Below are 142427 nucleotides of genomic sequence, written 5' to 3' on the forward strand. Positions count from 1 at the left end.
CTAAATGGCTCTTCAAAACTTGAGATTCAAAAAAAAAAAAAAAACCAAAAACTTGAGATTCTTGAATTTGTGCTTCTTCCCCTGTAGTACAACACAGAGAGAATAAAATAAAAGAATCTGAAAATTTACAACAAAGAGAACAGCCTGCATTAGATTACCTCTCCTGTCAATAATAATGATAAATTCTCTGAAAATAAAAAATATATAAAAAACAACTTCACATAAAGTCAGTGGGCATGATCAAAAGCAAGGAGAAGCTAGAGGACATTTGACCCTTGAAAAAAGAGAGTTATTCTATCAGGAAATTAAGGAGAAAACCCAGGAAAGAGGAAACTGCAAAAGGACACTCCCCCACCCCCAAACTACATACTTATGAAAGAGAAGTTCAGTCAAAAGTATTGCTTTGTTAATACCTTCTGGATACATAACAGAATATTGAGAAATAGTGCAGTATTCAACAAAATAGGTGCTTAATAACTGATTGCTGAATTAATGAAAACTAATTCATTAATCCATATTTTACATTAGTTTCTTTTGTCTTCACTTGGTGAGTCTGAGATTCCATTGTGAGGCTCCATGTGTTTTCTGCACATTCATGGCTTCCTCACTCCCACTGGACCACATTTGACCAGGAGGAACAGGGGAAGAGAAGGAGCTGCTGGATGGTGATGTGCTGGGAAAGAGGCTGAGTGAGTGATGACAGAAGAGAACGTCCACCAGGTATGACCTGACAAGAACCCAGGGTGAGCTATTATAAAACAGGTGAGAACACACGTTCAGACAGCCCTCAGGAAAAGTCCTCTAGGTCTGGACAGGAATAGGCCATGGTTAACCACAGCTCGCTGGTGAACTTCCTCCTTCTGGGCTTCTCTGAACACCCAGGGTTCCCAAAAAATCATGAGCCCTGACTTTTCATGGTTCAGTGAGCCCTTCAGAAGTGAACTGGTGATTATATCTTGAGGTTCTTGAATAATGTCCCTTAAATGCTGCCAACTTATGTGTCATATTACATACACTCATAGGCTGTAGATCTTCTGATTTTTAATTATCTGTACAAATGTTTCCATTTGTATCCAATTCAGTAGCTTCTATATGTTTCTCTCTCTCTGCTCTACTAAGTGGTATCCAACTCTTTGTGACCCTGTGGACTGTAAGCTCCTCTCTTCATGGGATTTTCCAGGCAAGAATACTAGAGTGGGTTGCCATTTCCTCCTCCAGGGGATCTTCCCGACCCAGGGATTGAACCTGTATCTCCTTCATTGCAGGCAGATTCTTTACCTGCTGAATCATCGGGGAAGCCCCTCTATATGTTTCTAACATAACCTACATTTTTCCCTTAATCATTTGGTTCCCCAGTGTAACTCTTCCTATCTTTCTTTTCTTTTTGTGTGTAATAAAGTTTTATTAAAGTATAAAGGAGATAGAGAAAGCTTCTGACATAGGCATCAGATAAAGTTTTATTAAAGTATAAAGGAGATAGAGAAAGCTTCTGACATAGGCATCAGATAAAGTTTTATTAAAGTATAAAGGAGATAGAGAAAGCTTCTGACATAGGCATCAGAAGGGGGCAAAAGAGTACCCCTTTGCTAGTGTTAGCAATGGAGTTATATACTCTCCAATGAATCCAAAGAAAGTCTGGAGGTTGCAAAGACCTCACCAGACCCACTCCCATAATTTACATTTTAAGATAAAAGAGTTGGCCAGAACTCTTCCTATCTTAATGCACAACATACATTAGCTCATTTCCACACAGTGAATTGGTAAATATTTCATATTAATATTGATTCCTCTGCTGTGTTTCAAACCTCTTGGAAGAATTCTCTGATACCCACACTACCCACACACACACACTCGTACACTTTATTCTTTCATTCTCTATGCCTTTGGCCTCGTACTTGCCCCAGACTCAGTTGTGTAGTGGCTATTTATGTTGGAATTGTGTCTCTGACCATCTCGATCTGCTTCAGACACTTTGAGATTGTGATTGAGTGATCTCGTGGTGGAGTATCTAATAGATAAGTGTCCACACAGACTGAGTGCGTTCGGAATGTTAGTCCTAAAGCCTCTGTTAAACCATTTATTCAACAAATCAGGTTTCATGAAAACATATTGTTTACACAGCTTCATTTAATTCTCTATTGTATTTCCCCTACAGTCTGTCTAGAAAGGACTTTCTTGTATAGGAACATTAGGGCCTCTGGGCAGAGGAAGTTGATAAACAGGCAAGAAGAGTAGAGGTTTTCTGGTTCCACTAAGAGAAAGAAGATGGAGGTGGTATATGGTCAGGCCACTCAAGATGGATGCTCTTTTGCTCTCTCTGTTCACTCCTGCTGACCAGTTCCTGCCTTACCTCTCCCTACTCACAGGACTGACTTTCCCCCCCTTAGTCATAGAGCTTAATCAGTAACTATCTCCGTGCTGGCCCCAGGCTCCGGCAGTGATTGTTCTTATCTTTGGGTCAGGTCAGAACAGTTTCACTATGCTAGTTTATCAGAGAAAAACATCTGATCCTTGACTGACGTAATGGAGGGGTTAACCTGCCTCCTGAGAAATCTGTATGCAGGTCAAGAAGCAACAGTTAGAACTGGACATGGAATAACAGAATGGTTCCGAATCAGGAAAGGAGTATGTCAAGGTTGTATATTGTCACCCTGCTTTAATATGCAGAGTACATCATGCAAAATGCCAGGCTGGATGAAGTACACGCTGGAATCAAGTTTGTCAGGAGAAAAATCAATAACCTCAGATATGCAGGTGACACCACCCTTATGGCAGAAAGCAAAGAACTAAAGAGCCTCTCGGTGAAAGTGAAAGAGGAGAGTGAAAAAGTTGGCTTAAAGCTCAACATTCAGAAAACTAAGATCATGGCATCTGGTCCTATCACTTCATGGCAAATAGATGGGGAAACAGTGGAAACAGTGACAGCCTTTATTTTTGGGGGCTCCAAACTCACTGCAGATGGTAACTACAGCCAATCTGAGAAAGACTAAAAGCGGGAGGAGAAGGGGATGACAGAGGATGAGATGGTTGGATGGCATCACCACCTCAATGGACATGAGTTTGAGTAAACTCCAGGAGTTGGTGATGGACAGGGAGGTTTGCATGCTATAGTCCATGGGGTTGCAAAGAGCTGGACATGACTGAGCGACTGAACTGAACTGAACTGAACTGATGAGAGGTGTGCTCCTTTGCTCGTTTCCCTGGTAATAGATGGGCAAACCAGAAGTCAATTTCCCCTATAACTGGTAACCTCCCCTCTTCCCTACCCCCACAGCTAATGTCTGCTCTATGCCTTATGCTGTGTGGGGATCACTCCAAGATCTTTCTCTAGCCAATAAACTGATATTCAGTAAATCATTGATGTCTCTGTCACTGTTCTGGGCTCTTTCTTCAGACTTAAGGCTGGGTGTTTACAGGGCTTGAGAACCTTCATGGTGTAGCCCAATAGGTAATCATGAAAAAAATGTATTACAAATGTTTGAAAAGTGGAATTAGGCTTAGCATTCACTGTAGGGCAAGATTAGAATTAATAAACAAAATGGGAGATCTACATTGAAATTATGATAAGGCTAGTAAGGAGGCCAAGGAGACAAGATTAGTTCATGGATGGCTGAAATGAGGATTAGGATTAAAATAGAGTTAATGCTGCTGTTGTTTGCTGATGCCAGAGTAAATGTTGAATCAAATCTGTTTTGTGTTGGGACTGGAATGGAGGTGGAAGTGTTAGTCACTAAGTTGTGCCCGACTCTTTGTGACCCCATGGACTGGAGCCTGCCAGGCTCCTCCATCCATGAAATTCTCCAGGCAAGAATATTGGGAAAAAAAAAAAAAAGAATACTGGAGTGCCATTCCCTTCTCCAGGGGATCTTCCCGATCCAGGGATTGAACCTGGGCTCCACATTGCAGGTGGATTCTTTACCATCTGAGCCACCAAACCCAGGCTTTTCCTTTTAAGTATTTTATCAGCACATACCTGAGAGAATTTGGTATTGCTGTCATTGCCATGGGAAAGCTGGGACATGGTATCTGTGAGATGAGGACTCCAGAACCCTTTACACGGTCTTCAGAGACATTCACTCACTCATTCTTTTATAGAACTAATTAGGGACCAACTTTCTGCAACTTCCTGGTCCTTGCTTCTAGGACTCTGAAATCCAGTGCAGGAACTGAGGAACACACACCATGTACCAAAACTTCCTCCAGGCAGGCTATTGTTTCTTGGGATACTTTGGAGCATGTTATAAACTCTTATTCCAGGGGAGCAAACACTTTTTAGACTGGGATGATTTCCTCAAAGTTAAAAAAAAAATACTTATGGTTGCACTGGGTCTCAGTTGCAGCATACAAGATCTTTTAGTTGTAGCATGGGAACACTTAGGGCATGTGGGTCTAGTTCTCTGATCAGGGATGGAACCCAGGTGTTCTACACTGGGAGCATGGTCAGAGAAGTCCCCAATTTCCTCTACTGAGAGCTTGAGAATTCTCACCTGGGCTGGGGAGACACTATTTGTATCCAACTGCAGGATGAAGATCATGAAAACTCAACCGAGTCCTCTTGGGTCCACATCTCTGACATTGTTAAGCTGCTACTAAATTTTGGGTCTTAGTTTCTGCATCTGATAAAGGATATTACATGTTTCATAGTACCGTAATAGAGATTAAAAGAGCTAATGTGTGTAAACTACTTTAAATGGCACCTGGGATATCATACTATTTAAATAATAATAACAATATGATAATTATCATCTTTCTGAGCAAGAATAAAGGACTGATGACCCTGGACAGGTCTTAGGTCAGGAGTCTGAGATGCCAGATGTAATACCACATATTGCCATTAGTAGTGTTAGTCACTCAGTCGTGTCTGACTTTTTGAGACCCATGAGCTAGCCCGCCAGGCTCTTCTTTTCATGGGATTCTCCAGGCAAGAATACTGGAATGGTTTGCCATTCCCTTCTCCAGAGGATCTTCCCAACCCAAGGATAGAACCCGGGTCTCCTGCATTATAGGCAGATTCTTTACTGTCTGAGCTACAGGGAAGATCCATTAGATGGCACCAATCCTTCCTTGTCAAAACTGTTCCACCAGCATAAATATTTTGATGTCTCCCTCTCTTGTCTTAGAGGTTGGTCTGTTATCTGTGGGTGCCAGAGAAGAGGAAACAGTAGAACTGAAGAAACTAAGGTTTCTCCTAAGCCTCTGTTCTGACTTCCAGCCCAAGTATATGGAAATGTTTGATGCTGGTATGAGAACAACTGCCTGGAATTGTGAAGCTGCCTGATGGAACTTGTGGGACCTGGGATTTAGTCCTAACACTGTGTGTCCTTGGGTGTGTCTCAGAACTCCCTGGGCTTCATCTCCCTATCTCCTTGCTGTCATGTGGGGGTAAAATAGAATGAGATAGCAAAATAGACACATCAGTTCAGTTCAGTTCAGTCGCTCAGTTTTGTCCGATCTTTGCGACCCCATGAACCGCAGCACACCAGGCCTCCCTGTCCATCACCAACTCCCGGAGTTTACCCAAACTCAAGTTCACCGAGTCGGTGATGTCATCCAGCCATCTCATCCTCTGTTGTCCCCTTCTCCTCCTGCCCCCAATCCCTCCCAGCATCGGGGTCTTTTCCAGTGAGTCAACTCTGCATGAGGTGGCCAAAGTATTGGAGTTTCAGCTTCAACATCAGTCCTTCCAATGAACACCCAGGACTGATCTCCTTTAGGATGGACTGGTTGGATTTCCTTGCAGTCCAAGGGACTCTCAAGAGGCTTCTCCAACACCACAGTTCAAAAGCATCAATTTTTTGGTGCTCAGCTTTCATCACAGTCCAACTCTCACATCCATACATGGCCACTGGGAAAACCATAGCCTTGACCAGATGGACCTTTGTTGGCAAAGTAATGTCTCTGCTTTTTAATATGCTGTCTAGGTTGGTCATAACTTTCCTTCCAAGGAGTAAGCGTCTTTTAATTTCATGGCTGCAATCACCATCTGCAGTGATTTTGGAGTCCCCCAAAATAAAGTCAGCCACTGTTTCCACTGTTTCCCCATCTATTTCCCATGAAGTGATGGAACCAGATGCCATGATCTTGGTTTTCTGAATGTTGAGCTTTAAGCCAACTTTTTCACTCTCCTCTTTCACTTTCATCAAGAGGTTTTTTAGTTCTTCTTCACTTTCTGCCATAAGGGTGGTGCCATCTGCATATCTGAGGTTATTGATATTTCTCCCAGCAATCTTGATTCCAGCTTGTGCTTCTTCCAGCCCAGTGTTTCTCATGATGTACTCTGCATATAAGTTAAATAAGCAGGGTGACAATATACAGCCTTGACAGACTCCTTTTTCTATTTGGAACCAGTTTGCTGTTCCATGTCCAGTTCTAACTGTTGCTTCCTGACCTGCATATAGGTTTCTCAAGAGGCAGGTCAGGTGGTCTGGTATTCCCATCTCTTTCAGAATTTTCCTCAGTTTATTGTGATCCACATAGTCAAAGGCTTTGGCATAGTCAATAAAGCAGAAATAGATGTTTTTCTGGAACCCTCTTGCTTTTTCGATGATCCATTGGATGTTGGCAATTTGATCTCTGGCTCCTCTGCCTTTTCTAAAACCAGCTTGGGGAAGTGGAAAAAACTTAAGAGAACTAAAGAAACTACAGTAGAAATTAGAAGTGGAGGTGAAGAAATAGTGACAATGTGACAAGGAGGTGAGTTAGAAATGGAAATGATAAAGTTGGGGAGATCAACATTCACAAAATAGGGAAAATATTAAATTTGATTCATATGCTTCATACAGGGCTACATAAGTCCACTTAACACATTTTCAGTTTTTGTTTCGCTTTGTGTGTCTCTCTCTGTGTTGCACATACACACTCACACTTGTGTGCACGCACACACAGGGGCTGTCATCCATCTCTGAGGCATCTCTCTGTGTCACACATCCACACTCACACTTGCACACACACAGAGGGGCCTGCCATCCATTTCTGTGGTATGATGGGTATGAGGAGGGCAGAGTTGTGTGGACACAGACTTCCTGACAAAACCACTGAGAAGCTGTTCTTGCTTTTCCAGCACATCAGGCAGCTGTCCCTCGGCTTTCCCTGGAGTCCCTGTCTTTCCCCAGCAACCTCCTGAGTGCCCTCTTTACTTCCTTGTTCCTCAGGGTGTATATGAGGGGATTAAGTAAAGGAGTGCCCACTGCATAGAAGAGACCAAATAACTTGCCCCTCTTCTGGGCGTAGGGATTTTTGGGCTGGAGGTAGACAGCAATGACTAAACTGTAGAAGAGAGTGACCACAATGAGATGGGAGGAGCAGGACCCCAGAGCCTTCCTCCATGCTACGGCCGTGTTAATCCTCAGCACTGCCCGGGTAATGGCACTGTAAGAAACCAGGATGAGGCTGAGAGGCACAACCAAGATGAAGACACTCGCAATAGCCATCTGGATCTCATTGTAGGTGGTGTCTCCACAGGAGAGGCGAATTAGAGCCGGGACCTCACACACAAAGTCATCCACTTGCTGGTGGCGGCAGAAAGGCAGACGGAGCGTTGGTGGTGTCTGGACCACTGACTCCAGCAGCCCAACCACCCAGGCCACGGCCGCCAGCTGCCGGCACAGGCGGGGGTGGATAATGGTGGCATAGTGGAGGGGCTGGCAGACAGCCACATAGCGATCAAAGGCCATCACGGTCAGGAGGACACACTCCGTGGTCCCCAGGAACAGGAAGATGAAGAGCTGGACAGAGCAGCCAAGGAAGCTGATGGTCTTCCTTGGGCCCCAGAGGTGGACCAGCATTTGCGGGACACAGCTTGTGGTGAAGCAGAGGTCCAGGAAGGAGAGGTTGGAGAGGAAAAAGTACATCGGGGAGTGGAGCCTGGGATCCAGCACGGACAGCAGGATGATGAGTGTGTTGCCCACCAGAGTCAGGAGGTAAGAGATCAAGACAACCACGAAGGGAGGGGGGTTCAGGATTGGGAATACATGTAAATCCATGGCTGATTCATATCAATGTATGACAAAACCCACTGGAAAAAAAAAAATAAAAATAAAATTAAAAAAAAAAAAAGACAACCACGAAGAGGATTCTTTCAAGCCCTGGGTGTTCAGAGAAGCCCAGAAGGAGAAAGTCCACTGGGGAGCTGTGGTTGACCATGGCCTGTTCCTGTCCAGACCTAGAGGGATGAGGGCTGTCTGAGCTGTGTGTTCCCACCTGTCTCATGATAAGTCACCCTGGGTGCTTGTCAGGTCATACCGGATGGACACTTCTTTTCTGTCATCACTCACTCAGCCTCTTTCCCAGCACATCACCACCCAACAGCTCCTTCTCTTCCCCTGCTCCTCCTGGTCAAATGTGGTCCAGTGAGAGTGAGGAAGCTATGAATGTGCAGAAGATAGATGGAGCTTCACACTGGTCTCAGATTCACTGGTTCAGTTTAAAGGGGGCTGGTGTAAAGCATGGATTAATTAATTCACCCAACGTGCATTTATGGAGTGCTGCTATTTTCAGAGCACTATTCTAAGTGTTGTCTTTTTCCTTATGTATTTTTTGGAAGAAATAGCAAGGTATATACTTTGAATACATTTTCTGATTGTAAACGAAGTCTTTAGATTTGATCATTTCTCTATTGTTCTGATGAATTTTTAGAGCTACTTATTCATACCCCATGGATTTTATGCTTGTTTATTTTCAAGTTAGCTTATCAGAAACAGAATGTTTATCTAAGAGACAGGTTTTCCCTTTGTGTCTAATGACAGTTAAGTTTGCTTGCCTGAGTCACTGAAGCAGCAGTCCCGGTTGGTAAGTTGATCCACGTGCTCAGTCTCTGCCACAGAAAGCCTACAGGCAGGAGGCGAGGTGGTCCCCTGTACATTAAAATCATGGAGGAGATCTCAGGAATATTGTCAAAGACTCCAAGATAAAGGTCAGGAATACCAACACACTGACTGAATTAGAGGAAAAGTCAGAAAGATGACAGACCAACTTGGGTAGGTGTATCTGGGAAAGCTTCCTAGAGGAGGTAACTGGATTAAAAAAAAAATAGGGAAGTACTGGGGTATATAAGGTCAGCTCAGGAATCGGGTGGAGGCTGCAGCCACTCTGGCAGTTGAGAGACAAGGACTCAGGGTTCTCTGGTCTTACGAGACCTTCAGAAGGCCGCTGGGGGATGGTGGCAGGTGGCAAAAGTGCCCCCTGAATCTCTAGGGTGGCCTGAACATCTCCCATCACAAGATCTCCATCCGTGTTTAAGCTCTATTGTATCCCCTTCTTGCCAGAAAGTTCTGCTTTTGTATCTTTTTTGGTTTGTTCTTTCTTTTTCTTCCATAGTTCTTTTCTCCTTTATAGGATATATTTAAAAGTACTTTCAGATTGTTACATGCTCAAATGAAAGTGTAAGCAAAGCATATCTCTATAGTCTAAAGAGTAATAAAGTCAACCCTGTTATATGTGCCAACCTGGACTGAACCAACGTCTCAAGTATCTTAGAAGCTCCTAGGGGCCCCTCCCTGACTGCTCAATTGCCCGTTCCTGAAAGTGTAACCACCATTTTGAATTTGTTTTTAACATTTTGAATTTTAAATTGTGACTTTGTTTTCTTTTTTGAAGATATATTTTACACACCATAAATTCACCCTTTTAAAGTGTATAACCTAATGGTTTTTCGTATATTCATAAATTGTGCAACCAGCATTATCAGTTCCAGAATGTTTCATCTCCCAAAAAAGAAATCCCAGGCCCCTTGAGCAGTCATCACCTCCTTTATTTTATTTACTATAAAAGCCCTTGTACCCTTAATCAATAACCAACTATTTTTTAAGATTAATTCACCAGCTATCATCCTAATCTTTTTTTTTGCATTTCTAACTTTCTCATTCTTTCGCCATTTCGCTCCCTTTCTTCCTCTGCTCTATTCTTGAGTCTCTTTAAGTGAGATCTTTCTTAGTGAGTCTCTTCTTTTTCTCTCCTTTCATCTGTCTTTTCAACTTTTATTTTCATTTAGCATCTTCCTCCTAGTCCCTTTCCCTCTGACACATTCATTCTTCAGCTTATGCATTGATACAGTTTTTGCACCCCAAAAGTACCAGCCTTGTGCTAGGAGCCAGGGCAGGGGTTGGCGGGTCCACTAAAAGGAGTTTTAAATAATCCAATGATCAGTACCTGCTTTAGCTATTAGGCACAACATTTGTTAAATACTTCCTACGAGTCAAGCTTGGTGCCGGTCAACTCTTTGAACACCTGGTTCTCATAGTAACGCTGCAATATGATGTTATTAACCCAAATTTACCAAGAAAGGGACAGTTTCAGAGAGGTTAAGTAACTTGGCTAAGGTCAACCAGCCAGTTAGTTTCGGGGCCGGGATTCTAGTCCCTGTTTTAGTTTGAAGCTGTTGAAGACATGTGAAACATGAAAACTCATGCCTCAAAGGAGGAGAACAAGCTTTTTATTTACCCTCAATCACATAAAAATCTCTTCTGCTGCCAGTGATGACAAAACTCTTAACTGGTGCCTTGCCTTCTTTTGGACATCGAGGGGAAAACCTAAAGTAAAGAGGAATGGACATCCTTGAATGGGCAGTAGGTCTCTGATCACAATACAGATTGCTAATACTTATTGCTAGGCACTTTTCTAAGCGTATGTACCTGTGATGTGTTGCAGTTGACTCATATTAGCTCTTGATTGTTTAATTTTCAGGAATTTTGTCAAACACATGCTAAACTATTGGTAGCTTGAATCAGCCATGGCAGAAATATTTACATAATGGAAACTGGCAACACTTCAATTTAAACACTTTAAGACAGGGCTCCCCCACAGCCAAGCTGGTTGTTAAACCTTTGCCGGCACATCGCTGATTGTCCTTACCACAGTTCTCTGTGTTATCTTCCTTTTGGCGGTAGTGGTGGTGGTTTAGTCGCTAAGGAAGATGAGATAATTGAAACTAAGAATATTTAAATAGCTTGTGCTCCCTCTGGGCAGCACATATACTAAAATTAGAATGATACAGAGAAGATTAGCAATGGCCCCTGCTCAAGAATGTTTAAATAACTTTACCCAGACAATGTAGTTAGTAAGCTGATATTTGAAACTAAGTAGTGAGTTGTAGAACCCACTCCAGTATTTTTGCCTGGAGAATCCCATGAACAGAGGAGCCTGGCCGGCTACAGTCCATGGGGTCACAAAGAGTCAGACATGACTGAAGTGACTTAGCACACACTCACGCAGTGGGTTGCAGAGACTGTGCCCCAACCACAGCCCTGAATATCTCTGGAGGGAAGGGGAGGCCAGTGGGGTGGAGGTCAGAGTTACCTATGCTGTGGAGCTCCTTGCGAACAATCTTCTCCCTCTGTCTAGAGGAGCTGTTAGCCTGTTTTAATGGCAAGGGAGGTTAAGGATTGACACTGTGTGGTGGTGGAGGGAGGGGTCCCAGGACTCCCATCCCACGGAGAGGTAGCACTCATTACTCTGCTAAGACCCTGGGGCCTCACAGTTCAGGTTAATTAGCTAGTCACTAGTCATTGTAGAGAGGGTGGGGGGAGCAGGGGAGGGGGATATTTAGAGGAGATGCGCCAGCAATAGTCATCCCTGTGGGAGGTAAAAAGATCACCCACCGATTCTGTCAGTAGGGAGAACAAAGTGATCTCTCCTTTCTACCACCTTCAGAGAGTCCCCCCAGGCTTCCAGATAGTCCTTTCAAGCCTCTGATTCATCAATTCAGGATCCCATTTTTATTTTTTTGGCTCTGCCTGAGGTCTTAGTTGCCATGGGCAGGCTTTTTGCTAGCTGTGATTTTAGGGTTTCATAGCATGTGGGCTCTTAGTTCCCCAGTCAGGGATTGAACCCACATCCCCTGCTTTGGAAGATGGATTCTCAACCTCGGGACCATCAGGGAAGTCCCAGGACGCCATGTTTATTTTATTTTTTAAAATTGATTAATTAATTTTTGGGTTTGGTTTGCATTTCTAAAGCATTATTTTTTCTATTCTGTTAATAGTGTGTTTTCAAAGCACTTTCTCACATTCTCTCATGAGACTTTACTCCTAGAAGGAAAGGAAGCATCTTCCCCATGGAGGACTCGATGGGTGGATTGATTTGGTCAAGGCCACTCCATCATCCTGGGGCAAGATGGGAGGTTCATGGGCCTATGCGCTACTTACTCCATCTCCTTAACCTGTCAGAATTCCCACAGTCTAATTCTACTCCTTGTCTGATTTATTTTTATATTGCTAGAGAATAAACAGGGTCTTCTCAGGTGGCTCAGTAGTAAAGAACCAATGTAGGAGATGTGGGTTCGATCCCTGGGCAGGGAAGATCCTCTGCAGAAGGAAATGACAACTCACTCCAGTATTCTTGCCTGGGAAATCCCATGGACAGAGGAGCCTGGTGGACTACAGTCCATGGGGTCACAAAAGGGTTGGGCATGACTTAGCAACTAAGCAACAAAAACTGCAGAAAATAAATAAACTGAGAATATTCTGTCTTGAAGAGAATTTTACTTTTTTAGAACACAGAGCAAGAGGATCCATTCTGATGCTGCATTCGTAGCCAAGGATGTGTGAAAACTCCTGAGGAAAAAAATGTTTTTGATCAAGAATGAAGGCAGCCAGGGAGTCCAGGTCTGTTCTGTCTCTGGGAGGGAGGTAATTTCACACAGGAAGGGAAGAGGAAAGAGGGATGACCAGGATCCCAGGTTTGTTTTCACATCTCTTGAAGGGGCAGCATTTCTCTGAACTCTGGCCCTCAATGGGTAGGAAATCCCCTGGGTTAGTCTTTCCCAGAAGGAACCCATGTTTCCTCCTGTAACAGCTGCAGGCTGTAAATCCCCAGCTCCAGTGGGCAGGTTCTCTGTTGTCAACTAGGGTCTGGCCAGTCAGGACCAACATGACACTCAGTGACTTTGGAGGTGAGGATTTCTATTTGTGAAATCTGTAAGGGGAGGGGGACTTACTGTAAGTGACAGCAAGAGGTAACTGACACACCTCTAAAACTGTCTTAAACTATAGGTGTGAAAATCGGTTATGCCAACAGTTTAGAAAATGATGGTCTCTGAAGAGATGCCTTATTACTCATAGATTTCAAGAGCAGGTGGCCGTGCAGGGCCACATTAGAAAGCAGCAAAGTTGGTCACAGGAAGAGAGAGGAGCAGAGAACTGTGGGCAAGAGGCTTTCACATGGTTTCGGCAGAAAGGAGTGGACAAGACAGAAGGAGGTTGAGAACTAGCTAGTTTGTATAATTTCAGTGGACTCTGCCAAAGGGGCTGTTTCTAGTTGTCTGGAACCTGGCCCTGGCGAGATTAGGGTGGGTGGATGGTGGCCTGGAGTGTGAGAGCGTGATGAAGGAGGTGATTGGGGTCTGGGCTCTGAGTTGGTTGATTTGCATTTGAAAAGCCACTCTCAGGGTGACCTTTTACTGCGCAGCTGTTGTGCCAGGGCTTTCTCCAGTTGTGGCAGGGGCTGCTCTCTAGATCCGGTGCATAGGTTTCACATGAGGTGGCTTCTCTTATTGCGGAGCACAGGCTCTAGGTGCCTGGGCTTCAGTAGTTGCAGCATTCAGGGTCAGTAATTGTGGCTTGCTGGCTCTAGGGCACGCGGGTTTCAGAAGCTGCAGCATTGGGGTTCACTAGTTTTGGCTCAAGGATTCTAGAGCTGGCAGGCTTCATTAGTTGCGGTTCTCAGGCTCTAGAGCAGGGGCTTGGTAGTTGTGGCACCATTGCTCCGAGGCATGCAGAATCTTCCAGGACCAGGGGTTGAACCTGTGTCCCCTGCACTGGCAGGCGAATCCTTATGCATTGTGCCATCAGGGAAGTCCAGGAATGAGCTAGTCTTGGGGCAAGTCCCTCCAGAGTCAACAAAACCCCAGATGTCAAAGCATCAGGATATAACAAATGAAAGACATGATTAATACATTCTGCCTGGGAGTGGAGACCTCAGGGGTTTAGTCTTTGCTTTGCTCAACTGTTGAGACCCTGGCAACCCAGCAGGAGCCTGCAGGCCATGTGGCATCAGCTGATGGGTGCGAGTGTCGTCTGAAGCACAGGCTGGTGGGGCCCTGAACACTCACAGTCCTGGGACAACAGTTCTTGTCTACCTGTCCTCCAGGCTGCAGGCTTCCTTCAGGCCCCGTTCCCTGCATTCAGGGGCTGTTTTCTCCCCTTTGTAAAGTACGGGAAAAGTGCACGGGGAGGGGTAGCAGGGAAGGCCCGCCATCCAAAGACACTTTCTCCTGCCTACATGTAGACCCCAGACCTCTCCTTGATTTCACTCATACCAAAGCTCCTTGAAGTTCTCTCTACTCTTTTTTTTTTTTTAAACTCTGTTTCCCTTTTTCCAACACACATGTCTCCTGTAACATACACACACACAGACACACACACACAGACACACTGTGACCGGCCATAGCAACTTGGATAGGTATAGGGAAGGCTGTAGACTGGAGGGGTCAAACTTGTTTGAAAAAAAATAAAGAATATCCTCTCAATGAAAGCACATCAAGCAGCTCACCTTTAGTTCTCCCTGGAGTCCCTGTCTTTCCCCAGCAACCTCCTGAGCGCCCTCTTTACCTCCTTGTTCCTCAGGGTGTATATGAGGGGATTAAGTAAAGGAGTGCCCACTGCATAGAAGAGACCAAAGAACTTGCCCCTCTTCTGGGCGTAGGGATTTTTGGGCTGGAGGTAGACAGCAATGACTGAACTGTAGAAGAGAGTGACCACAATGAGATGGGAGGAGCAGGTCCCCAGAGCCTTCCTCCATGCTACGGCCGTGTTAATCCTCAGCACTGCCCGGGTAATGGCACTGTAAGAAACCAGGATGAGGCTGAGAGGCACAACCAAGATGAAGACACTCGCAATAGCCATCTGGATCTCATTGTAGGTGGTGTCTCCACAGGAGAGGTGAATTAGAGCCGGGACCTCACACACAAAGTCATCCACTTGCTGGTGGCGGCAGAAAGGCAGACGGAGCGTTGGTGGTGTCTGGACCACTGACTCCAGCAGCCCAACCACCCAGGCCACGGCCGCCAGCTGCCGGCACAGGCGGGGGTGGATGATGGTGGCATAGTGGAGGGGCTGGCAGACAGCCACGTAGCGATCAAAGGCCATCACGGTCAGGAGGACACACTCCGTGGTCCCCAGGAACAGGAAGATGAACAGCTGGACAGAGCAGCCAAGGAAGCTGATGGTCTTCCTTGGGCCCCAGAGGTGGACCAGCATTTGCGGGACACAGCTTGTGGTGAAGCAGAGGTCCAGGAAGGAGAGGTTGGAGAGGAAAAAGTACATCGGGGAGTGGAGCCTGGGATCCAGCACGGACAGCAGGATGATGAGTGTGTTGCCCACCAGAGTCAGGAGGTAAGAGATCAAGACAACCACGAAGAGGATTCTTTCAAGCCCTGGGTGTTCAGAGAAGCCCAGAAGGAGAAAGTCCACTGGGGAGCTGTGGTTGACCATGGCCTGTTCCTGTCCAGACCTAGAGGGATGAGGGCTGTCTGAGCTGTGTGTTCCCACCTGTCTTATGATAAGTCACCCTGGGTGCTTGTCAGGTCATACCGGATGGACATTTCTTTTCTGTCATCACTCACTCAGCCTCTTTCCCAGCACATCACCGTCCAGCAGCTCCTTCTCTTCCCCTGCTCCTCCTGGTCAAATGTGGTCCAGTGAGAGTGAGGAAGCTATGAATGTGCAGAAGATAGATGGAGCTTCACACTGGTCTCAGATTCACTGGTTCAGTTTAAAGGGAGCTGGGGTAAAGCATGGATTAATTAATTCACCCAACGTGCATTTATGGAGTGCTGCTATTTTCAGAGCACTATTCTAAGTGTTGTCTTTTTCCTTATGTATTTTTTGGAAGAAATAGCAAGGTATATACTTTGAATACATTTTCTGATTGTAAACGAAGTCTTTAGATTTGATCATTTCTCTATTGTTCTGATGAATTTTTAGAGCTACTTATTCATACCCCATGGATTTTATGCTTGTTTATTTTCAAGTTAGCTTATCAGAAACAGAATGTTTATCTAAGAGACAGGTTTTCCCTTTGTGTCTAATGACAGTTAAGTTTGCTTGCCTGAGTCACTGAAGCAGCAGTCCTGGTTGGTGAGTTGATCCACGTGCTCAGTCTCTGCCACAGAAAGCCTACAGGCAGGAGGCGAGGTGGTCCCCTGTACATTAAAATCATGGAGGAGATCTCAGGAATATTGTCAAAGACTCCAAGATAAAGGTCAGGAATACCAACACACTGACTGAATTAGAGGAAAAGTCAGAAAGATGACAGACCAACTTGGGTAGGTGTATCTGGGAAAGCTTCCTAGAGGAGGTAACTGGATTAAAAAAAAAATAGGGAAGTACTGGGGTATATAAGGTCAGCTCAGGAATCGGGTGGAGGCTGCAGCCACTCTGGCAGTTGAGAGACAAGGACTCAGGGTTCTCTGGTCTTACGAGACCTTCAGAAGGCCGCTGGGGGATGGTGGCAGGTGGCAAAAGTGCCCCCTGAATCTCTAGGGTGGCCTGAACATCTCCCATCACAAGATCTCCATCCGTGTTTAAGCTCTATTGTATCCCCTTCTTGCCAGAAAGTTCTGCTTTTGTATCTTTTTTGGTTTGTTCTTTCTTTTTCTTCCATAGTTCTTTTCTCCTTTATAGGATATATTTAAAAGTACTTTCAGATTGTTACATGCTCAAATGAAAGTGTAAGCAAAGCATATCTCTATAGTCTAAAGAGTAATAAAGTCAACCCTGTTATATGTGCCAACCTGGACTGAACCAACGTCTCAAGTATCTTAGAAGCTCCTAGGGGCCCCTCCCTGACTGCTCAATTGCCCGTTCCTGAAAGTGTAACCACCATTTTGAATTTGTTTTTAACATTTTGAATTTTAAATTGTGACTTTGTTTTCTTTTTTGAAGATATATTTTACACACCATAAATTCACCCTTTTAAAGTGTATAACCTAATGGTTTTTCGTATATTCATAAATTGTGCAACCAGCATTATCAGTTCCAGAATGTTTCATCTCCCAAAAAAGAAATCCCAGGCCCCTTGAGCAGTCATCACCTCCTTTATTTTATTTACTATAAAAGCCCTTGTACCCTTAATCAATAACCAACTATTTTTTAAGATTAATTCACCAGCTATCATCCTAATCTTTTTTTTGCATTTCTAACTTTCTCATTCTTTCGCCATTTCGCTCCCTTTCTTCCTCTGCTCTATTCTTGAGTCTCTTTAAGTGAGATCTTTCTTAGTGAGTCTCTTCTTTTTCTCTCCTTTCATCTGTCTTTTCAACTTTTATTTTCATTTAGCATCTTCCTCCTAGTCCCTTTCCCTCTGACACATTCATTCTTCAGCTTATGCATTGATACAGTTTTTGCACCCCAAAAGTACCAGCCTTGTGCTAGGAGCCAGGGCAGGGGTTGGCGGGTCCACTAAAAGGAGTTTTAAATAATCCAATGATCAGTACCTGCTTTAGCTATTAGTCACAACATTTGTTAAATACTTCCTACGAGTCAAGCTTGGTGCCGGTCAACTCTTTGAACACCTGGTTCTCATAGTAACGCTGCAATATGATGTTATTAACCCAAATTTACCAAGAAAGGGACAGTTTCAGAGAGGTTAAGTAACTTGGCTAAGGTCAACCAGCCAGTTAGTTTCGGGGCCGGGATTCTAGTCCCTGTTTTAGTTTGAAGCTGTTGAAGACATGTGAAACATGAAAACTCATGCCTCAAAGGAGGAGAACAAGCTTTTTATTTACCCTCAATCACATAAAAATCTTTTCTGCTGCCAGTGATGACAAAACTCTTAACTGGTGCCTAGCCTTCTTTTGGACATTGAGGGGAAAACCTAAAGTAAAGAGGAATGGACATCCTTGAATGGGCAGTAGGTCTCTGATCACAATACAGATTGCTAATACTTATTGCTAGGCACTTTTCTAAGCGTATGTACCTGTGATGTGTTGCAGTTGACTCATATTAGCTCTTGATTGTTTAATTTTCAGGAATTTTGTCAAACACATGCTAAACTATTGGTAGCTTGAATCAGCCATGGCAGAAATATTTACATAATGGAAACTGGCAACACTTCAATTTAAACACTTTAAGACAGGGCTCCCCCACAGCCAAGCTGGTTGTTAAACCTTTGCCGGCACATCGCTGATTGTCCTTACCACAGTTCTCTGTGTTATCTTCCTTTTGGCGGTAGTGGTGGTGGTTTAGTCGCTAAGGAAGATGAGATAATTGAAACTAAGAATATTTAAATAGCTTGTGCTCCCTCTGGGCAGCACATATACTAAAATTAGAATGATACAGAGAAGATTAGCAATGGCCCCTGCTCAAGAATGTTTAAATAACTTTACCCAGACAATGTAGTTAGTAAGCTGATATTTGAAACTAAGTAGTGAGTTGTAGAACCCACTCCAGTATTTTTGCCTGGAGAATCCCATGAACAGAGGAGCCTGGCCGGCTACAGTCCATGGGGTCACAAAGAGTCAGACATGACTGAAGTGACTTAGCACACACTCACGCAGTGGGTTGCAGAGACTGTGCCCCAACCACAGCCCTGAATATCTCTGGAGGGAAGGGGAGGCCAATGGGGGTGGAGGTCAGAGTTACCTATGCTGTGGAGCTCCTTGCGAACAATCTTCTCCCTCTGTCTAGAGGAGCTGTTAGCCTGTTTTAATGGCAAGGGAGGTTAAGGATTGACACTGTGTGGTGGTGGAGGGAGGGGTCCCAGGACTCCCATCCCACGGAGAGGTAGCACTCATTACTCTGCTAAGACCCTGGGGCCTCACAGTTCAGGTTAATTAGCTAGTCACTAGTCATTGTAGAGAGGGTGGGGGGAGCAGGGGAGGGGGATATTTAGAGGAGATGCGCCAGCAATAGTCATCCCTGTGGGAGGTAAAAAGATCACCCACCGATTCTGTCAGTAGGGAGAACAAAGTGATCTCTCCTTTCTACCACCTTCAGAGAGTCCCCCCAGGCTTCCAGATAGTCCTTTCAAGCCTCTGATTCATCAATTCAGGATCCCATTTTTATTTTTTTGGCTCTGCCTGAGGTCTTAGTTGCCATGGGCAGGCTTTTTGCTAGCTGTGATTTTAGGGTTTCATAGCATGTGGGCTCTTAGTTCCCCAGTCAGGGATTGAACCCACATCCCCTGCTTTGGAAGATGGATTCTCAACCTCGGGACCATCAGGGAAGTCCCAGGACGCCATGTTTATTTTATTTTTTAAAATTGATTAATTAATTTTTGGGTTTGGTTTGCATTTCTAAAGCATTATTTTTTCTATTCTGTTAATAGTGTGTTTTCAAAGCACTTTCTCACATTCTCTCATGAGACTTTACTCCTAGAAGGAAAGGAAGCATCTTCCCCATGGAGGACTCGATGGGTGGATTGATTTGGTCAAGGCCACTCCATCATCCTGGGGCAAGATGGGAGGTTCATGGGCCTATGCGCTACTTACTCCATCTCCTTAACCTGTCAGAATTCCCACAGTCTAATTCTACTCCTTGTCTGATTTATTTTTATATTGCTAGAGAATAAACAGGGTCTTCTCAGGTGGCTCAGTAGTAAAGAACCAATGTAGGAGATGTGGGTTCGATCCCTGGGCAGGGAAGATCCTCTGCAGAAGGAAATGACAACTCACTCCAGTATTCTTGCCTGGGAAATCCCATGGACAGAGGAGCCTGGTGGACTACAGTCCATGGGGTCACAAAAGGGTTGGGCATGACTTAGCAACTAAGCAACAAAAACTGCAGAAAATAAATAAACTGAGAATATTCTGTCTTGAAGAGAATTTTACTTTTTTAGAACACAGAGCAAGAGGATCCATTCTGATGCTGCATTCGTAGCCAAGGATGTGTGAAAACTCCTGAGGAAAAAAATGTTTTTGATCAAGAATGAAGGCAGCCAGGGAGTCCAGGTCTGTTCTGTCTCTGGGAGGGAGGTAATTTCACACAGGAAGGGAAGAGGAAAGAGGGATGACCAGGATCCCAGGTTTGTTTTCACATCTCTTGAAGGGGCAGCATTTCTCTGAACTCTGGCCCTCAATGGGTAGGAAATCCCCTGGGTTAGTCTTTCCCAGAAGGAACCCATGTTTCCTCCTGTAACAGCTGCAGGCTGTAAATCCCCAGCTCCAGTGGGCAGGTTCTCTGTTGTCAACTAGGGTCTGGCCAGTCAGGACCAACATGACACTCAGTGACTTTGGAGGTGAGGATTTCTATTTGTGAAATCTGTAAGGGGAGGGGGACTTACTGTAAGTGACAGCAAGAGGTAACTGACACACCTCTAAAACTGTCTTAAACTATAGGTGTGAAAATCGGTTATGCCAACAGTTTAGAAAATGATGGTCTCTGAAGAGATGCCTTATTACTCATAGATTTCAAGAGCAGGTGGCCGTGCAGGGCCACATTAGAAAGCAGCAAAGTTGGTCACAGGAAGAGAGAGGAGCAGAGAACTGTGGGCAAGAGGCTTTCACATGGTTTCGGCAGAAAGGAGTGGACAAGACAGAAGGAGGTTGAGAACTAGCTAGTTTGTATAATTTCAGTGGACTCTGCCAAAGGGGCTGTTTCTAGTTGTCTGGAACCTGGCCCTGGCGAGATTAGGGTGGGTGGATGGTGGCCTGGAGTGTGAGAGCGTGATGAAGGAGGTGATTGGGGTCTGGGCTCTGAGTTGGTTGATTTGCATTTGAAAAGCCACTCTCAGGGTGACCTTTTACTGCGCAGCTGTTGTGCCAGGGCTTTCTCCAGTTGTGGCAGGGGCTGCTCTCTAGATCCGGTGCATAGGTTTCACATGAGGTGGCTTCTCTTATTGCGGAGCACAGGCTCTAGGTGCCTGGGCTTCAGTAGTTGCAGCATTCAGGGTCAGTAATTGTGGCTTGCTGGCTCTAGGGCACGCGGGTTTCAGAAGCTGCAGCATTGGGGTTCACTAGTTTTGGCTCAAGGATTCTAGAGCTGGCAGGCTTCATTAGTTGCGGTTCTCAGGCTCTAGAGCAGGGGCTTGGTAGTTGTGGCACCATTGCTCCGAGGCATGCAGAATCTTCCAGGACCAGGGGTTGAACCTGTGTCCCCTGCACTGGCAGGCGAATCCTTATGCATTGTGCCATCAGGGAAGTCCAGGAATGAGCTAGTCTTGGGGCAAGTCCCTCCAGAGTCAACAAAACCCCAGATGTCAAAGCATCAGGATATAACAAATGAAAGACATGATTAATACATTCTGCCTGGGAGTGGAGACCTCAGGGGTTTAGTCTTTGCTTTGCTCAACTGTTGAGACCCTGGCAACCCAGCAGGAGCCTGCAGGCCATGTGGCATCAGCTGATGGGTGCGAGTGTCGTCTGAAGCACAGGCTGGTGGGGCCCTGAACACTCACAGTCCTGGGACAACAGTTCTTGTCTACCTGTCCTCCAGGCTGCAGGCTTCCTTCAGGCCCCGTTCCCTGCATTCAGGGGCTGTTTTCTCCCCTTTGTAAAGTACGGGAAAAGTGCACGGGGAGGGGTAGCAGGGAAGGCCCGCCATCCAAAGACACTTACTCCTGCCTACATGTAGACCCCAGACCTCTCCTTGATTTCACTCATACCAAAGCTCCTTGAAGTTCTCTCTACTCTTTTTTTTTTTTAAACTCTGTTTCCCTTTTTCCAACACACATGTCTCCTGTAACATACACACACACAGACACACACACACACAGACACACTGTGACCGGCCATAGCAACTTGGATAGGTATAGGGAAGGCTGTAGACTGGAGGGGTCAAACTTGTTTGAAAAAAAATAAAGAATATCCTCTCAATGAAAGCACATCAAGCAGCTCACCTTTAGTTCTCCCTAGAGTCCCTGTCTTTCCCCAGCAACCTCCTGAGCGCCCTCTTTACCTCCTTGTTCCTCAGGGTGTATATGAGGGGATTAAGTAAAGGAGTGCCCACTGCATAGAAGAGACCAAAGAACTTGCCCCTCTTCTGGGCGTAGGGATTTTTGGGCTGGAGGTAGACAGCAATGACTGAACTGTAGAAGAGAGTGACCACAATGAGATGGGAGGAGCAGGTCCCCAGAGCCTTCCTCCATGCTACGGCAGAGTTAATCCTCAGCACTGCCCGGGCAACGGCACCGTAAGAGATAAGGATGAGGGTAAGTGGCACGACCAGGAAGATGACACTGGACACAGCTAACTGGATCTCATTGTAGGTGGTGTCTCCACAGGACAGTTGAATTAGAGAAGGGACTTCACACACAAAGTCATCTATCTGCCGATGTGGGCAGAAGGGCAGGCGGAGGGTCGGTGGTGTCTGGACTGCCGATTGGACCAGACCCATTATCCAGGCCACCGCTGCCAGCTGCCGGCACAGGCGGGGGTGGATAATGGTGGCATAGTGGAGGGGCTGGCAGACAGCCATGTAGCGGTCAAAGGCCATCACGGTCAGGAGGACACACTCCGTGGTCCCCAGGAACAGGAAGATGAAGAGCTGGACAGAGCAGCCAAGGAAGCTGATGGTCTTCCTTGGGCCCCAGAGGTGGACCAGCATTTGCGGGACACAGCTTGTGGTGAAGCAGAGGTCCAGGAAGGAGAGGTTGGAGAGGAAAAAGTACATCGGGGAGTGGAGCCTGGGATCCAGCACGGACAGCAGGATGATGAGTGTGTTGCCCACCAGAGTCAGGAGGTAAGAGATCAAGACAACCACGAAGAGGATTCTTTCAAGCCCTGGGTGTTCAGAGAAGCCCAGAAGGAGAAAGTCCACTGGGGAGCTGTGGTTGACAATGGCCTGTTCCTGTCCAGACCTAGAGGGATGAGGGCTGTCTGAGCTGTGTGTTCCCACCTGTCTTATGATAAGTCACCCTGGGTGCTTGTCAGGTCATACCGGATGGACATTTCTTTTCTGTCATCACTCACTCAGCCTCTTTCCCAGCACATCACCGTCCAGCAGCTCCTTCTCTTCCCCTGCTCCTCCTGGTCAAATGTGGTCCAGTGAGAGTGAGGAAGCTATGAATGTACAGAAGACAGATGAAAACTCACACTGGTATCTCAGACTTACTGAGTGAAGGCAAAAGAAACTGATGTGAAATATGGAATAATTAATTTGTTTTCCTTAATTCAACAATCATTTACTGAATGCCTATTTTGTTCTGAGGACTGTGGTAGTTTTTGATATTCCCTTATGTCAGAAATCATTACCAAAGGAATCATTTTTACTGGTTTCCTTCCTGAGAGTATCTATGCGGTACTTCCTACTTTGGATAATAAATTGGATCACTCATGTTTTATTCACTTTACTCTCATTTGTAGGAGAGCCACCAAAGGCAAAATGTATGAATTAAGGACATTTCTTCTCTGTATCAAGTGACCCCACCACAGAGCTATTAACTAGGTTATCCTGTCCCATGAAAAAATTGTGATTGGGACTTTCCTGGTGGTCCAGTGGCTAAGACACCGAGCTCCCAATACAGGGGGCTAGGGTTTGATCCCTGATCAGGGAACCACATCCCACATACATATCAGAACTGGCACAGACAAATATTTAAAAAAATTGTGATTTATTAAACTAAGTACAAGAGTGTTTTCTACAAGTAAAAAACCTGAGGACTTCCCTGGTGGTCAGTGGCTAAGATTTTGAGCTCCTAATGCAGGAGGCCCAGATTCGATCCCTGGTCAGGGAATTACATTCCACATGTCACAGCTAAAGATCCCACGTGCCACACTAAGACCTCATGCATCCAAATAAGCAAATAAATATTTTTTTTTATAAAGCCCTAAGCTCAACTTAAATTACATGCATGTCACAAAATAATACCAAACAGGCTGCCAGTTGTCTTGCTTTGGAAGTAGAAACATCTATACTAATTGGACCTTAAAATAAGTAAGATGATGTAATTAAAAAAAAAATACTTTCCCTTTCATATAAGATTACATCAAAAGGAAAACATGCTGAGTTGATACTGAGATATTTAAGTAGAATATAGAATTTGTTGAATGCTTTCTTAATTCTACTCAGTATTTGAGATTTTAAAACTTTCCAACTTTCCAACTCTGAAAGTTGCAGAAAATTTCCAAGTCTAAAAATTCTTGTTTATTAATTGTAATTAATAAATTAATAATAAATAAATCAACTAATTTATTAATTAAACAATTAATTTATTAATAATATTAATAAATAAATTTATTAATTTATTAAAATTAAATATAAAAATTGTATTAAAACAATTTATTAATAAATTGTTAGTATTTGCCACTTTTAAATCATTCTATCTTTTCTTTATATACAGCTATATTTATTCAGAGCTATTGGCGAGTAAGTTGCATACATAATGCTTCTTCACACCTTCATATGTTAGCATGTAGTTTCTAATCAAAAGGAAATTCTTTTATGTAAACACAGTGAAGTGAAGTGAAGTCGCTTAGTCATGTCCGACTCTTTGCTACCCCGTGGACTGTAGCCTTCCAGGCTCTTCCGTCCATGGGATTCTCCAGGCAAGAATACTGGACTGGGTTGCCATTTCCTTCTCCAGGGGATCTTCCCGACCCAGGGATCGAACCCAGGTCTCCTGCATTGCAGGCAGAATCTTTAACCTCTGAACCACCAGGGAAGCCCCAGTATAGCTACTCAATATTGAAAATCCACCATTGACAAAACATTGACTGTAGCTCATATTCATAATTTTGCTAATAATGTTTTTTATAGCAAATTTCCCCATAAAAGATCCAATGCCTATCACTTACGTGTGACCTTGGTCCTATAGTAGCCTTTCCTCAGCTATTGAAATGAACAAGTCTTCAAGTATAAGGTTATGGGTTCAAGTCTCACCAGGAGAAGCAGAGGTTGGCGTACAGCTGGCCTCATGCAGAAGTTCAAAAGGGAGGAAAGGCATAGAAAATGTCGACACTGCCAAGAAATTGAAGGCAAATAAAGCAAAGATGATGGGTGTGTGAGAGAAGGAAGTCTGCACAGTAAGGAGGATTCTGGGCAAGTAAGTCAAGAAAACATCCTGGAGAAGGTGACCTGAATCTTTGCTGTGATAGACAGTTTGGGTCACAGGTGAGCTCACAAACAATCCTAAAGGAAATCAGTCCTGAATATTCATTGGAAGGACCGATGCTGAAGCTGAAACTCCAATACTTTAGCCACCTGATGAGAAGAACTAACTCATTGGAAAAGACCCTGATGCTGGGGAAGATTGAAGGCAGGAGGAGAAGGGGACGACAGTGGATGAGACGGTTGGATGGTATCACTGACTGGATAGACCTGAGTTTGAGTAAGCTCCAGGAGTTGGTGATGGACAGAGAAGCCTGGCATGCTGCAGTCCATGGGGTCACAAAGAGTTGGACATGACTGAATGACTTGACTGAACTGAGCCCACAGATGGTTGTGAGATGTGGAACCACTCCGGCAGTCAAGGGGCAGAACTGGGGGTCTTCTGAGAAGAGACAGTTGTAGGAAGCCATTCAGGGGATGTGGTGGCAAGCATGTGGGTAGCTTTGATGGCAGAAAATGTCCCAGAAGCTTCTGGAATGGGATAGGCTTCCGTGTTGGCTCAGTGGTAAAGAATCTGTCTACCAGTGCAGGGGATGCAGGAGATGTGTGTTTGATCCCCGGGTCGGGAAGATCCCCTGGAGGAGGAAATGGCAGCCCACTCCAGTATTCTTGCCTGGAAGATTCCAGAGGAGCCTGGCAGGGTACAGTCCATAGGGTCACCAAAGAGTCAACACGACTTCGCTACTAAACAACAACAACAACAACAAAACATCTCTTCATCACAAAGTCGCCATTTTGTGTTAGAAGCTACATTTCATTCCCATTTTGTTAGGACTCCTTTTTGTCTTCTTCGCCAGTTCTTCTTCCATCATTACTTTTCCTTTGAGGATAAGATTTGTTCCCTTTAATAACTTTTTTTTTTTTTTGCAGCTTGTGGGATATTAGTTCCCTGACCAGGCATTGAATCCATGCAGTGAAAATGTGGAGTCCTAACCACTGGACCACCAGGGAATTCCCAACAATTTATTATTTGAGTAATAAAGAGTGTATAAAATATGTCTATAAGCTTTATAGGATAATAAAGTAAACACATGGCATATCTGCCCCCCGACTCTAATTTAAGAGCAGAACAAATGTTACCCATAGCTCTGGGTACCTCTCTGATCACATCTGATCACAAAGAGACATCTTCTCTTTGCCCTTTAGGAAGTAATCGGTATTCTGCTTATTTTAAATTTCTTTTGAACTTTATAGTTGTCCTATTGCTTGTATCTCAGCAATTACCTACCAAGTTTTATTTATCCATCAGCTGTAGAATTTCCCATATTCTTATTTTCTTGGCAATGTGTTGCCTTACTCTGTATGTTATTTCTGGATATCTTCAGGTTCTATCTTTCTTTGACTCTCTGTTCCTTCTTTTTGTCTGTCTTTTGTAATAGGTCTTTTCCTCACCCACTTTCTCTAAGTTCTTCTTTTCTCTTACCCCAAGAAAGGCAAATACTGCCTCCCAGTTACCATTGATTCCAATATTTATATGCATGTTTAATCTCTTATCGGTCACCAAAGAGTCAGTCATTTCTAAGAGCTACAAGGTCATGAGATGCAAAGTCTGCATCCAGTAATGATAATCTCATATGATTTTCATAGTTATCATCTCTTGAGTGTTTCCTAAGCACCAGGCACTATGTTAAAAAAAATTCTCAATATCTGTATCTCATAAAAACCATGAAAAAACTTGTTGATACTATCCCCCATTTATAGAAGAAACAGCCTCAGAAAGGATAAGTAAGTCACCTAGGATTATCCAGCTAGTAAGTGCCAGGGCCAGATTTCTAGACCCTGTTTCATTTGTAATATTGATGATAATATATAGTAATGGATGGGCTATAGGAGAAGAATAAATATGTGACTTACCCACAATCAAGTCACAGTCTCCTCATTGCCTTGCTGCCAGGGCATCCCCATGATATGGAGCTTTTGGACTGGTTCAAGCCTTCACTTGATCCTCACACTGAAAACTAAAAGCAAATTATGAGAAATACTTTATCCTTGAAATTGATTAAAGCTCAGATTTCAGGTAAGGGTAAATGATTGCTATGGCTTCCCTCCCCAGTCACTTTGCAAAGCACATCATAGTATATTGCTCCTTATGACAACTTCAAGAGATGGGCACAATTATTATGTTCTCTTTTGAACAAAGAAATGAAAATGAACAGAGGATGAATCACTTGTTCTGAAAGTGTAGCTAGCAAGCACCATTGCTGAGATTTGAACCCAGGATGGTGGCTGAGGAGGTCATGTAATAACCACATCCCATCATCACTTTGCAGAATATCTGAGGCCAGAGGCAACCTTTTACTGTGGAGGTTTAATAACGAGTTCTCCTCCTCAGTCCAGGAAGTTAACTTCTCTTTTAGTGGTACCGAAGGTAGAAAGGGAAGAGTGGTGAGGTGATGGAGGGAGTGATCCCAGGACTCTTATCCCATGGAGAGAAACAGCTCCTCCATTCTGCCAAGACTGGGGGCCTCACAATTCACAATTAATTAGCGACTGCCACTAATCATGGTTAAGAAAAGACAGGAGGATCTAGAATAAATGTGCCAGAAACAATGCTCCCTTTGGTAAATAGAAAGGTCTCCCTCTGCTCCTCTGTGTCACAGGGGAGTACAAGGGTATTGTTTTCTTTTTACTACCACCTCCTGAGTGTCATGGGCTTCCTTCCTCGCTCAGCAGTAAAGAGTCTGCTTGCCAGTGCAAGAGATGCAGGAGATGCGGGTTCGATCTCTGGGTCGGGAAAATCCCCTGGAGAAGGAAATGGCAACCTACTCCAGTATTCTTGCCTGGAAAATCCGACGGACAGAGGAGCCTGGTCGGCCACAGGCCATGGGGTCACAAAAGAGTTGGACACGACTTAGTAACCAAACAACAACAAAAAGGGGAGCAACAACATGCCTACTCAAAGTAAAGACTGTTTCACAGCCTCTCTTTCAATTTCATGTGGTTGTAAGATGTCAGGCAATAGGATGTAGGAGAAATCTCTTCTGGCTACTTCATGGAGCCTTTTTAAAAAATACCATTGAAGCCCTCTCTTCCTGGAATAATGATGTAATGGCTGGAGCACTAGATGCCATTTTGGACCATAACAATGTGGACTGTGTCTTAAAAACAGCAGAGCTCAAAGGAAGGTGGTCCTAAGTTGCTTTCTCTTGAATAGAATTATCACATTGGCTCTAAATCTTCTACTTTTAAGTTTTGAAGCCACTTCTATCTTTATGAAGACAAATATTTTTAGGTATCTGTTAATAGTAACAGAGCTTAATCCTAAGTGAAATCCCCTGCTGATAGAAGAAAGTACTAAGCTTGAGGATGGTTAAATAACTTGCATAAAAGTAGGAAGCAGAACCTGAATTTATTCTAGGAAGGCCTAACGGCTGCAAAGTAGACGGCCACTGGCCCACACGCCACCCCACACATCCTAGTGCATTAACTACTCCAGGTATTTTGTGCATTTAGTCAATTTTCACATGTTGCCATCAGACTAAGATCGCGGTTCAGTGATAGTTCTTGAGTTGTATATATATATAATATATATACTATATATATTTGGTTTATTTGGTTAGATTTGACCAAAAATCTAATCAAAGATTAGATTTGACCTCTGATTTCAGCTAAGTTTAAATTCCCTTGATTTCAGATAATATTATAGAGTATATTATTGATCTTTCCAAGCTGTGGATTATGTAAAATATTAGTGGATGTTTCATGTTTGGGAGTAGGGAAGGCACAAGATCATGACAATTAACCTACTATCAGTTCAGTTCAGTTGCTCAGTCGTGTCTGACTCTGCAACCCCATGGACTGCAGCACGCCAGGCCTCCCTGTCCATCACCAACTCCTGGAGCTTACCCAAACTCATGTCCATTGAGTCAGTGATGCCATCCCACCATCTCATCCTCTGTTGTCCCCTTCTCCTTCTGCCCTCAATCTTTCCCAGCATTAGGGTCTTTCCAAATGAGTCAGCTCTTCGCATCAGGTGGCCAAAGTATTGGAGTTTCAGCTTCAACATCAGTCCTTCCAATGAACACTCAGGATTGATCTCCTTTAGGATGGACTGGTTGGATCTCCTCACAGTCCAGGGGACTCTCAAGAGTCTTCTCCAACACCACAGTTCAAAAACATCAATTTTTCAGCACTCAGCTTTCTTAATAGTCCAACTCTCACATCCATACATGACCACTGGAAAAACCATAGCCTTGACTAGACGGACCTTTGTCGACAAAGTTATGTCTCTGATTTTTAATATGTTGTCTAGGTTGGTCATAGCTTTCCTTCCAAAGGGTAAGTATCTTTTAATTTCATGGCTGCAGTCACCATCTGCAGTGATTTTGGAGCCCAAGAAAATAAAGTCAGCCGCTGTTTCCACTGTTTCCCCATCTATTTGCCATGAAGTGATGGGACCGGATGTCATGATCTTAGTTTCCTGAATGTTGAGCTTTAAGCCAACTTTTTCACTCTCCTCTTTCACTGTCATCAAGAGGCTCTTTAGGTTCTTCTTTACTTCCTGCCATAAGGGTGGTGCATATCTGAAGTTATTGATATTTCTCCTGGCAATCTTGATTCCAGCTTGTGCTTCATCCAGCCCAGCATTTCTCATGATGTACTCTGCATATAAGTTAAATAAGCAGAGTGACAATATACAGCCTTGACAGACTCCTTTTCCTATTTGGAACCGTTCTGTTGTTCCATGTCCAGTTCTAACTGTTACTCCCTGACCTGCATACAGATTTCTCAAGAGGCAGGTCCTGTGGTCTGGTATTCCCATCTCTTTCAGAATTTTCCACAATTTATTGTGATCCACACAGTCAAAGGCTTTGACATAGTCAATAAATCAGAAATAGATGTTTTTCTGGAACTCTCTTGCTTTTTCGATGATCCACCGGATGTTGGCAATTTGACCTCTGGTTCCTCTGCCTTTTCTAAAACCAGGTTGAACATCTGGAAGTTCACGGTTCACATATTGCCCAAGCCTGGCTTGGAGAATTTTGAGCATTGCTTTACTAGCATGTGAGATGACCTACTATAGTGCTAGCTTTTCATGGCCATCTGTTTAGCAGCTAGTGATTGAACACAGAAACTGGTTCCCATCGGTGCATGGTGCAGAGCTTGTAGCCAGTTTTATCTTGAGCCAGTGACGGTATAAAAAAGATACATACCCCTTTGCTCACCCCTTTCTCTGTTCCCTCCTCTTTTTTGCTATTGAATAGGTAATACATACACAGGAGGCCGAGAAAAGAAATATTGCTGGCTGTATCAGAAAACAGTGTCACAGTCATCAGAGATTGCAGCACAGGTGAGCTGGTGAGCCCTGAGGGAACTCAGGAAGGAAACAAAGAGTACCTGCCATCTAGCATCCATCAGACTGCAGCCGTTCCTTACAGTGAGCCCTGAGAGAGCTCAGGATGAGAAAAATACTGGACACTGGCCCCAGAGAGCTGAGATGCATATCAAAGGAAGGATTTCATTGAGTCCAGACTCTTACATCTTCCCATAGGTAGAAAAGCACTGAATTCCTTAAGATACCTAGTTTTCTTTTATTAACAGTAATCTTTTATTTCTAGTACCTGCCCTTTGTTGCAAAACTCCTATATATCCTAGCTTCCACTTCACCTTCTTGAAGCAGTTTTCTCAGGGTTACTTGAGATGTTGCTCTAAAGCTTAAAGTTGTTGGTATGTCCCCTGAAGAAAATACAACCCTTAACTTTTAGGTTAAGATCATGGCATCCGCTCCCATCACCTCATGGCAAATAGATGGGGAAACAGTGGCTGACTTTATTTTTCTGGGCTCCAAAATCACTGAAGATGGTGATTGCAGCCATGAAATTAAAAGACGCTTACTCCTTGAAAGGAAAGTTATGACCAACATAGATAGCATATTAAAAAGCAGAGACATTACTTTGCCAACAAAGATCTGTCTAGTCAAGGCTATGGTTTTTCCAGTGGTCATGTATGGATGTGAGAGTTGGACTATAAAGAAAGCTGAGTGCCGAAGAAATGATGTTTTTGAACTGTGGTATTGGAGAAGACTCTTGAGAGTCCCTTGGACTGTGAGGAGATCCAACCAGTCCACCCTAAAGGAGATCAGTCCTGGGTGTTCATTGGAAGAACTGATGTTGAAGCTGAAAGTCCAATACTTTGGCCACCTCATGCGAAGAGCTGACTCATTGGAAAAGACCCTGATGCTGGGAGGGATTGGGGGCAGGAGGAGAAGGGGACAACAGAGGATGAGATGGCTGGATGGCATCACCGACTCAATGAACTTGAGTTTGGGTAAACTCCGGGAGTTGGTGATGGACAGGGAGGCCTGGTGTGCTGCGATTCATGGGGTCGGGAAGATCCCCTGGAGAAGGAAATGGCAATCCACTCCAGTATTCTTGCCTGCAGAATCCCCATGGACAGAGGAGCCTGGTGGGCTACTGTCTATGGGGTCACCAAGAGTCAGACATGACTGAGCACAGAACAGCATGTGACAGGATGAGCTATCAGAGGGTTCTTAAATGTCTTATTCGCTGTTGAAAATCTTCAAGTGACCCCTTTCAGCATTTAGATTGGGCTTCATTTGTTTAAAAAACAAATACACTCTGAATTTCAAAGAAGCTTATCTCTTTCTCTGTCTCTCTGTGTAGATCTGCTTGTTTTGAGGAGTTATGAAGAGTATCAAACTCCCCGTAGTCTCACTGGCCTTGTTTTCTTTCACTCAGCCGGTATGTGGCATGTCCATCCATATCGTTGCTTGCAGGTATAATTCAACCATGTTTATTGCTGATGCTGTTCTACAGTTTCGTTATCTATTTCCCTATTACTAAAAGGTATTTGGGTTGTTTTAGTTTGGCATGCCCATTTTTTATTCTGACAAATATTTTCCAAATGGTCATTCTTTGAGATTAGACAGACTTTCCCTACAGCCATTATTAAATAAGAATTCACAGATGCATTTTGATTGCATTTGGTTGGCATTTCTTTTTATTTATTTATGGCTATCTGAGTCTTCCCTGCTGCATGGATGTATCTCTAGCTTCTGTGAGTGGGGACTTCTCTCTAGTTGCAGTACACGGGCTTCTCATCGCAATGGCTTCTCTTGTTGCAGAACACAGGCTATAGGGCCAGCAGGCTTTGGTAGTTGTGGCATATAGGCCCAGCAGCTGTGGCTCCCCGGCTCTAGAGCACAGGTTCAATAGTTGTGGCGCGTGGGCTTAGCTGCTCTGTGGCATGTGAGATCTTCTCGGACCAGGGATCGAACCTGTGTCTCCTGCATTGGCAGGCAGATTCTTCATCACTGAGCCACCAGAGAAGCCTTCTGATTGGAATTTCTGAAGCAATATTCCTGATCTCAAGGCAGTTTTACAAACTGTTTCATGAGTGTTTTGAAAGAGATGGGAAAGAGACTTCTGCTCCAGGGAGTCCCAGTAGGGACAGTGACATGCCCTAGACCACCAAGTCAGCTAGGGCCAAGCTGGGAGGCTGTGGATGTCCAAGACATTTGTTTTAAAACCTGCCAAAGTTTCCACAGCATGATCTTTGAACTTGGCTAGTTTTCTGAATTTGTTAGAGGGGCAAAGGAAAAGAGATCTTTCTGCCTCTGAAAAAGTGTATTGTGACAGAGGAAAAAAACAAGGCAGATGGACACTGTGGTGAGAAGCAAGGAGGAGTCAGTTCCCAAGAAGAACCTATAGACAGCAAGGGACATCGGAGTGTTTGGGACAGCCCCTCCCCCTGACTTAGGCTGGGAGGGAATTTCACATAAGAAGGGAGAAGGGCAAAGAGCGATCAGAGTCCAGATGTGTTATTCTCGTTCCTTGAAAGGACTGAGTTTCTCGGAATCCAGATCTCATCTGGGGAGGGAATCACATGAACTAGCTTTTCCTGGGAAAATCTGTGGCTTGCCCTAGAGTAACTTAAGGCTGTAAAATCCCCAGCTCCAGCAGGTGGTTTTTCTACCGCTCTGTGGAACTGCCTCGCAGCGTTGTCTTTTATTACTCACAGTCCTGGGAGAGCAGTTCTCTCCCAGGGTGCAGTCTTCCTCCAGGCTCTGAGTCCTGCACTCGCCACTGCTCTTTGCTTACCTCTGCCCAGGCAGGGTCTGCCACATGCATCCAAAGGCTCATTGCATCCTCTGCTTATCTTTATCTATTTATTCCCTCAACTCGTACTTTTCCTGTAATAAAAAGGTATGCAAGGGCATATACTCCCCACCCTTCTTTCCACTGAAGTACAATGTGAGAAGATGAGGACTGTAGAAATAGAGGTTTGCATTTGAACCCTTACCTGTTATTTAGTCTCTCAATTGGGTTCAACTCTTTGCGACCCTATGGACTGTAGCCCGCCAGGCTCCTCTGTCCAAGGGATTTCCCAGGTAAGAATACTGGAGTGGGGTGCCATTCCCTTCTCCAGGGGATCTTGTGGATCCATGGATTGAACCCATTTCTCCTTCACTGGCAGGTGAATTCTTTACTGCTGAGCAACCAGGGACGCCTGTGGAACCCTTACTTACCAGCAAGCACTAATATGACTGTGGGTAAGTTAGCATCCTGTTTATCCATAAGGGTACTAATACTTACTTGTCAGAATCCTAAATTACTTAATGAGGTACCATTTAATAAAACCTTGTGAAGTTCCTGTAATATAATTGGTACTCACTGTTATTTTTCTATTATTATTCACTTACTTATTCATTCATTTATTGATTTACTCATACATTTGGTAAATATTTAGTAAGAATGGAGTGTCAGACAGCCTGGGAAGTGTTGAAGATACAAGTTAAGACTTAGCCATGACCCTCAAGAGTCTCACTGTTTACTAAGGGTGAAGGACAAGTATGCTGATGACATTTCTAGAGAAACATGCTCTGGGAAGTTTGCTGAAGGAGTATAGAAGGACAGAAAATGGGCATGTAACCCAGCATAGGATGGAAGAGAGTCAGGGAGGTCTTCCTGGAGGAGACGCTACTTCTGTTGTATATTCTTATAAATCCATGGTGTTGGGGGTAGAGTTAAAGGGAAAGCCATGTTCAATGATCTGGTGGTGGAGAGCCTGGCATGTTAAAAAATACACAGGGAATTCAGGACCCCATGCATGGAAAGAAGTGGCTAGACCTACAGATCTGCAGTTCAGGATGGGGCTGTGGATACAGATGTGAAGCATATCAGCAGACAAATATCACCCCTGGGAAATATTCCTGGGATCCTCCTCCCTCTGAGAATGTAAACATTGGCACCAAGGTGGTATAGGTGTTAATATTTATTCCCAGGCCAGAAAGGCAAAGCAGAAAGGGTATGAAAAAAAGAATGATTTAATTTAAAGCAGCTTTAACCATCTATTCTCCCTCTTCTCTTTCCAATAATGATGTGGAGACCTAAGACATTGAGGTGTGCAAATAAAATGTGAAAACTGAAAGCCATTTCCTCAAGTCTGCTTTGTACAGCTTTTTCTTTCTCTCTCCAGACCCAACACCCATCCTTGTCCTGCTAGAGGAGTTTCACTTCTTCTTTCACTCTCAACTTGATCTGACGTTTTTTGCCTGGCCACTGATGATGTTTCAGAGTTCCCAGATCTTATTGGACAGTGGGTGAGGGGTAGCCCTTTTCTACTGTGGGGTAGCCAGAGGTCACAATCATGTTTTCTAAACAGAGAGACTCTTGGAACCTGCAGAAATATCTGAAGGGAGAAGAGAAGGTCAGGGCTTTTAGTCTATTCCATCAGGTTGCATTCTTCCCTCTTCATATTCATTCTGTTTATAGAAAAGTTTGTCTACCCCACAAAGTATATTTAAACAATAATTAGTTTTACCAACTTTATTAACTATCTATTAAGAGCTTCAGTTAAAAGAACATGATTTATGTTAAGCTTGTTGAAACATTGGAATGAGTTCCTGGATCCCATTACTTGTGTAGACACTTCTGCAAAGCCAAGTTCTCTAGGCTGGAAACTCCTGGAATAAAATGGGACCATGTGAAATTTATCAGTGAATGAAGGGACAGTAAGTGTTCACTGAAAACCAGTAAAGAAATTAACTTGACTTTTTTTACAGACTTTTTACTTTGAAGTACTTTATTTCGAGCACTTTAAATACATATTGTATTTTAAAAAATGGGTTTTATGGAGATGTCCTGAGACTTTCAGAGAGCAGGGATTAACTTGAAATGTTAGGAGATCAGAGTGATCAAGAAAATCCTCTGAGCACGCACAGTTTTTGTATTCTCTCTCTTTTTAAAAAAATTATTCATTTACTTGGCAGTGCCAGGTCATAGCTGCAGCGGGTGGGATGGCATGGGAATCCTTCGAGGAGGCATGTGGGATACATTTCCCTGACCAGGTTGAACCTGGGTCCCCTGGATTGGGAGCTTGGAGTCCTAGTCACTGGACCACCAGGAAGGTCCCCTCTCTTTTTGTCCCCAATCCAAATCTGAAGATTCAGGGGTAAACAGCTCCTTAGGCATTTCTGAGGTCACACTAGTGAGGGTCCCGGGGTAAGGGTGAGGAAATAGAGGCACTGTGGTGTGACAAGGATATGTGGTTGTTCTGCATGTGGAAGGTGGGAGTCACTGCTTGTTGGCTTCAGATTGTTCTCAAGTAGTGGATTTGGTTTCCAGGTTCTCAGATAGCGTGAGAAGAATGTTAGAAAACTCAAGACCCAGGAATCTAAAGTTCTTTGTAAAGGACATTTATAAAAAATTTTTTCTGAGTCTGGAAGACACTTAGGAATTCTCTCCAATCATATCATTTTATAGACCAGAAAGCCAACATCCAGGGAGGTGAACAGACTTACCCAGGTTAATTGAGTGTCAGCCCTGGGACTGGAACTTATGGCTCTTCTCAGTCCAGGGTTATTTATGTGTTTTCTCCAGGTCAGCTTCACACATTCTGCTAGGTTAGGGTTAACAGGCTGCTCCTGGTCACATGACCCATGGCAACTCTCACTGTCCTCTCCCGGGCACCTCTGTTCTCAGGAAGTTCTCTGACTAATGGTGGGGGGGGGGGGGGCGGTGCTCTTAAAAGCTAAGGGGAGGACCACAAGTGTTAAAGGTTTTCAAACTAGTGACGGTCAGAGCTGCAGGCTAGGAAGTCACAAGTCAGGATTGGGAGTGGTGGGTTGTAAATCAGGGGAAAATTCTCAACAGAGAAAGACCATCCCATGTTTGGAACAGGGAGGACAAATGGGTTGACTGTGGGGCCAAGTGCTTAATCATAAGGTATTTTTGTTTACTGACTCCCCAGTAGCAAAAGTGAAACTCGAGGAGGTCTGACAACAAAGGGTAGAGAAAAACTTGAAAACCACAGCAGGCAGGCAGGGGATTTCCAATTTAGCTGCTTATATAAACTGGAGGCGAGGTCCTTTGCTCTGCCTCCTGATTCTGCTCCTCTGATTGCAGACATGGCCACTGTCGTCGATGTGAGTTGGGATTTGATACTGAGGGTGGGGAAAGGGAGAGGACCTCTGAGGCATGGGAGAGAATCGGGAATGGATGAGGGACAGTGCTGGGAGGTGAAGGGGGGGTTGCTGGAAAGGCATCTGGAAGGGGAGGAGATGGGCATTGTTACTTACTGAGTGTGAAGAAAGTTTCCATGAAGAGAACCAGGTCGCTTGGCTCCTGAGTTCTCTTGCATTGAGACCTTGCACTGGTCACACTTAGGGGTATGTGGTAGGACATGGGCTTTGTGCTCAGCATGGCTGGCAAGACTTGAAACTATGGGCATATTTTCTTGATCCTTTTCTTTCTTATCCTGTTTAGGCCTCCAGGGCTCTTAAACTTGAGCTTTCTCCTTGTCCCAAAAGAGAGGTCCACAGAATACATTTATTCTAAGTTGTTAATGCCTGTGTAAGACTATATGCTCTACAAAAAGAACTTGGAATGAGGCTAATGCTTAGCATAGAAAAGTGAGAGTTTAGTGAAGAAATGTCTGTGACATCTAGTTTGGGAAGATATTTTGAATGAAGCCTGAAAGAGGTCCTCCAAGACTTTCAGGTGATAGCACAGGAGTGAGATTCCCTGTGTTCATATTATTGAAATGAGACTCAGATGTAGTCCCTACTTTCTGTGAGCTGGACCCCGATCCAATTAAAGGAGGGATCATATTCTACAACAGGTGTATATAAGAACAGAGGAAACAGATGAACAGGTGATATTGAACATAGCTTCACTACAGTGTGTGGGTTATTATTTAAAGCATTAAGAAAGAAACTAACAGTACAGAAAAGATGTGTTGTAAACAGAATTTCCTTCTAAAGAAGTCATAGTCATGGAGGATAGCCATGTGAGTATTCCATTAGGCTGTCAAGTCTTGGGAATTCTGTTTGAGAGCTGTTTTTCAAATCTGGTGTACCTCTTTGGATGCTTTCTAGTTGTATTTAGTTTTTGACATTTGACAACATTTATCTGGAGAGGAGACAGATAATAAGATAGGAAATTATCAATAACATTTTGCAGTGGATAAGAGGACAAAGGGATAAGATTGGTTTTCTTGCATTACGACCTGGAAATTTCAAAGACAAGTTTCACACAAGGGAGGGGCACAGCTTGTTGTAAAGGATCTGGAGGACCAGATAGACAGAGAGGGGTGGGAGCAATGGAGGAGGGGGTACAAAGGGTGTAGAAGAGGGCAGGCATTCTAGGCAACTGTCTCTTGGCCACTTTTGTCCAGGTGACTGTCCACTCTGAGCCATGGAGACCAATGACCTTCACTGTCCATCCGGGAGACAGAGTGAATAAGATCAATGAACATGTCCGGTCTAGGACCAAGGTTCCCGTTCAGGAACAGGTCCTCCAGCTGGGCTCGAAGACCCTGAAGTCCCAGAGAACTCTGTCATCGTATGGCATCGACAAGGAGACGACCATCCACCTCACCCTGAAGGTGGTGAAGCCCAGTGATGAGGAGCTGCCCTTGGTTTTGGTGGAGCCGGGTGATGAGGGGCAGAGGCACGAGCTCCAGGTGCGAAGGTCCAGCTCAGTGACCCAGGTGAAGGAGATGATCAAGATGAAGACCGATATACCCCCTAAGAAGCAGATTGTGAACTGCAATGGAAAAAAACTGGAAGATGGGAAGATCATGGGAGATTATGGCATCAAAAAGGGCCATTTACTCTTCCTGACATACCACTGCATTGGCGGGTGACCATCCTGCAGATGGAGTGATAGCAGAAACGAAAGAGCTCATTTCCTCTTACTTCTTACTCACTAACCACACCCTCTGAAAATCTCCCAACGTTAATGTGAACAATAAATAGAAAGAGAAGATTTAGGTTGGGCTGGTGAAGAATGTTATAGAACATTTCTAATTCATTGATTCTTTCATTCTCACATGATTGAATAATTGCAAAATTGCATATAATACATTATATGTTGATATGTTAGAATATATTGGAATTTGAACACCTATTAGAGGTAATATTCAAAGCCAGCTTGCGGTTTGATCCTTAATTGGTTCTGTCTGACTCATAGAAAAACTATTTCCTTTCGCAATCAAAAAGAGTACATTTGAGGTTGTGATCCATGTTCTTCTAATTACTGTGTTTGCATCTATGTTTAGCGCAGTGCTTCTTCTATCATATCACTCAAAAATTGTTGAGCTACACTTACTTTCTACTTATAGAGAATAGTGAATGCTTTATCATGAAGTGAGTTATTTACTGTGATGATTCCAATCTTATTAATAAATAATTTAGAAATTCAATAAAATGACTTCCCCTCGCCTTATTTAAAGCTATTTGTTATGAAGTGAAACTTGGCACCATGCCCCTTTTTACTCTCTATTTCTCACACTCTTATTAAACCATTCTTATTTCTGGGGATGATGGTGGTCATGGCAAGGTATTCACAGTGGGAATCTAGAGATTTTATGCCTCTAGTGGGGGTTCCTTGGGAGTAGATGTACTTTAGGTGGGAACAGATTTTTAGAAAATTGAGTGATTGTGGAGCGGTCTCTGGTCTGACTGCCTTAGGCTCTAGCAGGTCTTCTCTGGGTTGGATGGGGGCTGAGGGTTGGTTTCTGGGTTGACCCCAACACTTTACCCGCAGTCTGGCTGGTGGAGCTTTCCCCTCTCTGCTTCCTCCATCTCTCTCCCTTCCTTTACTCCTCTGTCTCACCACCTTGGGTCTCCTTCCCAATCACCTATATGTTTTTCTTGAGGCCTGAAACATGTCCACCCTCTTCCCCGCGAGTCTCTTTTCTTTCTGTCTCAAGAACCACTTCCTGCAGAAGCCTTTCTGAACTTAACCCCACTCAGCACAAACCGCACTTACAGGTGTTGCTCACTATAATTATGGGTCAAGTTCTCTGGGGTGGGCGCTATTTAACTGGGTAGCAGGGCATTTGTTTGCAGGGCTGAGTCTATGATTTTATTGTCACTTAGGGATCATATGTCTGATGACAGACACCATGGGGTCTTCCATGGCCTCTTCCACTAGACTGGGATCTTCATACATCTCTTACCATCTCTTACGGACTCTTGTCTTGGGGATATGGTAAGCCTGAAAATGTGAAAGGTCCTCCCCAAATCTCACTTTCTTATTTTCATCAGTTTAGGAGAAAGCCCCAGGGCCATCTTCGGCTCACTAAACCTGCACAGTTAAAGGACATGGCCGGGGGTGGGGGTGGGGGTGGGGGGTGGGGGGGTGTTTCCCTACAGCACAAGAACCTTTCCTGATGGGAGGAAGGGACCTCCCCATTAACCATGGGCTTCTTAAGGACAAATCTTATGGATTCTTGTAGAGAAATGAACAGCCTGAAGGCTAAACCCTTTCCACTGGGCATTCCCATCCTTGGGCCCCGGGGTAACACTCCCCTCCTTCCCTCCCCGCCTGACTCACTGTGCATCTTGCCCTCCCCCCACACCCCCCAGGAGCCTCCTCGCTGCACCCTTCACTTCCTTATTCCTGAGGGTGTAGATGAGTGGGTTGAGGGCGGGTGTGACTACAGTGTAGAAAAGAGAAATGAACTTGCCTCGCCGTTGGTTGTAGTTGTGCGCGGGTTGCAGGTAGGTGTAGATGGCTGAGCCATAGAACAGGCAGACGGCTGTCAGGTGAGACCCACAGGTGCCCACCGCTTTCCTGCGGCTGCCTCTGGTCCTCATGCCCCATACAGCGCGGGCCACGCCGCCATAAGAGGCCAGGATGACGGCGGAAGGCACCAGCAGGATGAGGACGCGGGCAGCAAACATCTGGCGCTCGGTGGAGTCCTGGCCGCCGCCGTCGCAGGCCAGCTGGAGCAGGGCGGGCAGCTCGCAGATGAAGTGGTCCACCCGACGGGGCGCGCACAGCGGCCGAGCGGCCAGGAGCGCGGTTTGCGCGGCAGAGTTGGTGAGGCCACCGAGCCAGGCGGCGCCGGCCAGCGCGTGGCAGAGGCGCGGGGAGGCGAGGCCGGCGTAGCGCAGCGGGCGACACACGGCGGCTGCGCGGTCCAGAGCCATCACCGCCAGGAGGACGCACTCGGCCGAGCCCAGCGCCAGCGATGCGCACAGCTGCGCCAGGCAGCCGCCGCGCTCCAGCCTCAGCGCCCGGCCGCGCAGGTTGGCCAGCAGGGATGGCACCACGCTCGTGGTGAAGCCCGTATCCACCAGGGCCAGGTGGCAGAGGAAGTAGTACATGGGCGTGTGTAGTCGCGGCTCGCGCACCGCCAGCAGCACCAGCGCCGAGTTGCCCATCAGAGTCAGGAGGTAGCAGAGGAGGACGAGGACGAAGAGGACAGGCTGCAGGGAGGGCCAGTCGGAGAAGCCCAGCAGGAGGAAGCGCTCCTCTGTGCTGAGGTTGCCCTAAAGGGAAACGCGCAGGTTTGGAAGGACGACACACACAGGGCGATGTGTCCCGTACAAGCAATGGAAAACCCGGACCATGGGAGTGGGGAGGGGGAACAGATGGCAGCACACACATGCTTAGATGTCCATTGGAGCGCATTTACAGATCTGAACCCTTAGTTTAGGAAGGCGGCCATATATGTTAGTATACTCTAGTTATGTATTTACCAGAAAATTCTATGAGGAAATAGAATCTCCCTCCTAGAGATGAACAGACTTGGGCTCAGTAAGGTAAAGCATCCCAAGGGCATAAATAAGTGAGTGGCCCTGTGGACGTGTACTCAGGACTGTTTGATTTCCAAAATCAGTGTTTTATCAGTGGTGTTCCTGCCAGAAGGGGAAATTTTAATTTGTGGTGAATCTCTCTTCTAGGCTGTATCCAATGCCCACGCCACTCCTGCTTACCAGCTACTGTGATGAGCGTGAACAACACAGATGGACACACGTGTACTAGCCTTTAAATCCAGAGTCATCTGGGTAGAGAAAGACCACTAATCAGTAGACATGGGTTTCACCTAGTAGAACTCGCTTTGGCTAATGATTTGATATGGGGATGTCATTTCATTTCCTCCCACCTCAATTTTTTTTCATGTGTGAACCATTGAGTTTGAACTAAATGACCTCTGAGGTTCCTGTACTACCTTCCTGGCTCTCATTTTAATAAATTTTTTTTTCATTTTAATAACTATTTTTCAAACAAAGTAAAAGTGGATGCAAAAGTCTTAACTTTTGAGGTAATGCTGAATCAAATTCTAACAGTACAGAAACCATCATGGTTGATGTGATGGGTAAAAGTTGCATAGAAATCTTCCTACTGCATGGTCCCGACAGGTATCATTATAAGGATAACTTATTTTAAAAATCATATTCACTGTTCATAAATTATAATCCTGTATTTTTTATTGTTCAGAAAAGAACCTTCTTCCCCCTAATACAACATTGTATTTGTATGGTTTTCTCATTTATCTTAAGCAGAACAAGTATTAATGTTTTGATTAACAATAGGGGTTTGGGGGACTTCCCTGGTGGTCCAGGGGCTAAGACTCGGCACTCCCAATGCAAAGACCCTTTGTTCAATCCCTTGTCAGGGAACCAGATCCCACACGCCACAACTAACAGTTCACGTGACACAACAAAAGAGTCCTGCATGCCGCAATGAAGATACTTTATGTTGTAACTAAGACCCGGCACAGCCAAATATTGATAAATAAATAAATATAATAAAAAAAACACAAGGATTTGGGAGTCAGACTGCCCCTGTTCCATTCTTGCTTCTCTCATTTCTTACCTGAGCAACCTTGGCCAATGTTGTTTAACCTCTCTGTGCCTCAGTTTCCTCATATGAAAGTAGAATTGGTTAAGTAGGTCAAACATGTAAAACTCTTAGATCAGTTTCTGACAATGTAGTAATGGTGAATAAATGTTAACTATTGAACCCTATTTCATATCAGGAAATAGGTTTTTAGAGGGTTCCTACACTAGGTAAGGACAAAACTGGTGTGTGAATTTATATCCCTTTTCATATATTCACTCTGACCTTATGTGAAAAATTAGATAATACCCTCATTTTATACAGTAAGAGAGGAGGGCAATTGAGGTTAAATAACTTGCTAAAAGTCATAGTTTGTAAATGCCTCTCAGGATTTCAACCCAAACCTGATTAATCTGGGGATCCTTGCTTTTATAAATGAACCAGGCTCTAATATGCTAAGGACTGTGATGGATAAAATTCCATACAAAGATTTACCTTTATTTCTGGATAATATTATAGTCATATCAGAGATGAAAAAAGTGTGAAAACTGACATTCAGGCTTATGGTTCAATGGCGTTAGGGACATTGAGTTATAAAAAGTCAAATTTTCTAATTCTGTGGCTACATAGACACACAACAGTTCACCTAGGCAAGCCTTAAGACATTCTTTTGCAAACCCACCAAACTCTGAAAACAGGCACACAGTGGTAAAATTGCACAGACATCTTTACTGCAGGTACACACAAATTCCCAAACACGTAGCTCAGAGATGTTTGTACACACACACAAACACCCCATAATCCCCCTCAAGCATCCAGAACACAAATATGTCATAAAAAATATTCTAACGTGTCCTCACACATCATTTGGTGTTCTAGAATGCACCCCTCATCCATAAGACCATTTTTAAAAAGTGGGATGTGGTAATAAGCCTACCTTCATGTCTTATTCTTTGGCACTGATGTTTAGGCCTTCAGCTTACAGATGAGAGGCTGGTCTCTTGTTCCTGCTCTGGATTCTCTGGGTTTGAAGTGGCCCGGGGAGGGATGAAAGAAAGGCCAAGTCACATGACTATTGATTTCTGGAATGGGTGCCTGAGATCAGAGCAGTTACCTTAGGGAAGAAGACTTAGGGTGTGTGATTCTTGCTAGTCAGCAGAGGAATGAATAGAATGTCCTGGGGCAAGAAGCCCCCTAAGTCCTGGGATACATTGAGATCCAGGTAGAGGTGGTGATGCAGGTTCCTGGAGAACCCTGTAATGAGGTTTAGACAAGGTGAGGACCTGGCCCTTGTGGTGATGGCAAATCAGTATTAGCTGGTGGTGGTAGCAAAGATGTCTTTCCTTAAAAATGCTTTTTAAAAAATGAAAAAAAGCCCACATCTCATTTTATTAGATTTGATTCTTATGTGTTAGAAACAAAAAAAAGAAGCATAAAAATATTTTTTAAAAAATAGAAAAAGTCCATATTCCACTTTATTAGATTTGATTCTTTATGTATTTAAAACAAACAAAGAAACAAAAAACATTAAAATGTTTTTAAAATATAGAAAAAAAAAGTCTGTCCCGATTCTTAAGGGCAGAGCAGTTGCAGAGAATGAGGAAGGAGCCTGGGAATTAACGGGTTCCTGTTATTTAGAGAGAGGGTGGAGCTCGGGGGACTCTATGACCCTCTCCCATAATTAGTCCTTTGTATGGAGGTGTCTGGAGATAGAGCTTTCCCAGGGTAGGCAAGGGAAAATACTAGAGGGAACAGTCCTTTTGGGTAGAGTGTCACTGGCAGTGTGTGGAAGCCAGAGGCAGCATGATTCCTTCTCACATCATTGCTACTCTTAATTTTTAACTGGTTTAGGATTTCATTCTCTGCTGGGTGACCTTCAGTCAGCTGTTCGACCTCAGTGATTCTTGATGTCACCATCTGTAAAACGTAGATAGCAACCCTGACCTGTGGGAGATGTTGGATATTTGATGACGTCATCGTCAGTTTTTTTTTTCATCCTCAGTTTTGAACGCAGATTCGGCTCTCACTTCATCAGCTTTACCCCCAACATTCTTCGTTGCTGTCATTTCCCACCTCACCCACTTTGTTTTCCTTTGAAACACACACATATGTATGTACCACTTTACATCTCCACCAACAGCACACCAGGGTTCTCTTCCCCACATCCTCACTGACACTAGTTCTCTCTCTTGTCTTTTTGATGATAGCTGTTGTAATGAGTGTAAGGTGATATCTCATTATGTTTTTTTGGGGGGGGTCTGTGATGGGTCTTAGTTGTGGTGTGCTGGTTCTTTATTTGTGGCACTCGAGCTTAATTTCTCCGAGGCATGTGGGATCTTATTTCCCAGACCAAGGATTGAACCCGTGTTTCCTGCATTGAAAGGCAGATTCTTAACCACTGGACCACCAGGGAAGTCCAGTCCCCTCTCATTGTGGTTCTGAGTTGCATTTCCCTGATGACTAGTGACGTCAAGCACCTTTTCATGTTCCTGGTAGCCTTTTTTATATCTTTGGAAAAAACATCTACTCAGATCTTTTGTCCATTTTTTAATCAGATATTTTTTTTTCCTGAAAAATATCTATTCGAGTCCTTTGACAATTATTTAATTGAATTTATTTTGCTAATGAGTTGTATATGTTTTTGTTTTGAATATTAACCCCTTATCAGATAATATGGTTTACAAATGTTTCCTCCCATTCTGTAAGCTGCCTCTTTTGGGGACCTAGTGAAAACACTTGAAGACAGAAACCTTCACCATGGTCCCTTTGATCTTCTCTCCATGTCTCTCATGATCTTTCAGAGTCCTTTTATTCATCTTGAATTTAACTTAAATGATTCCTGCCTCCATAAGAGTGTTGGAAGTTTAGAGAAGTACGTGACTTTCTCCAGTGCCCCCTTCCCAGATAGAGCCAGTAGTCTGAGGTCTGGCATTCAAGGCTTCAAGAATCCTGCCTCAAGTTTCCAAGCCCAGCACGTGTTCTGCTTTTTCTCACATAAACTTGCTGCATTGGTGGGGTTGGGTGACTCTCTGTGCATCCCCACCTCTCTATCTTCGCTTGAAGGAATGCCCTCCTTGTCCCCTTGCACTGACTTCATTCCTCCCCACCCCTCCAGCTTCAAAACAAGCATCACCTCCTCCAGGAAGCCTTTCCAAGCCTCTTTCCACTTCCCACAGCCTTTAGAATTTGCAAAAACAAACAATCTTTTTCACCTTCTGCATTTCATTTCATTATAGGGCTTCCCCTGTGGTCCAGTGGTTAAGAATCTGCCTGCCAATTTAGGGGACTTGGGTTGCATCCCTGGTCCAACATCTCTGGAGGACCCAGCGCTCCTGTTTCTCAGCCCCATGGCACCTGAGTTTCTCCCACTTTCCTCTCCTCTTCCCCAGTTGACCCTGACAGTGAAAGCACACACCCTAGAGAGATAGAGAGGCTGCCAGTGAACAGAGTGAGCACCCACTCCTGTTTTCTGAACTGAGCTGAAGCCTTTGTCTCTATTCCTCACCCACTCCTGCTTCCTACGTCTCTTTCCTGGCCCCCAAAGGAGATCCTCTACTGCCAGGCTCTCCAGTCCTTCCCTGCAACCCTGATCTGTGAATCCCAGAGAGCCTGGGGAGGAGGAGAAGCAGGGGGATCCGGGAATGCAGGCTGGGGAGGTGAGATCCATGCATGAGCGCGCTGCTCCATGGCTCCTAAAAGAGGCTGGCCTAGGGAGCCCAGACACCAATTTCCCTGTGAGCTAGTGGGTTTTCCTCTGGGCTGTTGTGGTGGTCCTTCTCTTCTCCACCAGCGGGTCACCCTGCCTGCAGCCCTCCTTTTCCTATCCCAGTCACCACCCACCTTGTTCTGCAGAGTGAGGGGCGGAGGCCACTTCCTGAGCGGATGCCTATGAGCGGGAGGCACTTAAGAGGGTGGGTCCTCTGGGGATGAGGAAGTTAAGGGAGGGAAAGTCAGGGGAGAGAGGCTGGGAAGAGGAAGGCTGAGGGAAAGGGCAGTGGGAGGTGAAGAGGAGGGCCAGGGGTTGTTGTGGGCAGGGGCAGGATCCGAGAATAGAGCAGGATGTGGATAGGGGTGATAGCTCCTAGGTGTCAGGTTCAGGGAGGCAGAATGGAGTGGGGGGGTGATACCCTCAAGAATGGGATCTCTAATGGCCTTCCCAGCTTAATTTTCCCCTATCTTCATCCTCCACAGACTAACTGTGACATCCGTGCACTTTGCAAGTGGGGTTCAGGGGAGAATGTGGCCTCTTGACTTCCCCCTTGTCTTTTCTTCTACCTCTTCCTCTTTTCTACTTTTGTGGTGACTCTGTGTTCCTTTTCCTTTTTGCTCTTTGGGCTAGTACTCAGCCATCTCTTTCCTTTTACTCCATCTCACAAGCTTGACTGTTTCAATTTTCTCTGAACCCAAAGCTCTGACTTGTCTTATGATGAAACCAGGTGGGCAGGATGCATTCATTTGTTCATTCAGCTTGTATGTAGAGGCAAGATCACAATGGCCAGAGAACTTGGTAGGGCCAAAGGAGACCTAGGATTCTGATTCTGCACTAGGTAGGTTTGTGATCATGGACACATTTAAGTCTCTCTATGCCTTTGTTTTCTCATCTTCCAAATGATGGGATTAGACCAGATAAGCCCATTTTTCTGCTCAGATGCCCTATTGACTCCTTGATGCTGGAGTTATGTTTATTAAGCAGTGCTGGCCACCTAGTTCATTTGGTCCTCTTGGTTCAGGTCACTCTGCCTTTATCTGCTCCTTATGTCATCCTCCTCTCTGTGTCTTTGAATCCTGCTTCCTCTTCATATTTGAATGTCCTTTCTTGTCCTTCAGCCCTTGTGTATCTCATCCTTGGGCTCTCATGCTATTCCAGGGTTGCTGACATTTGAGGAGGTGGCTGTGAGTTTCTTCTGGGAAGAGTGAGGGTGTCTGGACTCTCTTTTCCTTGGAGACCTCCTCATCATAAAATGGTTATTCTGCATGTCCTCCCCCTGCCCCCAACTCCCCACCCATATGGCTTCTCATCTGCTGGGTTTATATGCAGCTTACAGCTCTCTCTGAGTCCTTTAAGAGAGTTTCAGCTGTCAGTACTTCATAGCCCTAACACCCAGATCTCATTGTATTTTAATCCTTGCCTTGCTGGATTGGGTGGGTGAAAGGAGAAACTCCAGCCTAAAAGGGTTCTTGCTAAAGTTTAGGAAAATATTCTTGAATAAAGATTTCTCAAATTGCTGGATGTGAGAAATGGAATATTTCCTGCCATATTAGTGAACAATGATGTCACAGTCCACAGTCGTCAGTGATTCCAGACCTCCAATGTGAGCCTAAAGGCATCCAGGAAGGAGAAGAATACCTGAGATCTAATAGCCATCAGGTTGCAGCCACTCCCTACAGTGAGCCCAAGGGAGCTCAGGATGTGAAAAACACAAGATGCTGGCCCTGGACAGCTGAGATGGATATGAAAGGAATGATTTCAGTTAGCCCAGATTCTTTCTTGCATCCTCCCATACATAGAAAAGTGCTAAATTCCTTAACTTGAGATATCTCATTTTCTTTAATTAACAATAATCTTTTGATATTTAGACTATCTGCTCTTTGTTGCAAGACTTCTATAAAACCTGGCTTCTTCCCATCAGCTCCTCAGAGCAGTTCTCTCAGGGTCACTTGAGATGATCTCTCCTGGGCTTAAGTCCCAAAAATTCCCACTGAGTAAAACAAAGCTCAAGTTTTAGGTTGTGAATATTTTTTAAGTCGATAGGTGCATTTGGTCAATTTCTAGAGCCCTCCCATTATTGTTTTTGACAAATCTGTACAGTTTTTTGTTGTTGTTGTTGGTGGTGGTGAGAGTATTTGCTGAGTGCTTGCCTCACTCAGATATTTAACAATTTCCCCTCCACCTTAACCTCCCTAACCCCTAAATAATGGTAAGTCAGGTAGAATCAGGAAATTAAATCTACTAAGACCAAGTAGAAACAACCTTTTATTTGCTTTCTTTTTGAAATGTCTGAGTTTCATGAAGCGAGAATCCAGACCATGGAGTCTGAAGTAACCCTGGACACCTTCCCCTTTCCAAGTGCTCCATTCAGCACGTATTTATTTAACAGCTTTATAATCATACAGACCTGTTAAGTATGTCTTATTTCCCCCATTTTACAGATGAGGAAGAAGGCTTAGTTAGAGATCCTGAGTGATTTGCTCCATGGGTCAATATTAGCCTCAGTACTAAGGCTCCAATCTGCCAATTTGCGCTGCACTTCATTTCCACCCATCTAGAACCCTGGCCTCTGCTTTCCCCTACAGGCGACATCGTGAAATCCCTAGCGAGCCCAGGAGGTCTGTGAGGCAGGGACTCCTTTCCCCAGTTCTGTCAGTGGGGATGAGGTCTCCGAGGAGCCTTCTGATAAGGTTCTCTACTGGTGCCCGTTAGAGGGCAAGGAACTGACCCTTTGCACTGCCATCGACTCTCGCTGATGACCCTTTTCTGCTCCAGACCCGCGCAAGCCTTACCAATGCCCGCGGCGGGGCAAGGGCGTCAGCCGCCCGTCCAAACTAACCGCCAACAGCGCAGCCCCAGGGAGGAGAAGCTTTTCCAGGTCCACATCTCAATCAGAGCCTGAGCTGGAGCTCAGATCCGACGTGTCACTGCTGCAGGCAGCATGGGGAGGCTCCTTTCTGCTGCGCGCAGTCCGTGGAGCGCTTTGGCCTCAAATCTCTTGAGTTGCCGAGGACACGGGACATCGGCAGTGCATGCACGCCGCTGAGCTGCCCTGCCCGCAGGGCACCCGCAGCTTTGGCCGCATCTCATCATGCTCGCGCACCGGCGCATCCACAGGGGCCAGCAGCCCTACCACGGCAGTGAGTTTCGACAAGTGTTTCTGTTGCAGGAAGAGGGACCCCTTCCAGGGCCCAAAACTGGGCTCTTGTCTAACACTCGGAAATGAGTTGTCCGAGGAGACACATGTGCTGACAAAGCAAGAGATTTTATTGGGAAAGGGCACCTGGGTGGAGAGCAGGAGGGTAAGGGAACCCAGAAGAACTGCTCTGCCGCGTGGCTCGCAGTCTTGGGTTTTATGGTGATGGGATTAGTTTCCGGGTGGTCTTTGGCCAATCATTCTAATTCAGAGTCTTTCCTGGTGGCGCAGGCATCGCTCAGCCAAGATGGATGCTAGCAAGAGGGATTCTGGGAAGTGGACGGACAGGTAGTGTCTCCTCTCGACCTTTCCCGAACTCTTCCGGCTGGTGGTGGCTTATTAGTTCCGTATTCCTTATCAGGATCTCCTGTCATAAAACAACTCATGCAAATGGTTACTATGGTGCCTGGCCAGGGTGGGCGGTTTCAATCAGTGTGCTTCCCCTAACATTTCTGCCTTAGCCAAGATCTGGCACCAGCTCATCCACGGTGGAAAGAGGCCCCACAATTGCGCGGATTGTACCAAGTGTTTCAGCCACCGCGCCAACCTCGTTCCGCCCAGGCGCGTCCCCACTGGCAAGAAGCCCGGCAAGACAAGTGGCGGGATGGCAAGGAGCTCGCACCTCATCCCGCACCTGTAGCTGGGGATGGCTACGACCAGGGCTTCAGCAGATGGTCGCGCACCGCAGGGTCCATATGCGCGAGAAGCCCTAAGGCTGCGCGACAGGGGTGTGGGGAGCTGGGGTGGGGGCGGCAGGAGCTTCAGTCCTAAATCCAAACTCATCACGTCCAGAAGCTGCAAGCCTTTGGCCACCTGATGCGAACAATGGACTCACTGGAAAAGACTCTGATGCTGGGGAAAGATTGAAGGCAGGAGGAGAAGGGATGATAGAGGATGTGATGCTTGGATGGCAGCACTGACCCAACAGACATGAGTTTGAGCAAGCTCTGGGAGATGGTGAAGGACAGGGAAGCCTGGCATGCTGCGGTGATGGGGTCGCAAGGAGTCAGACACGTCTGAACTACTGAACAACAACAACCAGGGTTTTGCCTTTTCTCAGGGTGAAGAAGAACTAAAGAGCCTCTTGAGGAAAGTGAAAGAAGAGAGTGAAAATGTTGGCTTAAAACTCACATTCAGAAAACTAAAATCATGGTATCAGGTCCCATCACTTTGTTGTAGCCACGAGTTCCAGGAAACAAACTCTCTCAGAAGGACAATGCAGATAGTGGAGTGCAGTTTATTACACCGGCGAGCCCAAGACAGAGTCTCCTCTTAGCCAAGGACCCCCACCAGTTTTTGTGAAAACCTTATATACCCTAAGTGTACATGCACAAACCCGCCTCCCCAAATTCCCTGAAACTAGTCTGAACAAAGGAAAAAGAAAGATACAATCAAAGTTTATCCGTGATTCATATGCCCTAAGCCTAGGAAGTTAACAGTGGACAATTAGCAATAGGCCTGTGGTCATACTCCAATAAGCATTATAGAATGTATGATTCTATTTGGTTACCCAGATAATTAGGGTATTTTTTTAGGTTACAGAGAGCCCTGGGGCTCTTCCTTCTGGGGGCCTGGTTTTCCAGTTGGTATGTCGTTTCCATAGATACTGGGTATATAGCTCAAAGTCCACAGTCCGGCCCAAGATGGAGTCCTGCTTTCAAGATAGAGCCTGTTCTGTTTTCCTCCTTGACTTTATGGCAAATAGATGTGAAAACAATGGAAACAGTGAGAGAGTTTTTTTTTTTTTTGTTTGGGCTCCAAAATCACTGCAGATGGTGACTGCACCCATGAAATTAAAAGATGCTTGCTCCTTGGATGAAAAGCTATGACCAACCTAGACAGCATATTAAAAAGCAGAGACATTAAAAAAAAAAAAAAGCAGAGACGTTACTTTGCTAACAAATATCCATCTAGTCAAAGCTATGGTTTTTCCAGTAGTCATGTATGGATGTGAGAGTTGAACTATAAAGAAAGCTGAGCACCAAAGAACTGATGCTTTTGAACTGTGGTGTTGGAGAAGATTCTTGAGAGTCCCTTAGACTGAAGGAGATCTAACTAGTCCATCCTAAAGGAAATCAGTCCTGAATATTCATTGGAAGGCCTGATGCTGAAGCTGAAACTCCAATACTTTGGTCACCTGTTGTGAAGAACCGACTCATTGGAAAAGACCCTGATGCTGGGAAAGATTAAAGGCGGGAGGAGAAGGGAATGACAGAGGATGAGATGGTTGGATGGCATCACTGACTTGATGTACATGAGTTGAGTAAGCTCTGGGAGTTGATGATGGACAGGGAAGACTGGCGTGCTGCGGTCCATGGGGTCACAAAGAGTCCGACATGACTGGGTAACTAAATTGAACTGAGTGGCCTTCAGGCAAATCTCTGGGGTTGATGGTTACTAAGTAGAGTTTCTAAGCAGGCCTAGGTCCTTCCTGCCTATTCAGTGTCTTCCATGCCCCATCCCATAAGTGTAAGAAATCCTAGAGAGCATCAGACAGCAAATCCCTGGGTCCTTAGGGAATGATCCGGGAGCAGAAGGTACGGGGCAGGTGGTATGTGCTCAGGTTAAATCTGTTTGTAGAGTTTTCTCATCTAACTTACATTATCTTATTTTCTAAGGTTTTTACTCTCACTTGTTGGAGCCCCTGGTTTATCTCATGGGAGAAGATAAAGAGGGAGAAGAAGGTGGCCCCCTTTTGAAGAGGTTCCTTGAAATATTTTCACCTCCCAAATGACCTGAGCCCTGCAGTCCAAGTGTTCTCATTTGCACCAGCCCATGGTCAACTTGCTCCTCCTCCCTCACCCAAATCTTTTGATTTTCAGAGTTCTGAATTTTGGTGTTACGGGGTTGTGTTGTTTTCTTTAGAATTGTATTCTGCTTCACTGGTGCAACTTCCTGCCTAAGTGCAGGAAGGCAGGATGTGGTGGGAGTCTGTGTGACTAGCAATTAAAAAAGCCAAACAAACAGCACTTTTTGTGTTTAAATAGAACTCAAAACAGGGGATAGAAGTCAAACATAGGGGAACTGGTGGTGGAGAGTTAGCGGCCCAGTTTCCTCTCAGCACTTGATTTTTTCTAGTTGAAGAGGTGTCAGAGGTGATATGGTAAGAGTAGCAATCCCATTCTTTGCTCAGTCCTCCAACTGAAAATCAGACTTTCTGGAGGTGAAAGTTATCACCAAATTCCACTGGATACACCTCCTGGAGGTTGGTACTTCCTATATGTTTCTTTGTGCACTGACTTTTCCCTTCAATTAGCTGTCTTTTCGCTGGAAGAAAATTATTTTAAAGCTTGTGGTTGGTGGAAGCCAGCACTTCTCTTTCTAGATGAATTATTTGACCACTGGTTTAAAAATACTTTCATTTTGACTTTCTAATTCTGAACTTTCCAGGAACCTACCAAGTTCTGGGCAGAGGCCTTTCCCTATGTCGTTACATACTATACACTTTAGGTCAAAATATCAGGAGTTCCAAAGGATAGTGAGGAGAGATAAGAAAGCCTTTTTAAGTGAACAATACAAAGAAATAGAGGAAAATGATAGAAGGGGAAAGACTAGAGCTCTCTTAAAAAAACCTAGAGACACCAAGGGAACATTTCATGCAAAGATGGGCACAATAAAGGACAGAAATGGTATGGATCTAACAGAAGCAGAAGATTTTAAGAAGAGGTGGCAACAATACACAGAACTATACAAAAAAGATCTTCACGACCCAAATAACCACGATGGTGTGATCACTCACCCAGAGCCAGACATCCTGGAATGCGAAGTCAAGTGGGCCTTAGGAAGCATCAGTATGAATAAAGCTAGTGGAGGTGATGGAATTCCAGCTGAGCTATTTCACATCCTAAAAGATGATGCTATGAAAGTGCTGCACTCAATATGCCAACAAATTTAGAAAACTCGGTAGTGGCCACAGGACTGGAAAAGGTGTTTTCATTCCAATCCCAAAGAAAGGCAATGCCAAAGAATATTCTAACTACCACACAATTACACTCATTTCACGTCCTAGCAAGGTCATGCTCAAAATCCTTCAAGCTAGACTTCAACAGTATGTGAAGCAAGAACTTCCAAAGGTACAAGCTGGATTTAGAAAAGGCAGAGGAGCCAGAGATCAAACTGTCAACATCCACTGGATCATAGAAAAAGCAAAAGAATTCCAGAAAAATCTGCTTCTGCTTCATTGACTATGACAAGCCTTTGGCTGTATGGATCACAACAAATTGTGGAAAATTCTTAAAGATATGGGGTTACCAGACCATCTTAACCTGCCTCGTGTGAAACCTGTATGCAGGTCAAGAAGCAACTTTTAGAAATGCATGTAGAACAACAGACTGGTTCAAAATTGGGAAAGGAGTACATCAAGGCTGCATATTGTCACCCTGCTTATTTAACTTATACGCAGAGTACATCATGGGAAATGCCAGACTGGAATGAAGCACAAGCTGGAATCAATATTGCTGGGAGAAATATCAATAACCTCAGATATGCAGATCACACCACCCTAATGGCAAAAAGAGAAGAGAAATTAAGGAGCCTTTTGATGAAAGTGAAAGAGGAGAGTGAAAAAGCTGGCGCAAAACTCAACATTCAAAAAGCGAAGATCATGGCATCCGGTCCCATCACTTCATGGCAAATAGATGGGGAAACAATGGAAACAGTGACAGACTATTTTCTTGGGCTTCAAATCACTACAGACAGTGGCTGCAGGCAAGAAATAAAAGACACTTGCTCCTTGGAAGAAAAGCTGTGACAAACCTAGATAGCATATTAAAAATCAGAGAGTACTTTGCCAACAAAGGTCCATATAGTCAAAGCTATGGTTTTTTAATAGTCATGTATAGATGGAGAAGGCAATGGCACCCCACTCCAGTACTTTTGCCTAGAAAATCCCATGGACGGAGGAGCCTGGTAGGCTGCAGTCCATGGTGTCGCACAGAGTTGGACACGACTGAAGTGACTTAGCAGCAGCATAGATGTGAGAACTGGACAATAAAAAATACTGAGCGCTGAAGAATTGATGCTTTTGAACTGTGGTGTTGGAGAAGACTCTTGAGAGTCCCTTGGATTGCAAGGAGATCCAACCATTCCATCCTAAAGGAAATCAATCCTGAATATTCATTGGAAGGGCTGATGCTGAAGCTGAAACTCCCAATACTTTGGCCACCTGATGCGAAGAGCTGACTCATTGGAAAAGACCCTGATGCTGGGAAAGATTGAAGGCAGGACGAGAAGGGGACGACAGAAGATGAGATGGTTGGATGACATCATCTACTCAATGGATGTGAGTTGAGCAAACTCCGGCAAATAGTGGAAGACACAGAAGTCCGGTGTGCTGCCGTCCAAGGGGACTCAGGCAGAGGCGGACTGAGAGATTGAACATCAGGATGTCAGGATTGGTCTGCCACCCTGTGGTTGTAATAGAGAACTGCATCATCTCCAGAATTCTGGCTAGCAAGACCCGATCCTGAAATTCTGTGGCAAGTATCACTTGAGCTGAGGTCTAGACTACTAATTTTAGTCTCTAAGCTGGATTTTACCCATAGAATTCCTGATTCAGTAGGTCTGGGAGGCACCTGATAATTTTACATTCCTACGTTCCTGAGAGATGTCGTTCCTGCTGATTAGGAGACTGCATTTTAAGAACCACTGTCCTAGTTTAGTGAAAAGCCAGTAGTATAGAGCCCTCAGCTCCATCGCTGCACTTTCCCACCCATATCCAAACCAAAGGTGATTAGGGTGTTCCAGTCTGTTCAGTCTGTATTGAAGAGATGGAGATTGTAATCTGTACCAGTCCCTGACCACAAGGGGGCGTGTTATAAAAGTGTCTGTTGTTTCATTAGTTCATCAGGAAAAGCTCAGAAAGTGCACGGAAATGAGAGAACCCAGATGAAGTCTGGCTTACCCAGGAGAAGCCCTACGGTTGACCAGGGCACACTGGGATGTGAACAAGGTCGAACTTGGCCACCTTTCCAGACCCTTCCTTTTATTTACTTAACATTTTGGCTGGATGACAGGTGGGATCTTAGTTCCCTGACCAGGAATGGAATCTGTACCCCCTTGCAGTGGAAGTGCAGAGTCTCAACCACTGGACCACCAGGGAAGTTCTCGGACCCTTCATTTTTGTTTGGCCTCTCCATCTGTCTAGGTTTCATGTTCTGAAGTGTCTTGCTCTTAGAACTCTACCTTAACCTGTGAATGAGAAATGATTACTTTTTCAGAAATTCCTGAAGTAAAAACTGCCTGTGATTCAAAGGGAAGGGCTTTTATGAGTCTTTAAAAGTGTGCTTCAGGCACCTTGTCAGGCAGCTGTGTTACTGTTTTTTGCATGTGCCTGGTGTGCAAATCCACCACGATGTTGGGACTGCCTCCTAATAACCCCGTAGGTGCTGAGGAGACTGCCCCTCTTTGGGAGATCTCATCCAGACACAGGGCTGATGGCCTGTGTGAGACACAGTAACCTCAGATGACATTTTCTAGGTGGGTGAGATACTGGCTGCTTAGACACAGCTCCCAGATATGATGAGTATCCATGAGAAAGATGGGACAGAAGCCACATTGGATTTGGGAAGCAGATTCAGGTGTGTCAGTAGATTCCTTAACCTTGGGTGATGATGGACACTGGCCACCCAGAAATCTCTCTGATAACTGGCTCCTCCCTGTATCTTTTCCTTCTTTCCTGATGAACATATGCTTATCTGCTCTCTGCTAGAAATCTCCACATGAATAAATAGAAATGTGAATTCTCTTATATCTGGGGTCATAGTTCAGAATTTAGAAACTTGCTGTCTATTTTGAGTGGTATTTGCCATGGCGGAAGGGGACAGCTTGTGTTGGCCAAGATTCAAGCTTCCCTGGTGGCTCAGCTGGTTAAAGAGTCTGCCTGCAATGCAGGGGACTCAAGTTCGATCACTGAGTCAGGAAGATCTCCCAGAGAAAGTAATGACTACCCACTCCAGTATTCTTGCCTGGAGAATTCCATGGATAGAGGAGCCTGGTGAGGAGCCATGGAGTCGCAAAGAGTTGGACACAACTGAACAACTAACACACATACATAATGTAGTTCAAGATCCCTTGGTAGCAATGGTGGGGAGGGAGCATTTACCAGATCTTCTTTTTGGTTCTTTATCCAAGAATCAGCCACAAGAAGCAGAAAGTCCTCAGGGAAATTGGCATGGAATAGTGGAGCTTGAACCTGACATAGAGCTCATTTGATTCAGCCCTTTTCCTTTCAGCCCTCCTCTCTGCTGTCTTTTCTATGCTCATGACCCTAGATCTTGTTCTAGAAAAACTTTAACAAGCCTTACCTATTATCCACAAAGTAAGGATGAGGTAGACTGAACAAAGAAAACAGCAGAATAGAAAAAATAAGGTGATGTCAGATATCAGGTGAATATTTCAAAAGTGTACTGTGAGGGAATGTACATTTCCTGGAGATGACTTACAAATTTGGCTTTAAGTTTACTAGTTGTCATGCAAGCAGGGCAAGGTGATTAATTAGTTTTTTAAAAAGTTAAACACTTTCTGTATGATCCAGCTATTCCACACCTAAATATTTTTTTTTTAATTTAAAAAAAATTTTAAATATAAATTTACTTATTTTAATTGGAGGCTAATTACTTTACAATATTGTAGTGGTTTTGCCATACATTGACATGAATCTGCCACGGGTGTACATGTGTTTCCCATCCTGAACCCCCCTCCCACCTCCCTCCCCATCCCATCCCTCTGGGTCATCCCAGTGCACCAGCCCCGAGCACCCTGTATCATGCATTGAACCTGGACCGGCGAGTCATTTCACATATGATAATATACATGTTTCAATGCCATTCTCCCAAATCATCCTACCCTCGCCCTCTCCCACAGAGTCCAAAAGACTGTTCAATGCATCTGTGTCTCTTCTTCTGTCTTGCATACAGGGTTATCGTTACCATCTTTCTTAAGTCCATATATATGCGTCAGTATACTCTATTGGTGTTTTTCTTTCTGGCTTACTTCACTCTGTATAATGGGCTCCAGTTTCATCCACCTCATTAGAACTGATTCAAATGTATTCTTTTTAATGGCTGAATAATATTCCATTGTGTATATGTACATATGTACATATGTGTATATGTACCATTCATATGTGTATATGAATAGCTTTCTTAGCTATTCATCTGCTGATGGACATCTAGGTTGCTTCCATTTCCTGGCTATTATAAACAGTGCTGCGATGAACATTGGAGTACACATGTCTTTTTCAATTCTGGTTTCCTCAGCCACACCTAAATATTAACTGAAGAGAAATAAAAGCAGACAAAGACTTGTACATAATGTTCAGAGCAGCTTTATTTGTAATAACCAGAAACTGAAAACAACCCAAAATTCCACCAATAGGTTAACGGATAAATATTTTGTCATATGTTTGTATAATGGAATAACAGCAATAAAAAGAAATGAGTTGTTGATTCACACAACATAGATGACTTTCAAATTAATTGTGCTGAATGAAAGAAGTCACAAAAGAGTACATACTTTGTGATTCCATTTATATAAAACTCTAGAAAAGGCAAAATAATCTATAGCCACATAAAGCTGATCAGAGGTTGCTTGGGAATGAGCAATGTGTGGAGGGGTAGAAGGGAGAAATTGAAACAGGACTTGAGAAAACTTTTGAAGGGCTTGAATACTTTCATGTCATGCATGTGGGGATGGTTTCACAGGGGTGTGTGTGTGCGTGTGTGTGTGCACGTGCGTGTGCACGTGCTCAGTCATGTCCAACTCTTTGTGACCCCATGGACTATACCATGAAATTCTTCAGGCCAGAATACTGAAGTGGGTAGCCTTTCTCTTCTCCAAGGGATCTTCCCAACCCAGGGCTTGAACCCAGGTCTCCCGCATTGCAGGCGGATTCTTTATCAACTGAACCGCCAGGGAAGCCCACATTCACCGGAGTGGGCATTATTTCCTCAACCAGCTAGTAAGCACCAACTGGGCAAAATCACCACCCTGTATTTCTCTGGTATTCACCACAGTGCCAAGCAGAGCAGTGGGCATATGGAAGGCCTTCAGTAAATGCTTGTAAAACTGAATAAAGTATTACATATAAGAAAATGAGTATGGATTGTATTTTTAATTAATGACTGAAAATTTGCCCCTGAGACATGTTTTCTGATGGTCTCAGCTCATCTCATTTCTTTGTTCTGTGTGTCTCTGACTCTCCTGAACTTTGCCATTATATCTGCTCTACAGTGGCCTGGTTGTCTTTATGTCTCTGATGGGTGTGGAGTCTCTTCCTCCACTCGCCTTTGAATCTTAGTGCAGGAGGTCACTGACACTCCAAGAAGATCCTTCTCTCTCCCAGCAAAGGTGCCCAATGTGCAATGGATATTATCCTCTGTACGGATCTGTCTAGCTCTCTAATAAAAACTTTTATGTATTTTGTGTGAGACATTGAACTTGCCTATTTAACAAGTCTATAAATCCTCAACAAACCCAAAGAAATACTCTATTATTATGCAAATTTTATGGATAAATAGATTAAGGCTCAGAGTGATGATATACTTCTCCTGTTAAAACATAGGTAATCATATGAGGCCACCATCACCCTAATTCCAAAACCAGACAAAGATGCCACAAAAAAAGAAAACTACAGGCCAATATCACTGATGAACATAGATGCAAAAATCCTTAACAAAATTCTAGCAAACAGAATCCAACAACATATTAAAAAAATCATACACCATGACCAAGTGGGCTTTATCCCAGGAATGCAAGGATTCTTTAATATCCGCAAATCAATCAATGTAATACACCACATTAACAAATTGAAAGATAAAAACCATATGATTCTCTCAATAGATGCAGAGAAAGCCTTTGACAAAATTCAACACTCATTTATGATTAAAACTCTCCAAAAAGCAGGAATAGAAGGAACATACCTCAACATAATAAAAGCTATATATGACAAACCCACAGCAAGCATCACCCTCAATGGTGAAAAATTGAAGGCATTTCCCCTGAAATCAGGAACAAGACAAGGGTGCCCACTCTCACCACTACTATTCAACATAGTGTTGGAAGTGCTGGCCACAGCAATCAGAGCAGAAAAAGAAGTAAAAGGAATCCAGATAGGAAAAGAAGAAGTAAAACTCTCACTGTTTGCAGATGACATGATCCTCTACATAGAAAACCCTAAAGACTCTACCAGAAAATTACTAGAGCTAATCAATGAATATAGTAAAGTTGCAGGATATAAAATTAACACACAGAAATCCCTTGCATTCCTATATACTAACAATGAAAAAACAGACAGAGAAATTAAGGAAACAATACCATTCACCATTGCAACAAAAAGAATAAAATACTTAGGAGTATATCTACCTAAAGAAACAAAGGACCTATACATAGAAAACTATAAAACACTGATGAAAGAAATCAAAGAGGACACAAACAGATGGAGAAACATACCGTGTTCATGGATTGGAAGAATTAATATTGTCAAAATGGCTATTCTACCCAAAGCAGTCTATAGATTCAATGCAATCCCTATCAAGCTACCAACGGTATTTTTCACAGAACTAGACCAAAGAATTTCACAATTTGTATGGAAATACAAAAAACCTCGAATAGCCAAAGTAATCTTGAGAAAGAAGAATGGAACTGGAGGAATCAACCTGCCTGACTTCAGACTCTACTACAAAGCCACAGTCATCAAGACAGTATGGTACTGGCACAAAGACAGAAATATAGATCAATGGAACAGAATAGAAAGCCCAGAGATAAATCCACGAACCTATGGACACCTTATCTTTGACAAAGGAGGCAAGGATATACAATGGAAAAAAGACAACCTCTTTAACAAGTGGTGCTGGGAAAACTGGTCAACCACTTGTAAAAGAATGAAACTAGAACACTGTCTAACACCATACACAAAAATAAACTCAAAATGGATTAAAGATCTAAATGTAAGACCAGAAACTATAAAACTCCTAGAGGAGAACATAGGCAAAACACTCTCCGACATAAATCACAGCAAGATCCTCTATGACCCACCTCCCAGAATATTGGAAATAAAAGCAAAACTAAACAAATGGGACCTAATGAAACTTAAAAGCTTTTGCACTACAAAGGAAACTATAAGTAAGGTGAAAAGACAGCCCTCAGATTGGGAGAAAATAATAGCAAATGAAGAAACAGACAAAGGATTAATCTCAAAAATATACAAGCAACTCCTGAAGCTCAATTCCAGAAAAATAAATGACCCAATCAAAAAATGGGCCAAAGAACTAAACAGACATTTCTCCAAAGAAGACATACAGATGGCTAACAAACACATGAAAAGATGCTCAACATCACTCATTATTAGAGAAATGCAAATCAAAACCACAATGAGGTACCATTACACGCCAGTCAGGATGGCTGCTATCCAAAAGTCTACAAGCAATAAATGCTGGAGAGGGTGTGGAGAAAAGGGAACCCTCTTACACTGTTGGTGGGAATGCAAACTAGTACAGCCGCTTTGGAAAACAGTGTGGAGATTTCTTAAAAAACTGGACATAGAACTGCCATATGACCCAGCAATCCCACTTCTGGGCATACACACTGAGGAAACCAGAATTGAAAGAGACACGTGCACCCGAATGTTCATCGCAGCACTGTTTATAATAGCCAGGACATGGAAGCAACCTAGATGCCCATCAGCAGATGAATGGATAAGGAAGCTGTGGTACATATACACCATGGAATATTACTCAGCCATTAAAAAGAATTCATTTGAACCAGTCCTAATGAGATGGATGAAGCTGGAGCCCCTTATACAGAGTGAAGTAAGCCAGAAAGATAAAGAACATTACAGCATACTGACACATGTATATGGAATTTAGAAAGGTGATAACGATAACCCTATATGCAGAACAGAAAAAGAGACACAGAAATACAGAACAGACTTTTGAACTTTGTGGGAGAATGTGAGGGTGGGATATTTCAAAAGAACAGCATGTATACTATCTATGGTGAAACAGATCACCAGCCCAGGTGGGATGCACGAGACAAGTGCTCCGGCCTGGTGCACTGGGAAGACCCAGAGGAATCGGGTGGAGAGGGAGGTGGGAGGGGGGATCGGGATTGGGAATACATGTAAATCCATGGCTGATTCATATCAATGTATGACAAAACCCACTGGGAAAAAAAAAATAATAATAATAAAAAAAAATAAATTAAAACATAGGTAATCAATTGGAAAAATTATGATCTTGAATTACAGACATTATAATCTATTCTCTTAACCACTCCTGGAGTGGGTAGCTATTCCCTTCTCCAGGTGGTCGTCCCAACCCAGGAATGGAACCCAGGTCTTCTGCATTGCAGACGGATTCTTTAGAAGCTGAGCCACCAGGGAAGTCTGATTCTCATAAGAATATTATCTTTATTGAAACTTTTTTCATTGCTCTCACTTCTTAAGGGCTTTTTTTCTACCTGGTGATGGATTTACTTAGGTATAATTATGTGTGCTAAGTACTAACCAGCAGGACCACCCAGAGAATAAATGCCTTACCTTAGAATTTACAAATGTCAAATAACTTCAAGGATCATTACTCTGGTTGGAAATTTTATTACCTTCATTGATGAGGATGACAATTTGCAACGTTTTCCCAACTGTCAACTTGCTCGGCTTGTAAAGTTAATCCTCCATCCTAAATTTTTCCTGTTTCTTAGGAGAAGGCAGAATAGTGTTTGAATGCGTGTGCGTGCGTGGGTTGCTGAAGTCGGAGGAGGGGTTTTGAGTCCAGTAGTTCTCTAAGATAACATTTTCACCTTGACAAGCTGCCCTCTCCCAAGAACCACACCTCCTCGCCCTTTGATCTTTGATGATTTGAGGCTGACTGGGAATGGGGGTCATCATCAACGACGCTTTGTCAAATTTTTGCCGGCCCCATTTTCTGGATGGTTCTCTTTAGGGCAGCCTTGACATCAGCGTTCCGGAGGCTGTAGATGATGGGATTGAGGATGGGGGTGACTACAGCATAGAAGAGGGAGACAAGAGGGTCACTGGCGGGATCATAGCTGGCCTTCGGCCGGATGTAGATAAAGATGGCGGTGCCATAGAAAAGGCACACCACCACCAGGTGGGAAGAGCAGGTGGAGAAGGCTTTGAGGCGGCCAGCAGCAGAGGGGATCCGGAAGATAGTAGCCAGGATACGCCCGTAGGAACCCAGGATGAGGCCAAAGGGACAGAGGATGAGGAGAGCAGCGGCCAGGATAATCTGTAGTTCGTTGAGAGAGGTGTTCCCGCATACCAGCTGCAGGACAGCCTGGATCTCACAGAGGAAGTGTGGGATGGCATTGGGGCCGCAGAAGGGCAAGGAGAAGACAAAGGAGGTGTGGCCCAGGCCCACCAGTGCCCCGCAGGCCCACGCTGACCCAGCTAGACACAGGCACGTCCGTTGGCTCAGCAGCAGTGGGTAGCGAAGGGGCTGGCATATGGCGGCGTAGCGGTCATAGGCCATGGCTGCCAGGAGGCAACACTCTGTGGCACCGAAAAGGAGAAAGAAGAACATTTGGAGAGCACAACCAGAGCGAGGGATGCGGCGCTGACCGGTGAGGAGGTGGTGAAGCAGCAGGGGGACCGTGACAGACGTGTAGCCGATCTCCAGGGTTGAGAGGTTTCGAAGGAAGAAGTACATGGGGGTCCGGAGGGCAGCGTCAGCGGAGACCAGCACCACGATGAGGAGGTTGCCGGCCACGGTGAGCAGGTAGACGGTGAGAAAGAAGGAGAAGAGGGAGCCCTGGAGGTCGGCCAGGCTGGAGAAGCCGACAAGAACGAATTCAGTCACCACGGAGGTGTTTGTAGGCATCCTGCTCAAATCCCTTCTGATGAAGGACGCAAGAAATGGCGAGGGAAAGTTGCAATTATGGAATCGTGAGGTGGGCTAAGATGGCGTCTTGTTGGGACTTCTCTGTCCGTCAGGTGCTTAAGACTCCTCCTTCCAGTGCAGGGGATGCGGGTTCCACGCCTGGTAGGGGAACTAAGATCTCAGGTGGCACAGGGTGTGCCCAACAATTAAAAATAAATAAACCTTGTTTCAAAATTTGAAATTTTAAAAAAGATGACCTCTTGTATCTGAGCTAAGCATTGGAACTTCCCATCTTTTATAATTTCATGGCCTTTTAGGCAGCACAGTCTTGAGTCCTTATTAGACTCTTGCTGGCTCTTGGAACCCTGGGTGAATAATGCTCCCTGTGCCTAACTCCCTCACCGGACTTCTCCCCGGTGGTGCCCACCTTTCGTAACAACACACTGAATTCTGTTTTCAGTTACTCCAGGGATGAAGGCTGGATCGTTCTAGCCTCCTTTTTGCTCTTTACTCCCTTGCCCATCCTTCCCACAGTGCTGGGGACAGAATTTTCCCTCCCAGCAAATATTTCCCTCCTCAAAGTCAGATGTGTTCCATGTTCAGGGAGGGCATGAAAAATTCCGTTTTAGTCGGAATTTTCCTCTGTGTTTTTTCCTTTTTGAGTCCTTCTGTCTGTCTTTTACTTTCCTTCTTTCACATGTTTCCTTTTTCCATTCCCTCAATTTGTCTCCCCTCTCACACAATTTTCACATAGTTTTCCCCTGCTTTCAGCTCTTTCTTCAGTTACCAGATCCACTCAACCTCTCTTTCTCTCTCTCTCTTTTTCCCCATCAGTTTGCCATTAGATAAGTTTCATGGTTTTCAAAGGGGAGAGAAGAAATTAGAAAGATTCTCTCTCCTATAGGCAGTTAAACTGTTAATTATCCAAAGGAGTGAGAATTGCTCTAGTTTTTAAAGATACGCAGGAAGGAGGCGACAAAATCCTTCCTGGTTGCTTATTTCTGCATTTTACAGCCCTCAAACTTCATCTCTATTTATCTTAATATGTATGTAAAAATCCAAACCACATATGTAAACTTCACAGATCCACACACTAACATATTACATTTCTAAACACAAGCACAGAAAAATAGCCCAATAGCCTCAGATGCTAGAATCAGCTAAGGTCACAAATAAATCATGTACTGTATATACACACAAATATCATTACAAATAACAATGAATGTGAAAATACACTTAATCTAGAAATATAAATGCACCCAGATATATAATAGAAGCATAAATCTAAATTCTTTGCAAAAATAAAACCATATTCAAGAACATCAATTAAAAATACAAGCTCACACACTGGTTTCCTTTTGCAGTTTGAAAGTCCTTGGTTCATTCCACCTTAGTGGCTCTTTCAGTGTTTTTCAGGAGATGTTATCAGAATTCTGTCTTTTTATTTGAAGAAACAGCCAGTGATAAAGGCAGATGGTCTTTGATGACTTGCTTATTTTCTCCTTTCCCTACACAGTGGATCCCTCCCGAGGAAGGTACTGTTCAATTTGGTGTCTCTTTCATGTCTCTGAGGACCTGAGTCTCCAAGCATATTTGACTTTCCAAAGGGAAGACCTTTTCACAAAACCAATTAATGTGTTATTTTAAAGTCTGTTTCTTAGGTTGCAGAAATTGTAGGGTGACTTGTCAAGAGCATATCAGAGAAAATGTCCAGGGCTATTGTTTTTCTTAGCTCTCCCATAATATCAAAAAACTAACCCAATTAAAAAATGGGCAGATGAAGAGACATTATTTCCAAAGAAGAAATACAGATGGCCATCAGGCACATGAAAAGATGCTTAATATTGTTAATTATCAGGGAAATGCAAACCTGAAACACAATGACATATCACCTCACATCTATTGGAATGGCTGTAATCAAAAAGAATACAAACAGCAAATGTTGGTGAGGATATGGAGAAAGAGAACTCTTGTACACTGTTGGTGAGAATGTAACTGGTTCAGCCACTATGGAAAACAGTACAGAGGTTTCTGAAAAAACTACAAATAGAACTATGACCCAGCAGTTCCACTCCTGGGTATATATCCAAACCAAACCAAACCAAACTGAATCAAAACACTAAAAAGATACATGCACCTGTGATTGTAGCAGCGTTATTTACAATTGTCAAAAAATGGAGGAAACCTAAGTGTCCATCAACAGGTGAATGGATATGGGAGATGTATTACGCACACACACACACACACACACACACACACACACACACACACACAGAAAGGAATATTACTCAGCCAAAAAAAGGGATGAAATAATGCAGTTTGCAGCAATATGGATGGACCTAGAGATTATCATACTAAGTAAAGTAAGCCAGACAAAAACAAATATTATGTAATATTGCTTATATGTGGAATTTAAAAAATGATACAAATGAACCTCTATACAAAACAGAAATACACCCACAGACATAGAAAACAGATTTATGGTTACCAAAGGGGAAAGGAGGGGAGGGAAAATTAGGAGTTTGCTATTAACATATACACACTACTGTATGTAAAATAGATAACCTACAAAGAATCTATTGTATAGCACAAGGAACTGTACTCAGTATTTTGTAATAACCTTTAAGGGAAAAGAATCTGAAAAAGTATATATATATGAATAATTTTGCTGTGTACCTGAAACTAACATAACATTGTAAATCAATTAAACTTCAATAAAAAAGAAAAGAACAGGCAAAGTTTATTTGGGTTGCTATAACAAAGTATCACAGATGGGATGGATTAAATAAAGAGATTCATTAATTCACAGTTCTGGAGTCTGGAGATCCAAGTGTTGGCAAGGTTAATTTCTACTGAGTCTACTCCCATTGCTTATAGAAGTCTGTTTTCTCCTATGTATTAAGACACTGGTTTTCCCTCTGTGTATCTGTGTCCTAGTTGCCTCTTCTTAAAAGGATACTAGTAGTCATTGGATTAAGCCCCATCCCAGGTACCTCATTTATCCTTAATCATCTCTTTAAAGATGCTGTCTCCAGATACAGCCTCATTCTGAGGCATGGATCCTTAGGGCTTCAACATATGAATTTTTCTGGGTCGGAGAATGTGGTCACACACAGTCCAGCTCATAATAGCACTGCAAGGAAAGAAAACCACATACCAACGTAATCTAATAAACCAGCACTTGTTCACTGCTTTCAGTTCAGTTGCTCAGCCATGTCCGACTCTTTGAGACCCCATGGACTGCAGCACACCAGGCTTCCCTGTTCATCACCAACTCCCGGAGCCTACTCAAACTCATGTCCATCGTGTTGGGGATGTCATCCAACCAGCTCATCCTCTGTTGGCCCCTTCTCCACTTGCCTTCAGTCTTTCCCAGCATCAGGATCTTTTCCAATGAGTTGGTTCTTCCCATCAGGTGGCCAAAGTATTGGAGTTTCAGCTTCAGCATCAGGCCTTCCAGTGAATATTCAGGACTGATTTCTTTTAGGATTGACTGGTTGGATCTCCTTGCTGTCCAAGGGACTCTCAAGAGTCTTCTCCAACACCACAGTTCAAAAGCATCAATTCTTTGGCTTTGCACGTTCACTGCTTTGCATGTTATTAAGTCAACTGAAGATTAGAACTACTCTCTGAGAGAACTAAAAAGGATTTGATGTCCTTTGGTTACCTGCCCGATAGCAAGTGAGGGAGCTCAATGTCCAACCCAGATGCACAGACTATACACCCTGTGTGATTTCCCAGCACTTATATGAACACAAGAATATTTACTCTTCTGGAGAAGCTGAGCAATGGAAGGAACAGGCAGCAAATGCGCACGCTGGGTGTCAGGAGGTGCAACTGTTTCACTTAAAATGTGCCATGGATAACTCCCCAGAGCAAATATATAGACTTAATGATTAGACTTCCCTGGTCATACGGTGGATGGGAATCTGCCTACCAATGCAGGGACACTTGTTCAATCCCTGGTCTGGGAAGATTCCTCATGCTTGGGGCAACTAAAGTGGGTGTGCCACAACTACTGAGCTCACACATTGCAACCACTGAAGCTCCTGTGCCTGGAGCTTGTGCTCCAGAGCAAGAGAAGCCACTGCCATGAGAAGCCAGTGCAGTGGCAAAAGTAACCCCTAATTGTTGCAACTAGAGAAAGGCTGCACAAAGCAATGAAAACAGTGCAACCAAAAATTAAAAAAAATAAAAAGCTAAGCTTAATGATTAAAAAAGTTACCTTGCACTGGTAAAATGCAATGACTAGAAATTATTTTCTGCTGGATATCCCACCAGCTTTGCTTTCTCTGCTTCTCCTGTGGCTCCATCACTTTGTCTCCCTGCTTGAGTGGTAGACCTTTTTCATCCGGGACACCAAGACTTTCAGAGCTTCCTTGACATCCTTGTTACGGAGTGTATAGATGAGAGGATTGAGAAGGGGAGTGATGACTGAGTAGAAAATAGCCACAATCTTGTTGATACTTGACTCATACTTAACTGTGGGGCGGACATACATGAATATGAGAGTGCCAAAGTAGATGGTGACCACGGAAAGATGAGCTGTGCATGTGGAAAAGGCCTTGCGCCGAGCAGCAGCTGAGGCCATGGATAGAATTGTGGCCAGGATGTGGGCATAGGAAGCCATGGTAAAGACCAGGGCCCCTAGGATAATGACAGTGCTAAAAGCATAACCCACAGCTTGGATGGCATATGTGTCTGTGCAAGAAAGGCGGAAAATCTGGTCAGCATCACAGAAGAAGTGGTTGATCTGGTTGGGGGTGCAGAAGGAGATCTGTGTAAGGAGGAATGAGGGGAACATGGGGCAGAGGAATCCCACACACCAGCAGACGCCAGCCAGGATACCACACATTTGAGGGCTGAGCAGCAGCGGGTAGTGGAGTGGTCGGCAGATGGCCGCATAGCGGTCATAGGCCATGGTGGTGAGAAAGAAGAGTTCTGTGGCAGCCAAAGAGAAGAAGAAGTAATATTGGGTGATGCAGCTGGGAACTGAGATGACCCCTTGGGAACTGAGAAAATTGGCCAGCATTTTTGGCACGGTGACTGTGGTGTACCAGAGCTCTACCAAGGAGAGGTTGCAGATAAAGAAGTACATGGGGGTGTGGAGGCGCCCGTCCAGGGCCACAATGAGCACAATGAGCCCATTGCCCACCAGGGATAAGAGGTAGACCAGGAGGAAGAGGGAGAAGAAGAGCAGCTGCAAATGTGGAGAGTTGGAAAATCTCACGAACACAAACTGAGTGACCAAGGTGCGGTTGGCTCTCTCCATTCAGCCTGGTGGGTCAACTGGGCATGGAGAAGACATATGAAGATCTTGAGATGTCTTCAGTTACATGGTTTCCTCTCCAGCTTTATCCCACCATCTGGACTCCACACACTCCCAGTATTCCTTTTAATTCACTCTTTGACTTCCTCAGAGCTTCTCGAAAGCAGAGAGTACTCTACTTCTTAAAAAGCAGGGTTACTAAGTATTCAAGATGCTCTCTCTTTCTCCTCATTGAAATAGGTCCTAAAATGCCACATTTCCCAGGAATTCTCTTTAGAATGATTAGAGGAGAGGATTCAGCTTTGGTGGTTTTAACTAGAGTGAACATGGAGCCATGCTGTCCCCAAGCATAGGTTGAATTGCATATTATTGTAGATATCAACTTTTTTGGACCTCAGACCAGGAGTTTCATATTATTTAACTTAATATTTCTGAGGGTTGGTTAGTGTGTATCTTTGAGCTCTTTGATCCCAAGAATCTTTAACCTTCAAGCTTGCAGAAGGTATGGGATTTTGCTGATCTTCTGTCTGCCTGCTCTGGACAGTAGTTCTGTCTTTTGCCATCAGATCTCAGAAGGTGGGGAGTAGTGAGTGTGTTTTCCTTTGTACAGATTCTAGCACAAGACTGGAGAGGCCTTTCATGGAGACTCTTTGATTCTGAGAATCAAAGGCGGAGTAGGAGAGATCTTCTTGCCCAGTGGAGGGTGAGGAGTGGAATATAGTTTAACGTGAAGAGAAAATGTAGGCTTGGATTCCCAGATGGGAATTTGGGAATGGGCTAAGATCCTTAAAGGAAGCAACTGTTATAGATATGTGCTTAAATCCAAACTGATCACAAAAGCAAGTCTCAGAGGATAGTCAGTTTTGCATAGTTGAAGTTCATTGGGATGGATGAAGGTGATAGCCCTGACGTTATTGAGACGTGAGTTTTACGTATTTTCCAAATCTTGCAGGTTTCTTCATTTGAAGTGCTCTAAAAATGGAAATATCAAATATATTTATCATTAGGAGTAAGATTAAGTATACTATACATTAAAATACATGAAATAAATAAAATACATGAGAAATCGTTTTGACACAATGTAAAGGTATGATGCAAAATCTAATATTCAATATGATCTGGTATACACGCCCAAGATATCAGATTGCCAGTGACTTCTTAAATGTAAATTTTTGTGTCATCACTTTATAATAAATACACTTTTAATATCATGAGGGATATTTTATTTTGCTATTAAAATATTTATTTTATTTTGATGTCAGAAATATATTAAGTTAGTTGATAAAGATTCTTTGGGCTGCAACCAAGTCCTGGCATAGCCAACTAAGTAAATTAATGTTAAGAAAGAAATGCATTGAGTTAGTTGAGAAAAACTAGAAAAAGTTGACAAGTATTAAAAAGAAATTAAGAATCATCTAAATATTTTCCATTCAGTGTGAGAAACATTATTTATATTGGAATGTTAACTTTTGAAATGTTTTATTTTGATTTATGTATTTATACACACACATATATACACACACATGCAAAGACAAACGCACACTTGAAAACATAAAAAGAAATTTCTGAACTGTTCATCCTTTACTTTCCATTCTTCTACTGCCATCCTGATTCAGGCTTAGTACCATCTCCTTTGTTCATGACGCTACCACCCATCAGGTTTCCCGTACTGCAAATATGGATTCATGTTCAATGACACCCTTCTTCCCCTCTCTCTTTCTCTGCCCCCATGTCAATACTTACTAAAGTGCTTTGTGATATATCTGTTTATGTCTATTTTTCTACTATTAAACTTCAGCTCCTTGAAGTTGGGAGCTCTACATTATTCAGTTTTATTCTCAAAACCTAGGATACAGCATGGAAGACCGAGCAGTAAAAACTTAGTGTCAAGTGGAGGAATGAATAAATACAGCATCAAAGCTGCTTGCTAATTGTTACCCAGCTTCTTTCTCTTCCAAAGTGTCCAGAATTCCCTGCCAGATGGATTTTCCTGGACACAGTTTTCATTCCATCATTCTTTTGCCTATGGCACAGTGATTCCTATGATACATTATATCAGGTTCCAATTCCTTTGCTTGGCATTCTTTTGCAGATCCTGCAAAATGTGTTCATATACCGCCTGTCTAAGAAAGTGTGGTTTTAAGTTTGCTGGTGGGATTTTTTCCTATTTCCCCAGAACTCTTTCTAAACACAAACTTTCTGAGTCTGTTTTCTGCCAGTAAGAGCTGCTGAGAGATTTATGTCAGAAGAAAGAACTCTTCCTCTCCATTCTCTCCAGTCCCAAGTTTTTACTTATCTATGAATAACACTGAGCTTCTGACTTCAAGGAGCCCATGCCTAATAGTAGAAATCTAGATATAAACAGACATATCATGAAGCATTTTGGTAAGTGTTATAAACATGGGCTAGTCAAAGGACCTTAAGGAAACCACCGCAGTTGAAGGATGTGACTTTTTAGAAGCAGAGAAAGGTTTCACAGAGGAGGTCAAATTCAACATCAGTCTTTATGAATACAAAGGAGTTTTTAGGTATCAAAGAGTACGGTGTTTGCAAATGCAAGGAGGCAAGAACTGAACACTGAGGAGTTCCCTAGGGCTTTGCTTAAGGTGAGGGCTGGGAGGAAGGGGTGGGTCATTTTCGTGAGGAAGGCAGGGCTTGCCTGCAGGGACAGGCTATCTCCATCTCTGACTTTTCAACAATCTTCTTCCCTAAGTCAACTTCTTTCTTTCCTTGAAGGAAAAGGGAGACCTGCAGAGAAAGCACACTGACTTCTGATTTCCTGACTGGATGCTCACCCACCAGCAGATACTGATGGGGCTAGGGGAGGAGCTTTGGGAGAGGTGATGTGGTGAGACCTCCAGGTAGAGAAGAAACAGACCTTGCTTCCTTGAATTATTGATTTCTTAGTGGAATGAAGATGAATCCATGTGTAGGTACAGGCTCCAGAGTCAGGACTATAGAGAGCTGATGCATTTGGGGCCATACTGGATCATCGGGCAAAGAGTTTGAGGCATCAGGAATTTCGTATGAGGCTCTCAGTTGGGAGTCTACTGGCAAGATGAAACCGAGTGGATGGCCAAGGTTTAAGGGAGCTGCTCGACTTCTGTTTAAATTAACTTTGGCTTGAGCCAAAGTTCCAACCAAGAAGAGGATGCAAACTTACCAGCATATTGTTCCTCTTCCTTATCTGCCCAACCAGAAAAAGTAGATATGCGGGGAGAGTGGGGGTCACGGGAGCAGACCAGGCTCTCTCCCTTTTACTCCTAGTAGAGCTAATAGAGCAAATCTAGGACTGGCTGTTGGCTGGGGTTATTAAAATGGAACATTGATATGAAAATGTGATTGGAACAAAAACTAACAGGGATTTGTGTGAAAAATTTTACCCTAATAGAAGCAAAGGAAAAGTAAATGTCTTAATAGCCAGAGAACACTTTGAAAAATAAAGATGACCAACAAATTAGGGAATCTGACTCAGGGTCATTAGGCAGTTGGTGACCCAGTGGAAAGGGAGGGGGTAAACAGAGCATAGTGTATCACAGTAACCATAAAAATACAACTGCGGTACATTTGCAATCCATACACTGAGTCTTCTTAGTATACTATATACATATACCAGCAATCACTGATGCACATTTAACATTTGGAGAATCTAGAGGTTGGGGGCCATTTTGGGCAGCTTTCCTTATTTTGCCCCAAACCCTAGATTCCTTCCTGCCACGGTGCCTTTGCTCATGCTTGGCATCCTCCCCTGTGCTTTGTAAAACAGCAACCATTCTTTTTGATTCATTTATGAAGTCTCAGCCAAATGTTCTAGTCCAGGGACTAGTGAAATGGTCCTGAATTCTTACAGTTCAGAAGAATGGCAACTGGATCTGGACATTCTGATGCAATAAACTTCACCTACAATAAATGCTCTGCAGCCCAGAGAGGAAGGACTTGGAACAATCTCATCTCTTTTCATCCATGTTGGATTCTGAACAACAGAACTGATGGCAGCATATTTAAATTTTATCTTTGTACCCTGGAACCGGTGTTCACAATACTATTGTTTTTCCCTGTATAAATCTGATATTCCTTACTGTATTTTATTTTCCAGGATGGGAATGAGTGAGAAGGTATAGGGGGAGTAAAACAGACTCTATGCTCCCATAAATTTTGTGGTCAAATAAGTAGTGGTCCCCTTCCTCCCACCACCAAGAGGCTATGCTTGTAGTTGCTGGTATCACAATATTTATGCCTAGAATTTGGCCAGGAATTAAGAAATGGAATTTGTCATCTCTCATTGGGTCATCTTAAAGAATTCATTTAATTTTCTGAGGCAAGTATTCCTCTGAAACTTTGGACAAATCATCTCTAATTCTAACTATAAAGACTCTTGGAAAATGTCTTAAAAACCATTTTCAAAATGTCATTGAAAACTCTTGAAAACCATTATAAATATGTTCCTTTTCTTACCTTCATTTATTATTTAATTTCAAAAACAGGCAAATATACAATTTTATTGAAAATAAAATTTCAGATATCATTAAGTGAGAGCCATTGGCTGCGTCACTGCCCTTTGTGAAGTTATGGACAAAGTTGAGTCAGAGGGATATACATGAAAACAGCCAGTCTTTAAAAATATCAGGTAGAGGTCAAACAGCGAGTTGGTGTTCAGCTGTCTCTGAGAAGCCGAGTATGATTCAGAAATGAACAACTCTAGGTGCTCCACCTTCTCCATCGCTCTCCCTACTTCAGCAGCTGATAAAGAATACTTTTCTCTCATCCATCACTCCGGACATTTATTCTCTAATTCTAAAGAGGGGGAGAAATACTCTACACCATTCTGCTGTTCAATGAGGCTCCAGATTACTTTTGGAGTGTCCTATCATGGTCTTTTTGAATTTAGATTTTCCTTCCTTCCCCTACCCCTTTTCTTTCTTTTTAAAATAGGGATGCATGCTAAGTCACTTCAGTCGTGTCTGGTTCTTTGTGACCCTATGGACTGTAGCCCTCCAGGCTCCTCTGTCCATGGGATTCTCCAGGCAAGAATACTGGAGTGGGTCGACATACCCTCACCAGTGGATCTTCCCCACCCAGGGATCGAACTCCAGTCTCCTGCAGCTTCCGCATTGCAGGCAGATTCTGTCAGCCACTGCGGAAGACTTTAAAATAGGGAAAATGCAACTGAATTCTGACTAAGAGAGCAGATCTGGCTCACTATCATTAATTACACTCTAACTTTCCATTCCTAATTCTTTTTACATGAATAAAGACACTGACCCTCGCTACCTTAGGCATCAGGGCAGGAGGAGATAGCACTCACCAATGATGGGAAAGAAGACCGGAAAGATGCATCAGTTGGTTTGCTGGACAAAGAGGTAGGGTGCAGCTTTTGTCTTAGGAAAAACAGTAACAAAGTCCAACTGAGGGAGGTGGTGTTGGAGAGGAGCTCCCCCTGTCCTCTTCTCCCATCTCCCTTTTCAGAAGCATGTCTTCCTTAGAGGGTCAGGTTCTCTGGAAAACCATGGAATCTTCAGAAACACCTTCAGTGTATTTTCCAGTTTTTGAGCCTCCATGCTCTGAGGTGATTGCCCTGTGAAGGGAAGTGTTGTTGGTGTGTGTCTCTTTTCCTCAGGGGAACTGTGCTCGCTGAGACCCATGCACCCCAAGGTGACTCACAGAGATGATTGGTGTCAGGAGCCCAGCGGCCACACTGTTCCCTTACAGTCAGAGAGCCCTGCCAGTGCAGACAATTCCCTGTAGAAGGACCACATCTGCCTCTCTGTATGGAGCAGGCTGATGGGGACCAGGTTTCCTCTTCTGCTCTCTGGAATGTCAACTCTGAGGCTATTGGTTCCAGAAGTTCTTGATGTCATATTGTTCGATCTAGAGCCACTGAAGATGATCACTCCCCACAGAGTCCTGTACAGTCAGTAATGACTGTTAGTAATTGGGAGTGTGTCCAATGCCCACCTCATTTTTTTAAGGTTATAATTTTTTTTATGTTTGTTTATTTATTTGGGCTTCCCTGGTGGCTCAACGGTAAAGAATCTTCCTGCAATGCAGGAGATGCAGTTTCGAGCACTGGGTCAGGAAGATCCCCTGGAGAAGGAATGGCAACCCACTCCAGTATTCTTGATGGGAAATCTCATGGACAGAGGAGCCTGGTGAGCCACAGTCTATGGGGCCTCAAAGAGTCGGACACCACTGAGCGACCAACCAACAGCAACAATATGTTTATTTATTTGGCTTCACTGGGTCTTAGCTGCAGCATGTGGGGTCTTGTTCCCTGACCAGGAATAGAACCCGGACCCTCTGCACTGGGAGCGTAGAGTCTTAGTCATTGGATCACCAGGGAAGTCCCCAATGCCCACTTTTTATGGTTTTGTTGAACACAAACATTTCTTTTCAGGCTTTAGGGAAGACCTTCCTCTGTGGGAGTAAAGAGAGTTAAGGAGGGGAAAGGTAACAGCAACTTGCCTGAATTCATTAATGAGGGCTTGAGGAAATTTCTCCCAAGTACAGTTTGTGACAGGACAGGAAAAGTCCCATCAAGTTTGAATAATCATTACAATGAATATGCTGTTTTTTCATTCTATAACATTTTCAATTCACTGCTGCATTAGGGTCAACAAATCTTGGTATTGGAAAATCCCCCAAAGCTTGTCTGATGCCTTGTCCTCCTCCTTGTTTTCCCTTGTGTGTTTTTTCTTTTCCTATTGTGTTCTAGGAAGTAAGCATACAGCAGAGAGAGCAGTGAACAGGCCAGGGTTTTGATCTTGGTTGTTGAATGGGATAAATAGAAAATAAATTTAAAGAGCAATTTGTATGGTAATTGGCAAACACATAAAAAATTTAAACATGGCAAAGTTTTTATATGGGGAAAAACAAAAAAATGTATGAAATGAAAATCATGTCAATCACCCAAATCCCCAATAGCAAGAATTAGTAGTTTTGATGCCAACCAGGTTCTTGGCCTTCCACAGTCAATAGAAACTGACTACAGACCAGACAAGAAATTCAGGCAAGGCTTTATTGGGGCTCCTGCATCAGCTGCAGGAGGGAGAGAAAGCAAGTAACACATTCCCTTGCTTGTTCCAGGGGAGGGGTGAGCTCATTCCTTGCATGGGTGAGGGTAGGAGTGTTTTTCCAATAGTCATGTACGGATGTGCGAGTTGGTCCATAAGGAAGGCTAAGCACTGAAGAATTGATGCTTTCAAACAGTGTTGCTGGAGAAACTCTTGAGAGTCCCTTGTATTGCCAGGAGATCAAACCAGTCAATCCTAAAGGAAATTAGCCCTGATTATTCACTGGAAGGACTGTTGCTGAAGCTGAAACTCTAGCACTTTGGCCACCTGATGCGAAGAGCCTGCTCATTGGAAAAGATCCTGATGCTGGGAGAGATTGAAGGCAAAAGGAGAGGGAGCAGCAGAGGATGAGATGGTTAGATCTCATCTAATCATCTTAGTTAGTTGATGCTAAATAACTAATGGATGAACTCAATGGACATGAATTTGAGAAAACTTTAGAAGATAGTGTAGGACAGAGGAGCCTGGTGTGCTACAGTGCATGGGGCCACAAAGAGTTGGACACTATATAGTGACTGAACAACAAGGAGTGTGTCCAGGGCTTGGGTTGGAGGTGTGGCTTAGGTGGTTTATCCACCCTTTTGTGGTGTTGAGAGCAGGAGGGCATGTGCAGTACCCTGTTTTTGCTCCTGATACCTAGTTTTTGCTTCCAGCTCTTCAGAAATGGCAGTTGGAACTTTTGTGCCTTTTGGTCTAGAATTTGCCCCAACTGCGTATGCACACAGTTATTTTTAGTCCCATATAATTTCTTTGTATTTTGTAGCTGGAAGAGAGGTGTGTCCAGGTATAAGCTTTGCAGTATTGACGCAAAGGATTCCAGGTCTCAGCGTTGTCTCAATTTCTTGATTTTGTCCACAGAAACAGATGTGAGTGGGTTTATTTTACTTTTTTATATAAGCGGGAATGGAACACACTAAGCATACTATTTTGTACTTTATTCTTTTCTGTTTAACAAATATTGTAGAGCTCTTTGGCACCATTGGAAATAATCGTAGGATATTAGGGCTTCCCAGGTGATGCAATGGTAAAGAATCTGCCTGCTGAGGCATTATATTTGCAAATGTTTTTATAAGTAAAGGGAAAAGTATGTAAAGACAGATGCCAATATTTAAACAATGGTTTCATCAAGGTAGGTGGAGTGTTCTGGGGGAAGAAAGAGAGAATATTCATTTTCTTTAGAGATTGCTATTTTATTTGAATTTTTATAGTTAGGGTGCATTATATCTATGATTTAAGCTATTGAATTAAAAAAAAGTAGTGGCATTTACTGTTGGCTGTAGATAGTGGACCTTACAGTAGTTCAGAGAAAGGGGCTTTCTCTGTTGGTCTGTTAGGAAAAAAAATAGGAATGAAGTAAGGGTTTGACTCAGATAGATGACAATGAAGTGACTGAACATACTGCTGGGGATGAGAAGTCAATAGATCAGCCTGGTATCTGTGGAGAATTCACAGAAGGGAACAATGGGAGAGGAGCTGTCAGGTAGGCATTTGGGCATGGAGGACACTGAAAGGCCACTTAATCATGTAGATGTTACTTTGTAATAATATGCCAGCTTCCTTCCCCTTAAATCAGGACCAATATTGGCAAGGCTTTGGTAATCCACATAAAATACTCCTCAAGGGCTTGTCTCAATTGAAATACTTTTCTGGAATGGTGAAAGGTCTGAAAGCTGGGTGTGGGGTGGAAGGGTTGAGAGCAGTCTTCTGGGAGGACCACTCTTGGGCATGGTGGTTTAGGGATGCTGTAGAGAACTTAGGAGAGTTTTGTGATGTGTTCTAGGGAAAGAGCCTGGGAATGGGGGATGGGATGCTTAGTGGAGTGCATTAGCCCCCATGGAGATGGAAAGGTGGGTTTCCATATAACCCCTGGTTTCTGCTCTACTTTTGGTCAAGCCAACAGTTCAGGAACCTCCTCTGGAGAAAGACAAGTATCTCAGGGGGCTGATATTTTCTTTTCATTTAAGGCTGTTCTCCAGTCAATCTGTAATTGGTTCTCAGGGGCCCCTCCCCTCTTGGCAATTGTCAGCCCTCTTTTGTGATAGAGGGAAAGACCTACAATGAAAAGCCAAAGGAATCGGGGAACTAGAAAAGGAGATGGAGAGTGGAAGAGAGAATGAATCTGGGGAGTGGAGGGTGAAAAGTATGACATTTCTAATCAAGTCCTACTTTATTTCAGGTTGAGTTCAAGGGAGGAGATGAAATTGGGAAACTTCAATAATCTGAACTCTTCGGAAGATCTTAGCACATATTCTGCTTTTCACAATTTTTACCTTTAGAAGGGCTATTGCAGGTGAGTTTCCTATTTTTGTATAATTGTTCACAGCTTAGTTCACAGACTTTTTTATAAAAAGGTGAAGAATTGGTATTTATGGAGTTTTTCCCTCTGATCAGTAACACAGTTCGTTTAACCCAGAGAGTCAAAAAGTCTGTTTTTCAAAGTCATTTGAAGAAATCCCACAGTCTTCCTCTGGAATCCTAGTGTTACAATGTCTTCCACTAAAACTTTTCCATTTGTCTATAATCCTCACATCCTTCTATCTTCTCTTTTTCTCTTTCTTTCTCCCCACTTCCCCAACCCCTTGAAAAATAGAGTGGGAATGTGGTGATCTGAAAAGCTAAGATTATGCTATGACTTGAAAATAGTTTTCATGTGAGTGAATTTTTTTTAAACTTAATTTTATTATTATTATTTTCCCCACACAGCATGTAGGATCTCAGTTCTCCAACCAGGGATTCGACCTGTGTCCCCAGTGTCCACAGTCCTCCAAACAGTGGAAACTTGGAGTCTTAATCACTGGACCACCAGGGAAGATCCTGACTGAACTTTTAAAACACTCCCAAGAACAGTCTTATTGTGGAGTTGACAACCATATTTTTCATACCTTCTGCTAGCAGATTCTGTGACACACACACGCACACACAAACACACACACATGCATAAACAAATATCTGTATTTTTGCTGTACCATTCCCCTCTGCTTCCAATCACTTGATGTATTCTCATTTTTTAATAAAAACACACACATCCCTTTGGATAGCATATGTGATCTTCCTTGCAGGTACTCAGGTGCATTTCCAGCTCTTCACTCAGTTATACATCTTTGCTTTCCATTATGTCTCTCCTGCCTAGAATGCTATGCTCACTGTCCTATCCTTTGCCTGGCTGACTCTTGTTCTTCAAGACTTTTTACCTACAATTACTTCCTCAGGGAGCCTCTCTGACCTTGATTCTTATACTCTTTCAGCTCCTAGTCTGAGTTGGCTTTCTCTACTCACACAGCACCTATACTTTCCTCAATAATATTATCACATTTGTATTATAAAATCTTATATGAAATTAGAATTTAAAGAAACATTATTTTTAAGGGAGAGGGCAATCTAGAGACTATAAGGTTATAACTGTGCTAAGATAAAGAGGTTGTAAGACTAATGAAGAGAGAATACATAGGAATTTTCCAAGTAACAATTTATAAGGTACTTGAGGAATGAATAGACAGTGTTAAGAATAGCAAGCTTGGGTATCAGGCAGAATTTCCAAACCACTCCCAGTGAAGCTAGTTGTGATCAGGGAAGATAAAACATTTTTTTTTTTTCCCTATAATAAGCTGATTGTAAGCTCTGATAGGACACAAAGCAGGCATTTGAAAGGCATTACACTGTTGCTCATGAGGAAGGCTCTATGACTGGTTACAGAGATTGGGAAGGTAGAATTTATTAAATCATAAAAATATTGGTGGTGGTTTAGTTGCTAAGTTGTTTTCGACTCTCATGACCCCATGGACTATAGCTGCCAAGTTTCTCTGTCCATGGGATTCGGCAGACAAGAATACTGGAGTGGGTTGCCATTTCCTTCTCTAATAAAAATACTAGATTGAACTAATAGGCTAAAGTCTCTGAAGACTGGAAACTGTGAATTTGAATCATTGATCAAACTTCTTGAGTCTTGAATATGTGCACAATTAAAGAATACAGCAAAGGACAGGAGTTGGAAAAGCAACTAAAAAGGGGACAGATGAGGACGTGCGTAAATGATTTTTGTTTTGGAGACTCACCTTTATCTTTTTCATTTTAGCTCTACTTATCTAGGGCTTGGTATAGAAGATATGAAGATGTACTAGAATTTCTCCCTTAATCACTGCAGAAACTTGGATGATCTTCATGGAAATCGTCTCCATAGGAAACCAAACTATTACTGAATTTGTCCTTCTTGGTTTCTGTGTCAGAGCTGAGCTGCATCTCCTTCTCTTTATTGTGTTCACTGTCATCTACGCTTCCATCATCCTAGGGAACATGCTAATCATTGTGGCGGTGGTTAGCTCGCAGAGGCTCCACACACCCATGTATTTCTTTCTGGCTAATCTGTCCTTCCTGGAGATCCTCTATACTTCCTCAGTGGTGCCCAAAATGTTGGAGGGCTTCTTGCAGGAGGCAGCCATCTCTGTGGCTGGTTGCTTGCTCCAGTTCTTTGTCTTTGGTTCTTTAGCCACTGCTGAATGCTTCCTACTGGCTGTCATGGCATATGATCGCTACCTGGCCATCTGCTACCCCCTCCGCTACCCTCTCCTGATGGGACCCATATGGTGTTTGGGGCTGGTGGTCATAGCGTGGCTCTCTGGCTTCATGGTAGGTGTAGTGATTATAGCCCTCATGGCCCAACTGAGATTCTGTGGCCCCAACCACATTGATCACTTTTACTGTGACTTCATGCCTTTGATGAACCTGGCCTGCTCAGATCCCAGTGTAGCCCAGATGACAACATTCATTCTCTCTGTGGTCTGCCTCACTGTTCCCTTTGGACTGATTCTGACATCTTATGGCCGGATCGTGGTGGCTGTGCTGAGAGTTCCTGCTGGGGCCAGCAGAAGAAAGGCTTTCTCCACGTGTTCCTCCCACCTAGCTGTAGTGTCCACATTCTATGGCTCTCTCATGGTCTTGTACATCGCACCGTCTGCTGTCCACTCCCAGCTCCTCACCAAGGTCTTTGCCCTGCTCTACACTGTGGTCACTCCTTTCTTCAATCCTGTGATTTATACCCTAAGGAATAAGGAAGTTCAGCAGGCACTATGGAGGCTTCTGTATGTTAAGCAAACTGAAACAAATGATTGAAGGAGGATGGTGGTAAAGATGTTTATTGGACTTTGGGATTGGTTGGATAGAAATAACTTTGTCCTGTTTTAACATTTCTGTGAAAAGTTTTATAGTTACTGTACTCATACTGAAAATGAATATTGTACAGCAATGATTTTAAAGTGCTTTAAACTTTTTGCTTTAATATTTGATAATTTCTTTACCAAATGGGCTATGAATATTTCCTATAGGAAATAAATATATGAAAACAGCAATACAAAACAAACCTAGAGATAAGTTGAATCATGGAAGTTTGTAATGTGGTTTTTCAATGATGACTAAGTCTTGAACCTCTTTTATTTTAACCAATACGTATGTATTTTTTCCTCAGAGATTTTCAGCATAGCTAAACATGATTTAGGTGATCTCTGTTTGTGAAAGCTCGTAGTTGTTTTTTATTTTTTCACCATACAAATATAGTTCACATTTAGTTCACATATTTTCCTACAATAAATTCTTGGGAGTTGAATTGTCAGGGTAAAGGGAAAGCATATTAAAAAATTAAAGCTGAATGCATTTGTTTATTTTAACTATTTTATTGTAGAAAATTTCAAATATACACAAAAATAGATAGAACATTATAATGAATCCCATACAGCCATCATCTAGCATCAATATCAACATTTGCCAATCCTATTTCTACTGCCTATAGCTCCTTTTTTTTTCCTGGAACATTTTAGAGCAAATTTCAGATGTTTAAGTATTGTGTTATGTGAGTAGTGTAGCTATGTATTCCATGTGCAAATACATTTGATCCTTAAACAACATGGATTTGAACTGCACAGTTTCACTTAAAGGCAGACATTTTTTTTAGTAGTAAATACAGAAGTATGGGATTTATGGCTGGTTGAATCTGCAGATAGGGAACCTCATATGTACAGGGGAAGCGTGTACAGAGAGCCAACTCAAAGTTATAGGTGGATTTTCAATTTCTCAGTGAGTTGTCACCCTGACCTTGGTGTTGTTCAAGGATCAAGTGTATTCAGTATGCTTGCTGACTGATGAAGGCATTTATAGAAAGAAACATGCCAACCCTGATGTTATGATGTTTAAAAGTACTTCCCCAATGGCATCTAATACCCAGGCTATGTTCAAATTTCTCCAATTATCTTTAAATAAATTCTTAAAATTAGGATGTAAACAAGGTTCACACAATGTGTGTTATTATGTTTCTTAGTCCCTTATTTCACAGCAGTCCTTCTCTCTTTTCTTTTTTTCATACTTTTGACTTATTGGGGAAATTAAGCTCTCTGTAGAATGGTTTATATTTTACATTAGACTTTCTGCTGACTTATGGTTTAGTTTGATGTCTACCCCTATATCTTGTATTTTATATGAACTTGTTTTGTGTCGGTCTCAGCCTATTGATGGTGTCGTGATGCCATCAGCTAAGAATGCCTGAGGCACTCACCTGGGCTCTCCCTACAGACATTTCTCTGACCAAGGCTAATGCTGTGGCTGGGTCGACCCTTGTGGTTCTTATTATGATTGCAGGGTGCATCTCAGCAACAATCATTATGGAAATTTGAAAAAACAGGTTTATTACTTATAGGTCCTGGAGGTTATATGAACACCTGGGACCACACAAAGAAAATTTAGGGAGAGAGAGAGCATGGATCTGGGACTCTGCCATTATCGGGATTGAGGGTGGGGTGTCTAGGGTGTCATGGGTCCACTCTTTATCAATGAAAATAAAACACAAGAGGAGAAATTAAAGCGTGGGAGGGAAAAGCAGGGCCACTCAAGTGGTCAGTTAATGGAGGTCATCCAAGATGTGTAGTTGACTATATGTTTATTTGAGGTAAATGTGTTTGAAATAAATGCCCGTCAATCAAAAACTTAATGTTAGGCACTTGCATTACAATAAAAAGGGTAATTGTCAGACACTTAGTGCTACAAAACTAATATTTTAAAAAATTTTTTTCTTTTTTTATTACTCAGCCATTAAAAAGAATACATTTGCATCAGTTCTAATGAGGTGGATGAAACTGGAGGCTATTATACAGAGTGAAGTAAGCCAGAAAGAAAAACACCAATACAGTATACTAATGCATATATATGGAATTTAGAAAGATGGTAATGATAACCCTATAGGCGAGACAGCAAAAGAGGCACAGATGTATAGACCAGTCTTTTGGACTCTGTGGGAGAAGGCGAGGGTGGGATGATTTGAGAGAATAGCATTGAAACATGTATATTATCATATGTGAAACAGATTGCCAGTCCAGGTTCGATGTATGAGACAGGGTGCTCGGGGCTGGTGCACTGGGATGACCCTGAGGGATGGGATGGGGAGGGAGGTAGAAGAGGGGCTCAGGATGGGGAACACATGTACACCCATGGCTGATTTGTGTCAATGTATGGCAAAAACCACTACAATATTGTAAAGCAATTAGCCTCCAACTAATAGAAATAAATGGAAAAAATAAAAGATCATGCTTGTAAAATAAATAAATAAATAAATTTAAAGAGCAGTTTACATGATAACTGGTAAACATAAAAATTTAAACATGATAAAGTTTTTACACAGTAAATTTTTAAAAATGTACACAATGAAATTTACATCTATCACCCGAAACCACTGATATCCTTGCCTAGAATCCAGGTACAGATAGAGAGAGTAGTTTTGGTATCCACCAGGGTTCTTGGATTTCCCCAATCAATAGAAATTGACTAGAAGCCAGACAAGAATTCAGGCCAAGACTTTATTGGGGCTCCTTCACTGGCTGCATGAAGGAGAAAACAAGTAACAGATTCGATTGTTTGCTCCAGAGGAAGGGCGCGCTCCTTCCTTACATGAGGTGAGGCTGGGGGTGGGAAGAGGGATGGGGCCAAAGGGGTGGCTTAGACGGTTTGCCTACTGTTTTGTATTGTTGAATGCAGGGGGGCATCCTCAGTACCTGCTTTTGCTCCCAACACCCAGTTTTTGCTCTTAGTTCTTCAGAAAGGACATTGGGTCTTTTATCTTTTGTATCTTTTGGTCCAGAATTTGCCTATGCCCACAGTTATTTTTAGTCTTATATAGTTTCTTTGTATTTTGTAGGTGGAGGAGAGGTGTGTCCAGGTGCAAGCTTTGCAGTACTATAGCAAAAGGTCCCAGGTACTAGGCCTGCCTCAGTTTCTTGACTATGTCCACACAAACAGATGTGAGTGGTTTATTTTATGCTTTTTACATAAATGGGAACATACTAAGCATACTATTTTGTACTTTATTTTTTCTGTTTAACAAATATGGAATTCTTTAACACCATTGGAAATAATCATTGGATATTACGGCTAACCACATGGTGCTATGGTGAAGAATCCACCTGTCAGTGCAGGAGACACAACAGACGCCAGTTCAAGCCCTGGGTTGGGAAGATCCCCTGGAGTAGGAAATGGCAACCTGATCTAGTATTCTTGCTTGGAAAATTTCATGGGCAGAGGAAGCAGGTGGGCTATAGGCCATGGGGTCACAAAGGGTCAGACATGACCGAGCAACTGAGCACCCACATTATGCTTGCATATGTTTTCACAACTAAAGGGAAAGGTATGTAAAGACAGACACCAACATTTACACAATGGTTTCATCAGTTGTGTGCAGTGTTTGGGGGGAAGAAAGAGAGATCTTCATTTTTTTAGAGGTTACTATTTTATTTGAATTGTTCCAGTTAGGGTGTATTATAGTTATGATTTAAGCTATAGAATTTTTTAAAAAATGTAGGTGGCATTTACTGCTAAGCTGTAGACAATGGACCTTACAGGAGTTCAGAGAAGGGGGCTTTTCCCTGTTGGGGCATTCCCCTGTTGGGAATGAAGTAAAGGTTTGACTCAGATAGATGAAGTGACTGAACACACTGCTGAGGATGAGAAGTCAGTAGATCAGCCTGGTATCTGTGGAGAATTCACAGAAGGGAATAGTGGAAGATGAGCTGTCAGGCGGGCATTTGGGCACAGAGGACACCAAAAGGCCATATAATCATGTAGATGGTACTTTGTAATAATATGCCAGCTTCCCTCCCCTTGAATCAGGCCCAGCATTGGCAAGGCCTTGATAATCCACATAAAATACTCCTCAAGGGCTGTCTGAATTGAAATACTTTTCTGGGATGGTGAAAGGTCTGAAAGCTGGGTGTGGGGTGGAAGAGGGTTGAGAGCTTAGTGGAGAGCATTAGCCCCCATGGAGATGGAAAGGTGGGTTTCCATATAACCCCTGGTTTCTGCTCTACTTTTGGTCAAGCCAACAGTTCAGGAAACTCCTCTGGAGGAAGACAAGTATCTCATGAAGCTGATATTTCTTTTTCATTTAAGGTTGCTCTCCAGTCAATCTATAATTGGTTCTCAGGGGCCCTTCCCCTCTAGGCAATTGTCAGCCCTCTTTTGTGATAAAGGGAAGGACCTACAACGAAAAGTCAAAGGAATCAGAGAGCTAGAAAAGGAGATGGAGAGTGGAAGAGAGAGTGGCGCTGGGGAGTGGAGTGTGACAGGTGTGATATTTCTAATCAATGTCTGACATTATTTCAGATTGAGGTCAAGAAGGGAGGAGTTGAAGTTGGGAAACTTCAATAATCTGAACTTTTGGAAGATCTTAGCACATATTCTGCTTTTCACAATTTTTTTCTTTTGGAAGTGCTTGCAGGTGAGTTTCCTATTTTTGTATAATTGTTCACAGATTCTTTTTTAAAAAAGGTAAAGAATTGGTATTTATGGAGTTTTTTCCTCTGATCAGTAATACATTTCATTTAACCTAGAGAGTCAAAAAGTCTGTTTTTCAAAGTCATTTGAAGAAATCCCACAGTCTTCCTCTGGAATCCTAGTGTTGCAACGTCTTCCACTGAAACTTTTCCATTTGTCTATAATCCTCACATCCTTTTATCTTCTCTTTTCCTCCTTCTTTCTCCCCACTTCCCCAACCCCTTGAAAAACAGAGTGAAAATGTGGTAATCTGAAAAGCCAGGATTATGCTATGACTTGAAAATAGTTTTCATGTGAGTGAATTAAAAAAAATTATTTCATTAATAGTTTTTGGCTGCATAGCAGGCAGGATCTTAGTTCCCCGACCAGGGATCAAACCCATGCCCCTGTGATGGAAGTGCACAGTCTTAACCACTGGACCTCTATGGAAGTACCTGAGTAAATTTTAAAAACACTCCCAAGAACAGTCTTGTTGTAGAGATGACAACTATATTTTCACAAACTCTGTTAGCTGATTCTCTGATAACACACACACACACACAGAGGAACAGCTGCATTTCCCCTATACTTTCCCCCTCTGCTTTCAATCATTTGATGTATTCTCATTTTTAATAAACACACACATACAGCCCTTTGGATAGCATATGAGGTCTTCCTTGCAGGTACTCAGCTGCATTTTCAGCTCTTCATTCAGTTACATACCTTTGCTTTCATTACGTCTCTCCTGCCTAGAATGCTGTATTCACTCTCCTACCCTTTGCCTGGCCGACTCTTGTTCTTCAAGACTTTACCTACAATTACTTCCTCAGGGAACCTCTCTGACCTTGATTCTCATACTCCCTCATCTCCTAGTCTTGGTTGAGTTTCTCTCTATTGGCACCTTTCTGTCTACATGGCACCTATACATTCCTCAACCTTATTATTTGTCATGTTTGTAGTATAAAATCTTAGAGACTGTGAGGCCAAAATTGTGCTAAGAAAGTCTTAAAGAGGTTGTGACACTAATGGTGGGATAGGGAAGAGGGAATATATAAGAATTTCCCAAGCAACGATTGATAAGGTGCCAGAGGAATGAAGAAACAGTGTTAAGATAAAGATGATTCAGTTCAGTTCAGTTCAGTCACTCAGTTGTGTCCGACTCTTTGCGACCCCATGAACTGCAGCATGCCAGGCCTCCCTGTCCATCTCCAACTCCCGGAGTTCACCCAAACTCATGCCCATCGACTCGGTGATGCCATCCAACCATCTCATCCTCTGTCGTCCCCTCCTCCTCCTGCCCCCAATCCCTCCCAGCATCAGGCTCTTTTCCAATGAGTCAACTCTTCGCATGAGGTGGCCAAAGTACTGGAGTTTCAGCTTCAGCATCAGTCCTTCTAATGAACACCCAGGACTGATCTCCTTGAGGATGGACTGGTTGGATCTCCTTGCAGTCCAAGGGACGCTCAAGAGTCTTCTCCAACACCACAGTTCAAAAGCATCAATTTTTCGGTGCTCAGCTTTCTTCACAGTCCCACTCTCATATCCATACATGACCACTGGAAAAACCATGCCTTGACTTGACGGACCTTTGTTGGCAAAGTAATGTCTCTGCTTTTTAATATGCTGTCTAGGTTGGTCATAACTTTCCTTCCAAGGAGTAAGCGTCTTTTAATTTCATGGCTGCAATCACCATCTGCAGTGATTTTGGAGCCCAAAAAAATGAAGTCTGACACTGTTTCCACTGTCTCCCCATCTATTTCCCATGAGGTGATGGGACCAGATGCCATGATCTTAGTTTTCTGAATGTTAAGCTTTAAGAGGACTACAATATAGCAAACTTGGGTATCAGGCAGAATTTCCAAATGACTCACAATGAAGCTGGTTGTGATCAGGGAAAATAAAAGAGGTTTTTTTTTTTTTTTTTTGATCACACTAATTGTAAGCTGTGATAGGACACAAAGCAGGCATTTGAATGGCATTATACTATTGCTCATGCAGAACACTCTATGACTGGTTATAGTGATTGGGAAGGTAGAATGTATTATATCACAAAAATATTAGATTGAACTAATAGATTAAGGTCTCTGAAGACTGGAAATTGTGTGTTTGGATCAATTTTCTTGAGTCTTGCATATGTGCACAGTTAAAGAATGCAGGGGAGGACAGGAGTTGGAAAGGCAGTAAGCAACTAAAAAGGGGACAGATGAGGACATGTGTTAAAGATTCTTGTTTTGGAGACTCACTTTTATCTTTTTCATTTTAGCTCTACTTATCTTAGGCTTGGTGTAGAAGATGCAAAGATGCACTAGAATCTGTCACTTAATCACTGCAGAAACTTGGATGACCTTCATGGAAATCGTCTCCATAGGAAACCAAACTATTACTGAATTTGTCCTTCTTGGTTTCTGTGTCAGAGCTGAGCTGCATCTCCTTCTCTTTACTGTGTTCACTGTCATCTACGCTTCCATCATCCTAGGGAACATGCTAATCATTGTGGCAGTGGTTAGCTCGCAGAGGCTCCACACACCCATGTATTTCTTTCTGGCTAATCTGTCCTTCCTGGAGATCCTCTATACTTCCTCAGTGGTGCCCAAAATGTTGGAGGGCTTCTTGCAGGAGGCAGCCATCTCTGTGGCTGGTTGCTTGCTCCAGTTCTTTGTCTTTGGTTCTTTAGCCACTGCTGAATGCTTCCTACTGGCTGTCATGGCATATGATCGCTACCTGGCCATCTGCTACCCCCTCCGCTACCCTCTCCTGATGGGACCCATATGGTGTTTGGGGCTGGTGGTCATAGCGTGGCTCTCTGGCTTCATGGTAGGTGTAGTGATTATAGCCCTCATGGCCCAACTGAGATTCTGTGGCCCCAACCACATTGATCACTTTTACTGTGACTTCATGCCTTTGATGAACCTGGCCTGCTCAGATCCCAGTGTAGCCCAGATGACAACATTCATTCTCTCTGTGGTCTGCCTCACTGTTCCCTTTGGACTGATTCTGACATCTTATGGCCGGATCGTGGTGGCTGTGCTGAGAGTTCCTGCTGGGGCCAGCAGAAGAAAGGCTTTCTCCACGTGTTCCTCCCACCTAGCTGTAGTGTCCACATTCTATGGCTCTCTCATGGTCTTGTACATCGCACCGTCTGCTGTCCACTCCCAGCTCCTCACCAAGGTCTTTGCCCTGCTCTACACTGTGGTCACTCCTCTGTTCAATCCTGTGATTTATACCCTGAGGAATAAGGAAGTTCAGCAGGCACTATGGAGGCTTCTGTATGTTAAGCAAACTGAAACAAATGATTGAAGGAGGATGGTGGTAAAGATGTTATTTGGACTTTGGGATATCTTCCAGGATTGGTTGGGTAGGAATAACTGTCACGTTTTGACATTTCCCTCTGTGATAAGTTTAATAGTTATCATACTTACACTAAAAATGGGTATTGTAGAACAATAACTTTAAAGTGCTTACTTAAAACATTTTAATTTAATATTTTATTATTTCTTTATTAAATAGGCTGTCAATATTTCCTATAGTAAATAGCTATACAAAAATAGGAACACAAAACAAATCTAGAGATCTTGGCTACCTGTATTATATATATAAAACAAGTTGAATCATGGAAGTTTGTAATCTAGTTTTCATTGATGACTATGTCTTGAACCTCTTTTTATTTTGACCAATATGTACTTATTTATTCTTGTGAGATTTTTAGCATAGCTAAACATGATTTAAGTAATCTTCTATTGTGAAAGCTCTTAGTTCACCATACAAATATAGTTCACATTTAGATTTTCCTACAATAAATTCTTAGGAGTTGAATTGCCAAGTTTAAGGAAAAGCATATTAAAATAAATTTAAAGCAGAATGCATTTTAATTGTTTAGCTATTTTATTGTAGACAATTTCAAATATACACAAAAGTAGATAGAACATTATAATGAACCCCATATAGCCATCATCTAGCATCAATATCAACATTTGGCAATCCTATTTCTACTGCCTAAAACTTCTTTTTTTTTTCTGGAAAATTTTAGAGCAAATTTCAGATGTATAAGTATTGTGTGTGTTGTATAAATTGTATTCTGTGTGCAAGTACATTTGACCCTTGAACGATATGGGTTTGAACTGCACAGGTCCACTTAAAGGCAGCCATTCGCAGTAGTAAAAACTACAGCAGTACAGAATTTGTGGCTGGTTGAATCCGTGGCTAGGAAACTTCATATGTACAGAAGAACCATGTGTATGGAGGGCCAACTCAAAGTTATGGGTGGATTTTCACCTTCTTGGTGGTTCATTGCCCCTAACCTTGGTGTTGTTCAAGAGTCTACTGTGTTTGGTATGCTCGCTGACTGATAAAGGCATTTAAGGGAAAAAAAGTGCCAAACCTGATGCTACAATATTTAATAATACTACTCCAGTGGCATCTAATACACAGACCGTGTTAAAATTTCTCTAATTATCTTTAAGTAAATTCTTAAAATTAAGATGCAAACAAAGTTCACACAATGTATCTTGTATTTCTTAGTCCCTTATTTCATAGCAGTCCTTCTTCCCTCCTTTTTTTTTCCTATGCCTTTGACTTGTTGGAGAAATCTCTTTATCTGTAGAACAGTTTATATTCTACATTAGACTTTCTGCTGACTTATGGTTTTGTCTGGTGTCTACCCCTATATCTTGTATTTTATATAAAATTGTTTTGTGTTGGTCTCAGCCTATTGTGTCGTGATGCCATCTGCTAAGAATGCCTCAGGCACTCACCTGGGCAGACCCCACAGACATTTCTCCTACCAAGGCCAATTATGCAGCTGGGCTGACCCTTGTGGTCCTTATTATGATTGCAGGATGCATCTCAGCAACAATCATGATAGAACTTTGAAAACACAAGGTTTGTTTTTCCAAAGTTCTGTAGACTGCCAGGCTCACTGTAGACTGCCAGGCTCCTCTGTCCATGGAATTCTCCAAGCCAGAATACTGGAGTAGGTAGCTGTTCCCTTCTCCAGGGGATCTTCCCAACCCAGGGAACAAAATCAGGTCTCCCACATTGTAGGCAGATTCTTTACTATTTGAGCCGCCAGGAAAGCCCTGAAAAAATAAGGTTTGTTATTCATAGGTCCTGGAGGTTACATGGCACACTTGGGGCCACACAAAGAGAATTTAGGGAGAGAGAGAGAAAGAGAGACGGAGGCCTTGCTGTTATTAGGGTCAAAGGTGGGGGGTGCCTAGGGTTTCATAGGTTTATTCCTTATAGGTGAATATAAAACATAAGAGCAGGAATTAAAGCATGGGCAGGAAAAGCAGAGTCACTCAAGTGGTCAGTTAATGGAGGTAATCAGGATTTTCTAAAAGAGGAACTTCATGGGTGGGGTGGCCCAGCTCTTTTTCTAGATGTGTAGTTGACTATATGTTTATTTGAGATAAATGTGTTTGAAATAAATGACTGGCAATCAGAAGTTTAATGTCAAATACTTTTATGTCAAATACAATAAAAAGTGTAATTATCAGGCACTTAAACTACAAAACTAATATTAAGATAGAAGCTTGATTGGATCTGAGTTAGCTTTTTAGCAGAATATCACAGAGCTCCTGTGATTTCTACTGCACCATATCATGAGGTGCACAATGATTGGTTGTCTCATTTTTAGTGATGCTATTTATATTATTGACCAGAGGGTTCAGGTGGCATCTGTCTGATCCATGTATTATTTGGTTTTCAATCAGATTTTCACCTAATATCTTTAGCTCCCATTGACAAAAGTTGCTGATAATGCCCAAGTGATTTAATTATTTGAACATATTATATTTTCTTTTAATGTTTTGAATGCATTTGTAACAGTTGTAAAACCTTTGTCTGTGGATTCTTATATCTGGGCCACATCATGTTTAGTTTTTATTCACTTCCTTTTCTCTTGAATATTTATCATGTTTTACCAATTATTTGTATGACTAATAACTTTTTGACTGAATATAGGTCATTGAGGAAACTCTGGATTCTCTTATCTTCTTCAGAAGAAGATTGGTTTTTGTTCTAGCAGACATTTCAAGTCATGGAAGGTCATCTTGACCTTGATGATCATCTTGAATCAAGTAGGCTTGGTTTTATGCTCTGGGAGTACGGATTTGTGGAAAACCCAAGGTGTCAGTCTCTTGTGTGATATGACTCAGCCTCCAAATTCTCTCCTCCTGGGGGGCATGGTCAGGGTTTTAGATTCAGCCTGTGTTTGGTCAGGTCTAGTGTAGGCCTTACCCAAGGATGTGGTTTTTACTCTGAAGACTTGGACTTTAAGAGTGTTAGTTTGAAAAAAAAAAAAAAGAGTGTTAGTTTGATAATAAGACTATTAATAAGGTGTGCAGAACAGCCCACTTTCCTGATACTGCTGTTTTCCAAACCCTGCTCCACTTCTAGTGTGTTTTATTTCAATCCTATAGCAGCTTCTTTCTGATAAGTCTGAAAGACCATATGAATGGTCTTTCCATTCATATCTTGAAGTCAGCTACAACCACAACATCTGTTTCCCCAAACTATTTTTGGATATCTTCTGCAAAGATCCCTCTTCTCTTGTGCCTTACCCTACAACTTTCAGTTGCTTGAGGTACCCGTGTTTCAAACCCTGATTTTTGCTTTCTCAGTGAGTGGGATTGCTCATGTATTGATTCACACCTTGGGAATTCCCTGGGTGAAATGTATAACTGATCCCTAAATATGGAAGGCAAGGAGAGACCTAGAATCTGGTTGTCCTGGTTTCTATATCAGTTTTATTTCCAGTTGTCTATGTAATGCTCTGGGAGAATCTTGATGTTAACTGATATACTTTGTAAATGTGGTGGTGAAGTGGGAAGAGATTTTTTTCCAAATGCTTTTTTATGGAGATTATCCTTAACCCCAAGAACTCTTCATACTCAGAATCCTTTCCAGGGAACTCTTCACTTCCTTATTTCTTAGACTATAAATGAAAGGATTGAGAGTGGGGGTTACCAGGGCATACATGAGAGCAGCACCCAGCTCCCCAGAGCCATGGGAAGCTGACGGGGACTTCAGGTAGGTGGCAAAGACCGAGCTGTAGAAGAGGATGACCATGGAGAGGTGGGAGCTGCATGTGGCCAGGGCTTTCTTTTTCCCCTGTGTTGATGGGATCCGAGCTACAGCAAGGAAAATATGGGCGTAGGAGCTTATGATGCAGAAGAGAGGGCTGATTCCTAAGAGTCCTGTCAGAACGATCATCAGGTCCTCATTGAGGTGCGTATCAGAGCAGGAAAACTTTAAGAGAGGTTTGAAATCACAAAAAAAGTGAGGAATCTCTAGATTAGTATAGAATGATAGTCGGGTTAGCATCAAGGTTTGGATCAAAGAGTCAGAGTGGGCCACTCCCCATGACCCACCCACCAGCAGCCCACATCTGCAAGGAGTCATCAGGAGTGGATAGTGCAGAGGATGGCAGATGGCAGCGTAGCGGTCGATAGCCATGGCAGTCAAAAGCAGGTTGTCCATATTAGCAAAAACTGCAAAGAAATATAACTGGGCCAGGCACTCAGAGAAGGAGATAGATCCATTACTGGTCCACAAAGTCTCCAGCATTTTGGGGGCGGTGGTGGTAGTGGAGCAGAGGTCGACCAGGGAGAGCTGGCTGAGGAAGAAATACATGGGGGTGTGGAGGTGGAGGTCAGCTCCGATAGCCAGCAGCAGTAGCGCGTTTCCTGAGACACTCAGCAAGTAGAGGGCCAGGAGGAGAGCAAAGAGGAGCTGTGGTTTGTCTGGGTCCCTGGAGAGCCCTGAGAGGACAAAGTCAGGGTTCTTGCTGCAGTTCATTTCAGGTCTTGATGGGCTACAAGAAAACAATCAGCATGAAGAGGATTCACTCAGTTAGCTACAGATGGATAAAACCTTGGATCCTTTATCTTGGCAATGGGTTTTACTTATACCACCAATGGGAAGAATGGATAAACAAAATAGCAATGGGGAAGACAAGAGCTGTACCTCACAAAAGATGGTCAAATTAAGGAGACATCAAGGCAAGAGAATGAGAGAAACAATCGAGATTTCCTGGAGGTATGAAAGTGTAAAGAGTTTTCTTAATGATACTTTGTATAATTGGTGGTTTAACTACTTGCTTGTTAATCTGTTTTCTTCACAAGACCATGAGTCTTTCAAGACAGAGGCTGCATTTCAGTACTTAGCTTAATGCCTGGCACATAGAAGGAGCTCAATAAATACCTACCCACCTACACAGTCAGTATCCTCCTGTTTTCACAAGGATCATGCCCCCATCCAATACATTCTCCATACTATGGTCAGTGTGTCTTTTCAAAAAAGAAAATCTCATCATGTCACTTCATTGTTTAAAAAATGGGTCTCTACATACAAATGACCAGTAGGTGCATGAAAAGATGCTCATCATTGCTAATTATTAGAGAAATGCAAAATCAAAACTACAGTGAGGTACCACCTTACATGAGTAAGAATGTCCACCATTAAAAAGTCTACAAAATAATAAATGCTGGGGAGAGCATGGAGCAAAAGCAACCCTCTTACACTGTTGGTGGGAATGTAAATTGTTGCCTCCACTGTGGAAAACAGTATAGAGGTTCCTCCAAAAACTAAAAGTAGAGTTGCCATATGACCTAGCAGTTTCACTTCGGGGCATATACCCAGACAAAACTACGATTAAAAAAGTCACATGTACCCCTATGTTCATAGAAACATTACAATAACAAAGACATGGAAAAACCTAAATACCTATTGACAGATGAATGGATAAAGAAGACGTTGTATACATGGAACACAATGGAATATTACTCAGTCATTAAAAAAATGAAATTATACTATTTGCAGCAACATAGACTGACCTAGAAATGATCATACAAAGTGAAGTAAATCAGAAAGGGAAAGACAAATACCATATGATATCAGTTATATGTGGAATCTAAAAAATGGCACAAATGAGCATATCTATGAAACGGAAACAGACTCACAGAACTAGAGGACATGCTTGTGGGAGTTCCCTGGCAGGCCGGTAGTTAGGACTCGCTGCTCTCACTGCCTGCCATGGCCGGGGATCAATCCCTGGTCAGGGAACTAAAGCCCCCCAACAGCAGGGACAAAAAGAGCAGACTCGTGGTTGCCAAGGGGGAGAGGGAAGAGGAGGAAACAATGGAGGAGGTAAGTATTGGGCATTTAGGATTAGCAAAGCAAAGTACTATGTATAGGATGGATAAACACCAAGATCCTACTATATGGCACATGGAACATATTCAATATTCTCTGATAAGCCATAATGGAAAAGAACGTGAAAAATAAACTATGTATAACTGAGTCACTATGCTGTACATCAGAAATTAAAACAACATTGTAAATCAACCATACTTCAATTAAATTTTAAAAAATGAGCCTCCAGAGAACCATTGCTCTAATAAAAAATACCCTACCACGTCTTAAAAAACTCATTTGGTTTTGACCTTGAGATGTCTCACTGTCCACTCATTGTCTGTTCCCCAGCAACACTGGCTGCACTGCATCACCTTACATACACCACGTTCATTCTCTGCTTTAAGTCAGTTCTTGCTCATCCTTCTAACCTCTAGCTTTCTTAGGAAAGTCCTCCATTGCCTCTTTGTCTAAGACGATGCTTCCTTTTCTGTGTTCTCACGGCACCTTGGTAGTTTACTGCAATTGTAATATGGACGGGGTAGTCATATTTATTTAACTATTTAAGTTATTTAGTTAACTTTGGTCTCCCTAACAAAGCAATAGGATCATTATGGCTGAGATTGAATCAGATTTTCCTCTCCAGTGCTTGGAATACAAAGTACAGTATATGTTAGAAAATGAAATAAATGTCAGTGAAAGTAGGAGAGGATGATGGGTTGTCTCCCCCCAAAAGTATTTTTCCATTTCAAGAATAAAATTTCTTTCCTACAAAAGCTGTCCTAGTAACATGGGTTGGAAACATTGATTCATCTAATTCCTTCATCAAATTGAGACCAAGTATGATAAGTTTTATTTCCTATGAAATGTCCTTCATTTCAGACTCTTTCTCACCTTTTAAATTGTTATCCTTTTTGAGTTTTCTCTAGTCAACTCATTCCCAGTTAGTTTCATCAGCAGCTAACAGGCTTCACTGTCTCTACCTCTAGTTGCTAAAATTCAAGCTGTCAGCATCTGCCATAAATTTTAGGGCTTTCTTCTTTGGGCCTGATTCTCCCTGGTTTACGTTTTTCTAATATCTTATTTCCTGTTGCATCACATATCCACTGGTGCCTTTTTATCAAGAACTTCTGCATCTGCATCCTCCTATCAATAAGATAGGTTTTTCCATTACTCAGCAGCATTCATTCTCCTTTTCTCAATTATAGCATAAATTCCTGGGAGTAGGGACCATGCATGAGTGCATGCATGCTAAGTCACTCAGTCGTGTCCGACTCTTTGCAATTCTATGGATTGTAGCCTGCCAGGCTCCTCTGTCCATGGGATTCTCCAGGCAAGAATACCGGAGTGGGTTGCCATGCCCTCCTCCAGGAGGTCTTTCTGACCTAGGGATTGAAGATACATTATATCTTCTGCATTTGCAGGCAGGCTCTTTACTACTAGTGCCCCCTGGGAAGCCCAGTAGGGATGATGGTTCTTTAAAATATTTTAAGCACTACCTGGGACATGAGTATGTGGTTGTTTCCAAAGATTATTGTTCAGTAGTTGCTTTCAAAACATGAAGACATCTATGTATTTCTCATGTGTTAGTAGAGGAGAAATTGCTCTTTGTGTCAACTACCGTGAAGAGATGAGCTATACTCTGCTTCTTGGAAATAATCAATTACACCTGAATAAAAGTTTTATTTGTGTCTGCTAATAGTGAGTTGTGTAAGGTAGAGGATCTTCAACATTTTTGCAGTCTGTGGCATATATAATCAAAGTCTTATAAGGAATCTTGTGATAGGCACAGTTACATTTTCTTTTCCACTGATAGTCTCATTTCTCCCCTGTTTCTAACAAACTTTAAATGTTCCAATGTTAACTGACTCGGGATAAAGAGACATAACGCTTTCCTTCTTCAAGCCAAGCATTTTTAAATACGTGAGAACAGAGACTCTGAAACCTGAGCATGCTTAAGGATCATTTGCTGAGTCAGTGAAGTCCCAGATTCCTGGGATCCACCCAGAGGTTCTGATTTAAGAGGTCTGAGGTGGAACATGAGAATTTGCTTTTCTATCATTCTCCAACATCAGATGATGCGGATGTCACTAATGTGCTGTGTAATTCAAATATAGCAAAATACATTCTTTTATCATCTGAATTGCTCTTTTTTGGTTTCATTTTCTCTATCCTTTTTAACTGAGAAATGAAAGATTTCCCACTTTTTACAAGATTAAGTCTTCCTGTACTCCTTTATCTCTTTCAGTTCAGTCACTCAGTCGTGTCCCACTCTTTGGGACCCCATGGACTCTAGCCTGCCAGGCTCCTCTGTCCATGGGATTTTCCAGGCAAGAACACTGGACTGGGTTGCCATTTCCTTCTCCACTTATCGCGTTAGGATATTACTTCTTCAGCTCAGACAGGGCCATAATTCTCACATTTCAAATCTCTCAGGTTGTGCCTTCTTGACTGTTACTGAATAGTCTCATTGTTATTATATCCACTTCTAGGTTTATATTATATACATCTCTCAGTTATAGTATAAATGAGAGAATTATATATATGTATATATATTTAAAACTCTAGAGAATATATGGTTTACCTTAGGTCTCAAGACAAGTGTGGCTCAATACTGAAATTACCTAAATCCTGTTTTAACATCTCAAAGTAATGAGGGTTTTTTAAATCCAGTTTTAAAATTTTGGCCTCAGATAGAGCATACCCTAAACTGATGAGTTCCCATAGCCTTCTCCCAATGATGGCCCACTTTTCTGATTTTAGAGCAAAGTCTTCAAAAAACTCAGTGTCTCCACTACTCATTGCCAATTACTTTTCAAACTGTTTGCCTTTAATCTTCTCTTGAACTGACTTCAGTCAAACTTTTGCTCTTACCATTCCACTGAATTCACTCTTGTCAATGTCAAAGTTCAATTCTCAGTCTTTAAATTACTTGACCTGTCAGTAACACTTAACAGACTTGATCCTTCTTTTCTTACCAAACACTTAAAAACAAAAACAAAAACAAAAAATCTTGCTTTCAGAATACCCACCAAGCTCTCACTTTCCAGTGCAGACTTGATTTCAGTCTCCTTGGCTGCTTGCTGCTCTTCCTTCTTATTATTCACTTTTATGCCTCTTCTCTTTTCTGTCTTCTATGCTTCATATATGTATAAACACACAGCTCTCAAATTATACCTTTAATTTTAACTTATTTTTCTAACTCTAGACATATATATTTAATTTCCAACTAGCCATTTCTACAATAGCAGTTTTACCATTTAAGGTATTTTCTTTCAGCTGGTTTGATTTATATACTGCCTTGGAAACAGGTACACAAATCAAAAGAGACTTTCTATGTTATGGAGCCCAGCAGGTGCAGAACTTGAAGACTTTATGGTCCACTTTGAAAGCTGATCCTGTTACTCCATTTGCCACATGACATCTTCAACCCTTGCCTCTGGTTTCTCTAATCTTTACTCCGTAAATGATGACCTTAGAAATATTCATTCTATCCAGTGTTATTGATGGGCGGATGGGAAAGAACAAAGAATTTTAGGGCCTTGGAATACTCTGATGTACCAGCTAAAGATAATGCATTTAGGAGCTGAGCATTATCAATCTTCATTTCTCTCGGGACCAGAAAGAGTTTGGCTGCAAAAGAAATCTTTCTGGCCTTAGAGACTCAGTTCCCAAAGTTACTCATTAGTGAAAAACCTAGAGGAATTTTCTGTTAAGAAAGTTTCCTATAGATAGGGTTGAGGATGAAAATTAACAATTAAACAGTGGGAGAAGGTGAGGGTGGGATGTTCTGAGAGAATAGCACTGAAACAAGTATACTATCAAGGGTGAAACAGATCACCAGCCCAGGTTGGATGCATGAGACAAGTGCTCAGGGCTGGTGCACTGGGAAGACCCAGAGGGATGGGATGGGGAGGGAGGCGGGAGGGGGGATGGGGATGGGGAACACATGTAAATCCATGGCTGATTCATGTCAATGTATGGCAAAAACCACTACAATATTGTAAAGTAATTAGCCTCCAACTAATAAAAATAAATGAAAAAAAAACCACACTAAACTCCCTTCTTTTCGTATTAAAAACAAACAAACAAACAAACAATTAAACAGAAGCCTAACATCGATTTGGAAATAACTTAGAAAAACTACTTAAAACACAAAACTTCTACTATTCACTGCTCTGTCTTCTTATGTAAGAATAACTTGAAAAGACTTATACACAGCTACAATATTTCATATGTGTCCTTTTATTTTTAGTGCTATGAACTTTTGTCATAAAATATATTGAAGTTTATAAAATTATTTTCATACATCTATTGATAAAGTCATCTCAGTTGAGACCTGAAATATATTAAACAGAGTTAGTGCCTCCCTGTACTCTTCCCAATTTCTGAACCACAGAATAATCCAGCTTAATTAAATGTGTTTAAATTTCTGTGTTTTGGGTAACAGCGTGTCATGCAGCAGTAGGTAACCATGTGCTCCTCTATAGTTTAGTCTCTATGAAGGTTAAATTATGTAAAAAATTCTGATCCATAGAAATTCTGGTCTGAGATAGTTCAGGGTTAAGATGCCTTCTCCCCATACATGTTTTTTTTATAAACAAAACTGGAATTGTCACTGTTTTATCACTAGAACAAAACTGGACCGAAGAAGGTAGAGTTGGAGAACCATGTGAGTAAGATTAGAACCAAATTCTTTGGACCTACAAAAGTGAATGTAAACAATGTGAACGATCCATCCATAACCTCAAAATATCCTCCTATATTCTTACATGTATATATCTCTATTTTACTTATTTATTATTATTATTATTATTTTAATATGTGGTTGTGCTGCCTAGCTTGTGGAATCTTAGTTCCCTAACCAGAGATTGAACCCCCTTGGCAGTGGAACTGCATAGTCCTAACCACTCCAGGGACACCAGGGAATCCTGTATCTCTAATAGTTGTAAGTGCTGGCACTCCCCATGGTTTCAGGTCCAGTGACACGTCTAAGAACTTAGAAAGTGAGGAACATAGTAATTCTTGTCTATTAACTCCAAAAATACTTCAGCAATTACTATTTAATAGTTTTCACTTAGTATAAGCTTGATGACAGGTAAGGAAAATAAGAAATTTTTGATGAGTTCTTCATATTTCACTAATATTACATCATATTATATCACACTGTAATCTGTGAAAGTAAATAGAGAAATAAAAAAGAAACTATATTAAAAGGAAAAGTCTTGAAACTCAATTTTCAAGAGACCAAAAATTCAGGGGAAAATATACCAATGGGCAAGAAAGGTATCCCTGAGATTTTTTTAAGTTGCCTCCACTTATAACAATATTTTACAGTTATGTTTGACAGGTGGTTCAATTGACTTATAAAACATATTTGGAGTCAGAGTTCACAAAATTCTTTAGATAAACCATTGGCTATTTTATCTCTGTTAATTAATACTCAAAATATTTTTTGCTTTAATTACTTACTTGCTTCCAGATTGGAGAAAAACAAATCATGACATACATGATTTATCACTTAAAAATATCCTTTGGCTCATATGTGAGTTACAATTTATTTTTCTGGTTGAGTAATCAGGGCCATTAATTCAATACCTTAAAATATTACAGCATAAGAATTTTATTGTTCACATTATGATATATAAACTTACAGGGAATATACAGGTAAACAGACCTAAATACTATTCAACTACAGAGTGCATGGATAACTAAGACAAATTTCTGTATCTAATTTTATTCAAGAACACAAAAGAATACATAACAAATCAGTTTCATCAATTGATATCCCCCAAACAGATTCAGCATTAAGATTCCATCTCCGTTTGTTTAAGTTTCCATTTTATTATCTAGGAATGTATTATTTAACAAAATATACTGGACTTACCCATTTACATTTCCTTTATATACTTTCTTCTGTTTTTACAAATGGTAAGCAATTAGAAAACCAGTATAACTTCACATGTCAATTTTCTCATTGCCCCTTTATATTTATGCCTCAGAAGAATTCTCTAGACTTTTCAGGTCAGAGTTTTCTACTGATCACTCTCCTCAAGGCCCCCTTCACTTCCTTGTTCCTCAAAGTATAGATCAGTGGATTTAGTACAGGAGTGACCACGCTGTACATAATGGCAATAATCCGTTCCTGCTCCACAGAGCTACCTGTGGCAGGACGAATGTAAGTGAAAACTGCGGGAGCATAGAAAAGAACAACTACCATGAAGTGGGAGACACAAGTAGACAGTGCTTTATGAAGCATGCTGCAAGAACGGGTCTTGAAGAAAAGATAGGTAATAATGTAGGAATAGGATAGAAGTGTTAGAAAAAATGGGCCAATGGCAAAGGTCCCTGTGACAGCATTGAGCAGCCACTCATTGAGCTCAGTGTTCCCACAGGCCAACTCCAGCAATGGCTTAACATCACAGAAGAAGTGATGAATATGGTTGGACCCACAGAAGTTTAAGCGAGAGGTCATCACTGAGTGCAGCAGAGCATGGAAAAAACCAATGATCCAGATAGTGACAGCCATCTGGATACAGACCTGATGACTCATGATAAGAGGGTACCGAAGTGGTTTGCAGATAGCCACAAAGCGGTCAAAGGCCATCACAGCCAGCAACATGGACTCTGTGCTACCCAGGAAGTGGAAGAAATGAAGCTGGCTTATGCATCCTGAGAAGGAAATTGCTTTGTGTGTAGAAAGGAAGTTCTCCAGCATCTTTGGCAGAGTCACTGTGGAGTAGCAGATATCTAGACATGACAGGTTTCCCAGGAAAAAATACATAGGAGAATGGAGTCTTGGATCAGAGATGACAACCATCAGGATGGCTGCATTCCCAGACACATTGACAATATAAGTTGCAAGGAAAACCACAAAGAGAATAGGCAGCAGTACTTGGTTGTCTGTCACTCCCAGGAGGAGAAATTCAGTAACTGAGGTTTGATTCAGCATCACTTGAAAGAAAAGACAAAATAACATATGGAATGTGATCTCTGAGGGGAACAGAGTCCCATAGCTGAGGATTTTCCCATCTAGACAATAATATTTTGAGGAACATTGCTATTTAAATAAGGTCACATATTGGTTATGGACTGTTACTCAAACATTTTAAAAATTAGATTTATCATTAATATTTTTCTTTCTCCCAGGATTTAGCCAGACTATCATCTTCTCTGATACAACTTCCCTTTTATCATCCTAAATCAACTCCAAAGGCAGGTAAATTTTTAAGCACTCCACCACAGTGCTGTCTCTTGACCTAGGAAGAAACCATCTGAAGTTTCTACTTAAGAAAAATAGACAATGAGAGAATAATAAGGGCTATAAGGAAATCTGAATAGAAGTGCAGACATTGGAGCACTTCCTATAAAAAGGACTCATTCAAAGTTTGGGAAATCTATGAAAGGAAAAAGATTTGATTTGACTAGAATAAAAAAGTGAATAAACTAGGGAACATTTCCAGAGATCCCATGGGATTATCACTTTTGTAGCTAGAGGAAATTTTGAGAAATTATCTAACCTTTATTACATCCTTGTTGCAGCCTGGCAGAGCAGAGACCAGAGCCTGCCCCGTGACAGGAGGGTGCGGCAAACCGCTTCCCGGGAGATTGTCCTAGTAAGCATGCCCAGCGGACATATGTGGAGCTGGACGTGCTCTCTGCTCTGCTCCACTGGCTGCCCCTGCGTCCCTCATCACGGAAACAAAACAAGATGTTCCTGATTAACAGCAGAGCCTTCATTTTACTCCCTCTGTATGGTGCGCTGATCAAACTCCCCAGTATAGCTATTTCCTAATGATCTCATGTGACTTCTGCCAATAAAAGTGCGGGCTGAGAGGAGCCATTTTGTCTTCCTGCCATGGAGAGCAGGAGAGCCCCCTGACTCCCTGCTTGCCAACTTATATGTGTCTGTCTTTTCATTACGCCGCACCCCCCCACCCCCCGCAAACACACACGCATTTCAGGTCTTTCTTACCCGCTGTGCTGGACGCTGCACATCTTTTTTGTAATGATGGCTTCAGGAATTTAGAATAGCCTTCCATGATAGCCATGTATATTTTGTACACTGTTAAACTTTATCACTCCTGATCAAGATACACATATGTCAAACATTTTTGGTTCTCTACTTGCAAAACAAAATTTTATAAAAAAATTCACTTGGGGGAAAAATCTTTCCCTAACATTTAAAGAAAATAACAATGAGATTTTCTGTACCAAATATTTATTTCACTGCATCTTGAATATTTATCGATTACACATTTACTTTGGAGACTATCTAGAGACATGGCCATAAAAATATAGGCAATAAAGAGTCTTCATAATCCACAAAGACAAGGTTCATGGTAAGATAGGAAACGGATCTAAATCCTTTACTTGTAAATTTAATACAGGCAAGAAGACGGAGGATATGGGCAACTCCCCAGCCTGTCTCCTGGTTCATTCTCCTACCTGATTGAGTGTTCAAATTCACAGCTAAGAAGGCTTCTCAGATTGATACTTGTGAAAAGTAAATAGAAAAATTTTTGAAAAATAAAGAGTAGAAAAATATTTGATGTGATAGTTTATATTGGAATTATAGCATAAGCTCTTCATCTTCTGAAACCTCTTCTTTCTGAAATTCTGCCTGTCTTTTATGATCTACAGATCTTTAGATATACAGAGCCTGAGAGTGTCCCTGGGGTTTGGGAGGATTATTGAAAGAATAAACAAGATACCTTTCTATACCTGCAATATAAGATAATTCTCCTTGGGGAATTTCTACCTTGAGTTCCATTTTTTCTTTGTTTTATTTTCCTTCCTTACTCTGTTTCTTTCTTAGTTTCATAACCACAGATAGTACAGTTCTTAAGGGCCTCAGGAATTCTTAAATTACATTTCATTTCCTGGGACAGAGATTTGGATACACTTCTTCATGTTGAGGACTTCCATGGAAAAATGGAAGGAAATTGGGCAATGACAGTTAAGGAATGAGGGCCAGTCATTCATATCCCATTGATCCATACAGAAAATTGATTATCGTTAAAATATTATACTCATTCATTACTGTGATTCTATGGAAAACAAAAAAGAGGAATAGGAAGAAATAGTATTGCTTTTGTGCCTTCTAAATCTGACTATTCACCGTTGGTAGTAACATTTAAATATTTTATTTAATTTTGGGATCCCAAAAGCTCACATTTATCTCTAGGAGAATGAGGCTGGTCTCTCCAATGTGTATCTTCACTTATTGCTGTACCCTTTAGGTAACAATATTCTTTCTGCTTCATCCAAGGAATACCTACATGCAATCTGACATGGATCCAAGCATTCTAATTATTGTTGCAAATGCCATGTACTTTGTCCATCTATCACCATTCATTTTTGTTGCAATGCAATTCATTATATATTCATCACAATAATTGCTTGTTACAGTATGCCATGAATATAATATAAATAAATAATTATTGTGTGCTCATTGCTTAAATTATTGTTCTGATTCCATGTTTGTATTCCTGTCCTTCCTTGACAATCTCTACATCTTTAAAGGGAGCCAAAATTGCTGGAAGACTGCCTCTCTACTCACAAAGCAATTTCTTTTTTCAGATGCATAAGCCAGCTTCATTTCTTCCACTCCCCAGTGGCATGAAAAGTTGACGGGGACTTCAGGTAGGTGTCAAAGACCGAGCTGTAGAAGAGGATGACCATGGAGAGGTGGGAGCTGCATGTGGCCAGGGCTTTCTTTTTGCCCTGTGCTGATGGAACTCAAGCTACAGCAAGGAATTATATGGGCATAGGAGCTTATGACACAGAAGAGAGGGCTGATTCCTGAGTCCTGTCAGAACCATCATTAGGTCCTCATTGAGGCGGGCATCAGAGTAGGAAAGTCTTAAGAGAGGTTTAAAATCACACAAAAAAGTGAGGCATCTCTAGATTAGTATTGAATGATAGGTTAGCATCAAGGTTGGGATCAAAGAGTCAGAGTGGGCCACTCCCCATGACCCACCCACCAGCAGTCCACATCTGCAGGGAGTCATTAGGAATGGATAGTGCAGAGGATGGCAGATGGCAGTGTAGCAGTCGATAGCCATAGCAGTCAAAAGCAGGTTGTCCATGTTAGCAAAAACTGCAAAGAAATATAATTGGGCCAGACAGAGAGAGAGACTGATCTCTACCACATGGGTCTCTGCTCAGTGTTATGTGGTAGCCTGAATGGGAGGAGAGTTTGGGGGAGAATGAATACAGATATATGTGTGGCTGAGTCCCTTTGCTGTCTACCTAAAACCTACATAACATTATTAATCGGCTATTCTCCAATAAAAATAAAACTTAAAAAAATAATAAAAGTGAAAGCTGCTCAGTTGTGTCCAACTCTTTGCGACCCCATGTACTATACAATCTATGGAATTCTCCAGGCCAGCATACAGGAGTGGGTAGCCTTTCCCTTCTCTAGGACATCTTCCCAACCCAGAGATTGAACCCTGGTCTCCTGCATTGTAGGCAGATTGTTTACCAGCTGAACCACAAGTGAAGCTTGAGAATACTGGAGTGGGTAGCCTATCCCTTCTCCAGCAGATCTTCCCAACCCAGGGATAGAACCCAGGTCTCCTGCATTGCAGGTTCATTCTTTACCAACTGAGCTATGAGCGAAGCCTAAAGAAAATAAATCAATAAATAGAAATAAATAGAAAGAGGTATGGTAATATAATAATATAATTCTCTGTGGTACACAATTGTGTAGCACAGAGAATTATAGCCATTATCCTCTAATAACTTTTATGGAGCGTGATCTGTAAAAATAATGAATGACTATGCTGTACACTTGATAGTAGGATAATATTGTAAATAAACTATAATTCATTTTGAAAAAGATAAAAGTTATCAAACTTGCTAAGAAACTAGATCTCAATTGTTCCCACAGTTACTCATTAGAGAAAAACCTGGAGAAATTTTTTCTTGAGAAAATTTCCTATAGATAGGGTTGAGGAATAAAATCAACAGTTAAGCAGAAGCCAAATATTGATTTGGAAATAAAATTAGAAAGATTACTTAAAACGTCACAATTTCTGCCTCATTACTGCCCTGTCTCCTTAAGTAAGAATAGTTGGAAGAGACTGACATACAGGCATAAACTGTTATATATGTCCTTTTATTTTTATTGTTTTGAGAATTTCTATCATGAAAATATATCACAGTTGATCAAATTATTTTCATACATCTCTAAATCAAGTCATCTCAGTTGAGACCTGTAACATCATTAAACAGAGTCAGTGCTTCCCTGCTGTACTCTTCCCAATTTCTGGATCACAAAATAATGCAGTTTAATTAAATAAGTGTTTAACCTTCTGTGTTCAGGGTGACAGCATACCATGCAGTTATAGGTAATCACGTGTTCCTCTATAGTTTACAGCCTCCATGTAGGTTGGATTATGTCAACAATTTTGTTCCACAGAAATTCTGAGACAGTTCAGAGTGTAAGATATCTTCTCCCCACATACATTTCTTTTATAAACAAAACTGAAATTAAGAGGCCAAAGAAGGTAGAGTTGGAAGACAGAAGAAACATGTGAGTAAGGTCAGAACCAAATTCTTTGGATTTACAAAAGTGAATGTAAACAATTTGAATAGTCTGTCTATGAGCTCAAAATATTCTTTTACAGTCTTATTTGTCTGTATCTCTATTTAGTGTATTTATTTATTGCTGTGCTGCCTGGCTTGTAGTATCTTAGTTTCCCAACCAGGGATTGAACCCGAACCCTCGAGAGTGAAAGGGCAGACTCTTCACCACTGAACTGCCGCAGCATTCTGTATCTCTAAATAGTTTTAAGTGCTGGCCCCCACCATGGTTTCAGGCCCAGTGGCATTTCTAGGAACTTAGAAAGTGAGGAACATAGTAATTCTTGTCAATTAGCTCCAAAAATACTTCTGGACATACAGATGGCTAACAAACACATGAAAAGATGCTCAACATCACTCATTATTAGAGAAATGCAAATCAAAACCACAATGAGGTACCATTACACGCCAGTCAGGATGGCTGCTATCCAAAAGTCTACAAGCAATAAATGCTGGAGAGGGTGTGGAGAAAAGGGAACCCTCTTACACTGTTGATGGGAATGCAAACTAGTACAGCCGCTTTGGAAAACAGTGTGGAGATTTCTTAAAAAACTGGACATAGAACTGCCATATGACCCAGCAATCCCACTTCTGGGCATACACACTGAGGAAACCAGATCTGAAAGAGACACGTGCACCCCAATGTTCATTGCAGCACTGTTTATAATAGCCAGGACATGGAAGCAACCTAGATGCCCATCAGCAGATGAATGGATAAGGAAGCTGTGGTACATTTACACCATGGAATATTACTCAGCCATTAAAAAGAATTCATTTGAACCAGTCCTAATGAGATGGATGAAGCTGGAGCCCCTTATACAGAGTGAAGTAAGCCAGAAAGATAAAGAACATTACAGCATACTGACACATGTATATGGAATTTAGAAAGGTGATAACGATAACCCTATATGCAGAACAGAAAAAGAGACACAGAAATACAGAACAGACTTTTGAACTTTGTGGGAGAATGTGAGGGTGGGATATTTCAAAAGAACAGCATGTATACTATCTATGGTGAAACAGATCACCAGCCCAGGTGGGATGCACGAGACAAGTGCTCCGGCCTGGTGCACTGGGAAGACCCAGAGGAATCGGGTGGAGAGGGAGGTGGGAGGGGGGATCGGGATTGGGAATACATGTAAATCCATGGCTGATTCATATCAATGTATGACAAAACCCACTGGAAAAAAAAAATAATAATAAAAAAAAATAAAAATAAAAAAAAAAAAAAACAAAAATACTTCTGGAATTACTATTTAATAGTTTTCACTTGGTATAAGTTTGGTGACAGATAAGAAAAACAAGACAAAAACTTTTTATGAATTCTTCATATTTCATCGGAGGAGGCAAATGCAACCCACTCTAGAACTCTTGCCTGGAAAATTACATGGATGGAGGAGCCTGGTAGGCTGCAGTCCTTGGGGTCACTAAGAGTTGGACACGACTGAGCGGCTTCACTTTCCCTTTTCACTTTCATGCATTGGAGAAGGAAATGGCAACCCACTCAAGTGTTCTTGCCTGGAGAATCCCAGGGACGGGGGAGCCTGGTGGGCTGCTGTCTGCGGTCGCACAGAGTCGGACACGACTCAAGCGACTTAGCAGCAGCAGCATATTTCATTCGTATTACATCATAGTATATCATGTTACAGTCTGAAAAGAAGTATAGAAATCAAAAAGTAAATAAAAAGGAAGAATTTTGAAACTCAATTTTCCATGACCAGAAACTGAGGGGAAAAGAACATAATGAACTAGAAAGATATTCCTGAGATTTTTTTCAAGCTGACTCCACTTCAAACAATATTTTACAGTAATCTATGACAGGTTATTCAATTGAATTATTAAATATCTTTGGAGTCAGCGTTCACAAAACTCTTTAGATAAACCATTAGTTACACTATCTGTATTAGTTAGAACTCAGACTACTGTTTATTTTAATTACTTGCCTCTCTGCTTAGAGAAAAAGAAATCATGACATACTGTTTAAAAATGTCCTTTAACTCATGGACTTTCTTGTGGAGTCCATGACCCTAAATTAAAATCCTTAAAATGTAGCAGTTTAAGAAAACAGTTTAATTTAAAGTGTAATAATGTTTAAAAATTATTTTATTTTGTGGCAGTGCCATGCAACATGTGGGATCTTAGTTTCTTGACTAGGGACTGAACCTGTATCTTTTGCACTGGAAGCTTGAGGTCTTAACCACTGGGCCACCAGAGAAGTCCCTGAAACAGTATAATTTTATTATTCACATTATGATATGTTAACTTGCAGGGAACACATTAGGTAAACATACTGAAGTACTATCCAACTATGCAATGTATGGGTAATTGAGGCAAATTTCTGTATCTGATTTTATTCAAGAACACAAAAAATAGATAACAAATCATTTTTATCAACTGATATCTCCAAAACAAATTCAACAATAAAATTCAATGGACAGTATCCCATTTATTCAAGTTTTCCTTATATTATGTAGGAATGCATTGTTTAACGTGACTTACTGGACTTTTCCATTTATTATTCTTTTATACAGTTCCTTTTGTTTCACAGATAGTAAACACTCTGACAAGCAGTATAATTCCATATCTCCAGTTTCTCATTGCCTGTTGATTTATGCCTGAGAAGAGTTCTCTAGACTTCTTCAAGTCATTGACTCCTTGAAATCATCCTCCTCAAGGCCCCCTTTACTTCCTTGTTTCTCAAAGTATAGATCAGTGGATTTAGCACAGGGGTGACCACACTGTACATAATGGCATTGATCTGATCCTGGTCCATGGAGCTACTTGAGGCAGGATGAATGTAAACAAAAACACCAGGGACGTAGAAAAGAACAACTACCAAGAAGTGTGAGGTACAAGTAGACAGTGCTTTATGAAGCATGCTGCAAGAACGGGTCTTGAAGAAAAGATAGATAATAATATAGAAATAGGACAAGAATGTTAGAAAGCATGAACTCATGGCAATGGTGCCTGTGACAGTATTGAGCAGCCACTGGTTGAGCTCAGTGTTCCCACAGGCCAACTCCAGCAGTGGCTTAACATCACAGAAGAAGTGATTAATGTGGTTGGAACCACAGAAGTTTAAGCGAGAGGTCATTACTGAGTGCAGCAGGGCATGGAAAAACCCAATGATCCAGACAGTGACAGCCATCTGGATACAGACCTGATGATTCATTATAAGAGTATAATGAAGTGGTTTGCAGATAGCCACAAAGCGGTCAAAGCCCATCACGGTCAGCAACATGGACTCTGTGCTGCCCATGAAGTGGAAGAAATGAAGCTGGCTTATGCATCCCAAGAAAGAAATTGCTTTGTGTGTAGAGAGGAAGTTCTCCAGCATCTTTGGCAGAGTCACTGTGGAGAAGCAGATATCTAGACATGACAGGTTTCCCAGGAAAAAGTACATAGGAGAATGGAGTCTTGGATCAGAGATGACAACCATCAGGATGGCTGCATTCCCAGCCACATTGATAATGTAAATGGCAAGGAAAACCACAAAGAGAACAGGCTGCAGTACTTGGATGTCTGTCACTGGCAGGAGGAGAAATTCGGTGACTGATGTTCGATTCAGCATCACTTGAAAGAAAAGACCAAGTAAGGTATGGAATGCTATCTCTGATGGGAACCGGATTCCTCCTGCTGAGAATTTTCTCGCCCATAGAATAATATTTTGAGAGAGCATTGCTATTTAAATAGTCCCAGCATCACAGATTGTACAATATTTGGGCCACTAGATTATTAAATATTAAAGTTACTTGGTGTTTGTGGACTGTTACTCAAACACTTTTAAAAAATTAGATTTATCAATATATTTCTTTCTTCCAGGGATTCAGAGCATGTTGCCAGCCTACCATCTTCTCTAATAACATTTGTGTTTTATCATCTTAAGATCTAACAGAGAGTAGATTTTGAAATACTCCACTATACTGCTTTTTCTTAACAAAGTAAGAACTCATTTGATTTACTTAAGAAAAATCAACAATGAGAGAACAGTAAGAGCTCTAAGGAAATCAAAATAGAGATGCAAACCATGGAATGCTTTCTATAAAAAGGAAACATTTTAAGTTTGGGAACTCCTTGAAAGGAGAAGAAAAAGATTTGATGTGACTAGAATTAAAAAGTGAATTCAGTAGGGAACATTTCTAGCAATCCCATGGGATTCTCACCCTTATAGCTAGAAAAAATTTGGAGTAATTATCTAACCTTTATTTCACCTTTATTGAAGCCTGGCTTCCAGGTATTCAGAGTAGCTGTCCTTGATAACCATGTATGTTTTGTGTATTATTAAACTTTATCACTCCTGCTTAAGAGACACATGATATGCCAAACATCACTTTTGGTTCTCTACCCTCAAAACAAAATTGTTTCAAAAATCCTTGGGGAAGAGAACCGTTTCGTAACATCTAAAGAAAATAGTAATCAGACTTTATGTACCAAATGACTTATTTCACTGCATCCTGAATATTTAAAGATCACATATTTAGTCTAGAGAACACTTAAAAAAAGGCAATAACAATGTAGGCAGTAAAGAGCCTTCATAATCCACAAACGCAATGGGGAGTCCATCATAAGGTAGGAAACTAGCCCTAAATCCTGGGCATTCAACTTTAATACTAGCAAGAAGATAGACAATAAGTGCAACTCCCCAGCTTGTCTCCTGGTTCATTCTCCTACCTGTTTGAGTGTTTAAATTCACCGCTAAGAAAGCTTACCAGGTTGACACTCCTGTAAAGTAAATAATAGAAAAACATTAAGAAAAATAAAGATAAAAAATATATTTGAAGTGACAGCTTATATTGGGACTAAGTATATAAGCTCTTCATCTTCCAAAACCTCTTCTTTCTGAAATTCTGCCTGTCTTTTATGTTCCGCAGGTCTTCAGACAAACCCTGAGAGAGAATGTCCCTGGGGTTTGGGAGGATCTTTCTATACCTGCAGTATGAGAGAATTCTCCTTGGGGAACTCCTATCTTGAGTTGCATTTTTGTTTTTTTCCATCATTCCTATTTTCTTTCCTTACTGTACTTCTTTCTTAGTTTAAGAATCACAGACAGTACAGGTCTCAATGGCCTACATTTTCCTTTTTTCCTGCAAACTTTAAATTTTCTATTTTTAGTTGGAGTATAGCCAATTAACAATGTTGTGGTAGTTTCACATGAAGAGTGAAGGGACTCAGGTCATACATGTAAATGTATCCATTCTTCCCTTCCAAATTCCCCTTGCATCCTGGCCAGCACATAACACTGAGAGAGTTCCATGTGCTATACATTAGGTTCTTGTTGGTTATCCAGTTTAAATATAGCAGTGTGTACACAACCATGCCAAAGTCCCTAACTATTCCTTCCCCTGGCACCTGTAAGTTCATTTTCTGTTTGTGAGTCTTTTTCTGTCCCACAAGTAAGTTCATTTGTATCATTTCCTTTCAGAATCCACATACAAAGGATGTCATATGATATTTCTCCTTCTCTGACTTACTTCACATAGTATTGCACTCTCTAAAATTATCTTTCACTTCCTGGGACAGAGGTATGGATACACTTTCTCATCTTGGGGACTGCTCTGGGAGAATTCTATATAAAATGGAAGGAAATTGGGCAATGACAGTTAAGGAATGAGCGCCAGTGACATCCTATTGATCTGTACAGAAAGATGATTATTGTTTAGGTATTCTACTCATTTATTACTGTGGTTCTATGGAATACAAAGGAGAGGAATGAGGAGAAGCAGTATTGCTTTTGTTCCTTCTGAGTCTGACACTTCACTGTTGGTGGTTTTTAAAAAATTTTATTTGTTTATTTTTGGCAGCACCGAGTCTTCACTTCTGTGCATGGCCTTTCTCCCACTGTGGTGAGCCCAGGCTACTCCCTAGTTGTGATGCACAGGCTTCTCATTGTGGTGGCTTCTCAGGTTGGAGAGCATGGATTCTAGAGGGTGGGGGCTTCAGTAGCTTTGGTTTGCAGGCTCTAGAATTTGGGATCAAGAGTTGTGGCGCATGGGATTAGCTGATCAGCAGCATGTAAGATCTTCCCAGACCAGTAATGAAACCTGTGTCCCCTGCATTGGCAGGCAGATTCTTAACCCCTGGACCACCAGGACTCTCCTACTGTTGGTATTAACTCAAATATTTTCTTTTTTTTTGGGTCCGAGACCTCATACTTCTCTCTAGAAGGATGAAGCTGATATCTCCAAAGTGTGTCTTCACTTCTTGCTTTCTTTAGTAGTAGCTTTCTATCTGCTTCATCCAAGGAATATCTATATGCAATCCAACATCTATCCAAGCTTTCTAATTACCATTACAAATGCAATGTACTTGGTCCACCTTTCAATTGTGTTTCATTTTTGTTGCTTTGCCAAAGTTCATACTATATTCATCACATTAATAATTCCTTAATTATTAATTCCATCAGCAGCTTACCAGGCTCACTGTCCCTACCCTCTATTACTAATGCCCATGCCATCAGCATCCATGCCATCGGCATCTGAAACAAATTTTGCAAACAGAAGTGTATACAGAGAGCTGATTCATGTTGCTCTACAGCAGAAACTATCACAGCATGGTAAAGCAATTATACTCCAATTAAAAAAACTGCATCAGGAGAGCCAGCATGTTCACTGCTTCACAGTCTCCTTGGTGATTACTGCTCTTTCTCCTATTATACACTTTTGTGCATCTCCTCTTCTCTGTCTTCTAGTTCTGTGCTTTATATATCTATAAACAGATAACTCTCAAGTTATACTTTTAATTTCAACTTATTTTCCTAACTCTGGCTTATATATTTGACTTCCGTTTAGACAGTTCCACAGTAGCTATCTTAATCATTAAGATATTTTCTTTCAGCTGGCTTGATTTACATACTGCACTGGAAACAGACACACAAATCAAATAGACTGTCAACCTTATGCGGTCCACCAAGTGCAGATCTTGAACTCTCTGTAGTTCACTTTGAAAGCTGATCCCATTACTTCATTTACCAAATGACATCTTCAACACTTGCCTCTGGCTACCCCAATCTCTACAAACAATGACCTTAGAACTATTTATTCTATCCAATGATATTGGTGAGTAGATGGGAAAGAACAAAGAAACCAGGGCCTTGGAATACACTGATGAGACCAGGTAAAAATAATATAGTTTAGAAGCTGAGCATTATCAATCTGTATCTCTCTTGTGACCAGAATGATTTTGAGGAAGAAATCATTTTGGCCTCAGAGATCAGTTCCCAGAGTTACTCATTAGAGAAAAACCTGGAGGAATTTTTTCTTGAGAAAATTTCCTATAGATAGGGCTGAGGAATAATGTCAATAAAGAGAAGTCTAACACTGATTTGGACATAAAATCAGAAAGATTACTTAAAACTCACAATTTATGTCTAGTCACCACCCTGTCTCCTTGTATAAGAATAGCTCAAAGAGATTGACATGCAGGCATAACACATTATATGTGTCTTTTATTTTTATTGTTCTGAGGACATTTGTCATACAAATACATTGAAGTTTAACAAATCATTTCATTCATCTGTTGGTAAAGTCATCTCAGTTGAGACCTGAAACATTAAATAGAGTCAGTGCTTTTCTGTTGTACTTACCCCAATTTCTGAATCACTGAATAATGCAGTTTAATTAAATAGGTGTTTAACCATCTGTGTTTAGGGTGACAACATGTCAGAAGGCAATAGGTAACCATGTGCTCCTCTACAGTTTACAGCCTCTATGAAGCTTGGATTATGTAAAATATTCTGTTCAGTAGAAATTCTGTCTGAGATAGTGCAGGATGTAAGATGCCTTCTCCCACACACATTCTTTCATAAACAAAATTGGAATCAAGAGACTAAACAAGGGAGAGTTGGAAGATGGAAGAACCATGTGAGTAAGGTTAGAACCAAATTTCTTGGATTTCCAAAAGTGAATGTAAAAAATTTGAGCAGTCTGTCCATGACCTCAAAATATCCTTTTATAGTCTTATCTGTCTATATCTCTATTTTATTTATTTATTATTCTTATTTTTGTATTTATTGACTGTGTTACCTGTTTTGTGGGATCTTAGTTCCCAAACCAGGAATTGAACCCGTATCTTTGGCAGGAAAAATATGGAGTCCTAAACACTGGACACCATGGAATTCTGTATCTCTAAATAGTTGTAAGTACTGGCACTCACCAAGGTTTCAGATTCAGTGGCGTATCTAGGAACTTAGAAAGTGAGGAACATAGAAATTCTTGTCTATTAGCCTCCAAACATACTTCAGCAACTACTATTTAATGCCTTTCACTCAGTATAGCTTGGTGACAGGTAAGGAAAGCAAGACAAATTGTTGATGAATTCTTTATATTTCACTGGAATTACATCATATTATATCACATTACAATCTGTGAAAATAAGTATAGAAATCAAAAAACAAAACAAATGATAGGGAAAGTTTTGAAACTCAATATTCTTGACCAAAAAATCGAGGGGAAAACAACATGCTAAGAGCTAGGAATGTATTCCTGAGATTTTTTTTCAAACTGACTATACTTTTAACAATATTTTACAGTAATCTTTGACAGGTTGTCAGTTGACCTATAAAACATCTTTGCAGTCAGAGGTCACAAAACTCTTTAGATAAACCATTGGTTACTTTACCTCTGTTAACTAGAACTAACAGCAATATTTGTTTTAATTACTTGCTTCCCTGCTTAGAGAAAAAGAAATCATGACATACTGATTAAAAATTTCCTTTCACTCATGTGTGAGTTAACTTTTACTTTTCCATTTGAGCCCATGATCCTAAATTCAAATCCTTAAAATATAACAGCATAATGATTTCATTGTTCACATTATAATATGTTATATATAACATTATAATATGTTGCCGGAAACACAGATAAACTGACTTAAGTACTTTCCAGCTATACAGTGTATGAGTAACTGAGGCAAATTTCTGTACCTGATTTTATTTAAGAGCACAAACATAACAGATCAGTTGCATCAACCAATATCTCCCAAATAAATTCAACTTAAGATTCCATGAATAGTGTACATTTGTTCAAATTTCCCTTGTATTACCTAGGAATGCACTGTTTAACACAAGTTACTGGGCTTTCTCACTCATTTTTTCTTTATACTATTCCCTCCATTTTATAGGCTTCTCAGGTGGGACTAGTGGTAAAGAACCCGCCTGCCAATGCAGGAGACATAAAAGACATGGATTCGATTCCTGGAGGAGGAAGTGGCAACTGACTCCAGTATTCTTGCCTGGAGAATCCCATGGACAAAGGAGCCTGATAAGCTACAGTCCAAGGGTCGCAGAGAGTCAGACACGACTGAGGCAGCTTAGCACACAAGTCCTCTGTTTTACAAACAGTAAACAATTTGAGAGGCAGTATAAACCCACTATCTCCAGTCTCTCATTACCTGTTCATTTTTGCCTCAGAAGAGTTCTTCAGATATCTTCAAGTGAGCCTCCTTCCCATCCTCCTCCTCAAGGCCCCCTTTACTTCCTTGTTCCTCAAAGTATAGATCAGTGGATTTAGTATGGGAGTGACCACACTGTACATAATGGCATTGATCTGATCCTGGTCCATGGAGCTACTTGAGGCAGGATGAATGTAAACAAAAACAACAGGGACGAAGAAAAGAACAACTACCATGAAGTGGGAGACACAAGTAGACAGTGCTTTATGAAGCATGCTGCAAGAACGGGTCTTGAAGAAAAGATAGATAATAATATAGAAATAGGACAGGAATGTTAGAAAGAATGAGCCCATGGCAATGGCGCCTGTGACAGTATTGAGCAGCCACTGGTTGAGCTCAGTGTTCCCACAGGCCAACTCCAGCAATGGCTTAACATCACAGAAGAAGTGATGGATATGGTTGGACCCACAGAAGTTTAAGCGAGAGGTCATTACTGAGTGCAGCAGGGCATGGGAAAAACCAATGATCCAGACAGTGACGGACATCTGGATACAGACCTGATGATTCATTATAAGAGTATAATGAAGTGGTTTGCAGATAGCCACAAAGCGGTCAAAGCCCATCACGGTCAGCAACATGGACTCTGTGCTGCCCATGAAGTGGAAGAAATGAAGCTGACTTATGCATCCCAAGAAAGAAATTGCTTTGTGTGTAGAGAGGAAGTTCTCCAGCATCTTTGGCAGAGTCACCGTGGAGTAACAGATATCTAGACATGACAGGTTTCCCAGGAAAAAATACATAGGAGAATGGAGTCTTGGATCAGAGATGACAACCATCAGGATGGCTCCATTTCCAGCCAATCTGACAATGTAAATTGCAAGGAAAACCACAGAGAACAGGCTGCAGTACTTGGATGTCTGTCACTGGCAGGAGGAGAAATTCAGTGACTGAGGTTTGATTCAGCATCACTTGAAAGAAAAGACAAAATAACATATGAAATGCGATCTCTGATGGGAACCAGTGTCCTGCAGCTGAGGATTTTCCTATCTAGATAATAATGTTTTGAGGGAGAGCAGTGGTGTTTTAAATAATCTCAGCATCACAGATTGTACAATATTTGGACTACTAGATTATTAAATATTAACTTTACATGCCATTTATGAACTGTTATTCAAACACTTTTGCTTTTTAGTTGATATATCTTTTCAAATATATATATATATGTGTGTGTGTGTGTGTATACATCTTTTCAAAAGAAAATCTTCTTTTTTTTCCCCAAGGATTTAGAGCAAATTGTCAGCCTACCATCTTTTCTGATAAAGACCTATCTTTTATCATCCTAAAATCTAAGAGAAGGTAAATTATTAAGCCCTCCACCACACTACTGTCTCTTGACTTAGTACAAAGTCATTTGAAGGGTTTTTAGCCTAAGAAAAATTGACAGTGAGGGAATAATAAGAGCTATAAAGAACTCTGAAAGGAGATGCAAACATTAGAGTGCTTGCTATTAAAAGGAATCATTCAATGTTTGGGAAACCCATGAAAGGGAAGACAAAGATATGATGTGACTAGAATAAAAAAGTGAATTTAGTAGGGAACATTTCTAGAAATCCCATGAGATTATCACCTGAAATGTAGTGAGAATTTTGAGAAATTATTTAATGTTAATACACTTTGTTGAAGGCTGGCTTTATGGAATTAAGAGTAACTTTCCTTGATAGCCATATATATATTGTATATGGTTAAACCTTATCATTCCTGCTTATGATACACACATGCCAAGCATTGCTTTTGGTTCTCTATTCACAAAACAAAATTATATCAAAAATTCACTTAGGGTAAAAAACTTATCCCTAGCAGTTAAAGAAAATAGTAATCAGACTTTCTGTACTAAATATTTATTTCACTGCATCCTGAATATTTATCAACTATATATTTATTTTGAAAAATATCTAGAGATATGGCAATAAAAATGTAGCTAGTAAAAAGTCTTCAAAATCCAGAAACACAATATCCATCATAAGATAGGAATTCAGCTCTAAATCCTTGGCATGTAAATTCAATACAGGTAGGAGATAGAGAATATGGGCAACTCTCCAGCCTGTCTCCTGATTTATTCTCCTACCTGATTGTTCAAATTCACAGCTTAGAAGGCTTCTCAGGTTGACATTCCTGAAAAGTAAATAGTAGAAAAAATTTTGAAAAAATAGAGTAGAAAAGTATTTGATGTGATAGTTTATATTGGAATTAAAGTATAAGATATTCATCTTCTGAAACCTCTTTTTTTCTAAAATTTTGCCTGTCTTTTATGATCCACAGATCTTTAGATATAAAAACCCTGCGAGAGAGTGTCCCTGGGATTTGGGAGGATTATTGAAAGAATAAACAAGTTACCTTTCTATACCTCTAATATAAGAAAAATCTCTTTGCAGGATTCCTCTCTTGAGTTCCACTTTTTTCATTGGTTCTATTTTCTTTCCTTATTATGTCTCTTTCTCAGTTTCAGAACCACAGACAGTACAGTTTCAAGAGCCTCAGGAATTCTTAAATTACCTTTCATTTCCTGGGACAGAGGGATATACTTTCTCGTCTTGGGGACTTCCCTGGAAAACCTTTGTGTAAAATGCTAGGAAATTGGGCAATGACAGTTAAGGAATGAGGGCCAGTCATATCCCATTGATCCATACAGAAATTATCATTCAAATATTATGTTCATTTATTACCATGATTCTATGGAAAACAAAAAAGAGGAATAGGAAGAAATAGTATTGCTTTTATGCCTTCTAAATCTGACTCTTCACCGTTGGTAGTAACATTTAAATATTTTCTTTAGTTTTGTGATCCTAAAAGCTCACATTTATCTCTAGGAGAATGAGGCTGGTCTCTCCAATGTGTATCTTCACTTATTGTTGTACCCTTTAGGTAACAATATTCTTTCTGCTTCATCCGAGGAATACCTATATGCAATCTGACATGGATCCAAGCATTCTAATTATTGTTGTAAATGCCATGTACTTTCTCCATCTATCACCATTCATTTTTGTTGCAATGAAGTTCATTATATATTCATCACAATAATTGCTTGTTACAGTATGCCATGAATATAATATAAATAAATAATTATTGTAGGCTCATTGTTTATGTTATTGTTCTGATTCCACATGTTTGTATTTCTGTCCTTCTTTGACACTCTCTACATCTTTAAAGGGATCCCAAAATTGCTGGAAGACTCCCTCTCTACTCACAAAGCGATTTCTTTCTTCAGATGCATAAACCAGCTTCATTTCTTCCACTCCCCAGTGGCATGAAAAGTTGATGGGGACTTCAGGTAGGTGTCAAAGACCGAGCTGTAGAAGAGGATGACCATGGAGAGGTGGGAGCTGCATGTGGCCAGGGCTTTCTTTTTGCCCTGTGCTGATGGAACTCAAGCTACAGCAAGGAATATATGGGCATAAGAGCTTATGACACAGAAGAGAGGGCTGATTCCTGAGTCCTGTCAGAACCATCATCAGGTCCTCATTGAGGTGGGCATCAGAGTGGGAAAGTCTTAAGAGAGGTTTAAAACAAAAAAAAGTGAGGCATCTCTAGATTAGTATAGAATGATAGGTTAGCATCAAGGTTTGGATCAGAGTGGGCCACTCCCCATGACCCACCCACCAGCAGCCCACATCTGCAAGGAGTCATCAGGAGTGGATAGTGCAGAGGATGGCAGATGGCAGCGTAGCGGTTGATAGCCATGACAGTCAAAAGCAGGTTGTCCATATTAGCAAAAACTGCAAAGAAATATAATTGGGCCAGACAGAGAGAGAGATTGACATCTACCACATGGATCTCTGCTCAGTGTTATGTGGTAGCCTGAATGGGAGGAGAGTTTGGGGGAGAATGAATACAAACATATATGTGGCTGAGTCCTTTTGCTATCTACCCGAAACCTATGTAATATTGTTAATCGGCTATACTCCAATAAAAATAAAACTTAATAAAAAAATAAAAGTGAAAGTTGCTCAGTTGTGTCCGACTCTTTGCGACCCCATGTCCTATACAGTCCATGGAATTCTCCAGGCCAGCATACTGGAGTGGGTAGCCTTTCCCTTCTCCAGCAGATCTTCCCAACCCAGGGATAGAACCCGGGTCTCCTGCATTGCAGGCTCATTCTTTACCAACTGAGCTGTGAGCGAAGCCTAAAGAAAATAAATAAATAAATAGAAATAAATAGAAAGAGGTATGGTAATATAAAATATAATTCTCTGTGCTACACAATGTATCCTTGTTGCTTATCCATTAAAAAAGAAAAGAGATAAGCAACAGGATACATTGTGTACCACAGAGAATTATAGCCATCATCCTGTAATAACTTTTAATGCTGCATGATCTGTAAAAACAATGAATGACTATGCTGTACACTTGATAGTAGGATAATATTGTTAATAAACTATAATTCAATTTAAAAAAGATAAAAGTTATCAAACTTGCTAAGAAACTAGATCTCAATTGTTCCCACAGTTACTCATTACAGAAAAACCTGGAGAAATTTTTTCTTGAGAAAATTTCCTATAGATAGGGTTGAGGAATAAAATCAACAATTAAGCAGAAACCGAATATTGATTTGAAAATAAAATTAGAAAGATTACTTAAAACTTCACAATTTCTGCCTCATTACTGCCCTGTCTCCTTAAGTAAGAATAGTTGGAAGAGACTGACATACAGGCATAAACTGTTATATATGTCCTTTTTCTTTTTCATTTATTTTTATTAGTTGGAAGCTAATTACTTTACAATATTGTAGTGGGTTTTGTCATACATTGACATGAATCAGCCATGAATTTACATGTATTCCCCATCCCGATCCCTCCTCCCACCTCCCTCTCTACCGATCCCTCTGGGTCTTCCCAGTGCACCAGGCCTGAGCACTTGTCTCATGCATCCAACCTGGGCTGGTGATCTGTTTCACCATAGATAATATACATGTTTCGATGCTGTTCTCTTGAAACATCCTTTTATTTTTATTGTTCTGAGAATTTCTGTCATGAAAATATATCACAGTTGATCAAATTATTTTCATACATCTCTAAATCAAGTCATCTCAGTTGAAATCTGTAACATCATTAAACAGAGTCAGTGCTTCCCTGCTTTACTCTTCCCAATTTCTGGATCACAAAATAATGCAGTTTAATTAAATAAGTGTTTAACCTTCTGTGTTCAGGGTGACAGCGTATCATGCAGCTATAGGTAATCATGTGTTCCTCTATAGTTTACAGCCTCCATGTAGCTTGGATTATGTCAACAATTTTGTTCAACAGAAATTCTGAGACAGTTCAGAGTATAAAATATTTTCTCCCCACGTACATTCTTTTATAAACAAAACTGAAATTAAGAGGCCAAAGAAGGTAGAGTTGGAAGACAGAAGAAACATGTGAGTAAGGTCAGAACCAAATTCTTTGGATTTACAAAAGTGAATGTAAACAATTTGAATAGTTTGTCTATCAGCTCAAAATATTCTTTTACAGTCTTATTTGTCTGTATCTCTATTTAATGTATTTATTTATTGCTGCGGCCTGGCTTGTGGTATCTTAGGTTCCAACCAGGGATTGAACCCGAACCCTCGAGAGTGAAAGGGCAGACTCCTCACCACTGAACTGCCACAGCATTCTGTATCTCTGAATAGTTTTAAGTGCTGGCCCCCACCATGGTTTCAGGCCCAGTGGCATTTCTAGGAACTTAGAAAGTGAGGAACATAGTAATTCTTGTCAATTAGCTCCAAAAATACTTCTGGAATTACTATTTAATAGTTTTCACTTGGTATAAGTTTGGTGACAGATAGAAAAACAAGACAAACACTTTTTATGAATTCTTCATATTTCATCAGAGGAGGCAAATCCCATGGACGGGGGAGCCTGGTGGGCTGCAGTCCTTGGGGTCACTAAGAGTTGGACACGACTGAGCGGCTTCACTTTCCCTTTTCACTTTCACGCATTGGAGAAGGAAATGGCAACCCACTCAAGTGTTCTTGCCTGGAGAATCCTAGGGATGGAAGAGCCTGGTAGGCTACTGTCTATGGGGTCACACAGAGTCGGACACGACTGAAGTGACTAAGCAGCAGCAGCAGCAGCAGCATACTTCACTGGTATTACATCATAATATATTATGTTACAGTCTGTGAAAAGAAGTATAGAAATCAAAAAACTAAATAAAAAGGAAGAATTTTGAAACTCAATTTTCCATGACCAGAAATTGAGGGGAAAATAACATAATCATGAACTAGAAAGATATTCCTGAGATTTTTTTCACTGATTCCATTTCGAACAATATTTTACAGTAATCTATGAGAGGTTATTCAATTGACTTATTAAATATCTATGGAGTCAGAGTTCACAAAACTCTTTAGATAAACCATTAGTTACACTATCTGTATTAATTAGAACTCAGACTACTGTTTATTTTAATTACTTGCCTCTCTGCTTAGAGAAAAAGAAATCATGACATACTGTTTAAAAATGTCCTTTAACTCATATGTGAGTTTACATTTACTTTCTTGTGGAGTCCATGACCCTAAATTAAAATCCTTAAAGTGTAGCAGTTTAAGAAAACAGTTTAATTTAAAGTGTAATAATTTTTAAAAATTATTTTATTTTGTGGCAGTGCCATGCAACATGTGGGATCTTAGTTTCTTGACTAGGGACTGAACCTGTATCTTCTGCACTGGAAGCTTGGGGTCTTAACCACTGGGCCACCAGAGAAGTCCCTGAAACAGTATAATTTCATTATTCACATTATGATGTGTTAACTTGCAGGGAACACATAGGTAAACATACTGAAGTGCTATCCAACTATGCAATGTATGGGTAATTGAGGCAAATTTCTGTATCTGATTTTATTCAAGAACACAAAAAATAGATAACAAATCATTTTTATCAACTGATATCTCCAAAACAAATTCAACAATAAAATTCAATGGACAGTATCCCATTTATTCAAGTTTTCCTTATATTATGTAGGAATGCATTGTTTAACGTGACTTACTGGACTTTTCCATTTATTATTCTTTTATACAGTTCCTTTTGTTTCACAGATAGTAAACACTCTGACAAGCAGTATAATTCCATATCTCCAGTTTCTCATTGCCTGTTGATTTATGCCTGAGAAGAGTTCTCTAGACTTCTTCAAGTCATTGACTCCTTGAAATCATCCTCTTCAAGGCCCCCTTTACTTCCTTGTTCCTCAAAGTATAGATCAGTGGATTTAGCACAGGAGTGACCACATTGTACATAATAGCATTGATCTGATCCTGGTCCATGGAGCTACTTGAGGCAGGATGAATGTAAACAAAAACACCAGGGACGTAGAAAAGAACAACTACCAAGAAGTGTGAGGTACAAGTAGACAGTGCTTTATGAAGCATGCTGCAAGAATGGGCCTTGAAGAAAAGATAGATAATAATATAGAAATAGGACAGGAATGTTAGAAAGCATGAACTCATGGCAATGGTGCCTGTGACAGTATTGAGCAGCCACTGGTTGAGCTCAGTGTTCCCACAGGCCAACTCCAGCAATGGCTTAACATCACAGAAGAAGTGATTAATATGGTTGGAACCACAGAAGTTTAAGCGAGAGGTCATTACTGAGTGCAGCAGGGCATGGAAAAAGCCAATGATCCAGACAGTGACAGCCATCTGGATACAGACCTGATGATTCATTATAAGAGTATAATGAAGTGGTTTGCAGATAGCCACAAAGCGGTCAAAGCCCATCACGGTCAGCAACATGGACTCTGTGCTGCCCATGAAGTGGAAGAAATGAAGCTGACTTATGCATCCCAAGAAAGAAATTGCTTTGTGTGTAGAGAGGAAGTTCTCCAGCATCTTTGGCAGAGTCACCGTGGAGAAGCAGATATCTAGACATGACAGGTTTCCCAGGAAAAAATACATAGGAGAATGGAGTCTTGGATCAGAGATGACAACCATCAGGATGGCTGCATTCCCAGCCACATTGACAATGTAAATTGCAAGGAAAACCACAAAGAGAACAGGCTGCAGTTCTTGGATGTCTGTCACTGGCAGGAGGAGAAATTCAGTGACTGAGGTTTGATTCAGCATCACTTGAAAGAAAAGACCAATTAAGGTATGGAATGCTATCTCTGATGGGAACTGGATTCCTCCTGCTGAGAATTTTCTCGCCCAGAGAATAATATTTTGAGAGAGCATTGCTATTTAAATAGTCCCAGTATCACAGGTTGTACAATATTTGGACCACTAGATTATTAAATATTAAAGTTTCATGGTGTTTTGTGGACCGTTACTCAAACACTTTTAAAAAATTAGATTATCAATATTTTTCTTTCTTCCAGGGATTCAGAGCATGTTGCCGGCTTACCATCTTCTCTAATAACACTTGTGTTTTATCATCCTATGATCAAACAGAGAGTAAATTTTGAAATACTCCACTATACTGCTTTTTCTTAACCAAGTAAGAACTCATTTGATTTACTTAAGAGAAATCAACAATGAGAGAACAGTAAGAGCTCTAAGGAAGTCGAAATCGAGATACAAACTGTCGAATGCTTTCTATAAAAAGGAAACATTTTAAGCTTGGGAAATCCTTGAAAGGAGAAGAAAAAAATTTGATGTGACTAGAATTAAAAAGTGAATTCAGTAGGGAACATTTCTAGCAATCCCATGGGATTCTCACCCTTATAGCTAGAAAAAATTTGGAGTAATTATCTAACCTTTATTTCACCTTTATTGAAGCCTGGCTTCCAGGTATTCAGAGTAGCTGTCCTTGATAACCATGTATGTTTTGTGCATTATTAAACTTTATCACTCCTGCTTAAGAGACACATGATATGCCAAACATCATGTTTGGTTCTCTAACCTCAAAGTTTTTTCAAAAATCCTTGGGGAAGAGAACCAATTGGTAACATCTAAAGATAATAGTAATCAGACTTTATGTACCAAGTGATTTATTTCACTGCATCCTGAATATTTAAAGATCACATATTTAGTCTGGAGAACACTTAGAGCATGGCAATAAAAATATACGCAGTAAAGAGCCTCCATAATCCACAAACACAATGAGGAGTCCATCATAAGATAGGAAACTAGCCCTAAATCCTGGGCATTCAACTTTAATACTAGCAAGAAGATAGACAATAAGTGCAACTCCCCAGCTTGTCTCCTGGTTCATTCTCATACCTGTTTGAGTGTTCAAATTCACCGCTGAGAAAGCTTACCAGGTTGACACCTCTGTAAAGTAAAGAATAGAAAAACATTATGAAAAATAAAGATAAAAAATATATTTGAAGTGACAGCTTATATTGGGTTTAAATATATACTCTTCATTTTCCAAAAGCTTTTCTTGCTGAAATTCTGCCTGTCTTTTATGTTCCACAGATCTTCAGACAAACCCTGAGAGAGAATGTCCCTGGGGTTTGGGAGGATCTTTCTATACCTGCAGCATGAGAGAATTCTCCTTGGGGAACTCCTATCTTGAGTTCCATTTTTGTTTTTTCCCATCGTTCCAATTTTCTTTCCTTACTGTACTTCTTTCTTAGTTTAAGAATCACAGACAGTAAAGGTCTCAATGGCCTACTTTTTCCTTTTTTTCCCCAAACTTTAAATTTTCTATTTTTAATTGGAGTATAGCCAATTAACAATGTTGTGGTAGTTTCACATGAAGAGTGAAGGGACTCAGGTCATACATGTAAATGTATCCATTCTTCCCTTACAAATTCCCCTTGCATCCTGGCCAGCACATAACACTGAGAGAGTTCCATGTGCTATACAATAGGTTCTTGTTGGTTATCCAGTTTAAATATAGCAGTGTGTACACGACCATGCCAAAGTCCCTAACTATCCCTTCCCCTGGCACCCATAAGTTCATTTTCTAAGTTTGTGAGTCTTTTTCTGTTCCACAAGTAAGTTCATTTGTATCATTTCCTTTGAGAATCCACATATAAAGGATGCCATATGATATTTCTCCTTCTCTGACTTACTTCACATAGTATTGCACTCTCTAAAATTATCTTTCACTTCCTGGGACAGAGGTATGGATACACTTTCTCATCTTGGGGACTGCTCTGGGAGAATTCTATATAAAATGGAAGGAAATTGGGCAATGACAGTTAAGGAATGAGCGCCAGTCACATCCTATTGATCTGTACAGAAAGATGATTATTGTTTAGGTATTCTACTCATTTATTACTGTGGTTCTATGGAATACAAAAGAGAGGAATGAGGAGAAGTAGTACTGCTTTTGTTCCTTCTGAGTCTGACACTTCACTGTTGGTGTTTTTTTAAAAAATTCATTTGTTTATTTTTGGCAGCACTGAGTCTTCACTGCTGTGCATGGCCTTTCTCCCGCTGTGGTGAGCCCAGGCTACTCCCTAGTTGTGGTGCACGGGCTTCTCATTGTGGTGGCTTCTCAGATTGCAGAGCATGGATTCTAGAGGGTGGGGGCTTCAGTAGTTGTTGTTCGCAGGCTCTAGAGTTTGGGATCAAGAGTTGTGGCGCATGGGATTAGCTGCTCAGCAGCATATAAAATCTTCCCGGACCAGTATGAAACCTGTGTCCCCTGCATTGGCAGGCAGATTCTTAACCACTGGACCACCAGGACTCTCCTACTGTTGGTATTAACACTCAAATATTTTCTTTTATTTTGGTGTCCCAGACCTCACACTTCTCCCTAGGAGAATGAGGCTGATATCTCCAATGTGTGTTCACTTCTTGCTCTCTGCCTTAGTAGTAGTATTCTATCTGCTTCATCCAAGGAATATTTATATGGAATCCAACAGCTATTCAAGCTTTCTAGTTACCATTACAAATGCAATGTACTTGGTCCACCTTTCAATTGTGTTTCATTTTTGCTGCTTTGCTGAAGTTCATACTATATTCATCACATTCATAATTTCTTAATTATTAATTTCATCAGCAGCTTATCAGGTTCACTATCCCTACCCTCTATTACTAATGTCCATTGCATCAGCATCCATGCCATCGGCATCTGAAACAAATTTTGCAAAGAGAAGTGTATACAGAGAGCTGAGTCATGTTGTTGTACAGTAGAAACTATCACAGCATGGTAAAGCAATTATACTCCAATTAACAAAGCTGCATCAGGAGAGCCGCCATGTTCACTGCTTCACAGTCTCCTTGGTGGTTACTGCTCTTCCTCCTATTATCCACTTTTGTGCATCTCCTCTACTTTTAATTTCAACTTATTTTCCTAACTCTGGCTTATATATTTGGCTTCCATTTAGATAGTTCTACAGTAGCTGTCTTAATCATTAAGATATTTTCTTTCAGCTGGCTTGATTTACATACTGCATTGGAAACAGACCCACAAATCAAATAGACTGTCAACCTTATGCGGTCCACCAAGTGCAGATCTTGAACTCTCTTGTAGTTCACTTTGAAAGCTGATCCCATTACTCCATTTACCAAACGACATCTTCAACACTTGCCTCTGGCTACCCCAATCTCTACAAACAATGACTTTAGAACTATCCATTCTATCCAATGATATTGGTGAGTAGATGGGAAAGAACAAAGAAACCAAGGCCTTGGAATACACTGATGAGACCAGGTAAATATAATATAGTTTAGAAGCTGAGCATTATCAATCTTTATCTCTCTTGTGACAAGAATGATTTTGAGGAAGAAATCATTTTGGCCTTAGAGATCAGTTCCCAGAGTCACTCAGTAGAGAAAAACCTGGAGGAATTTTTTCTTGAGAAAATTTCCTATAGATAGGGCTGAGGAATAATGTCAATAAAGAGAAGTCTAACACTGATTTGGACATAAAATCAGAAAGATTACTTAAAACTCACAATTTATGTCTAGTCACCACCCTGTCTCCTTGTATAAGAATAGCTCGAAGAGATTGACATACAGGCATAGCACATTATATGTGTCTTTTATTTTTATTGTTCTGAGAACATTTGTCATACAAATACATTGAAGTTTAACAAATCATTTCATTCATCTGTTGGTAAAGTCATCTCAGTTGAGACCTGAAACATTAAATAGAGTCAGTGCTTTTCTGTTGTACTTACCCCAATTTCTGAATCACTGAATAATGCAGTTTAATTAAATAGGTATTTAACCATCTGTGTTTAGGGTGAGAACGTGTCATAAAGCAATAGGTAACCATGTGCTCCTCTACAGTCTACAGCCTCTATGAAGCTTGGATTATGTCAAAAATTCTGTTCAATAGAAATTCTGTCTGAGATAGTGCAGGATGTAAGATGCCTTCTCCCACACACATTCTTTTATAAACAAAATTGGAATCAAGAGACCAAACAAGGTAGAGTTGGAAGATGGAAGAACCATGTGAGTAAGGTTAGAACCAAATTTCTTGGATTTACAAAAGTGAATGTAAAAAATTTGGGAAGTCCGTCCATCACCTCAAAATATCCTTTTATAGTCTTATCTGTCTATATCTCTATTTTATTTATTTATTATTCTTATTTTTGTATTTATTGACTGTGTTACCTGTTCTGTGGGATCTTAGCTCCCCAACCAGGAATTGAACCCGTGTCTTTGGCAGGAAAAATATGGAGTCCTAAACACTGGACACCATGGAATTCTGTATCTCTAAATAGTTGTAAGTACTGGCACTCACCATGGTTTCAGATTCAGTGGCATATCTAGGAACTTAAAAAGTGAGGAACATAGTAATTCTTGTCTATTAGCCTCCAAACATACTTCAGCAATTACTATTTAATACATTTCACTCAGTATAGCTTGGTGACAGGTAAGGAAATCAAGACAAATTGTTGATGAATTCTTTATATTTCACTGGAATTACATCATATTATATCACATTACAATCTGTGAAAATAAGTATAGAAATCAAAAAACAAAACAAATGATAGGGAAAGTTTTGAAACTCAATATTCTTGACCAAAAATCGAGGGGAAAACAACATGCTAAGAGCTAGGAATGTATTCCTGAGATTTTTTTTCAAACTGACTATACTTTTAACAATATTTTACAGTAATCTTTGACAGGTTGTCAGTTGACCTATAAAACATCTTTGCAGTCAGAGGTCACAAAACTCTTTAGATAAACCATTGGTTACTTTACCTCTTTTAACTAGAACTAACAGCAATATTTGTTTTAATTACTTGCTTCCCTGCTTAGAGAAAAAGAAATCATGACATACTGATTAAAAATTTCTTTTCACTCATGTGTGAGTTAACATTTACTTTTCCATTTGAGCCCATGATCCTAAATTCAAATCCTGAAAATATAACAGCATAATAACTTTATTGCTCACATTATGTTATATATATATATTATAATGTTATATATAATATATATATAATGCTATATATATATATATATATATATATATAAAACATTATAATATGTTGCCAGAAGCACACAGATAAACTGACTTAAGTACTTTCCAGTTGTACAACATATGAGTAACTGAGGCAAATTTTTGTACCTGATTTTATTTAAGAGCACAAACACGATGGATCAGTTGTATCAACAAATATCTCCCAAACAAATTCAACTTAAGATTCCATGAATAGTGTACATTTGTTCAAATTTCCCTTGTATTACCTAGGAACGCACTGTTTAACACAACTTACTGGGCTTTCTTACTTATTTTTTCTTTATACTATTCCCTCCATTTTATAGGCTTCTCAGGTGGGACTAGTGGTAAAGAACCCGCCTGCCAATGCAGGAGACATAAAAGACATGGATTCGATTCCTGGAGGAGGAAGTGGCAACTGACTCCAGTATTCTTGCCTGGAGAATCCCATGGACAAAGAAGCCGGATAAACTACAGTCCAAGGGTCGCAGAGAGTCAGACACGACTGAGGCAGCTTAGCACACAAGTACTCTGTTTTACAAAGAGAAGACAATTTGAGAGGCAGTATAAACCCACTATCTCCAGTCTCTCATTACCTGTTCATTTTTGCCTCAGAAGAGTTCTTCAGATATCTTCAAGTCAGCCTCCTTCCCATCCTCCTCCTCAAGGCCCCCTTTACTTCCTTGTTCCTCAAAGTATAGATCAGTGGATTTAGTATGGGAGTGACCACACTGTACATAATGGCATTGATCTGATCCTGGTCCATGGAGCTACTTGAGGCAGGATGAATGTAAACAAAAACAACAGGGACGAAGAAAAGAACAACTACCATGAAGTGGGAGACACAAGTAGACAGTGCTTTATGAAGCATGCTGCAAGAACGGGTCTTGAAGAAAAGATAGATAATAATATAGAAATAGGACAGGAATGTTAGAAAGAATGAGCCCATGGCAATGGCGCCTGTGACAGTATTGAGCAGCCACTGGTTGAGCTCAGTGTTCCCACAGGCCAACTCCAGCAATGGCTTAACATCACAGAAGAAGTGATGGATATGGTTGGACCCACAGAAGTTTAAGTGAGAGGTCATCACTGAGTGCAGCAGGGAATGGAAAAAACCAAAGATCCAGACAGTGACAGCCATCTGCAAACAGACCTGATGATTCATTATAAGAGTATAATGAAGTGGTTTGCAGATAGCCACAAAGCGATCAAAGCCCATCACAGCCAGCAACATGGACTCTGTGCTGCCCAGGAAGTGGAAGAAATGAAGCTGACTTATGCATCCCAAGAAAGAAATTGCTTTGTGTGTAGAGAGGAAGTTCTCCAGCATCTTTGGCAGAGTCACCGTGGAGTAGCAGATATCTAGACATGACAGGTTTCCCAGGAAAAAATACATAGGAGAATGGAGTCTTGGATCAGAGATGATAACCATCAGGATGGCTCCATTTCCAGCCAAGCTGACAATGTAAATTGCAAGGAAAACCACAAAGAGAACAGGTTGCAGTACTTGGATGTCTGTCACTCCCAGGAGGAGAAATTCAGTGACTGAGGTTTGATTCAGCATCACTTGAAAGAAAAGACAAAATAACACATGGAATGCTATCTGTGATGGGAACCAGTGTCCTGTAGCTGAGGATTTTCCTATCTAGAGAATAATATTTTGAGGGAGAGCAGTGGTGTTTTTAATAGTCTCAGCATCACAGATTGTACAATATTTGGACCACTAAATTATTAAATATTAACATTACATGCCATTTATGAACTGTTATTCAAACACTTTTGCTTTTTATTTGATATATCTTTTCAAATATATATATATATATATATATATATATATATATATATATATATATACATCTTTTCAAAAGAATATTCTTTTTTTTCTTTCCCCAAGGATTCAGAGCAAATTGTCAGCCTACCATCTTTTCTGATAAAGACTTGTCTTTTATCATCCTACAGTCTAACAGAGGGTAAATTTTTAAGCCCTCCACCACAGTACTGTCTCTTGATTTAGTACAAAGTCATTTGAAGGGTTTTTAGCCTAAGAAAAATTGACAGTGAGAGAATAATAAGAGCTATAAAGAACTCTGAAAGGAGATGCAAACAGTAGCGTGCTAGCTATTAAAAGGAATCATTCAATATTTGGGAAACCCATGAAAGGAGAAGACAAAGACATGACATGACTAGGATAAAAAAGTGAATTTAGTAGGGAACATTTCTAGAAATCCCATGAGATTATCACCTGAAATGTAGTGAGAATTTTGAGAAATTATTTAATGTTAATACATGTTTGTTGAAGGCTGGCTTTATGGAATTAAGAGTAACTTTCCTTGATAGCCATATATATATTGTATATGGTTAAATCTTATCATTCCAGCTTATGATACACACATGCCAAGCACTGTTTTTGGTTCTCTATTCACAAAACAAAATCGTATCAAAAATTCACTTAGGGTAAAAAACTTTTTCCTAATGTTTAAAGAAAATAGTAATCAGACTTTCTGTACTAAATATTTCACTGCATCCTGAATATTTATCAACTATATATTTATTTTGAAAAATACCCAGAAATATGGCAATAAAAATGTAGCTAGTAAAAAGTTTTCAAGATCCACAAACACAATATCCATCATAAGATAGGAATTCAGCTCTAAATCCTTGGCATGTAAATTTAATATAGGTAGGAAGATGGAGAATATTGGTAACTCTCCAGCCTGTCTCCTGGTTTATTCTCCTACCTGATTGACTGTTCAAATTCACAGCTAAGAAGGTTTCTCAGGTTGACATTCCTAAAAAGTAAATAGTAGAAAAAATATTGAAAAAATATTTGATGTGATAGTTTATATTGGAATTACAGTGTAAGATCTTCATCTTCTGAAACCTCTTTTTTCTAAAATTTTGCCTGTCTTTTATGACCCACAGGTCTTTAGATATACAAACCCTGTGAGAGAGTGTCCCTGGGGTTTGGGAGGATTATTGAAAGAATAAACAAGTTACCTTTCTATACCTCTAATATAAGGAAATTCTCCTCGGAGAATTCCCATCTTGAGTTCCATTTTTTTCATTGGTCTTATTTTCTTTCCTTATTAAGTTTCTTTCTCAGTTTCAGAACCACAGACAGTACAGTTTCAAGAGCCTCAGGAATTCTTAAATTACCTTTCATTTCCTGGGACAGAGGGATATACTTTCTTGTCTTGGGGACTTCCCTGGAAAAACTATATAAATTGCTAGGAAATTGGGCAATGATATTTAAAGTTTGAGGGCTAGCCATATCCCATGGATCCATACAGAAAGATGATTATCTTTTAAATATTCTACTAATTTATTACTGTGTCTATGAAAAACAAAAAAAAAAGGAAGAGGGAGAAGTAGTATTGCTTTTGTTTTTTCTAAATCTGACTCTTCACAGTAACAGCATTAAAATATTTTCTTTAATTTTGGGATCTCCAAAGTTCATATTTCTCTCTGAGAATGAGGCTGGTATCTCCAAAGTATCTTCACTTCTTGCTATATCCTTTGTGTTCAGTTGCTCAAGTCACATCTGACCCTTCAGGCCCCATTGGACCCAGCAGTCTCCTCTGTCCATGGAATTTTCCCAGCAAGAATACTGGAGTGGGTTGTCATGCCCTCCTCCAGGGGTCTTCCCGACCTAGGGCTCAGACCTGCATTTCCTGCATTGCAGGCAGGTTCTTTACCTGCTGGGCCTTTGGGGACTCCCTGCTGTATCTTTGGTGCAAAAGTAATTGCGGTTTTTGCATTGTTGTTTGATATGGTAATGCTTTCTTAAATCAGTGTCCTCAGCTGGTAAAGAATCCTCCTGCAATGCAAGAGACCTGAGTTTGATCAATGGATTGGGGAGATACCCTGGAGAAGGGAAAGGCTACCCACTCCAGTATTCTGGTATGGAGTATTCCAAATAAATAAACATTTATCATTGGGAATTTTTAGTTATATTCAATTATTTTCCTATAAAAGTGTATTTATATTCAGAATTTACCTTGATACATTCTTTATGGATTGATTGCTGTGTCTAAAGACATTGATATTTTAAAAAATATTTAAAGCTGAATGCACTTTACTTTTTCATTTTAATGTTTAATGTAGAAAATTTTAAACATTCAGAAAAATACACAGTGGTGTAAAAACTCTCCTGTAGCTATCATCCTGCTTTGACATCAACATTTTGCCAATATTGTGCCAAATATCTAGCATTTCTTTTTTTCTGGAATAATTTAAAGAAAGTGTTAGACATTGTGTATCTATTATGTTATATAAACTATGTAATCATGTATTCCAAATGTAAATATTTATTATATTCTCAAATTTATGAAGACATTTTTATAAAATGTATCCACCATGCCATTATGATACTTCCCACAATTATCAACATAGCACGGAAACACAAAGAAATACAAGATTCTGAAAAATGAGGCATTTAAAATGAAAAAAATGCATAGAACCAGTTTCCACTCTCTTATTCATGGTGATGGCACTGGCAGTATTGATGGGGAAAGAACTGAAGATCGTAATTTGTAAGGTGATGCTAATGACAAAAAGATGATACAGACTATAGTAAAGCTGATGGTGAGAATCTTCATTATTAAACCAGTGATAGCCATGGAAATGATGGTCAAAATGGTGGTAATGATGAGAACAGATGACTAAGTTTCAATACTATTAGTGTTATAAGTCAACTTTAAAGAACAGCTCATCCAATCCACTCTTAAGTAAACTATTTTTGGCTAATATACTTAATTATATATATTATAATATATATGGTATTCCAATATATATAAAAATATATATAAGAGAAGGAAATGGCAACCAATTCCAGTATTCTTGCCTGGAGAATACCATAGACAGAGGAGCCTGGAGGGCTACAGTCCATGGAGTTGCAACAGCCCCACATGACTTAGCAACTAAACCACCACAACCTGAAATGCGCTTCCCTAGTGGCTCAGACTGCAAAGAATCTGCCTGCAAATGCAGGAAACCCAGATTCGATCCTTGGGTCAGAAAGATTCTCTGGAGAAGGGAATGGCAACTCATTCCATTATTCTTGCCTGGAGAATTCCATGGACAAGAGTAGCCTGATGGGCTACAGTCCATGGGGTCACAAACAATCAGACACAACTGAGCGACTAACAGTTTCACTTTGACATATTACTGATATATTTTGATATAATAATATAGATAATAGATAAACCTAGAGCTAGCAGTTTAAGTGGTTCTAGAAACTAGTTCTAATTTCTATTTAGTGTTCTTTACACTATAGCATATCATACTGTGCAATGGCCTTGGTGTTAATTGACTCACTTTATCAGTGTGGTGGTGAAGAGTGTAATTTTTTTCCCAAATCACTTGTTTCTTGGAATTATTCCTAATGCCATGAACTCTCTATGTCCAGAATCCTTTTCAGGGAACTCTTTGTGTCCTTATTTCTTAGACTATAAATGAAAGAATTGAGAGTAGGAATTACCAGGGCATACATGACAGCAGCACCCAGCTCCGCAGAGGCATGGGAAGCTGATGGGGACTTCAGGTAGGTGTCAAAGACTGAGCTGTACAAGAGGATGACCATGGAGAGGTGGGAGCTGCATGTGGCCAGGGCTTTCTTTTTGCCCTGTGCTGATGGGGCCTGAGCTACAGCAAGGAAAATATGGGCATAGGAGCTTATGATGCAGAAGAGAGGGCTGATTCCTAAGAGTCCTGTCAGAACCATCATCAGGTCCTCATTGAGGTGCGTATCAGCGCAGGAAAGCCTTAAGAGTGGGCTGAAATCACCCAAAAATGGAGAATTTTGAGGTTAGTATAGAATGATAGTTGGGTTAGCATCAAGGTTTGGGTCAAAGACTCAGAATGGGCCACTCCCCATGACCCACCCACCAGCAGCCCACATCTGCAAGGAGTCATCAGGAGTGGGTAGTGCAGAGGATGGCAGATGGCAGCATAGCGGTCAATAGCCATGACAGTCAAAAGCAGGTTGTCCATATCAGCAAAAATTGCGAAGAAATATAACTGGGCCAGACACTCAGAGAAGGAGATCGATCCATTGCTGGTTCACAGAGCCTCCAGCATTTTGGGGGCTGTGGTGGTAGTGGAGCAGAGGTCGACCAGGGAGAGCTGGCTGAGGAAGAAGTACATGGGGGTGTGGAGGTGGAGGTCAGCTCCGACAGCCAGCAGCAGTAGCGCGTTTCCTGAGACACTCAGCAAGTAGAGGGCCAGGAGGAGAGCAAAGAGGAGCTGTGGTTTGTCTGGGTCCCTGGAGAGCCCTGAGAGGACAAAGTCAGGGTTCTTGCTGCAGTTCATTTCAGGTCTTGATGGGTTACAAAAAAGAATCAGCATGAAGAGGATTCACTACAGTTAGCTAGAACCTTGGATCCTTTCTCTTGACAATGGGTTTTACTTATACCACCAATGTGAGGAATGGATAAACAACTAAAATAGCAATGGGGAGGACAATGGTTGTACCTCATAAAAGATGGTCAAATTAAGGAGACGTCAAGGTAAGAGAATGAAAGAAACAACAGAGGCTTCCTGGAGTTATGAAAGCATAAATGAGTTTTCTTAATAAAATTTTGTGTGATTGGTATTTAACTACTTGCTTGTGAATCTGTTTTCCTCTCAAGACCGCGAGTCTTTTAAGGCAGAGGTGACATTTCAGCACTTAGCTCGGTGCCTGGCACATAGAAGGGGCTCAATAAATACTCCCACCAACCCTCTCAGTGACTGTTCTAGTTCAAGGTTTGTGTTTGGCTGGAGAACTGTTATCTCGTAACTATTTTAACATGGATCTTGCCCTATCCAATACATTCTCCATACTGTGGTCAGCGTGATCTTTTTTAAAAAAATAAAAATCACATCATGCCACTTCTTTATTTAAAAATTGGTCTCTACCCATGGAATTCTGCTCAATAATATGTGCCAGCCTAGATGGGATGAGAGTTTGGGGGAGAATGGACACAAGTGTATGTATGGCTGAGTCTGTTTACTGTCCACCTAAAACTATTACAACATTGTTAATTGACTATAGTCTGATATAAAATAAAAAGTTTAAAAAAGAAAATGAAGAAAATAAAATAGATAAGCAACAAGGATATATTATGTAGCACAAAGAATTACAGCCATTATCCTGTAATAACTTTTAAGGAAGCATAATCTGTAAAAATACTGAATTACTATGCTATACACCTGAAACCACTATAATTATTAGAGGAATGCAAATCAAAGCTATAATGAGGTATCACCTCACACTGGTCAGAATGGCCATCATTAAAAAGTCTACAAATAACAAATTCTGAGGGATTTGTAGATGGGAACATAAGCTGGTATAACCACTATGGAAAACCATATGAAGGTTTCTCAAAAAACTAAGAGTTTCTGTATCATGTTTGATTCAGCATTTCTACTCCTCGGCATATACTCAGACAAAACTATGATTCAAAAAGATATATGCACCCCTATGTTCATAGCAGCAGTGCTATTTACAATACCCAAAACATAGACACAACCTAAAAGTCCATGGACAGATGAATGGATAAAGAAGATGTGTTATATAAACTTATATATATTATCATACTAGGTGAAGTAAGGATGAGATGGTTGGATGGACTCACTGACTCAATGGACATAAGCATGAGTGGACTCTGGGAGATAGTGAAGGACAGGAAAGCCTGGCACGCTGCAGTTCATGGGGTTGCAAAGAGTCAGGCATGACTGAGTGACTAAACAGCAACAAAAATGAAGTAAATCCGAAAGAGATAAATACCATATGATATCACTTATATATGAAAAACCCCACCATGTCTGACAAAGCTCATTTGGTTTTGAACTTCATGTCACCAGCTTCATCTCGCACCACAGTCCATTATCATCTGCTCCCAGCAACACTGTCTGCACTGCATTGCCTTGTATGGACCATGTTCCTTCTCATTGCTCTGAGTCAGCTCTTGCTCATCTTTCTAACCTTGGCTCTATTGGTAACTTTCTTAGGAAAGCCTTCCATGGCCTCTTTGACAAAGACAACCCTTCCTTTCTAGGCTTTTGGTTAATTGCTGAAGTTGTAATATGGAGGATGTAATCACATTTATTTTGTCTAAATATTTAAGTTATTTAGTGTTGGTCTCCTTAACAAGGTTTTCCTGTCTTGTGTATCTCGAGTACTTGGAATGCTAAATACGGTATTTGTCAGAAAATGAATAAATTGGTTAATGAAAAGCGAAGGCAGGAGAGGATGATACATTGTCTCCCCCCAAAAGTCCTCTTCCATTTTAAGAAAAAAACTTCTAACAAAATATTGTCCTAGCAACATGGGTGGGAACATTGGTCCATCTAATTCCTTCATCCATCAAGTTTAGACCAACGGCTAGAAATTTCATTTCCTATAAAATGTCCTTCATTTCAGACCCTTTCTCACCTTTTAAATTGTTATCCTTTTTGAGCTATCTCTAATCAACTCACTTCCAGTTAGTTCCACGTTTCATCAGCAGCTTAACATGCTTCACTGTTTCTACTCTCTAGCAACTAAAATCCACACCATTGGCATCGATGCCATCAGCATCTGAAACAAATTTTGATGGGATATGTGCATATATATAGTTTATTCACATGTCTATACAGCAGAAACTAACACAACATTGTGAAAGAAAGTGAAAGTGAAGTCGCTCAGTCATGTCCGACTTTGCGACCTGTGGACTGTAGCCCACCAGGCTCCTCCCTCCATGGGATTCTCCAGGCAAGAATATTGGAGTGGGTTGCCATTTCCTTCTCCAGGGGATCTCCCTCACACAGGGCTCAAAGTGGGTCTCCCGCATTACAGGCAGATGCTTGACCCTCTGAGCCACCAGGGAAGTCCATTGCAAAGCAATTATATTCTAATTAAAACATAACATTGTAAAGCAATTATACTATAATTAAAAAAATATGCATTCAGGAGACCCACTAGGTAGACTCCTTTCCAGTCTCCTTGGCTGATTACCACTCTTCTTCCTTATTATGCACTTCTGGCCCTCTCCTCTTCTCGGTCTTCTAGTTCTAGGCTTCATATATATAAACATATAACTCTCCAATTATACCTTTAATTTCAACTTATTTTCCTAACTCTAGACTTACATATTTAACCTCCAACTAGACAGTTCTACACTAGCAATTTAACGATTTAATATATTTTCTTACAGATGTCTAGATTTATGTACTGCATTGGAAACAGATACACAAAACGTTATGCAGTCCATCAGGTGCAGAACTTGAACTCTCTACTTGGTCCTCTACTTGGACTCTACTTGGTCCACTTGGAAGGCTGATCCCATTACTCCATTTGCTAAATGACATCTTCAATTTCAGTCTCTGACTTCCCTAATCTCTATAAACAGTGACCTTAGAATTATTCATTCTATCCAATGATATTGGTGAGTAGATGGGAAAGAACAAAGAATCCAGGGCCTTGGCATACATTGATGAGACCACGTAAAGATACTGTAGTTCAGATGCTGAGCATTATCAATATTTATCTCTTTTGGGATTGGAAAGATTTTGGCAGCAGAAGAAATCATTTTGGTCTTAGAGACAGTTCCTAAAGTTATTCATTAGAAAAAAACCTGGAGGAATTTTCAGTTGAGAAAATTTCCTATAGATAGGGAATGAAATCAACAATTAAACAGAAGTCTAACCTTGATTTGGACGTGGAACTAGAAAGATGACTGAAAACTCACAATTTTGTCTAGTCACTGCCCTATCTCCTTTTATAAGAATAGTTTGAAAAGACTAACATACAGCCATAACATGTTATATGTGTCCTTTTGTTTTTATTTTTCTGAGAACTTTTGTCATACAAACATACTGAAATTTAACAAATTGTTTCATACATCTGTTGATAAAGTCATCTCAGTTGAGACTTGAAACATTAAACAGAGTCAGTGCTTCTCTGCTGTACTGTTACCAATTTCTGAATCACTGAATAATGCAATTTAATTAAATAAGTGTTTAACCATCTGTGCTATAGTGTGTCATGCAACAATAGGTAACTGTATGCTCTTGTATAATTTACAGCCTCCATGTATGTTCAGTCAGTCAGTTCAGTTGCTCCATCATGTCCGACTCTTTGCAACCCCATGCACTGCAGCACACCAGGCTTCCCTGTCCCTCACCAACTCCCAAAACTTACTCAAACTCATGTCCATCCAGTCGGTGATGCCATCCAACCGTTTCATCCTCTGTCATCCCCTCCTCCTTCTGCCTTCAATCTTTCCCAGCATCAGGATCTTTTCCAATGAGTCAGTTCTTCACATCAGGTGGCCAAAGTATTGGATTTTCAGCTTCAACATCAGTCCTTCCAATGAATATTCAGGACTGACTTCCTTTAGGATTGACAGGCTTGATCTCCCTGCAGTCACAAGGACTCTCAAGGGTCTTCTCCAACACGACAGTTCAAAAGCATCAATTCTTCAGTGCTCAGCTTTCTTTATAGTCCAACTCTCACATCCACACATGACTACTGGAAAAACCATAACTTTGACTAGATGGACCTTTGTTGGCAAAGTAATGTCTCTGATTTTTAATATGCTGCCTAGGTTGGTAATAGCTTTTCTTCCAAGAAGCAAGTGTCTTTTAATTTCATGGCTGCAGTCACCATCTGCAGTGATTTTGGAGGCCCTCAAAATAAAATCTTTTACTATTTCCATTGTTTCCCCATCTATTTGCCATGAAGCGATGGGACTGGATGCCATGATCTTAGTTTTCTGAATGTTGAGTTTTAAGCCAAGTTTCTCACTCTCCGCTTTCACTTTCATCAAGAGGCTCTTTAGTTCTTCTTCACTTTCTGCTATAAGGGTGGTGTCATATACGCATCTGAGGTTATTGATATTTCTCCCGGAAACCTTGATTCCAGCTTGTGTTTCATCCAGCCCAGCATTTCGCATGATGTTCTCAGCATATAAGTTGAATAAGCAGGGTGACAATATCCATGTATGTTGGATTACATAAAAAATTCTGATCAATAGAAATTCTAGTCTGAGATAGTTCAGGATATAAAATACCTTCTCCCCACAGATTCTTTTATAAACAAAACTGGAATTAAGAGACCAAAGAAAGTAAAGTAGAAAGATGAAAGAACTACATGAGCTAGGTTAGAACCAAATTCTTTGCTTTACATAAGTGGATTTAAACAATTTGAATAATCTGTTCATGAACTCAAAATATCCTTTTATAACTTTTCAGTCTATATCTCTATTATTTATTTAGTAGTCTTATTTATTTATTTATTGGTTGCACTGTCTGGCTTGTGGGATCTTAGTTCCCCAACCAGGGGTTGAACCTAGGCCCTTGGCAGTGAAAATGCAGAATGCTAACCACTGGACACCAGGGAATCCTATATCTCTAAATAGTTGGAAATGCTGGTATCCACTATGGTTTCAAATCCAGTGACACTTCATGGAACATAGAAAGTGAGGAAGATAGTAATTCTTGTCTATTAGCTCCAAAAATACTTCAGCAAAGAAAGCTGAGTGCCGAAGAACTGATGCTTTTGAACTGTGGTGTTGGAGAAGACTCTTGAGAGTCCCTTGGAATGCAAGGAGATCCAACCAGTCCATCCTAAAGGAGATCAGTCCTGAATATTCATTGGAAGGAATGATGCTAAAGCTGAAAGTCCGATACTTTGGCCACCTGATGCAAAGAACTGACTCATTGGAAAAGATCCTGATGCTGGGAAAGATTGAAGGCAGGAGAATGGGACAACAGAGGATGAGATGGTTGGATGGCATCACTGAAGCCATGTACATGAGTTTGAGCAAGCTTTGGGAGTTGGTGATGGACAGGGAAGCCTGGTGTGCTGCAGTCCATGGGGTCGCAAAGAGTCGGATACGACTGAGTGACTGAACTGAACTGAATTACTATTTGATAGCTTTCACTTAGTATACATTTGGTGATAGGTAAGGAAAACAAACTTGATGAATTCTCCATATTCCACTGGCATTATATCATATTATATCACATTACAATCTGTGAAAATAAGTATAGAAATCAAAAACAAAATAAATAATAAGAAAGAACTTTGAAGCTCAATTTTCTATGACCAGAAATTGAAGGGAAAATAACGTATCAATGAGCAAGAAAGATATTCCTGAGATTTTTTTTCATGCTGCCTCCATTTATAGCAATATTTTATGGTAATTTTTGACAGGTTGTCCATTTGAATTATAAAGCATCTTTGGAGTCAAAGTTCACAATTTATCTCTGTTAATTAGTACTCAAAGCATTATTTGTTTTAATTACTTACTTGCTTCCTTGCTTGGAGAAAAAGAAATCATGATATACTGCTTAAAAATTTCCCTTAACTTATATATGAGTTAACATTTACTTTTCTAGTTGAGTAACCATAGCCCTACACTCAAATTCTTAAAATAAAACAGCATAATAACTTTATTGTTCACATTGTAATATGTTAATTCATAGGAAACATGCAGATTAACAAGCCTTAGTATTATCCAACTATGCAATATATGCATATTTGAGGCAAATTTCTGTATCTGATTTTATTCAAGAACACACAAGAATATGTAAACAAATAGTTTTATCAACTTATATCCCCCACACAGATTCAACATTAAAATTCCAAGGAGGCTTCCCTAGTGGGTCAGTGGTAAAGAATCTACCTGCCAATGCAGGAGACACTGGTCTGATCCCTGATCCAGGAAGATCCCATATTCCACGGAGCAATTAAGCCCACTTGCCACAACAGGAGAAGCCACTGTACTGAGACACCTGAGCACCTTGACTAGAGAGAAGCCCCCACTCGCTGAAACCAGAGGAAAGGCTGCCACAGCAATGAAGACTCAGTACAGCCAAAAAAAAAAAAAAAAGATCTTGTGGATAATGTCCCATTTGTCAAGTTCCCCTTACATTACCTAGTCACACACTGTTAACACAACTAGACTGGATTTTCCCATTTATTTATTTTTTTTTATATAATGCCTTCTGTTTCACAAACAGTAAACAACTAGAAAAGCAGTATAATTTCACATCTCAACTTTCTCATAGTCTTTTTACTGATGCCTTGGAAGAATTCTCTAGATTTCTTAGGGTCAGAGTCTCCTTCTGATCACCCTCCTCAAAGCCCCCTCTACTTCCTTGTTCCTCAAAGTATAGATCAGTGGATTTAGTGCAGGAGTGACCACGCTGTACATAATGGCGATAATCCGTTCCTGGTCCACGGAGCTACCCGAGGCAGGACGAATGTAAATGAAAACAACAGGAGCATAGAAAAGAACAACTACCATGAAGTGGGAGGCACAGGTGGACAGTGCTTTATGAAGCATGCTGCAAGAATGGGTCTTGAAGAAAAGATAGATAATAATATAGCAATAAGAGAGAAGGGTTAGAGAGAATGGGCCCATGGCAATGGTCCCTGTCACAGAATGAAGTAGCCATTCATTGAGGTCAGTGTTCCCACAGGCCAACTCCAGCAATGGCTTAACATCACAGAAGAAGTGATGCATACGGTTAGAACCACAGAAGTTTATGCGAGAGGTCATTACTGAGTGCAGCAGGGCATGGAAAAACCCAATGATCCAGACAATGATAGCCACCTGGGTACAGACCTGATGATTCATGATAACAGTGTAATGAAGTGGTTTGCAGATAGCCACAAAGCGGTCAAAGGCCATCACGGCCAACAACATGGCCTCTGTGCTGCCCAGGAAGTGGAAGAAATGCAGCTGACTTATGCATCCCAAGAAAGAAATTGTTTTGTGGGCAGACAGGAAGTTCTCCAGCATCTTTGGCAGAGTCACTGTGGAGAAGCAGATATCTAGACATGACAGGTTTCCCAGGAAAAAATACATAGGAGAATGGAGTCTTGAATCAGAGATGACAACCATCAGGATGACTCCATTCACAGCCACATTGACAATGTAAATTGCAAGGAAAACCACAAAGAGAACAGGCTGCAGTACTTGGATGTCTGTCACTCCTAGGAGGAGAAATTCAGTGACTGATGTTTGATTCAGCATCACTGGAAAGAAAAGACAAAATAAGATACGAAATGATTTCTCTCATGGGAACCAGTGTGCTGCAGCTGAGGATTTCCCATCTAGACAATACTATTTTGAGGGAGAGCATTGTTGTTTTGGGG

The 142427-nt window shown here is 41.4% G+C and overlaps 15 protein-coding genes, 2 non-coding genes and 3 pseudogenes across 19 annotated transcripts; 5 read left to right on the top strand and 15 right to left on the bottom strand.

The window, feature by feature from the left end:
* Positions 1 to 7064: 7064 nt before the first annotated feature.
* Positions 7065 to 8142, bottom strand: LOC133059266 (olfactory receptor 2H1-like). Its single transcript, XM_061146262.1, has 2 exons — positions 8069 to 8142; positions 7065 to 7944 (listed from the first exon to the last, which is right to left on the bottom strand). Exons 1-2 carry the CDS (start codon positions 8140 to 8142, stop codon positions 7065 to 7067), a joined length of 954 nt encoding a protein of 317 aa, XP_061002245.1.
* Positions 8143 to 10945: 2803 nt separating this feature from the next.
* Positions 10946 to 11052, top strand: LOC133060037 (U6 spliceosomal RNA). Its single transcript, XR_009693704.1, has one exon. It is a non-coding gene; the product is annotated as a U6 spliceosomal RNA (small nuclear RNA).
* Positions 11053 to 12456: 1404 nt separating this feature from the next.
* LOC133059749 (olfactory receptor 2H1-like) lies at positions 12457 to 15907 on the bottom strand. The gene has a single exon (XM_061147297.1). The coding sequence runs from the start codon at positions 15423 to 15425 to the stop codon at positions 14487 to 14489; it is 939 nt and encodes a 312-aa protein (XP_061003280.1). The 5' UTR covers positions 15426 to 15907; the 3' UTR covers positions 12457 to 14486.
* Positions 15908 to 16116: 209 nt separating this feature from the next.
* LOC133059750 (putative olfactory receptor 2I1) lies at positions 16117 to 41020 on the bottom strand. 3 transcript variants are annotated; one of them, XM_061147300.1, is made up of 4 exons: positions 39912 to 41020; positions 26832 to 26935; positions 22841 to 22930; positions 16117 to 16135 (listed from the first exon to the last, which is right to left on the bottom strand). In XM_061147300.1, exons 1-2 carry the CDS (start codon positions 40609 to 40611, stop codon positions 26913 to 26915), a joined length of 723 nt encoding a protein of 240 aa, XP_061003283.1. In that variant the 5' UTR covers positions 40612 to 41020; the 3' UTR covers positions 16117 to 16135; positions 22841 to 22930; positions 26832 to 26912. The 3 variants fall into 3 exon arrangements, with proteins under 3 accessions (XP_061003283.1, XP_061003282.1, XP_061003281.1); XM_061147299.1 differs by having other exon boundaries at positions 22809 to 22930; XM_061147298.1 differs by lacking the exon at positions 16117 to 16135 and having other exon boundaries at positions 22655 to 22930.
* LOC133059267 (olfactory receptor 2H1) lies at positions 17692 to 23657 on the bottom strand. Its single transcript, XM_061146263.1, has 2 exons — positions 23653 to 23657; positions 17692 to 22770 (listed from the first exon to the last, which is right to left on the bottom strand). The coding sequence occupies exons 1-2, from the start codon at positions 23655 to 23657 to the stop codon at positions 21771 to 21773; spliced, it is 1005 nt and encodes a 334-aa protein (XP_061002246.1). The 3' UTR covers positions 17692 to 21770.
* Positions 18228 to 18334, top strand: LOC133060038 (U6 spliceosomal RNA). The gene has a single exon (XR_009693705.1). It is a non-coding gene; the product is annotated as a U6 spliceosomal RNA (small nuclear RNA).
* On the top strand, positions 36181 to 38647 carry LOC133059974 (ubiquitin D-like; the record flags this gene model as incomplete). Its single annotated transcript, XM_061147761.1, has 2 exons — positions 36181 to 36363; positions 37614 to 38647. Coding segments are annotated over 2 exons (654 nt in total), but the record flags the coding sequence as incomplete, so codon positions are not given.
* Positions 41021 to 61814: 20794 nt separating the features above from the next.
* LOC133059101 (olfactory receptor 10C1) lies at positions 61815 to 62753 on the bottom strand. The gene has a single exon (XM_061146137.1). It carries the CDS (start codon positions 62751 to 62753, stop codon positions 61815 to 61817), a length of 939 nt encoding a protein of 312 aa, XP_061002120.1.
* A 4312-nt stretch (positions 62754 to 67065) lies between these two features.
* LOC133059268 (olfactory receptor 6N2-like) lies at positions 67066 to 68025 on the bottom strand. The gene has a single exon (XM_061146264.1). The coding sequence runs from the start codon at positions 68023 to 68025 to the stop codon at positions 67066 to 67068; it is 960 nt and encodes a 319-aa protein (XP_061002247.1).
* An 11225-nt stretch (positions 68026 to 79250) lies between these two features.
* Positions 79251 to 80198, top strand: LOC133059102 (olfactory receptor 11A1-like). The gene has a single exon (XM_061146138.1). It carries the CDS (start codon positions 79251 to 79253, stop codon positions 80196 to 80198), a length of 948 nt encoding a protein of 315 aa, XP_061002121.1.
* A 7023-nt stretch (positions 80199 to 87221) lies between these two features.
* LOC133059103 (olfactory receptor 11A1-like) lies at positions 87222 to 88169 on the top strand. Its single transcript, XM_061146139.1, has one exon. It carries the CDS (start codon positions 87222 to 87224, stop codon positions 88167 to 88169), a length of 948 nt encoding a protein of 315 aa, XP_061002122.1.
* Positions 88170 to 91739: 3570 nt separating this feature from the next.
* On the bottom strand, positions 91740 to 92669 carry LOC133059269 (olfactory receptor 1361-like). The gene has a single exon (XM_061146265.1). It carries the CDS (start codon positions 92667 to 92669, stop codon positions 91740 to 91742), a length of 930 nt encoding a protein of 309 aa, XP_061002248.1.
* Positions 92670 to 100029: 7360 nt separating this feature from the next.
* On the bottom strand, positions 100030 to 100956 carry LOC133059104 (olfactory receptor 12D2-like). Its single transcript, XM_061146140.1, has one exon. The coding sequence runs from the start codon at positions 100954 to 100956 to the stop codon at positions 100030 to 100032; it is 927 nt and encodes a 308-aa protein (XP_061002123.1).
* A 2645-nt stretch (positions 100957 to 103601) lies between these two features.
* On the bottom strand, positions 103602 to 108108 carry LOC133059270 (olfactory receptor 1G1-like; annotated as a pseudogene).
* Positions 108109 to 108240: 132 nt separating this feature from the next.
* Positions 108241 to 109167, bottom strand: LOC133059271 (olfactory receptor 12D2-like). Its single transcript, XM_061146266.1, has one exon. It carries the CDS (start codon positions 109165 to 109167, stop codon positions 108241 to 108243), a length of 927 nt encoding a protein of 308 aa, XP_061002249.1.
* Positions 109168 to 115021: 5854 nt separating this feature from the next.
* LOC133059272 (olfactory receptor 12D1-like) lies at positions 115022 to 115949 on the bottom strand (annotated as a pseudogene).
* A 6199-nt stretch (positions 115950 to 122148) lies between these two features.
* LOC133059273 (olfactory receptor 12D1-like) lies at positions 122149 to 123075 on the bottom strand. Its single transcript, XM_061146267.1, has one exon. The coding sequence runs from the start codon at positions 123073 to 123075 to the stop codon at positions 122149 to 122151; it is 927 nt and encodes a 308-aa protein (XP_061002250.1).
* A 5858-nt stretch (positions 123076 to 128933) lies between these two features.
* Positions 128934 to 129863, bottom strand: LOC133059105 (olfactory receptor 12D1-like). The gene has a single exon (XM_061146141.1). It carries the CDS (start codon positions 129861 to 129863, stop codon positions 128934 to 128936), a length of 930 nt encoding a protein of 309 aa, XP_061002124.1.
* A 3816-nt stretch (positions 129864 to 133679) lies between these two features.
* Positions 133680 to 134608, bottom strand: LOC133059106 (olfactory receptor 1M1-like; annotated as a pseudogene).
* A 6770-nt stretch (positions 134609 to 141378) lies between these two features.
* Positions 141379 to 142305, bottom strand: LOC133059107 (olfactory receptor 12D1-like). The gene has a single exon (XM_061146143.1). The coding sequence runs from the start codon at positions 142303 to 142305 to the stop codon at positions 141379 to 141381; it is 927 nt and encodes a 308-aa protein (XP_061002126.1).
* Between the last annotated feature and the right edge of the window lie 122 nt (positions 142306 to 142427).

This window comes from Dama dama, chromosome 7 (genome assembly GCF_033118175.1).
Source record: "Dama dama isolate Ldn47 chromosome 7, ASM3311817v1, whole genome shotgun sequence".
Taxonomy (NCBI): domain Eukaryota; kingdom Metazoa; phylum Chordata; class Mammalia; order Artiodactyla; family Cervidae; genus Dama; species Dama dama.

What these genes read in the sequence shown, in the direction of transcription:
- LOC133059266 (XM_061146262.1), bottom strand. Translation starts at nt 8,142, where the DNA reads ATGGTCAACCACAGCTCCCCAGTGGACTTTCTCCTTCTGGGCTTCTCT. An exon ending in CCAGGGCTTGAAAGAATCCT is followed by an intron (nt 7,945 to 8,068) that starts CTTCGTGGTTGT and finishes GAACCCCCCTCC; the next exon opens with CTTCGTGGTTGTCTTGATCT.
- LOC133059749 (XM_061147297.1), bottom strand. Translation starts at nt 15,425, where the DNA reads ATGGTCAACCACAGCTCCCCAGTGGACTTTCTCCTTCTGGGCTTCTCT.
- LOC133059750 (XM_061147300.1), bottom strand. Translation starts at nt 40,611, where the DNA reads ATGGGCAACTCGGCGCTGGTGCTGCTGGCGGTGCGCGAGCCGCGACTA. An exon ending in CAACTACAACCAACGGCGAG is followed by an intron (nt 26,936 to 39,911) that starts GCAAGTTCATTT and finishes ATTTGCTTTTAG; the next exon opens with TTTTCAGTGTGAGGATCAAG.
- LOC133059101 (XM_061146137.1), bottom strand. Translation starts at nt 62,753, where the DNA reads ATGCCTACAAACACCTCCGTGGTGACTGAATTCGTTCTTGTCGGCTTC.
- LOC133059268 (XM_061146264.1), bottom strand. Translation starts at nt 68,025, where the DNA reads ATGGAGAGAGCCAACCGCACCTTGGTCACTCAGTTTGTGTTCGTGAGA.
- LOC133059102 (XM_061146138.1), top strand. Translation starts at nt 79,251, where the DNA reads ATGGAAATCGTCTCCATAGGAAACCAAACTATTACTGAATTTGTCCTT.
- LOC133059103 (XM_061146139.1), top strand. Translation starts at nt 87,222, where the DNA reads ATGGAAATCGTCTCCATAGGAAACCAAACTATTACTGAATTTGTCCTT.
- LOC133059269 (XM_061146265.1), bottom strand. Translation starts at nt 92,669, where the DNA reads ATGAACTGCAGCAAGAACCCTGACTTTGTCCTCTCAGGGCTCTCCAGG.
- LOC133059104 (XM_061146140.1), bottom strand. Translation starts at nt 100,956, where the DNA reads ATGCTGAATCAAACCTCAGTTACTGAATTTCTCCTCCTGGGAGTGACA.
- LOC133059271 (XM_061146266.1), bottom strand. Translation starts at nt 109,167, where the DNA reads ATGCTGAATCGAACATCAGTCACCGAATTTCTCCTCCTGCCAGTGACA.
- LOC133059273 (XM_061146267.1), bottom strand. Translation starts at nt 123,075, where the DNA reads ATGCTGAATCAAACCTCAGTCACTGAATTTCTCCTCCTGCCAGTGACA.
- LOC133059105 (XM_061146141.1), bottom strand. Translation starts at nt 129,863, where the DNA reads ATGCTGAATCAAACCTCAGTCACTGAATTTCTCCTCCTGGGAGTGACA.
- LOC133059107 (XM_061146143.1), bottom strand. Translation starts at nt 142,305, where the DNA reads ATGCTGAATCAAACATCAGTCACTGAATTTCTCCTCCTAGGAGTGACA.